Consider the following 144,179-nt stretch of genomic DNA (forward strand, 5'->3'; position numbering starts at 1 on the left):
CTGTCTGGTGGTTGATTTCCCCACATGCACAATCCTCCTTGAAGGCATAGTTCTCTGGAGGAGATGAAAAGTGTATATTTGATCAACAACAATGGTCTTAAATTCTGAAGCTAATTCAGTGTCACTCCTCTGTGTAACATCTAAAAGTCTTCTCCAGCTCTAAATGTGTTAAAGGGATAGATAACAGGCACTTAATAATAATAATAATTAAAAGAAAAAAAGAATAATAAGATAACAGTTCATTTGGATAGTCCAATGTTGATGCTGAACAATAAAGCCCCCTATTTACTGCATCCTCATTAATTACAGCCTTGTGGCCACCTCAAGCTTGCTATGCTTAGCTTCAGTTTGTAAAAATCAGCTCTACATCTGTTTTAACAAATCTGTTTGGAGATATTGATCGCATGCAAATTTTGCAATGGTAATGCTAAGGATGCTAACATATTTGCAAAAAGTGTATACTCTACCATGTTGGCATTAGCATGCTAATAAGCTCAACACCATCACTGAGCCCGACAAACTGGTACAACGCCATGCCTCTTTGAGACAGCTAGCAGTTAGCAGCTACACCCAAGCAGATGCAATACTCACAATACAGTACATTTTACTGATATCCACTGGTCCAGGTAGCCTCTCTTCATGCTGCTGAGCCTTACCTACGACTGCCATCCTATGCAAAGTGGAAACAATAGCACTGCAGAGGTGACCGCTCAATTACTAAAAGCACCTTTATGGATATTTATGGGTACTATTAGCCTGACAAAGATACAGACTGATCAAAATGTTGGCCTGTGAGATTAACTAGACAGTATAGAGCTGAGCCTGACAGCCTGAGCCTTACTTGTCCTGAACTGGCCACCACATGGGCACTAACCCATACATTAGAAATCAGTAAACTACTTTGCAGACTACTGAATCACCTGAAATTGATTAGATCTGTAGTGATACTTAATAGTAAAGTGAATGACTGAGTTGTTATTCATAAAGCATCTCTCAAACATTAAAGGCGCTTCACAAAAAGACTGACAACATTAAAATAATACATAACCATAATCATCGTCACACAATGCCAGACATGATTCAGCCTAAACCATGACAAGAATGCACATCTAGAGACAACTGTTTATGTTGTGATTGTGGATGCAGAAAAATCTGCAGCTGACAACCACACATCTATAAGACTCAGAAACAGGTTTTATTCTGCTGCTATTTCTTGCTTGAGTCATTGGCCTCTATTTTGACTGCTGTTTACAAGAGGTGTTGGATTGGTCGAGGCATTCCAAGCCTGTTTTTCCAGTTTCATCGCTATTCCCACCCACATTTAATTCACAACCCACCACCGTTGTTTCTAGGTACACAAGACTAGTCTCATCACTATGTAAAAGAACAACAGTAATTGTTGAAAGGAACACAAAATTAGACAGAAAATACAAACCAAACTATAACTAGGCCAAGAGAACAGACATAAAGAACGATAAAAATAAAAAAAAAATAAAGATAAAATAACTGGTACGAGTTTTTAGATGTTATTCTAAAAGCTTGCAACTGGGCTGCCAGCTTTTACACTGGGAGGAAGGTTTCCAGAGTTTGAGTGCCAAGGCAGGGAATATGAAGTCGCCTCATTTTTAAGTTCATCCCATCTAAGTCCAGAACAGCTTGGTTGTGTGACGTGAGTGACCTTGCCTTCACTGTTGTTAACAAACATGCAGGTAAATGGACTGGACCTATAAAAAGTCATCAGCGATAGTTATGTTTCAGCATCAGATTACCCAAATAAAGTGTGACCAACAATACATAGGTAGTGTTTCATATTTCAGTTTGATGATTGAAGGTGTTAAACAACGTTGCAGCTCTGTCGATGTTTCCAGCAACATGCAAAACAAGGTTAAATTTCATATCTGGAAAGAAAAACAGAAATCTTTACATAAAAAGCTTACAGATTAAACACTGCCGAAAAGGTATTTTAAGCTTTAATATAACCATTTTTTTTCTTCTTTTTTTTTTTTTTTCCTGTGGCACAACAGAGAAATTCAATGGCTTTACAACACGATTCTTATCCAACATAATATGCCTTCTCTTGTCATCCGTCTTTTTGCTGTGCTCTTATCTAAAAACTGAGAGACTAAAATAAAAACATACACATGGAACACTTTTTTGTCATGTTATGAAGTAAGTACTCTGTGAAACGGGGATGGACTTTATGTCTTACTGTATGTCTACCTCAGGGAAGTGTATGGCTTTAAGTTGTCTCGCAAATGTGCCTGAATGATGAATGTTTACACTTTGCTCTTGGTGCTGAAAAGCTCCACAAATCAGCAGTCACAACATGTACATTTTGCAAAGCTGTACAAAATAGCATTGATTGTTAAATCTTCAGACCACAATATTGCACTCACGCACCAGGAGGTACTGCCTTGTGAAAAACACAGCTTGAATTTCAAACACGGGAAGAAGCGCTCCAAATGCAAGATTTAGCTTAGACTGGAGTCAATCTCAAATGACACATTCAATTAACGAACAGCAATAAGCATCAAGCCAAAAAAAGGTGTACGCACATTTGCACACGCACACATACACACACATTCACTCACATATATATGTATATATAAACAGCTGGCTTTTTGTTATTTGACATGACTATCCATTACTGCCCTGCTGTGTGCCTTATGTGTCAGAACAATGACAGAGTGCCTCATAACTCACAAAGAGCAATTCAGATTTGCTGTGGGGTTGAAATGTAATAAAGAGTCTATAAGTAATGTGTTGACTACTTACTCACTAGGGCTATTTAATCCTTACAATGTATAAACATTTTTAATATTAAACTGTCCATTATGTTTGAAATATTTTGCACATTAGCTGAAATAAAAGGATATCTGTTCTGCCCTTGTGTTATGTCATTATTCCTTTAAAAATGTTTTTTCCAAGTAAAGAATGGCAGTTTCAGATATAACCTTTTGATCCCTCGGAGTAAAATCAAGGCCTCATTTTCACCAGTACATAGATTTAATTTTTTTTTTTTTCTCTCTCTCTCTCTTTTAAGATCTTTTAGGGAATGACAGACATGCTGGGACAAATATGATACAGTCCTTATAGTGGTTCCATAAATCTTCTTTATCTGCCTGAAATTCTTTTCATCACTGCCTTTTTCCTTTGTCTCTTTAAGAATTATGCTTACAAAGTTAATATTACATCAAAAGGCAGAAAAGGTCCAAAAATGAAAAAGAGAAAACAAAATTAAGATTAATATCCCCTCATAGTTCATTTGTTGGGTGTTTCTTTTTGCTGTCCTTATCTTAACGTTACTATGTTCAACAGAGTTTAGCAGTCAGGTGATCTGATTGTTTTAGTATCTCTGTGCTGTACATGTCCAAGGCATGATTTACTCGAATCATCTCGCTGTTGTTGAGCTTGAGCCTATGCTTTAGCATACAAGAGAAGAGGTCCAGCTGGGGTTTGCCAGGTGCAGATGGAGGGGCAAGGCGGTTAATCCGATCCCTAATGTCCAGTAACAGGAGCATAACAGATGAGGATGAGTAGAACTGAGTTCCTTGTGTGTACGACTGGTTAACCTGCTGCACAGCACTACGGAGCAGGTCGGCATTAAAGCGCAGGCTGTAGCCGAACACTTGGATATCAGATATTTTTATGTAGATCTGCCGCTTGTTAGGGTCTGCAAGATCCACTGGACCCTGTCCTGTGTCATTGCGTAGGCCAGTTGGAATCTTAGCACGGCTACGCAGGTAGATGTGCACCGTCTCAAAGAAGGTCTTCCACCGGTTGCCCAGCAGGAGAGTCCAGTTGAAGCACTGGGAGTTCTGCAGTCGTACTTTTTCCCAGCGGGGGTAACCATGTTCCCCAAACGGCATGCTCCAGCCTTCTGAGTGGCTACCACTGAATGGGTTGACATAAACAAAGAACATGGGGTCAATACTGCTATTTCGCATCTGGCAGATCTTCATAGACAGACCGATTATCATGTGGAGGTAGTCCATCCGATTTTTGTTACTTTTGAGAGTCAGGGACATGCGCTTGCGCCATCGAGGGTCAAAGAAGGTCTCTAGTCGGATCTCATTACTGATGAAAGTAGTGTGAATGTACAGTCGGGAATCCATTTTCTGTAACAGGTATTTGAGTTCCAGGTCCTGAAAGTCCAGATCAGTTTCAAAGCTGATGAACTGCTCACTACGTTCTGAGTCCACATTCTGAGGCTCACATCGACCACGGTACAACTTGTAGCCCTTGTTGCAGGAGCCACATTGTGAGATGTTGGCCAGGCTGCACATGGCACAACTGTTGTTTCCACCTATGACACATGGGATGGGTCGCTGGCATAGGGTGACACCTGTGTGGCACACGCATGTCCTTTGGCTCTCCAGAAAGGTCCCCCAGAACCCATTCTCATTGCAGTAGAGGAAGGACTGAACCCTGTTGAGCCACTGCATCACAGACCTAGAGAGAGAGGAGAAAACAAAAATGTGGAAAGAAGCATTAACAGTGGTCAGATGAATCTATCACTATGGACACCATGCAGTTTTAATTATACTAACTGTGTGGTAATGCACTTTAAAACTTTGGAAAACTTTTCAAGGCATTTGACCTTTTCCACTGCTACATTGTATTACTCAAAGGTGCAGTAACATACAAAAACAAATCCATCATTGAGTTAACTGGGGTAGATTGCTGTACCATTCTAATAGCTTCAAGTAACCTTCAGAATCAAAAAAACAATGAAAAGCCAAACCCAAATGTTTGGTAGCAATGTGCACATGAAAACCATCTAGTCAGGATAGTCAGGGAATAGGATAATTTCTTCCCTTCAAGGGGAGGAGTTGCGTTATTTCCCTGAGGTGGAAGGCATTACTTGCTATTCTTATCTTGTCTCATCTTTTCCCCTCAGGCATCTTTTCTTGTCATCTTGACAGTGCTGGAACTTCTTTTCTGACTGTAGGAGGTGAATTCTGAATCCTGATTCTTAAGAGGGGAAGGCTGGTCAAGGTTGGCTTGACATGTTAATGAACCTAAAGATTAACTATGATGGATGACATTGCATTTCCGGCAGGCCAGAAAGCCCCCAAGCTATACCCAAAGTGAGCCCAGAGCAGATCTTCTATAGAGGACAGTGGAGGCACACTGTTTGAGGCCACTAATTTTGGCTTCAAATTGAGGCTGGGATAAAGTGAAGGTGCTGCAATTTTCATGATCCCATATTTGCACACCTTGCCCCAAATATGCAGGCTCTTGAGACCTGTATTTTCAGAATTGTAAGCATCAACTTAAAGTGTACATAGTCAATAACACCCCACACAAAACATCTTTACAAAACATAGTGTCAGTACTTTCAGTGGTCATTGAATGCAGTCTTTTGCCATTTATTGTAATCACTGCTTGTAATGCCAAGGTGATTTTAATATTGCCAATCAGATGTTCATGTACTCTTCAAAAATCCATAATTTTGCTATTCCTTGAGTAATTTTTTATCCACAGGATCGCCCATCTGATTCAAAGAAATGACCCAAAGAAGCACCATGCAGGTGGGTTAACCAGTATCATGATAGTGTATTAGCATCCAGTAAGCTAAATTGGCTGTACATTTCTGGGTATCAAGGGTTTTTCACATGGCGGAGACACTTGCATGATAAATAGTCTGTGCAACAGCAGAACATCAAATGCCACATTAAGTGCATGAGATCTAATTAATGAATTCTTGTAAAACTCTGATATACAGTATAGTGCTGCATATGCTCCAGGAACTCCTTTAGATGTTCCAAGTCCTCAAAAAGAAATGAATAAATCCAAAAAATAAAAACATAAAAAACAAAACACAAATCTGTATAAGTGATGAATCCTTGATGGTTCTGAAGACTATAACTTCATAAAAAAAGGATTTAAAGGTATTATTTATTTCCTATGGATTAAGTGTAATCTGGATGCATCCATTCCCTTAATTCAGTATGCTTGAATTTTACCAAGTCTCTCAGTGGCAAAATGTATGTGTTGAATTAGTCAGAAGGTTACTTGTCTTTGTGGATAAAAGCAGATTGCCTCCAGTCTGGAGAGGATGTATTCTCCTTATATTAAATCTGGTGAAGGAGAAACTGAATAGCACAGATCTAATTTAAATATTTTGTCCATGACTCCCGTTTCTTTTTCTCTGTGCAGTTTCTTGATTAAAAGTGTTGCGTAAGATAATATGTCTCTGAATATATACTTTGAGTGTCCTTTAAGTGTTATTGTTAATTAAAGATTTGCATAGTCAATGTGGCTTTTAATGTGCTCTGCAAGTATTTCATCTGTTCGAAAGTGCCACGCCTTGTTTGTCTATTCCGGTTTCTCTTTGGCATGATATTTGTTTGCAACATGACAGCATGAGACAGAATATCACAGCTTATGTCTCATGCCAAACGCTTGAGAGCTGGCAACCCCTAAATATGAATTATTCTCAGATTTTATCTTTGGCTTCAATTTTCCTGACCTGCGCATTTTTTGTGTATTTTCTTGTACTCTTGCCATGAATTCATGTGTTCTTTCCAGTGCTGCAGCTGATGGTGTCACACACTGATTTCCCCATTTGTTCCATCATAGACTTGGTATGTGCCTTTTGCGGAGTAGCTATTTCTTGAGCTTGTTTTCGTATGTGCACTAGTGTATTGATGTCTGCTTTTTCCTCTTCCCAGAGATGAAATGTCTTAATCTCCTGGTGCAGGCACTGTATTTGTGATTTTATATCATTTTCCATTGCCTCTCTGTAATGTTGCAGTTTGGCCTGGAGTGTCGTTGGAGAGATGGGTGTATCATGTTAGCTTCCTCCAGCATGTGTTTGCTGTCTGCTCCTGTATGAATATAAAAGGAGCTGCCAAACAGAGATATGCCAGTATACCAGTTTTATTAAAGCAAGTCACAGCAGGGCCAGCTAGGCTCTACGTCTGTCTGGCTTTGAGCTCTTGCTACTCTGGCCGTTACTTGCAATGTTATCATTAGCGAGTAAACCTACTGAAGAACAGCTAGTTTATGGGTGTTGAGTCATAACCTTCAGTGAGAGAGCAAACATGCATTTTACATGACTGACACAAAGCAAAGCTGTCATGTCAGTTGTGTCAGTTAACACATGCAATAGTAACATATATGAAAACATGAATGGGTGTACAGCACATACAAACTATGAGACACAGACAATATGCTGAATTTAAAGTAATTTCTAGTGAACTTTATTGAACATCTAGCAACAAATCTGGTTTTATTTGTTGGTGTTTTAAATTCATTCGGTGTTATTTCTGTTGCAGAGTCTAAGTCCAGTTTTTAGGTTTGATAAAATCAGATCCAATCACTGTGGAACATTTTTCTATGAATTTTTACCATATCTCAGCTCTACTAGTTGTGTTTGTGCAAAGTTTGATGATTATCAGGATAACTTGGCCACGATAGTCATTCCACGAAAATTTGATAGCAGCACATCCCTACTACAAAATAAGAAATCTTTGGAGGAACTTAACCATGTGATTATTGTGAAGGAAAACTTTCAGCTGCTGAAGTTTGAAAGCTACTGCATTGTGGATGTTTGTGGATAACTGGGTTTAGATTTAAGAGATCAAACTTGCATATTCATTTGACATGTAACTTGCAAATTTTACAAATGATTTCTTGGCCAACAGCTAAAGTGGATGTGACACACTCCATCTAGTAACTCAGCATATTGCATAATACAAAACATTTTTCAAACATAGTTTATATATATGTACGTGTATGTTTTGTTTTTTTTTGCCCCACTGGAAATGACATAGACATGCTTTCACAGGTGCCTCACATATAAAATTATTCCCATTATTTTTTAGTGCATTGGACACAGGCATAGTCATAATGATCCCTCCTTTGAATTGTTTTGCAATGACTGTTGAAATATCCTTTCTAAGACACAGAACAAAAATATGTCCTATTCTACAATGGTCTCCCTCAACAAGCCATGTGAGTGCATCATGTAGCAAGTTTTATTTGTGCCTTATTTGTTTCCATCTAAAGCAATGGCTTGGCTTAGATTTGCCAAAGGAAATTAAGTGAAAATACACTGGAACAGACGCTGTTTGTTTTCATGAATTCGAGTGTACTGTGTGTTTGTAATGGGGCATCAAGCAGCCCTGATATTCAGATGACAGACATCATTGCTTCCACCTGGAATTCACCTCTGATCAAAATAAACCTACGACCTAAGACCAACAGATCATATTAACAATATTGTGAGATTTAGGGGCATAGTAGGAATTTGTTTGTGTTACCTTGCAATAAGTTTTGTGTTATCTTTCAATATTTTTGAGAAAGGCTGGGCTGTCTTATGGTATGGTTCTATGTAGTAGACACTGTCTGGTTGTGGTCTAAGGTGCAAGCCTGTATTATTGCAGTGCGATAGGTTTGTAGTCGAGCTAGTTTACCTTACTCTCACTGACAGCTGCCAAGGCTGCTTGAGACAGGCTGGAGCTGTGATTATGACTACAGCCAAATGATAGCTTTGGCAGTTGCCGTCACTGTCACTGTAATTGTAGCTATGGCTGTTTGGTCATCATAGACACATTAGTTTATAATGGGTGTAACACCTATGCAGGACTTATATGTGGACAGGGAAATGACCTGGCTGTGCTGGCGGGACATTGTATTGAATCTAGTGTATTGCTGAAATCCTGTGGTGTATTGTAACAAATCTGTCATATCAACTATAAGCTCCTCACAGCCAGTGGCTGTATGCTGTCAGAGGTCTGCCTTTTGAAAGGAGTAATGAGAAATAAATGCATAATGTAAGGTGTCACATCATCTCTCCTTTCTGTAGTGTTTCCAAACTGATAGTGTATCATAGCTGCACACACTTACTGTTCCTATGGATCGGGGGAATGCGAAGAAGTATTACGAGGTAACCCGAAACGTTATATAAGGCAACACAAAATTAAGTCCGAAAAAATTTCCCACTATGACCTTTTTGGGGCTCAGTTTGAGGGAGAGCAATATCTTTGGTTGTTTCATGTGACAGGATATCTGCAGTATAGAACCAAACACAAACATTTGGACAGGATATGTTTTAGCAAAAACTATTAAAGCAGTGTCACATCAAAGTCGATAGAAATTAGAGCAGAGCAATGCATCATATGGAGGGTACATTCATATTTGTAAATACGCTTGACTTTGAAAATGAATAATTAAAGCCAATGCATAGCTCGGATGCAAATGATTTGGCTGGGAGTGATGCAACTTCATATCTGTCACTATTAATCATTTATACCAAAGACAAACTGCTATGTTCATTCTACTTGGAGCAAGCTGCTTTACTCATTACAGGAAATGCAATGGCAAATCCAATACAGTTCAGCCATAAAATCTCCACATAGTTATTGCAGTGAGTGTTCACAACAGGAATTTACGATGCTTGTAATGAATGGAAGCCTTGCGGTGAGGTAAACCTAGAAAAAGGTTGTGATAAGGTGGTGATATTGTAATTGTAATTATGGCCAGCCAACAATGCTTCTGATGCCTGTTTCATTAGCTGATGTGCAGATATGGGCCGACCTCATGCAGATGTAATATGAAATGATCAAGTACCAGCATGATTTAGAACAAAAACTTTTGTTTTTCTGGGATAACTTTGACATCATATCATAAGTTTACATCATAATAATTGCAATGGGTAATAAGTAACAACCTCTTCTCGTTTTTTTGCATCCATAATTTAATTAAAATAAAAACCATTCTACGACTGGCATAATATGGATGCTTTAAGGCTGCATGTAAGAATTATGAGATAAAATCAAGCTAAAGGGGAGCTGGTTCATTAAGTATGAATCAGTCTTCTCTGCTGTAGTGTCAATCAATACTTTATCACTGGATGCATATTACAGTACCTCTATATCCTCACCCTCTATTTTTAACTTAACTACTGTATTAATATACTGTACATTTACTCATATTCAGAATTATGCCTGCATGAACATTGCCTGCATGATTAACAAGGCTTATTAAGCAGGTAGTGGTTGGTGATATGAAATACATTACACATATAAAATATATCCTAGTGAGTCCAAGCTCACCTCCATGACTCAACCAGCTTTCTTAACTAGGTTTCCAAGGCAACAAAGCATCACAAAAGCTTTTTTTTTTGCTCCTTTTCTCTTTTGACTTATTTTTCTAACACATTGCAAAAGTCAGCGTTAGCCACCTGCAGCATCATGGCAGAGCAACAGCCCTCTTAAGAAGGATCAAGTTCTAATGTCGCCTCTTCATATTGCATACAGGTACTTGCATTGCAGTACTACACTTCTCTTATTAGTGTTAATAAACCTGAGAGATGATTTCACTGTAAGGGTAATCATCCCCCAGGTTTACTATTAAAGCACCTCGTCATCTCTTTTATCTTGGTTACCTTGATTTGATAGGATTGACTCCTTGAATATCTCCTTCCTCCCTTAACAGCACTATGAATAGGTTTTCTGGGAACCTCTGAGGATAGCATGATTTTGAATGTTGTAACACGTAAAGGTTAAGATAGTATGGCCCCCTGAGGAGCCACTGTGCTCGCCACTTGTTGATCTGACACAGAGTTGCAAAGTGTTGGTTGTTGCTGGAGAGGTAGAGCGGGTCATCCACCGATCACAGAGTTGGTGGTTCTAACTCCTCTGGCTCCTCCTGTCTACGTGTCAAAGTGTCCTTGGACAAGACACTGAAGCACAAATTGCTCTCTATGGTCAAGCCAGCAACTTGCATGGTAGCTCGCTGCCATCAGAGTCTGAATGCGAATGAGAAGTAAAACTGTAAACTGGATAAAAGTGCTATATAAATGCAGTCCATTTACCATTTCAAAAACTACGGTGCTGATGGGGTAATCTGTGATTGCACGTGCGCAGCTGGGAAATTATTCCAGCAGAGGAGTCTGGATAGCGTTAAACCACTGGAGTAGTCAATGAACATGATTCTTACACTCCCTGTCCAAGTGGGAGTTTGCAGAGAGGAGCAGGTGGATGACAGCCTCATCCTCCCCATTGTCGGCCTAATGTATGAACTGGAGGGGATCTAAATGGTCTCTCACAAGGGATCTGGCCTGCTGTCATTTAGAACCCCGGTGTGCCCATTCTTGGCCACTGGGGCCAGGAACAATGTTTTTCACATCATCGTCAGCACCCTCTGCAGTCTCACTGACAGGTTGAGGATGTGCTGGAAGGCCTCCCTGAGGTGGTTGGCACGCAACTTGAAAACACTTGGGCTGATGCTTTATGGGCCTTCAGCTTTGCCTCAATTCCCTCATCCTCTGATCAGCTGTTGTTTGCTGCCCAGAGGAGAGGTGAGGGTTGGAGTCCCTGTTGGTATGGGGGGCGCTTTTCTTGAATCAGGGACAAAGGAAGAGACAAGTAGATCTTAATGTGACTATACTGACTGTACACATGCATAGGGCAAACTCACAAATATGTGATAAAAACCATAGCCTTTTTAACATCACAACTTGTACAATGCACTTAAATATTGATAAAATAATGATAACTATTATTATTAAAACAAAAAAGGGAGTTAATGAGACTTGGAATGAAATAAAACAAAATGAATTTCTGTACAACAGTTTATACCAACATGAAAAAAGAACAGTAAAGCTGAATTTAAAACCCCTTTGTGAGCTATAGACCACTTATGCCTCATTCACACATGTATGCAAAGCACATAGGCGCGCGCACACACACACACACACACACACACACACACACACACACACAGAGGTAATGAAAACAAATAAGTCCTCCATCTGATGCAAAGCTGTCTCACACAAGCAAGCAAATAAACACACTGCTCTTATTTCCAGTGCCATCAGGCACCCTTGATGCATACTCCATGGAAGAGGAAGCGCATACTGCGGCTCTTTGATAACACTTCAGAACAAACCTCAGCCAACTCTCACACACAAATGTGGGTGTGCTCCTTTTCTGTCAGTGACAGTTGACAACTGCTCATTTTCAGACCACTTAAATGAATATTTTACAGATTCTGTTTCCATTTGTATGGTGACATCCCCAACACAGAACAGTTTTAGGGGTGTTTCATGTGGCACTTGGAAACTTTGCATATTTTGCAGTGTTTTCTGATATTTGCCAGAGCGGGTGGGGAAATTCCTGGCATTTCAGGCAGTGCTGACACTATGGCACATCCGCAGCAGGGCTCTTAAGCTGCAACTGCAGTAGGTGGTGACAGATGTGTGCAATGACCTATCAAGAAAACTCCCACAGCTACATTTTCTTTTCAGACTGCGATGTGAAATACAAGAGTGAGCAAGAGTGCTTTGGGCATGTGCAGCGCTCAGCACTAAGTTGACGTGATGGACAGAAACAACAGAACCATAAGCTGAAATATATAATAAATGACATCTTTACTGTGCATGCTTCAAGAAGCAACAATCAAAATAAAACACCCTACATCATCTTAGAGGAGATATTTCACTGAAAGATGTCACTCCTTTGTGGGTATACATTTTCACGTCTGCTTTTCCAGCACTTGGAAAAGAAAATATCCAAAAATATCAACATCAATAACAGCATCCTTGCCTTATGCTGCTGAGCTAATCCGCATCTAATTTCCATACTGAGGTCGTATTTCTACCCACCTCTCCCTTGGTATCTGGTGGTTTGGGTTGTGGTGACAACGGATGCTGAGGCCAAAGAGCTTGCGGGCAGTGCGCTGAATCCTGCGCCGCTGGATCTCCAGGGAGCTCTGAAGGAGCCTGTAGCGGGCCTGAAGGTCCCAGTCGCTGCCCCACAGGAGATGCACACTGCTGATGGGCAGAAAGTGAGTAGAGGGCAACCTCTTCAGGAAGGACTTGAACTCATCTGGATGACAGAGAGGGATGGAGCGAGAGAGCAGATTGTAAAACAGAGAGATAAGGAGGGGAGCGAGAATGTGGTGGTGTCACAGAAAAAAGTGGAAGTGAAGACTTAAGTGAAGCTGTGATAAAGCAAAATGCAGAGCTGCAAAGATATAACCTTCTGTATTTGAGAATATAATAAATCACTTTGTACTATGTTATTAATATAATAATTATGTAATTGTATAATAATAATATAATAATCAGAATAGAACATCTAAAGTGAAGGAGAGCAGGTTATATCTATTCTTTAAGCAAGTGAGTTATACTGACGTTTCCATAGCATCTATCAGTGGACCTACCGGCGTGTTTTCAAGCAAATACTAACAGTGTAATATTAGTGAGTGGGTTTGCTTGACAGAGATGCTCCATTCATTTATCCAGCTAAACAAGCAACAGACAAACAAGCAGCTAAACAAGCAACAGAAACGTTGAGACTGTTTGCAGGACTGGTGAGTGACTCTTGAATCTCTTAGTCCGTCTGTACATTGTCCATCTACAATTACTGTTTACAGTAATAAACAGCAGTGCCGGAGTAAATTTGGTGCTGTGACAAACAACAGTTTAGGCATTTTAGCAGAGCGGGAGACAAAACAAACCTTCCTTTCACTCTGTCAGAATGAACCTTTCTTAGTATAAGTTTTCAGTGTTGTCTCAAAGCTTCCAGTAAGCAAGTAAGTTGCTTTCGTTTTCTAAGGAAGAACATGAAACTGCTGTCATGACCAAAATTTGATCTGGCCAATTCATCCAAAATGAAAGCCATTTGCCTCTGGTACACTGCAGAGGGACCATCTGAAGGGCCTCTATATGCCTTATGTTTTCAAAGACTCTATGTCAGTCCTATAGTTTCAAATGCAGCATGGCCAATGAACACCCACATTCTGACTCGTCTTATTCACTTAAATATGTGGTCTGACATCCTCGGCTTATTTATTTTTTGGATTGCCTCTATGGTGAGTATTTGCATAGAATTGAGACCATCAGTGCAGTAAACACCCTCTTACTCCCACACACTTACTGAAGAGCACTGCCCAAATACATTTGTTACCACCAGTGGTGATGATTGTCCTCACGTTCCTCTTTCTGCCTCTGATTATTCTTGCTTGTCTCCTTAGACATCCCGTGAGCCCATCTCTCTGACCTCTGTTTTCAACACTAGCTCTATTTTATAACAACAGTGGGCATGAAGATGTTACTACAACTTCAGCAGCAAACACATGAGGACAAGGAATCTTTTATCTCGGGTGTTAATTAAGAAAATATTGAGTAAAATGACTCAAGAGTAGTTCATCATTATCTCCAAAGAAATTTAAGCACATCATTATAAATAATAGAGTGAACAATTTCACGCCTAAAAATGTCTCCTTAGCAATGTCAGCCTGGCACAAAGATAACCATCTCTGCTAAGGGTTCACTTTTCATCTTTATGCTGTCATAGCTTAGATGATGCAAAGCTACACATGGTCTATCGCAGCTAATGTATGAAATGGGGGTGCCACAATATCTGCTGTGGAGGAAAAGATAACACAAATGTTCTTGGAGAGAATGCAAAGTCTCTGCACAGTCAACTCCGAAAGGAACAGAGCCCCATATTGAAGACATGCAAAGACCTGTACAGTAAGCCAGCACCCTCCTACAGACCCCTCCAAGACGGTCTGACAGCATTAACCACAGAGTTAAGAGCTCTTTTTCAGTAACAGCCGAGAAATGTCAGAATTTCCTCCACTCTCCTCTCAGGCATGTCAGAGCTCCCTTCCCCCTTTTCTTCAAAGAGGCCACATTTCTTCTCCTCCCCTGTTTTGAACTTTCCACACTCCTCCACCCAGTTTTCAGAGATGTCTCTTACCCCCCTCGCTGATTTCTTCGAAGAGCTCGGTATCAGCGGCACCCAATATTCAGAAAAGTCTGATTCCCTCACCATTAAAATCCATGATAAAGTCATTCCCTGCTGGTTCAACAGATGCCAATTCCTTTCACACATGCTTCAAAGCCATCAAGGATCCCATCCTTAATTAAGCTACCAAAGAGTCCATGTAGTCCATCGAATGACTCAAGTCATTCTTTTCAAGTTACCCAGCACTTTATCTGGAGATTACAGCTCTCCCTAATTTAACTCCATCTTACCATTTGTGCCAATACTTCTATATTTGTTGGGTCCCAGAAATATAATGACAAATACTTTGTCATTTCTAATTTGCCCCAACGAAGCACAAAACCAAAACATCAAAGCATCAAATCAACTGAACCTGCTCGTACTTTTGTAGAAGCTTAAAGATTTCCAGCATGTATTCCAAACTTTTATTAAATCAATGTGCCATCTGAACCAAGACTTTTTTTCATCAGCCAATAGTAGCGCAAAGAGGGAGAACATATTGAGCATGTAGAATATGTAGCTGACGTGGTAATTTTTTGGACGGATGCACAAATGCAGCAATGTCGGTAGTGGAAAATACATTATCTGTGGACGTGGTAGACGGTGATATCAGTCGTGGCAAATCAAATCACCTCTTCTGCTTCCTTTTAAAAAGCAACTGACAAGACCAAAGAAGTTTCTCCCGAGAGGAAACAGGGGTCTTTGTAGAGAAGGCACCGTACATATTGCTATCAGCTGAAGAAAGGTGTCCTAACAGGATATATCTCAATCAACATAACATTTTACTTAACTAATAATAAAGTGAGGGGGAAAAAAAAACGCAACTCATAATACAAATTCACTCTCTGTAGTGATTACATTAAATTGCATTTTCGTTTTATCATGCTGGGGCAGAGATCTTTATAATTCACTAGCATGAAGATATAACCACGGTGTCACTGGATGTTGAACAGCATGGCTGGAATAACCTGTGTCTAATTCAATCCTTCATAAAAAAGATTATCGGACATTGATTGTTGTCTGTTGTTGTGGTTGCATACAGTAAATTGTACAGTCTGTCTGAATAATCTGATATCACGTTGTATATTTTAGTGGTTTTGAAGTATACAAATTGAGTAAAATGATGCTCTTCCATTTTTGGACAAATGTTCACTCTGACTCTGAGAAAGACAGCGATTCCTTAATTTCTTCTTTTGGGGAGTGTGCACTGCACACTTACCAAGGCATTTTGTTTTCTGGGTCAGTTACACATTTATATAAATTCTTTTTTTGGACTCTTCCTGTGTACTTCATTTTCAAGCACCTCTTCACAGATGCACTGCACTCGGTGACCTCCATGACTCACATTAACTTTCTTCTGTGGTGCATAAATATATTTATCTGTTGCTGGCAGGTTTTATTGGGACACTTTTATATCATATCAATAATAGATAGACACGGTGCCTTGCCATGTAACAACTGGGCACGAGCTGCGCTTTTTCCCCCCACTGTGTCTGCATTTGCATTCATGAAAGCAGATACATTTGTATGAGAGAATTCATTCCTTGCCATGACATTCAAGCATTTGACATATGAAAGTTTCCTTTCCTTACAAATGACAAATCCTCATACCCAAGTAAGAAAACAGGTTTCTATGGCCCCTATGTTCAACAGTTGAACACAGGTTAAAGAAAGAGCACCATGATGGTCAGAGGAAAACTAATGTTTACAGTTGGTTGAAGACTGAAACTGAACCCCAGTTTTTGGTGTTGGAATAAATAAATTGCATTGTCTGCCCATGCACACACCTTAACCCCTGCACCTTGACTTGTCAAAGAGTTTTGTCTCTGTACTTGTAGCACCATGAACGTTTCACACTAGTTTATGCGGTGAACCTAAGAGAATTGTATTTTCTATTATTTATGTAGATTTGGCAGTGAGTGAGGGAGAGCTATGACGCCAGAGCAAAATTGCAAGATTATGAGATTACTTTAGCTGCCTGAGTTCTGCATGTGTGCCCATCGATAATATGCATTTCAGAATTAAAACTACTGCATAAATATATAAGGAATTCTGCCCCTGCAAAACAGTATAAAATATCTACATAGCTTAATCTTTAATGCGATACTGCACAACAGATTATACGCTATTTTCATAATTGTCATGGTAAATAACAGCTGGAGGAATTTTCATCTTACCAGAGTTCTCAAAGTCTTTATAAGAGGCAGCCCAGGACTCAGACATCCCCAACAGGGTGTTCTCCATAATCTGGATGTCGGTGATGGGACAGTTGCATTGGGGATACTCGTCGGCACACTGACAGATGCATTGGTTGTCATGGCACACATACTCCCCCTCTCCATTGCACATGATGTAGCTCAGAGCTGACTGGACAAATTTCTCCTGCAGGTACTCTGGGAAGATGACCTGAAGACCTGAAACAGAGATAAATGGAAGTTTTAGTGAAGCATAATGCATTTTAAATGTAAGTACAAGTCAATATAAGAAAAAAAAAAAAACTAATTCCAATCCTTGTTCCAGTATATTTGTGCTGGAAATCACTGAAGCAATTGGTAACAACATAAATCCAGTAATCTGAAATGTGCAGCCTCCATGCTGTTTGTATCTTAAAAGTGCACTGAACAATAAACTCTTTTCTTTTTAGCAGAAGCTTTGATAAAATGGAATGAAAATATGCAGAAAGCCAAAGAGTGAGGTGAATCACTTTTTCATCATTTTCTATATATTTCAAATGTATACTGGTGTTTGGAGTAAGAACAGAATCACATATAGTAAATAAACACACGAGAGAAAAAAAAAGCTACCAGAACGGGATAAGGGGCGGTGAAATGGCTGACTGCCCTTCCAAGATTGCTTTGTGTTATACGCACTCATTTATTTTTCTGAAAAATACGTTCAACTTGAGCTGTCTGTTCTGCTGCGGGTCACTCATGATGTGACAATGTGTAACAGTGATTGCTCCCTGCTCTCCTGTGCTCTGTCGGTTTATTTAGCACAGAATTGCCTCTGTTTGCACATGTGCTTCACGGTGAACAATAAGTGTTGCCGTTTGTATTTGCTGGCAGTTTGCATTAGCAGCTTTGCAGCATTCTGCTAATTAAACACTAATGGCAATAGCTGAATTTGTAATCTAGAGGCCAATTTGGGGCTGAAGCTGAAAGCACCTCTTCACTCTCACCACTGACAAGGTATTTATAATTTTTAGACTCCGAGCCAATCCATATCTCACCCTGGGGATCTCATAGAATTGAAGCTTGGACAGCGAACATTAAAGCCTTTCTCTTCAGTCCAGGCCCGGGAAAATAAATCCCTAGCTCTACAAGCCACTGGATTGGAAAAGAACTAAATAGATTTTTTTTTTCCTTCTTGTATGAAACAGCATCTTGGTGAGGCAATATTTTCTTAATAGGTTTTACTTGAGCACAAACAGTGCTTCAGCAGCAAATATGCAGCCAGGAACCAGAACATAACATGTTATTGAATGATGAATGATTGCATTATTTTTACCGCTCACGTATTATTTTCACCTTTGGGTGAAAATAGGAATCCATTTATGCAAAATCAACATAATGTAGTTGGAATGAAAGGGAAAGTAAGCACATAATTTCATACCGAACACATGAATCATTTTCAGGGTGTTGTCATGGATTCAAATGGTATCTCTTATTATGCATATGCATGTGGCAATTAACACTCCTTATTTTCACTCTCAACATACTAGACAGAAAACTGTGGGTAATTGATACGCAAATGACAGTCTTAATATGTGCCAAGATATGACTCTGAAGCACAGGGCAGCTTCAACATCCATCATCGTGGTGACAGCTTTTGAAGAAAGCTAACACATATGCTGTGTATTCAGGCAACAAGGCTCGTTACTCATATCTAGGGCTGTGCCGAGTGCCATGTTTCACATTTGAAGCTTCAACTGAGGTTTTCCAATGACGCTTCAAAAGTCTGTCATCATGTTTTATGATGTCATCACCAAAGAAAAAGAAAAAAAAAAAAAAATCCTTCAACAAAACCCTCAATTTGAATAAAGTGATTGATTGGATTAAAGCAGATTAAGTGACTTTTTTCTTTCTAATTAAATCATCTTCCTTAATAATGAATATAACTCGTCAGTAAATGCCTCTGAATATACTTTTGTGTATGTATGCCTGTAGTGACCGCTCTATGGTCTGACTCAATGTCCCGCCCACAGCACAGTCTGATTGGTCACAGACTGTAGCTGTGGCAATGCACGAGCAGAGCTGTGTTTTTAAAGCAAGGCAGGTAGAGCTGAAGTTGCAATTAACATCACAATGTTACCATCTATCGAATGTTGATTTCGAATTTGCATGTCAACGTTGTGAGTCAAGCTGTGAAGCTTCAACCTATTTGGCACAGCCCTTTTCCTCTAGATCAGTTATTGATGCTAATAGTTTGTAATCAGTTCAAATGCAAGGCTACCACAAAGCAAAAAAAAAAACAAAAAAAAAAACACCTCTGCAGTTGTATAGCACAATAACACTTTGAACTGTGCAAACACTCTTTGTAGCAAACAAACTTTCCTTGTAATGCGTACCTTTTGTTGAGTATCAGCAGGTTCCCTTCTGCTCTAAACCTCATCAGAACCACTGCCCATCGGTAATGAAGGGAACAGAAGGAGGGAGGGATGGAGGGAATAAAGGGGATGGATGGATGGATCATGTCTGACCACAAAAGAGTTGGGTTGCACAGGGCTTTCTCTCCATCAGGCCTGTCTGTGGCCCCTGGATCCAATATTCATTTAGCTTGATGTATTCCTGGGCTTGAAACTTTAATGTGATTTGTGGGAGAATCCAGATGGCAAGTTCACGGATCAACGCCGCTCACTGACAGTGCTGGTGCCAGCGGCCGGGTGCACAATAACACCGAGTGCCTCAGCCCTCCCTCCTTCCCTCTTCTGTCTGAGCAAACCTCATACCCCAAACCCAACCGTCAACACACGGACACACATTTTCTTTTTCTGATACCAGTGTGTTGGTAGTGGTGGATTGCACCAGGAACCGGTCGGGATGCTGACATTCGGCTCGGCACTATCAGTCTTGCGATCTCAAGTTTTCCTCTCATGTCTTCTCACTGTCCCTTCTCCTTTCCATGCTTCTCTCTCTCTTTCTCCCTACCTCGTTCTCCGTGTCTGTACACATCTCTTCTGTCTTACTTCATTACACTCACTCCTACTCCCGCAACACTCATGCACATGCCCCTTGACTCGTCCCCCATCATCCTTTGGCTCTCATTCACTCCATCAATCACTCTCCTCATTCCTGTTTCTTCACCTCTTCTGCTCTCCTCTACATTGTCCCACCGAGCACGTGCTGTACTCAAGTATTGGAAATTTGATGTCTTGTCCTCCCACTCCAGTGTAGAAATGATGTCATGCAATAAAAGTAAATCCATCAACATTTGTTAGTGCAGTGGGGAATGAGCGAGACAATTGGAGCCCTCGGGCCAAAAATGAAATGAGAAACTAATCAGAGTAAAAACATTTATCTTAGTACTTTCGTCGCTTTGTTGTGTTAGTGGAGTAACATGTGAAAACATTGAGAATGATTGGGCTATAAAGCTACAATTTATCGTGGCTTTGAGGCAGATTTTGTGCTGAGGAAAACACTGGATATTGGAGTACGGAGTTACACTTACCATCATTAAAGACATGCCGATAAAATGAATAGGCGCATATTGGAATTCCCGCGCAACCATTTGATAACCTCCTACTTCATGCTCTGTCAGTGCACATAATTCCCTGCAACCCCAACGCCTGGCTTGCTCTAAATAAATAGCACCTCAAAATGGCAGTTAATCTCATTGCATACATCAGAGGCTGATATATTTCCTTCACGTACGTTGCAGGATATAGCCCCACAAACATTCCATGAATGCTAAAAATGGAGAGTCTGTGACTCTGCAACTGTGACTTTGCGTTTTCGTTATATCTCTTTCCAGAGTGCTCTATTTTTACATGGTGATAGATGGGGAGTGTAGGCCGCAACTGAGGCTTGTAACTGCCTTGGCAAGCAGTTGCCTGCTTATTGCAATGCCACGCTCCGCCTCATAAGTTACAGTTTCATTAAAGATTAATTGACCATTGTGTGGCTGCAATTTCGCAAAATAATCATTACTTAATCCACTGGTGCAATAAAGTGCATTACTTCAATAGGGGCATTAAATTACCATTGGAGGTTATCGTTGCAGCCATGATACAAAACCAAAGACCTCTGAACTGGAAGATTGCCTGTTTCTCTTCAGTCCAGGCCTGCCCAGTCCGCCTTGCTGATCTTCAGATACTTAAAAAAGAGGGGGCATATAGCTTCAAGATTTGCTGCGTTGGCCCATTTCACACGAGAGTGCCTCTTCCACAACTAAGAGGTAAAGGTGCAGCTAAAGTAGCTATTTATCCACTTTTCATTTTTTTACATAAAGAGCTTTAGGTCTTTGACAGTGTGTGTGTTGGGCCTGACAGAGGATAACACGTTCCACTGGAGCTACTCTCAGCTCTCAGAATATGTTAGCATTTTTTAAAGTTCTGAATGAGGTGTACTTAGCATTCAAATGGATAATGTGTGGCGGTGTCTGTGCTGAGTAGATTATCGTAGATTATCATGAGTGTTCTCAGCGCACTTGAAGGCAGCAGCCTGTGTTTTCAAACAGCACCGTCGACTTGAAATTTTCCTTTTTGTGTGAGGCAATACTTGTTTTGGGACAATTTAATCAGCATTTCCATCTCAAACATCCTTTCATGTCCAGTGTTTTGCACAAAGATGTATTTTTCTTCCTTGAATGCTCTGTTGAGGTGTTTTGGATTTTTATGGTACATTGATGCTGAGGCACACGTATATTTGAAACAGCAAACAACAGAGATGTGGCAAATCCCATTTCCTAGAACATATTAACACACAAGTGCCCGCATATGCATATGTGATACACACCACTCTATCTGTGTGGAACAGAGAGACTTGTGGAACACAATGTGTTTCACACAATGTCTAGAGTGTTTGCTTTGAAGAAACCCACTTATTCATATTGTTAACACAAAACGCACGGAAGGATGCAGGTGCAGTAATCACTGTGAAAGCATAAATTACATATAAAAATGGTCTTGGCATTCAGGGCTTGCTGCTCCTGCCTCCTGAAAAAGGGAATTGCTGAAATTGCATGTTGAAGCAATTGCTGGATGGAGGAGGGCAGGCAGTATGGAGAGGTAGATGAGCTCTCCATGGTTTTGAGTTATTGCCAGTTGTGCTGCACACTGGACACACAAGTTGAATCGGAGTAAAAGTAGGTAACTGATTGCTTCTCTTCTTCTTTTCCTGCGTGCAAGATCACAGTAGCAAGAATGCTATTTTTATATATTATACAGGAAAATGAATAATGCCCTCTAAGTCTGCGCAAATTGAATGGAGTCATTTTGTTTTCAATTAGCAGGATACTCTCAAACGCAGTGAATATTATCTGCATTTCAAAATATGCGATGCGGTTGCTGTTGGCTGCTTATGCACTTCAGTTGCACTGTTCAAGCTGTTCCGTCATGAGCTGCCATGTGTCCCTGCACAGCAGCAGCAGTAGGGCCTCGGCTGGTGAGATATCTTACTAGTGTCACACATTCATGTGCACGCACACACACTCGTGTATGAGCACATGTACACACCCTTTGCAGGCTCTTGCAGAAATCACATGTTTTACAAGAACCCTGGAGAGGGGGAGGAGAGACATATGACAAGCTCTGACATTTCTATTCCAGCTATAAAAGATACAACTGCCCTCAAAGTGTCAGGATGTGCTGTATACACGTCTAAGATCAAAAGCCCAGATTTATCAAAGAAATTACATCAAACATCCCTAAATACAGAAATAATGCTAATCTATTTGTATTGGGAGGCTTTACTCTTTGCTCAGAATGAACAATCTACTGATTCATTAACAACCTGTTTCATAGTAACAGAAAACTGAGAGCCAGGCTGCTTATTTTGCTACTTACATATTCGACCTTTTAAGTGGCATGCGTGGTAATATGTTATTCATATGTCCATGTGTGTATCATCTCATTGGCTCATTAACACATTCTGATTTTAACTCCTTCTTTAAATCTAAATATATTATAATGCACATGTATAACAGCTGGAGACTCTACTATCTCTACTATATGTATATTTGATTTTATTTTGTATTCTTTTTCTTGTCTATTTGTTCTTTTTCTACATCTCCTCCTTTATTCTTGCTTTTATTGCCGTCTGTAACAACGTCATTTCCCCGGTGTGGAATCAATGAACTTATATCTTATCTTATCTTAACTCATCTTATCTTATCTTTCTATGCATGCACACATTATAACCTGCAATCTAAGGAACATGTTATACAAAGGGTTTGTAAAAACTGGCATGTTTTGCGCCAAAGATGTTCCTTCAGCCCTAAATACAAAAGAAGAATAAAGTAAAGAAAACCCCAATCAATGGATGAAATTCTGACTCTAACAGAAAGAGAAAAAAGACTGAGTGGAAAACCATGGCACTTGCTGAAATGGCAGCCTGCAGCTGGCAAGGGCAAGTGGGGGGGGTGGGGTGGAGTGGGGGGGGGGGGCGGAGATTTATGGTCATGCTGGCCCAAATGGAAACTCACTCTTGATTGACCACTTCCAATTGAAAGCTGACCTCCAGGTCAACATGGAAAGATTTCATCAGGTACTGGGGTTTCAGCATGTTAGAGAGAAGTGAAAAAATGTGTGCAGCCATCCATCTCGATGGAAATGATGCAGCGTTATCAGTTCTCTCGGCAAAAGGACGCATAAAGGAAATGGTTGCCTCGCTCCAACGCATGGGCGGCACGTCCGGGAGGTCGGTCATTACCTCTGACCGCTCCTGCGACAACCCAGACATACAGCCGCTCAGGTATCCTCATGATTTCTAGAATAATCTTTTAAACCGTGCAATTAGTATCGTGAAATAAATACACATGTTTTGCTTTTGTTCTGTGTCCAGGTTTGAGAAAGAAAAAGAAAGACCAGACTGTTTGATCCATTGAGAAAGACGCAGAGCAAGAGAGAGCACAACTGGGTCGGAAAGAATAAGATGATGAGAATGCGTCTCTGTGTTTGCTGTTGTGCTCATCCAACATTTGCTCTCCATGTTTTGCACCAAAGATTTTCCTTCAGTAAATTATTCTCTGGTAACCAAGGACATTGTGTTTACTGATATACTTTAGTGTCCAAATCAATTTTTCAACAAGTCTGTCATCAGAAACAACTTAATTGATTTGTATGTCTGTTTGTCTTCCCCACAGTGTTTGCAGCGTTTTCACTCGAAAAGAGGGACAGGCATCGAGCGACAGAGCAATGAGTATCTAATTCATCACTCTCCGCACGACTTGCCTACAGGGCCAGTTTAATTTATTTTCACTTCACCACTTTGAAAACTGTTGGCTCAGGCTATTCTAACATATTCATAAATCTTCCAAGATAGGCTCATGGCTCTTCCAAGATAGGCTGTTGAGGAAACTGGAGGAAAGAGGAAAGAGAGGAAGCATGCGGTGGGGATTGAAAGAGGCAAATTAGTTTGCTTTTGTTTTGGTGCTAATTTATGACAACCATATTGGAGGTGATTGGGTCCTTGCAAGGTAATGGCTTGTGGAGGTTCCCGGGCCTATCTTTCTTTAGCCCAGTTAACCAATTTGCTATTTTCAACCCCCAGTACGTGTTTTCTCTATTTGTGCTGATATCAAATTATACCGCCAATGTTCCAATCTTCTACCTAATAAACAGTACTGAAAGTCCCTGCTGTTTTGCTACTTAAAAAATCCCACCAATGCAAATACAGAAATCAATGATGAATACATGCATGGCAAGAAATTAGGATATTAAAAGAAAATAAAAATGGGACTATTTTCTCACAGCCACCTGAAATAAGAGTAATTTAAATAAGCAATGAAAATCCAGACCATTTAACTACCACACACTAATTCCCTCTTTGGCTTAATTCTCACCCCTCAATAAACTATTTTTACTTCCATGTCCCAGTGGAGGAAGAAAGTGAGAATCCAGCCAAAACCAATATCATTGGGTTTCTAAGCTTTAGCCTGGAGAGAGGACAAACAAACAGATAACAAATTAACATGGGAGAACAAAAGTGTATTTAAATCCCAATTGCAGTAAAGCTAAGTAGCATGGATCTTTCCTTTGGACTGAACTTGAGAGAATAAACAAACCGTCTACGTCCTAATGAATGAGATATTAAAAATTCAAGAGTGGCTTCACATTTATGGCTTTTGCTACACAGGATGTGTCTTTGGCCCAGCTGATAATTTGTAATCCGCAATAGGTCGATTATATCATGTTCAGACACATCGACTTGTGCAAGGTTACACTGTAAGTCACATCCAGTGGCAGACTGGGTCAGGATCAATGAGTTCATCTTGCATGTCCACAAACAGTCTCTTCTAATAACATATCCTGATGCCCTCCTGTCTTGTATTTAGCTGCCAATAAAGCTGTGCATATAGTAAGCACTCAGGCGCTAACCATGCCAAAAAACTGAAAACCCCCACAGTCATATTAAGTTTAAGCAACGCAAAGTTTCATGTGTGATAGATCAAAGCTTTGCTAAGTCATGCATGAAATCTAATGTGAAAAAATCGTTCCAGTGCCATCTCAAATTCTGATGATTTTTTCGGGGGGGAAAAAAAGGAAAAATAATGGGAGAAAGCAGAAAGTGTTGGTTAATTTGCCAAACATTTTATAAAGCAAAACTGTGGGAGAGAAGAGGAGAAGAGTTAAGGCTTTGATAGGTAGCTCCCTTGATGTCAGAGTCCACTACAGCATTCTAATCTAAATCTAAGTGAAAGCAGAGGGAATATCCAGGGAGTGTCATATCCGCATTGTGTTATCTGGGGCTCGCAGCCCCACCAGCTCACAAAGAGCAGACCACAGGGGTGAGAAGGAGAGAGAGAGAGAGAAATATTCCCTTTTGAAAATTCTGTTATTTTGGAAAGAAGTGTCTCCAGGAGAAATTTGACCACAACTAAACTCACTAGCTTGCTTCTTTCTTGCCGATTAATTTAAACCAGTGTGCTGTCTCAGACCGTCCCAAAGTTAATTCCACCAAAGCGAATCGCTGAAAAAGCAGCAAAACTGTTTGGTTACAGGTTTGTAATCATTTTCTTGTGTATATTTTTGAGTTAAGTTTTGCAGTTACGCGTATGCCTCAAGGTAGATAAAGTGCTGAGGTTTGGAGTGAAAAAATAAAAGTAGGGGGGGAAAAAGGCATGATTAAAAGTTTAATTAGAAGAATGAAATGGAGTGGGTTTTCTATTACTGCATCCTCGTTGTAACTCACATGGTGCTGCATACTAATATGATCCCCTTATTTAATTCATAAGCAATTAAAATAGCTAGTGTAGATTAAGGTTTTTATGAGTTTATTCATTTCCAAAAGATGAGGAGGGTGCAGTAGCATTATACATAAAGGACTTTTGTCCAACCTTTAACAGTTGTTATAAGATAATCAGAAAGTGCATGTTTAGACTGTCCAAAATATGGATCACCTGTCTGTCTGCAGAGTGCAGACTGTGTGAAATCATACTTTAGACACGGCAAATGACAAGCAACCAAATGAAAAACATTAAAAAAAAAAAAAACATGTCTGGCTTGATGAAAAGTAGAGTTAAAATCAGAGGGAAAAAAACCCAGTGGAAGAAAATGGCAGAGATAAAAAAAAAAAAAAAAGAGGAAAATAGGCAGAAACGATAAATGGGCTGAGTAAGGGAAAGATTAAAGCAACGTGGTGAAAAGGTTTCCAAAAGAACCGTTTTAGAATCACCCAAACTGAGATTAAAAAAATTAGTGAAAAAGCTGACAAAAATGTTCCTGGCATTGCTTATCTTTGCTCACCAGAAATGGCTCCTGTACGATGGAAGATCACACACACACACACACACACACACACACACACACACACACACACACACACACACACACCATTCTGACACATCAACTCAATCAAGACAGAAAAAGACGAGCAACAAGGTACAGTATGTGATTCTGTCATTACAATTTCTAAAAGCTGTCGAATTCATTCTTCATTGCCTCACTGTGAGGGACTTAGGTTGAATCCCATTTCTCTTTTCTACCCCTACCCCTTAGCCCTACCCCTTGTCCCTTGCCCCTTGAAACGGAGTGCCAAGGGGTAGGGCCGAAAGTCAACCCCTCCGAATTGGGACACCCCTTCGACAATCGCGTACGTCATCAGTAGTCGCCGCTGCCTCTTACGTAGGCAGATGCGACAAGTGTTTGCCGGAGATCTCGGGGAATCATGCCGTCTACCGCTGTGGTAATCTCTGTTGCGTGGGCTATTGGGATCTTTTTACGGTTGTCTGCTGCTAGTCGTAGGCCTGCTACCGTCACATTCGATTTGTGTATGACATTCCTGCATGTTGTATCCCATAACGCTATCAATGTAACTGAATACCAGCAGCGAGGTTGCCGAAGTTATTATTGATAACGTTATCACTGTAGATTATCATCAGGGCTACCCACAGAGCACCGCTAGTGGCATTGAGCCTGGCAACGGTAACCACGTAACTGAAGCCTCGACTACTATCGATTTTTTTCAGGGGATTTTTTACGAGGAAAATGACCACTACACATTGAAACAACGTTAAAATAGACAATAAAGTGATTTTCGTAAATTTTAAAACTTTATTCATGGAGAAAATACTTACATTTGTGGCCTTCTGTCAGCCATAATGCCGGTCTTGCAAGGCATTCTGGGAAAACTGTCGTACCCCTCCGTTTGGAGTGTGCCTCGGAAAAATCTCCATTTGGAGGGGTACATAGCCCTACCACTTCCCCCTACCCCTCCGTCATAATGGGAATTGGGACACCCCTACCCCTCCACGTGAACGCGCAAAACGGAGGGGTAGGGCCAAGGGGGAGGGCCAAGGGGTGAAATGGGATTCAGCCTTAGACATCTGTCTCAAAAAGCCCTTCTCATCCACCCAGAATGTATTTAGCTGGGCCTAAACGAAGTCAGTCAATCAGTCAGTCGGAGTGCACTTGATACTTGGTTATTCTCAGCCAGGGTTAGGCAGCGCATTGTGTTCCAACCACATTGGCGAAGGTTCCAGTTAGCCACAGGCCTTCTTCAGTTTGAGAGCACACTGAAGAAGGCCTTGAGCCGAAAGTTGAAACATTTGTGCTGCATTATTTTCCCGAAGATGACGAATGAGGGAAACATTTTTTGAGCTCTCTGGACCTTCCTTTGTGCTTTATGTCACGAACGGTTTTGTTAAACACGGCAGATCAAAGAGGACGGAGATGCGCTTTGAGAACCAAGATGCAACCTTGTTATTTCAAATTCAGCGAATCAACATTTGTCTTTCTCAGGATTGAAACTGCAAACCATCTGGATGACATGTTTTCCCTGTCCTGGGAAAACCATGTATCTCCAAGATGTAATTTTTTCTGACAGGATATATTTCAGCTAGCACAGCTGAGTTTTAATTTTTGTTTTATGCTAAGCAAGTAGGGGTCATTTCCTCAAATCATAAAGGAATCTTACCTGATTCTTAAGACATATGGACATTGGAAGCCTGAATGATCTTTCTATGTGCTCTAGTCGTGCTGATTGCCTCGTGAGCTCATTGATTTGAAGCACAGGCTCGCCGTGTTGAACATTCACAAGCCACCTGTCTCACACACAGAGGATGTGTAGAGGAGTTAAAAATAAAACGATTGCAGGAGAGTTACAAGTGTGCAGCTCTCTCCTCCATGCTTTGATGTCTACATGTGAGCCATTACCTCACGTGAATAAGCGTTTATTTCCCTTCAGTTCTTTATTGAAGAAACATTGAAAATTGTGAGGTGGTTAAGCACTGTCGACTCAAGTTCAGTGTGCTCATTTGAACCTCATCCTTTGTCCTGAAAGTCAGTCCTGCACATTTTGACTCAGCTCATACCCATGTGGACAGAGTAAACAGACAGAAACCACCAGACAGAAAAACCCAGTTCCTGTGTGTTCAGTCTGTCTTTGGAGGTGCACTGGGGTTATAACTGTTTAGGCTTAGCAAGATATGTCTAAAATTATTGTGTTCAGAGATTACTGTAAAATCAAACTTCTTCTTCAACTAAAATGTTGCACAGTGTGCATATTTTGCACATTAGGGAATGCTGGCAGTGATCCGTGATCTTTCTTATTAGCCAGATGTGAGTCCTCCCAACAGCTTAAATGCCAAAAGTTTGCATTTTAGCTAATTGCCTGGTAAAAGGTCAATAGGCATTTGAAAATTAGACACACGGTGGGTGTTCAATAGATGTGCTGAGAGCTGCTAGTGCTTATAAGAGCAGTCATGGGCCCAGCCAGTGTCTTCCTCCTCAAGGGATAGTTTGTGAAGTCCATTTATGGCGTGTTGTCAAAGAACAGGACAATGCTGTCAGAGCTGTTATTTTTTGGGCACTGACTATAAAGACCAGCCAAGGGATACAGTAAATCTGTGTTTTGTATGAATAAAAGAAGATCAAGCTGCTCTGGGAGGCACTACGAGGTTCACAAGTTGTTCCAAAAGGCTCAACCATTAAGTTGCAATTTTCCTCATATCCAATTATTCTAAGTGCACCCAGACAAAAGGGGAAAAAATTAAACATGCTGCTGAGATGGTGCTTTATACCTTCTTTTCTGTGGAGTGAATGTATTTTTCTTATCACTCAGAATTACCATAGCAATAACTCCAAATACTCCAGCACAGAGAAGACGGTAGCAACCACCTATCAATGCACTAAAATGGCCAGAGACACTGTACCAAACATGTTGTGCCATCCGAGTGGACAAAAAACACCCTAGCTGGAAATGTCCACCATATGAAACACCACAGCAGCTAGCAACAACCTCGCAACACCTTAACAATCCACCTGAACAACAAGAAAGTATCTGTCAACACCCTGGCAGCCGCTTAGCTTCACCCATGTAGCAAAGCCCTATCAAACAGTCGGCCATGCTTGGACACAGCGTACAGACTGATCAGATAAGATAAGATAAGATCAGATAAGACTTTATTGATCCCACACCAGGGAAATTAAGTGGTTTACAGCCAGCAAGTATTACAAAAACCCAAAAAAAGGTGGCATAGAAGGGTTGAGATAAAAAGTATGCAGGATATAGAATAGAAAATCAACTATGAATATGTACATCCTGTACAGATTATAAAAATACTAAATGCCAGTAAAATACTATTGCCAATATTTTTTTTATGAGAACACTACCAATGTCATGTTGTATAACTTAAGGACCATCTCTGTACTTCTCTGTCATCATCTTGTTTGTTGACACACAGGAAAAATAGCCCATAGCATCCTGTATCTTAACCTCAGTCCATATCTTTCCAAAACAGAGAACTCTAGCGATCTACAACAATATGTAAAGGCTTTATGTTGCACTTTCCAGTAGAGTCAACCCCCCCAATTATTTTGAAGGTGACTGACTTCGACAAAATCCTGCCAACATGGGACTCGATGCAGTCCAGAGGCTGTGACCCACATGAATGAAAAGGTTTAACCTATGCCAGTTTCATATGTGCAGGGGGAAGAAATACAAATGCACAAGACTGGCTTGATCTGAGAGGAATACATATGGTTCACCAGGGGATAAAATAAGACTCGTTGTTACATTTAACCTCATATTCACGACCGAAGGTAAACTGTAGAGTGAATTCAATGATTGGATTTCATTAGAAATGTATTTGAGCAGAGTAGACCTTAAAGCTCTCCATCGACTACATGCCTCTACATGCGGCGTGTGAAGTGCTATCACTTTGAAGGGCACTACGCTTGATGAAGAAGTTACACCATCAGCTGTCTTTCTAATTAAAGGCAGACGATAATTGCTCTTAAAAGAACGCATTTTCAGGAGAACACTCAACACCTCCTATCACACAAAATACACGCACGCATGCACACACACACACACACACACACACACACACACAAACACACACACACCAATAACTTGGTCTACTACAAAACTCTAAGCCAGAAATCACCCAGAAAAGCTTTTCCATTCTTTTGGGGTTATTATCGAGCCAAAAGAAAGAATCTTTGGCAGGCCTGTCATCTATCAATCGGGTAAAAAAACAGTCTTCAAAGCAGAAGGCTAATACATTTGGTGCATGACAATAAAGCTTTTCCCAAAACCTATAGAGTCCTTTGAGTAAGTGGCAGTGGAGGACTTAAAAGTGTTTCTTTGACAAACCACTTAGTTCTCTGATTTTAGAGGACGAGTACTGATCCCTTTCTGAAAGGGAAAGGGGGGGAGATTGTGGGTTGGATTGAAAATAAGCCTCTCTGATTCTCAAACTGGTTTTAATAACCTGCGTAAACTTGAATAAATCAAAGAACCAATCACTCTATTCAAACACTTGACCACAGTTACACAGTGTTTCATCATTCTTACTCCCCAGGGTGGCTGTCACCGCGAGCAATTTCTTCTCTTCGGCTAATTATTAGATGTGTCAATGTTTAAGACAGAACTATTTTCACTTAAAGGAATGGAGCCACTAATGAGTAAAAGTTGGTGTTTGCATCCACTGATGTATGATCTGTGAATGCTTTGCGATTAGATTCCTTTTCTAACACTGAGGAAGCCTGATGAAAGTCATTTATATGTTGAATACGTTCTTGATGGACTAAAAATAAATCAGAGTTTGACACTAATACTGATAGTTAAGTGAGACGGTTAAGTAGAACAATACCTTTATGTGCCGTACCATGGACAATGTGAGTTTCTGCTCTTACGTCTGAATAATTTGCACAGTTCATGCAACTGTTATGAATTCAGGCCTGTCTTTGAACAAAGCTTAAAGAGACTTAACATGTTAGAACATCTATAACCACAGAGAGTCATATTGCAATCCTCAGAGGGGATCGGGAGAGCAAATCTATCCGAGTCCCAATTAAAAAACGCACCCACATTCTATTTTTGACAAGGCACAAACTGTTTCCCCTCTCCACCTAAGAGCATTTCATGTACAACTATAGATGTCTGCTTTTAAAGGCCAAAATGGAGTTTGACCCTGCTGCCCTGTCATGTCAAACATCACGAGGCAGCAGATGGAAAATATTGATATGCTGGGTTTGTTTACCTTGCAGATGAAGCTTGCTCTCAGGGCTCTGCAGAAGAATTGAGCTAACTGAGTCCAGATTGTCATAGCTACTGCATCCCAGTGGCCCCGTCCGTGTCTCTGTCACCTGCAATAGAATTAAAACTAAAATGAAAGACATATTTGAGAAGCAGGCAATTGCGGCGTGTGTGTGCGTGTGTTTGAGTGTGTGTTGGTGCAAACATTTGCATGCACATAAATCATACACTGTCAATACTCTGTTCTGATGCATTCCTCTTGCAGCGCTCATCACAAAGTTAGGGATCACAAGACTTACCAGCAATTAACAGCTGGCAGTACGACGTCAACACCTGTTCATGACTGCTGTCAGTGGATAATGTAACAGTCATTAGTGAAGTTTCTTTTTTGATTGACTTAGTCCACACTAGTATATTTAACACCCTGTGGCCCACGGACAAAGGGTGATTGTGTAGTGACAGCATGTATTGAGACAGGTTCTCACACAAGAAACATGTTTTATAACCTTAGCATTTTTTTCCCCACCAACCATAATCTGAGGACTAATTGACTCAATGTTCAAAAGAAGGATTAATTGCATTTTAAACAACACCTCTGCACAATGCATCATTAGTGTAGCAGTCGCTGACATGTCCAACTCGGTAGGATGCGATTTCTTTTCGAGTCACTTTAAAAACACTTTTTCGAGGGAGAAGCATTAATGGCCATTTCACTTGACCTTGTTCCATTCCAAACAATAGCTCTGAGACTATAGCAGCCGTTCTTGTAGCCCACCCTGAATCACCGTCAAAAGAAATAATGACGCTATTCAGATGAAGAGGTGAAGAGGCTGCTTTAAAATATACAGCCTCCACATGAGAGACCTTGAGGAGGCTGCTCTTGAAAAGAAAGGAGGGAGTGAAAACTCTTCTCCTTCCAGTTGCCTTTGCCCATTAAGTCCTTCCAGTAGTCCCTAATAGTATTTTTACAAGTTTCCAAAGAGCCAAATGAGATAGAAATCAGGGAAGAAGATTGAGGGAGAGAGTGGGTGAATCTCACCAAAAACCTTTTGTCTCTTTCAGGTCTTTGTTGAGCACAAACGGAAAAAAAAAAAAAAAAAAAAAAAAAAAAGTCTATGCCTAGAAGCAGATCTATAATACATAATACATGGCAGACAATTAAGACAGTAATCGAATACTAAATCTATTTGACAGTTGTTTTATTTTAAGTTCAGAAATGAACACACAATATTGACATTGTATCACCTTTTTAGCTAGTGAGGTGAATTTGTTAGCAAGCGGCTGTTTCGTATCTAAACAGCAGATACAGAGCAATGTTAGCATCATGTTTCTAGGCACCTGGTGAATGTAATACAATGAAATATCTGGCTATGTTCCTTGTTCACCTGCTAGTCCAATACATTCTCACTCCCAACTTGTCATATACAGGCACTTGGTCAGGACCCCTTGATGTCACTTTCAAAATAAAGAGGTTAACGTTGTGAAATAGCTTTTATTTTAGGATTAGGTACCAAAACTATTGGTTGGATTCAGGAAACGATCATGGTTTACTTCAAAATAAGCGTAGTTACCTCACTTAAAAAAGAAACTTTTACTTTTGGTTTACTTGGAAACAGTTGGAGGGCATTCCAAGCTGATCCACAGGATTAGGCCTGGTACCAATTAGGACACACCTGATGAGTTTCGATTATGTTGGTTATTGTAACCCATTGTGCTCTCTGTACATATACACGTGAACTGTTATAAGCCCCCCTTTACACTATGTTAAAACACCAAAAACGAGTTGCGACTTGCACTTGAAACCAATCACTGAAATGTGCTTCAAAGTGGAGTCTTGAGGAAGGGCTTCACATCTTTAGTCATGCTGAACCTGGCAGAAAATCATCACATTATCTGGTAAATAAAAATGACCAAATTGTTTGAAAGATATCCCCCACCTATGGCCTCAGCAACTTGTGCATTCTAAACTAGTGTGTGTGTCTGTGATTGACAGTGTGATACCATTTTTCCTGTCTTTAATGTTGATACAGCAGCAGATGGTGGGCTGACAAGCAAGAAATTAGACAGATGTATATCTTAGCCTTGCCATCAGGCTGTTGGGGGGAAAATGCAAAATCAGGGAGGGAGACAGGCAGAGCCAGACTCTGTAGGAGAACTATACGATGTTACTATTCAGTGGCTTTACTCTGAGTAAACTAAGCCATTTTTCATCATCCTTGGATACATGGCATTCACATCACAGTGCTGGAACATGACAACGGTATGCACTGTATGATTTAATCCCTTTTACTGTTAAGGAAAGTCAGAGTACACTGAACATACCTATCAGTATATTACAGTATGTTACTGTTGCATTGGAGCGACATTCATAATGTGTACGTGTTAAAAACAGGTAAACTTTAATGACCAGTAGTAGATTCAACATAGAGTGACAGAGAAACATCGTTAGCTACCATAGAAATATTGCACAATACTTTTGCGATGTCATAAAATATATAAAATAAAAGCAATAATACACAGTAAGGTCAGTGTAATTTCTTTACGCTACCAACACTCTTTAATAATGTTCCGCCTCTGCAATATGCTTTCATTAATGCACACACACTGAACTAATGAACTAGAAAGTTCATCAAGTCTAGTCTGTTTATTTTTGTTTCTATAAAACCTTGTTTATATCCTGGAAGTTAATGTAATCCAAATGACACAGAATAGATTACTAAAACTTAAGACAAGGTCCTACCGGTTAGTAAAATTGCTTTTCTCAAGCTGCTGCTGTTATATTGAAAGTATGCTGTGCTCTGTATATGAGATAATAATCTAAAGTCCGTTTCATATGGAACTATCACATTATGCATGATGAAATGCTTTACGGTATTGCTAAGATTCTTCATAAAATACTGTAAACGATCACATTTAAAGGCGTCATGAAGAGTTTTACTTGTTACCAGATGTCGAGGTACAGCAAATGTTTTGACTTGGCTGCGGGATCTTCAGAAGCTTTGATGAAGGTACATGGATGGGACACAAACATCCCACAATGCACTTTAGTCCTCTTTGGCTTGCATGAACTTTTAACAGTTCCACCTGGGTGTCAAACCTGAAAACCAATCTGGCGCTAATTAGCATTTAATATCTACTGACCTCAGACTATAGAGGTCTGTCAGTCTAATATTACTCAAAACACAACATGTTTTCCTGGTTTTCAGAAAACTGGGAACTATTTTGTTTGACTGTTTAAGGTTTAAGTGACATTAATGAACATCTCATTGCATTTTTCGCCCAACTGGTCCACAGTTTCCAAGCATGTTCCCTTCTTTATTTCCCTCCAGCCAAGCACTTTGAAATGCACTGCATGGCCTTGCATAAAGTGCATGTGCAGATTGATTACAGAGCTCGACTTGCCTATCACACTCCACCATCTTGATGGCTGCTGACAGTGCTCTTTTTCCTCGCTTTTTGTTGTGCTTATCGCCGAATGAATTACTTCCTTCAAAAGGTTGTGTTGCATGATCCATGGTGACAGAGCAAAATGAATATCTGTCCTCTGTCGCCAACGGACATGTTCCCAGGTGGCAATGGCTTGCTCAGGCACATTTACATTACAAGTTACACACAAATCACACATGCGCACACACACATACACACTCTAATGGATGTGCATAAACATGAGCACAGCTTGCCACAGCCAGTTTACCAGAGTAATTTTCCCCCAAAATTATTAATCCGAATTGGAAGCAGACATATCCAGCTTTATGGATTAGAGACTGACCCTTGTAATCTGAATGACTTTAGGACAGCATATGCAGCACTTGTTAGGCTCTCTCCTTTCTTTCTCTCCAGCACACACCATAAGAGTACTGTGCACCAGATTATGAAAATGGAGTATAACGTAATAAAAATACAAGGAGCAATCAAAGGACTGAAGTGGGCCGAGGGGGACTTAGAGGATTTGGATTATTAAGCAGAACACAACAGTGGAATCCCGCTGGGCCCAGACTATATCACAGCCAACAGTCAGAAACCACGGTTCTGGAACATCCTCTCTAATTGTCATCTGTCATCAAGAAAATCGTCTAACGAAATAAATAAGAGATGATGCACATGAGATCCCAAGTTTCTTTTGTTTCTGTACTTTCTGTTGGCAACCAGCTATACACGTACTATTCCCCAAGTCCCAAATGCTGGAAAACTAAGTTTCCCCTGTCCGTGCAAACTTCTTTGCTTTTTGTTTGATGTACAACTCGTCCTGGTGACATACATAAAATGCAGCTACGGCACATCAAGTGCGTGTAGACGGATATTTGGGTTCTGGATGTGTGTGGGCTTGTGTTGAGACTCAACATCACTTCTTTCTTTTCAGAATGAATCCCCTATGAACCCATGCCTGTCAAATACATGCATAAGCAGTGCACCAGCCAAATATTTTGACCTGGAGCATTTTATTTTCTTTTTTTTGCACTTTTTGGTTACAGGCTGAAATCTCAATCTACTCCTTATACCAACCCAGATACCTTAAAAGTTGGGTCACTGTGTAAAATGTAAATAAATACAATGCAATCAGTGCAAATAAAGTGCTTCTACAGACAACAGCTGTATAAAATGTTCCTGAGCCCATGTATTAATATCCTTCATACAATCATGTGTTCACAAAATGGTGAACCTCGCTCCATCCTCGCTTGTGAGCGACTGAACCATGATACTATCACCTGTAACCAATGAACCTGTTTACCTGTGGAATGTTCCAAACAGGTGTTTTTGGAGCATTCCACATCTTTTCCAGTCTTTTGTTGCTCCTGTCCCAACTTGTGTGAAACATGCCGCAACTTTTTTGGATTCCAGGTTTGAACTGCCCAAAAATTAGAACAGAAATGTTTAGTGCTGTTTGATTGGAAGTGGCTTCATAGACACACCCTAATTAGGCACCTATAGTGAACAACTGTACTGTCCTGTACATATACTGCACATGTGTTTTTAGCATGGATTTCTTCACTCCAATGCACATGTGTTTGGTAAAGCACAAATTCAAAGTCTCATCAAGTTCCTGCAGTATGACAATTTCTTGTCTCAGCAGTCAACATCGGAGGCAAGAGTCGCCCCAGGACCGAGGAAAGGCATGCTGTTATTACATTAGGCAATGCAAATATTCTTACTGAGCGTAATTACAAAATAGACTTTTCATGGAGCACTGTGAATTATCTGAGATAATTGTCGGCCTCTCAGAGCATAAATTGTTGGATAAATGTCATAGGACTTCCTTGTACCTAATTAGAGAGATTGAGAAGTGGGTCATTTTCAAATAAGATGTCATCAACATCTTTCTAACAATGCTGAAAACAGTGATTGTTTCATCATTTACACCTTATTGTCATTTTGAGGGAGTGTTATGTGAATTTGGCCCATATGCTTACATCCGCGTCCCCACCTGTCAATAGAAAATACAGGAGACCAGACTTTTACTTCCAATTAAATAACGTTCTACTGTAATGCATGGAATGAAATTAAAAAGGCTCTAAATCTCTGGACTTAATCAGTATTAGCTTTACATTAGCACTGCAGTCCTGTGATAATGGAGGGGGAGAAATCATATGCATTACATGTCACCCTTGGATGTCTATCAACTGTTTCAGTTGAGCAATAAAACCACTTTCCACCAAGTTCATTAAAATTATCACAGCATATGGAGCTCTCATTATTTCTGTAATTCCTGTAACTCGTCATGGGAGCAGTGTGTTCTCACTCCTGGTTTTCAAACCATACTGCGAGCAGAATATTTCTCAGAAACCAAACCTCACTTTGTCCCTGGGTTGCATTTCAACTTGAAAGACCGCGGAGAAATAAAAGGCGGTTTGAAGCTATGTGAGATAAGGAAAACAAGGGATGAAGGCAATAAGATGGGTGAGTGGGACAGGGAAGAGTACTGTAAGGTTGAACTGTCTTCATTACGCATCGCCTCTACTGAGCCTTCCTAATATGCCCATCACCTGCCATTCTCTTAATGACTTGCTATTTCTGGATACATAGAAATGAAGAGACGTGCTCCTAAGTAATTCTCCAAGCCTGAAGATCTCTGAGGACATTTTTTCTGCCTTGTTCCTATCATATAACATGTGGCTACAGTGTTACCAAAAGTCACATCCTGATTGTTCGTGTAATAGCACATGTATATATACTTCCATAGCATTCCTTGGATGAATAATTAAACGTGCATTCTTTGGAAAATACAAAATTGTTCTGTAAAAGCCCCTTTTAATGTAACTCATTTGTTTGAAAAGATACTCAGAAAATGGTTAACTTTGGGGCATTTCTAATTATAACTATTGTACCCTCAAATGTGCAACACAAGCAAGACTGCATATAAAATCCGTCATGCTTGCTCGTGGCAAATGCAAATTAGGTGTAAACTGCTCCAAACTTGGCTACTGCAGTCGACAAAAATCTGGGTCATATTGTATACAAGTTAAAATTCCTTTACCTCACATGAGGCTCATATGACTGGATTGTGGTGTGAGACACAGGATAGTGTGGCTGTGGCTGCTGCACGACCACCACCCACAGCTCTGCAGCATCATCAGGAAATATGCATATTGAGCGCTGGTGTAAATCAGTCCACAGCAACTGTATGGATAGGTGACCTTGTGAGGGATGCAGTAAGCACACTCCCCAGCAAGGAATGCATACTTGCACACTTCATGCATGAATGACTACACAGTACACACGCCACAGTCGGCAACACGCACTCACTCACATGCGATAGCACGCGAGCACGTATGCACTCAATTCCTAATCGCACTTCTTCCTGCATAATCACACTTTTCCACAGGAAGGAACTCATAAAACTGACATTTTCTTTCCATTAAAACACTCCATTGGGTATCTTATTTTCATTCCTAAATGACCCTCACTCCCCACTGGAGTGCAGCAAACAGATTCAACCACACAAAGACAAACAACCACATCATTTATTTCTAAAAGCGAGGTATGATATTGCTCACAGTGGGAAGAGAACACTCTTTGTATGGACTATATATATATATATATATTGCTTTGTTTTAGAACCCCACTGATGTATAATGTATGTAGAGAAATATAATCATGTTAAATGAATTATTCTTCCTGCTAAAGGATTACAAATTGGTACACGAGTGGCAAAGGAATCAGAGCTGTGTCGCCCAGTGCTTAAGCATAGTTGGGAAAGAAGTGAAAATGGTGATGAATACATCTTTTGACAGAAGAAGGAAGAAAATATGATTTATGAATCAGTACAAATGCATAATACCTCCATGTTGAATGGGTTCTGTGATTTTTTTTCTATTTAATAAAGCAGCAGCAATACATTCATGGAGATAAATGATGTATATCAGGATTCCTCTATACTGGACGATCTCATTACATCTTAACCCCAGGCCAGTTTGTTCAGCACTGCAGCTCTAATGTGTGTTTGTTTGTTTGTCTTTGTGTGTTTGCAGGCTGCGATAGCTTTAGCCGTAGCTTTGAAAGACAATTTGAGAGACAAGATTCATTCTATAGTCATGTCTGGTTTTGTAACTCACCTTTAAGTTACATATACACGTCTTCTTTACTTTTGTTTTAACTTTTATCTCCATTACGCAGCTCAATGCACATGGGAAGGTGAGGGGAAAAAAGCGTTTGTTTTAGCCCATGTATTTCTGGATATGTGACTTTCAGGTAAATAAGGCTTCTGTGGAGATTCTGCGGAGGGCACCAGCAGCACAGTGGGGATACGTCTTGGTTTTGATTAACGTTCACATGTAGCTAAGACCTCTTAAGCAGTGCAAAAGCTGAGGGAGACAGAACCGGGTATCAAGGATGAAAGGTTTGATAAATTCAGCCAGCCGCTATGCACGTACCCGTCCACACATTTAGCGGCAAGCAATTGGACATGGTCTGCACAAAGGAAACACACACATAGAGAAAGCTATTCCCTGTTGTTTTAAGTATATCTCATGTTTTATACTTTGTTTATCACTGATGTTGATTACTAGTGAATTTTGCATTTTATATTATTTCAACAATAAAATCAGTGCTACTTAGGGACCAATTTGTACATGCTCTTAAAAGCACTGTATAATGTGTTTTCAGTATTCAAACCATTGCAGCTTGCACAGCATGTGTCACCTGTAGGAGTCCAATAACAATCAAACAATTGTTTGTATTTCTCGCTGATGAAAAGACGACTGAGTTTATAATGAGAAAGCTTTGCATTAGCCTGCACAGATGTCTGATGACATCAAAGACTGATTGTTATATTTCCTGCTGGCTGCCCTGATGTTCACGTACTGTTCCGCTGCCTCATTAGTAGTCTGATAATGACACAGTTAATCAAATAATGCTTGAAAAAAATATACTCGGCATACATTTTGTTTTGATATACTGCAGATATGCATTTAAGTTCAACTGAAGTTAAATCATATAGTTTTTGTCTTCTACAGCACACGCATCTGCTATGCAAATTACTTTGTCACCTGTGTCCTCATTTGAGAAAAAAATCAGAAACCGAAATGAATAAAAAGTGTATTTTCTATGTTTTAGGTTCATGATGGCACATCCTGTTTTTGCATTAATTCAACTCAATACTATTAACTATCCATCAACAGATGCAGACATTATGTCGATACAGCCAATCCAATCGTGCATTAAGTAGTAAATTCCACATTCTATCATAGGCAGAGTCAGACTGAACCAGACAGCAGCCTGCTACACGAGAGCCACAGACTTTGAACAACCACATTAGCTTTCCTGCTAAAATCTCCTTCTTCTCTAACTTACAAATATGAACACTTGTCTTTTCCTGTACCTTTAGCTTGTTGAACAAACCAACTGACAAACATTCAGCAGAAAAAAAGTGCACTGCTAACATCAGTTTATAGGCTAATGCTAGTTAGCTGCTCAGCTGCAGCACATTAAAGGACCAGCGTGCATGATTTAGTGGCATCTAGTGGTGATATTGCAGACTGCAACCAATCAAACATCCCTCGCCTCACCCCTCCCTTTTCAAGCATCAAGGAAAACCATACGTTGGGAAACTCGGTGGTGATAGCTAAGGCCTGACGGTGCACTCTGTGGACTGCAAGATGCTGTAATTTTCTTCCTAGAAATAATTTTTGTGACATTATTTATTGTGAAAACATGGATCATTTATTTGATTTCAGTTGGACTTTAAATCATACAATGTTTTGAATGTAAATCTGTAGAGCTGAATTAACTGTAAAATGGATTTTACACACTATCACTAGACCTAACTTATACACTGGATCTCTACTTGTCCAGTGCAGTAAAGGCACACTGTCATAATGTGTAGCTGACAGATTTTTCAGATTTGCCATACTATATATGAATTTGCCACATCTTATGTCAGCAACCAAACCTGATGTAACATTTCCTCAGGGGAAGAAAACAGATTTGGTTACTATTTTGTTTTGGTTGGAGGAAAACTGCTATCCATCATAGGAAACAGTTCTGTGATATCAGGCGAAGAGCCAAAGAAAAGCTGGCGGCAAACCATTTGGGACATTTTGTAGAAGGGAGGGGGCATCCACCAGCTTGTCCCTGACATCTGCACAATATGTAGCCTCTTTTCTCTTCAAAATCAAATGCAATTGTGGTTGGTGTATTGTAACAGCACTTGTCAGGGGGCTTTATTTATCTACTTATTTATTTGCTTTATTGGCTAATGGGTACTCCCTGAGTAACAAGGGTTTAATCAGCAAGGTTTTCTGACCACATTTGTTTGCTTGATATTGAAATCCCTTCTGTTGTACCTTGTTGCAGACAGTGGAAGGAAAAACCCTGACACAGCACAAAAGACAGGTATCATGTGTAAGAGGCTGTGAGAAATCATCGGTGGTTTCAGTATTGTACAACTAGTTTGTGATGGAATCTTGTAAATTCTAAAAATCTTCTAAATCTTGTTGTAAGTAATTGCTATTTGTTTATAGATCGAAAGGTTTGATCTGTAATTTTATGCTCTTTTAATAATCTCACATTAAAGTTATAATACGGCTAATAATAATTATAATAACAACAATATGGCACAAAGCAATGTTAATAAGTACATTTAATCAAATTCTGTACATATGTACAAGTTTGAGATGATTATACTTTTTATATATAAATATTATACTATATGTATTATACTATAAATATTTCCATTTCGCATTGCAGTACTGTACTACTAATCTACCCAGTAACATACGAATTGGCTCCACACTGACAAACTATAAAATCGTAATACTCTTAAATGTTTTTGTTAGATATCAAAGTGGAATAATATAAAATTCCACATTAACTTAAGTACATTTTGCTGAGAAATACTTCTATGCTTTTACTGAAGAAACATTTGAAATTCAAGAGTTCTACTTGTAGTGAAGTATTTGAAGACCATGATGTGATTCTGATTCCAACTTTTACTTTTTAAATGATCTGAGTTCTTCTTCCACCACTCCAACCTCTGTGTATACCCAGATGTTTGCCTCAGGCTGATAATTATCATAGCTGAAATCTATCTTTGATGGAAGAGAACATACATATTTCAATGCATTTAGCGTCTGGAGAAAATATCAGATAATCAGCAGTTTTATTCATTGCATCAGTAGTTTAGTATAATGCCATCTGCATACATTTGCTTATTAATTTCTGGGCATTCAGAACTGGAGAGAGGAAGGCTCTCCTTTTTTTGACCCTGGGGAATGAAGCAGAAGAAAAGTGGAATATTGGCATGGTATAGTGAAGGTACAATGCTCCCTATAATATCTTTTAAATTTGCTTTAAAAATGCTGCATGTTGAGTGATTAAAAACTGTTGGAAAATGAGCTAATCATAAAGAAATTAATGAAATGATGAATCCCTCCGAGGCTAAAGCGACAACTGCCTCACAAAAAAATAATGGTGGAACAAAGTGAACCTGATTTCTAACCTGCTTGCTTAGAGACAGGAAATGTCTAAAACATTTCTGCTGTATTGACACGTGTTTTTCATCCTGATTGTAAGTTTGCACTCCAAAGCTGGTCTCACAGCCATACTGAATCAATATTGGAGGAGCAAAGCCCTTGTTCTCTGTGTTTATAGATCCATGCCTTCTGCTGGACTTTGCTTTCTCTGCACATTCTGATCACTGTCTGTCTGCTGGCGACGTGACTGGAGAACTGCAATTTATGCTGCCTTTATTTATAGTGGAGAGATATGACAACAGGAGTTCAGCCTTAAGCTGATTTTGTCATACTATGCTGTATGTATCTGCATTTTTAAATGTCATTGAAAGATTAAATCAAATTGAAAATATTTTATATGTCCATAAAATTTGCTCATCTGTTGCTTTTTTAAGTTGTTTCAACTCTCATTTCACCAATATTTTAATCTAACGCTGTCTGGAGACATAGGCATATCCATCCATTAGCTCCATGTTCTTATGTGCACATCAATAAAAGACTTAGAGTCCTGCATACGGCTCTAAAGTTTTATGCCATGCAAATTATAGTACAGAGGATAGGAAACATTTTTCTTTGAGGAGAAGGTGCCCTGGACTCCTCTCGCAGCCTATTAGGAAACTGACACTTGGCCATTCCTGAAGGCTGCACCAGCTCTGTCCTTTGATAATATGTTCCTGAACATTTATGCATATTTATGCCTATTTTACTCTTTACCCTCTTTTCTACATTCTCTTGTACCTGTCAGGACCACGTCGCAACAAATTGTTGGTCATACAATTGCATCTTGAGTACATATCGAGTCTTCGATGTGCTCCTTGATTTCCTTTGTGTCAAGTAGTTTGTGGTAATGCAAATTTCTGTAGAGACAAGCATCATATAACCACTATAGTCTGAAAAAAAGAAGGTATTGAACTAAACTATGACACCAGGCCCCTCTACAGGACAGAAATTTAAGACTATATAATAACTTACTCATCTTATGTTACTTATCATCGAACTTATTAACCAAATCACCACACACACCAAAGCTTTCAGGGACCGTCAGGCAATTGGCCACTATGCTTAGCCAGAAAATAAGCCTAGAAAATGAAGCTCATCACACAGAAAATTTGGAAAAACTTGATTTCCTTGTAAAGTGAAGCCCCCTTCAAAGGTACATCACTGGTGCAGTGTACCAAAAAAGAAAAAAAAAAAAGAAGAAGAAGAAAAAAAAAAAAACCACAATATGTAGCCAGCCATTCCCACCCAGCAATGTTTGTTTCACTTGATAGAGCAAGCCTATTAAGCTGCTATTTTATCCTGTTAGAAGAGCAATAGACATCCACTGTGAGTTTCAAACAAGTCATTACTAACTCTCAGAGGATGCAATACCTGATAGGTGAAAGACAAGCTATCTCGCATGCCTGCATTCCCACTAACCAACTCACAAACTCACTCAATCTCCAATCCATTCCGAGCCCTTTTCCACCCTCAGACAACGCCTCACCTCTTGACATATGCTACAGGTCCATCAGTCTTGATCAGCAGACATGCAGTCCACTCAGCTTTGCAGTAACTTCGTGTGAGTGAGTGTGTGTTTGTGTGTGTGTGTAGTCTCTCCTCTCAACACCTCCTGCCTTCCCTTCCAGAGAAACTGACTCAGCAGCCACTGTCAGGTCTGCTTAATTTTGTCATGCTTGACTTCCTGCTACCTGGAGTCTCATCTGCCAGAGCCCCTTAATCCACTTGTCACTCACAACAACAAAAAGCTAGGAAGGTGCTCCTTGAATGAAGACAGGGAGGTGGAGCATTGGTGGGTGTATGGGTGAGTTGAACTGGAGGTTTTTGTGCAGGTGCACAGGCACAGGTGCAGCAGCTGTGGGAGCTTCGGACTTGTGGAAAATTTCAGCGAATGCCAACGCTATACGGAGAAGAAGCCAATAAATCATTCTACCATGCAAGCAACAGAGAAAGTAAAAGGAAAGTATTTAATGAAAAAAATAATAAAAAGCAGAGGAAGGAATGGAATGCTGTCATTCGTCTTGTTAGACTTTACCAAAAATATTAACAATTAACTCAATGAAAGATATTTTCAATGAGCATATAATACATTATTACACTGATAAACTATTGTAAAGTAGTTATCATGTCAAAGGAATTTAAAGGTTTTGTGTTTCAGTGACCAGCACATATATACACATATAAGCCCTTTTTTTTTTTTATTAACAGAAGCATCCATGCACACTCTGTGTAAAATGTTGGCTCATCTAATGCTGCACTTTCTCCTACTTTTTAATAGCTGTGATATATAATTATATAATAATTTACAATAACATAATAATCAGTGACATGTTTCCCGCTCTATCACCATCGAGTAGTTAAAACATTTGAGCAACTGTTCTGTTCTTTGACAACTTTTCGGCCATTGCAATTAAAAGTGCATTTTTATCAATGCTAATTTTGCCAGACCCACTGGCTAAGCAGGGCATCAGGCCTGCAGCTGCTGCATCCCACTAACCCGGGATGAAGACATGGAAAGAGGATTGGCAGAAATGGGCAGTCCTGAGGATGTTTGATGTTGTAGAGAGGAGAGATAAGTTTAAATTAGTTTTCATGGATCTCTGTAGTCTGTGTTCCAATATGCCTCCAGGATGCCTACACTCCTGCTGATCTGCAGTGCAAAAACTAGCACTTCGGTTAGAATACCTACAATAAGCAAGCAGCTTGATGTGCACAGACGTTTGTCTGGTTATTTTGCAACAGCCTGGTGCTGACTGCGCATTATTTAAATAAGCCAGCCACAATGAATTAAAGTTCTGTAACTGCACTTTGCTTTGATAATGTGCATTTTTTTTTCCAAATAAGTGAAACTTATAAATATAATTTCTGTTGCCCCCAGACATCTGAATTCAATCAAATGACAAATAAACATTTCAAAACAGCCTAGATGCAGTTATGGAGTGATGATATTTCCCATTAATCTTTAGCTCAGATGAGACTTTAGTGCCATATTCACAGTAAAATAGTGTTCTGATGGTGCTGTTTACAGCAAAAGTGTTAAAAATACCAACAATGGTGTCCTGCAGCATTTCAGTCACTGTGTGAAACTCACAGCTCTCCAATCAGCTGTGTTAAATTATATCAAACGGATGTTCAACCACATGCCAATATGATATTCAGCTGAAGGATGACAAAATGTAAAGCGTTTTTTAATCAACGCTATTTTAAGAAAACTGGACGTGATTAACTGCATCTATACTCTTGATTGTGAGGGATTCATCTTGTAAGACAGTGGTTCACAAATTGTGGTCTATAGAACCCACAAGGGGTATCTGAGGAGGTCCCCAGATAAAGGGAGACATTGTCCCGTGTCATAGTTGACAACATATGTTTTCAAATGGGGCTCTGGAGCCAAAATCTGTCAGCCTGCAGTCAGACTTGAGAGGGTCCACTGATTTACAAAAGGTGACACACTGCTGCAGGATGAAAGTCTATACGATCGCGTGTCATTCCAATTTCTCTGTGGCAAAGCCTATTTTCTCATCTGCAATCTGATTTCTGCTAAGAATTGTATGATTGCAGACCCATGGAAAACCAGACAGGTCTCAATAATTATGATCACCTGGGCTTGAAATTAACACCAGCCAGCTCACTCAGAGTAGGTGAAATTTGACTATGGCAGGCAACGCAATTCTAGCAGCAGTTTTGTTGGCTTGTTTATTTGTCTCTCTCTATTTCCATATGGAAATAAAGCTTTTCCAGTGCCGAGGCTTCAAAAGTATGTGCTTTTAAGTATTCTCTCCCACCTACCTGTTTGAAAATAGAAAAAATAAACATTTTCGATTTACTGCACAGCTATCTTATTGTCCGTTCCTGAATTTTGTGTCATTGAGTGTAAGGTATACTGAAGTTCATGAAGTGGTATGTTTTTTATTCTTTTATCTACAACACAGTGGTGGTTTCTTTGTAGCTGAAGTGCGCATTAAAAGAGAAGAATTGGAGAGAAATACATTTGCATAATGAGTATATTGTTTTTGTCACTACACAGTAAACATGTGGATTGAGCATGTGTGAGGTGATATATTTGGCATATTTACTTATCAGTGAACATACCTGGGTGGAATAACACTAGACATGTACGGCTGCAGTTCACTGTCAGTAACCTACGCAGAGGTGCTCTGGGTTATCAGGGTATACTGGAAGAATAATAGATGGCAGCGGTCCCTGCTGCTGAACTGCAGACTTGTTTGTCAAGTTCACAACTTAACAATTCAATATGTATTGTCTTGCAAATAGGTGCACGTGAGCAAGGTCATAGCAGGCAGGGGATGTTTTCTGGGGCCCTGGGCTCTATTATTTATTTGTTACACAGACATACACATGGAATTATAATGCTTATTACTGCCTCTTTGTTATAGGACTGATTTACTATTAGACACTGTGCAGGGCCTGAATTGTTGTGGCCATGCTTCGTTTTAATACTTTGTTTTCCTGGCAGTAAAGCAGCCTTAAGTGCTTCCATGTCATCAAGCACTGGATGAAATTTATGTTAGGAGTAAGACAAGTCATTACAATTCTGACATCATGTTTGTAGGTCTGGGTGTAATAATCAGCTGACTGAAATACTTTGATTTGTGTGTTTACATGCCATTTGATAAAGTGATGACAAGGGCAACACCAGCTTGCATGATTTAGTACAGAGAAACTTCTCTGAAGGAAGTAGAATACCGAGCCATGTTTGATGTTATTATTGTGATTTTTACTATTGATCATGAATTGGGTTTAGTGAATGTATTTGAATGAGTTTTGAAAATAAACCTTACTCCATGCTGATACCTCTTCTCTCTTCACCTGAGACATGAATGAACATTTGGGCTAATTACTGGAACATGCTCTCGAGGGAGGGGTATTCCGAAGCCCTGGCCTATTTGGTTTTACTCGATGTTATTTATATTTTACATTTCACAATTGCTCTCCCTGGCCCCCTCTCCTCTGTCTCTCTGGGTGAATGAGCATGCGAATGACCACAGCTGACAAGCAGTTGCAGGCAGAAGGTTCACAGAGCTTAAAAATCCCATTTTCTTCTTTTTTTAATCATTTGTCTGATGGCAGAAACAGGAGAGAAAGAGGAGACTGTCTCCAGCAGAAAAAAATAAATAAATAAAAAGAAAATGCAGAAATCAGTCTGTGTGTCCAATTACTGTTGGTTAATGTTCATGGGTAAGTCATTTTCAGCACCTCCTAGTGGCAAAATGTGATAAAATTCTTCAAATGACCCTGACGTGATGAATATGCATACAGGAAGTACGTGTCTAGAATCACAGAGAATGCGACTCAGTCACATGCAAGAAAATGTATGTTTTACAATCTGCACCTGCTTGCATCCCTCGGCCTGTGGTAGCATCTTCTGCATTGATTTATTTTCATCACTCATCACTAATTAGATTTAGAAAAAAGATCATGGGTTAAAATAAGCGTGTTGTGCATGTCATGTAGCATAAGTGCGTTGTGCAACTTAAAATGGGTCAGTGCTGACTTCTCGCTTTCACACGGGACACAAATAGCGGTCTCTTGGGTGAAAGATCTGTGTTTGTTTGACCCATCCATCCACTCCACCTTCCTCCAAATGCAGACTTTCTTCCTCTTTATACAACATCACGTAACATTCTCCTTTGCTCCCGTCATAATTTTTCCAGCCGCTAGAGGTTGCCACCAAACAGTAAACATAAATATGGGTCGTAATAACCTACTTGCAAGGTCAGTCTGTACAGCTGTTTTTTCTGCTGAGGATGGACTTGCTGTTATAGCTGTCATAAGGGTTGTTTATATACTAAAAACTGCATCATCAGTATAATGAATACTAGTTTACAAAAAAACGATGCATTTCTATTTATTCTGAAAATCCAGTTGTCAGGTGCTTGTAAGACATTCCTCAGGTAGTGCTTCCATGTTTCATAGCAGAGCCGTATTGGCATATGACATGTGTTTGTATGTGCATGTTCAATATGCACTAACCTTGATGGCATTGGTGGATATTTGGATCTCATGCAGCTTCCTCATCGTGCCATCACGGTCAATGAAGTAGGACGAGGCCAACTGATGAAGGGCTTCCACGTTCTGAGTAGCGTTGGCAAGCTTCCTGTCCAGCTTGTTTTTGGCCAGGTACATCGTCAGCGCCTCCTCTCCTGCAGGTTGCACAAGGAAACGGAAATATGATTAGGATTATACGTACTTAATGCCTTGGAAGTTTTGGGGAAAAAGAACACCTGATGTACTCTAAAGTGCTAAAGTGAAACAGTGAGTAAAAATATTTAAGGTCTCAACTGAAGAAATTACCTAAATTTAAGGTGCACTGAATAAATAATGTGGGTATACTGTAGATATCTTCATTTGGGAGTCCAATCCAGACTTATCTCTGCTGCCAATAGAGCTCTTACCAGTAGAGATAAGTCAGAGGTCTGAATACCAAGGCAAGCAGTTTTAGCTTGAGAAACCAGATGCCCCAGTTTTCCAGGAACTGTCTCAGTATTTGCTGCTTTATCCCCAGCTGGCACCGTCCCCAGAAATGTCCCCGGATTTACCCCTATTGGGATGGCATTATTTCCATGAGAGGTCTAGTGATATAGAATTTTTACCCCAATACCACAGGAATTTTATCCCGTGGAGAACAAATATATCATATCCGGTATCTTTTTTTTTTTTTTTTTTTTTTTTTCCCCACATCTACCCCAGGAGGGGAAAAGACGAATTGAATGCAAACACACACACATAAAAAAATAACATGAGTGATTGCAGAGATTTAATTATGCTGAGAAAAAAAAAACAGAGATGAGTGTGAAGCTGCAGCAGTAGGTGTTAAAACCATGTGGAGCCACTTGAGGAGGATTGTGTCTATTTATCCTTACAGTAGGATTGTGTGGCATGTTCCTGGATTACCACACTTCCACTGTTTTTTTTTTTCTTCCCCTTTCATCTGGATGACTGACCAAATGTATCCATGTGCATGGTTAAATGAAATTACTGACCCTGTGCGGTGATACTAACAAGCAGGCTGGAGAGGTGTTAAATCATTTCTCTCTATTTCCCGTACTCAACACAGATAGGGAGCACTTTTCTCTGTTCTTTTCAAATGTGCTTTTAAGCCACAGAAGAACGGCTTAAATAACCAAGTTGTTGTCTCTTAAATCAACGACAATCTGGTTGGAATTTGGTTGGTGTCTTGCTGACATAACTATCTGCCAGAATTAAGACAAAGACTCCAAAACACAGACTCGGGTAGACCTGAAATCCTTACTTATTTTCTGAAGTAAAGAGGTAGAGTTCCCACTTTGAGTGTGATGTGAATTTAAAATCACTGCCACTGTAATGAGGTCACAACTACTGTGAATACAAAACTGATTATGCGCACAAGAAAATCAGCGTGTGTCTAATCCCTCTCCATAAATGCAGCTCTATGCTCAGAATTAAAATAGGAGAGGTGAGAAATGACAACCCCAAAAAAAGCCTCACCCGTCACCGTGCGTGTGTACAGTATGGACTATATGTCAAGTTTGAATGTCCACAGGCAAACAGGGCATGGACGCATTTAAACGGAAACCACTGACCTTTCAGTGAGCGTCTGAAGGGGAAGAATGCGAAAGCTGAGAGCAGTAACAGGGACAAATATTTACAGAGCACCAGACAATCTCCCTGATTTGCATGTCATATGTTTGTCTGTTGACACACTATGAAGGGTTGAGCTGCTCATTCTATACACATCCCATTTTTCCATCTCTCATTCCTACAAGCGGAAACAGACGCATAAAAAGCAAACAAGCAAACACCAATTCATTTCCACGAGCTCACACACACACACTTGCCTTCCAAGATTACTGCTCAAACGGCAAACCATATGCCTGCAAGTCGCTCAACAGCGTGTCACATATGTTCAGGTTTCTAGTGATGTGAATGGTTATTTGGCCCCCGGCGATGCATTGGAGTTGGTCACTTAACTTGTGGTGACCGTGACCAGGGGTGGGTAGAAGTCAGGGCCAATGTCTCATGCCTGGTTAGAGTACAAGCACTGAGGGGATGAGGCCCCATTCTCTGACGCTACCATGCTCTCTCTCCCTCGGGGGTTAGCAAAGTTACTTACACACACTTGACTTACACTACTGCACAAGAATAATGGTGCCACATTAAGCCGCTGAAATGCCCTTTTTTTAATCTCTATTGCAACTTAGTGTCGCATAAAGGAGGCCTTCTGTACATAAATATTTTGTGGTTATTGCTGCTGGTCAGGCAAAATCATTACCTCCGAGGCTTTAAAAAAATAATCTGAGTGCACCTCTCTGTAAGTAATACATTGTGTAACATTATTACGGGGCACCTCACTGGCACGCTGCCAGAATTAATCAGCTCATGCAGAGCTCATGTGTTTACAGCTGAGAGGTATTTAAAAACAATGTACTGTTTCACCTCAAAATCAGTAAGAGTGAATGTGAAAATGCAATCATTCCCTTAATATTGGAGTGAATGGACAGCTGGAGCAGTTGCTCTGAGCGTCTCATAAATTCACTGAGGATGGGTTTACATTGGAGTTAGTTTAAAGCCCAGCGTGTCTCATACGGATGCTCAAGGGTACCTTGTGCATCCGTATGAGACGCAGAGGGGTGTGCCAAAGCTTCAGTATTTGACGACCTGGGAATGAAAACGGGTTGGAAAGTGTGCATCTACTGAATGAACATATATACGTATTTTCCTTTTAGGTGCATGCATGCTGATTTCACTGAGGGTTGGGAGTTCAAGTAGGGTTTTAAAGTAATGGAATGGCCGGGAGTGCTCCATTTGGTGTTAATGGTACATATGTGGGTCACTTTATGGAGCACATTAAACTATACTGCTTTCTGCACCGCAGATGAAAGAAGCTAATGGATGTTTTTGTTGTTGTTTTTTTCCTTTTGTCAAAATTCTTTCATAAACCATATAGATTCACAGAGTACATGCACAGATACAGTCAAATACGTCCCAACGTCCTGATTCTTTCTTTTATGTATTCAAATCTTGGTCAAATTTGGCAATAGGGAACCAAATTGATCATTCTGATAATTAGCTATTGTTGGTTTAGCACAAGTAAAAACATAGGACTGTTCTAGGGCCAACACAATCTGTGTATTTCACAACATGCCACAGTAGAGAGCAGTAAAACCCCACCATGGCAATGTATGAAAACTCCAATCGCTCTTTCTTTCTCCTTAAAAACAGGTGGATAGACTCTAAAATAAAATACATAATGAATGCATACATGCAGCACATACAAATAAATAGAGGAATGAATGGAACCACATTTCTATTCAACTATAACTAGGTTGTCTTCGCTTTATGCAAGAGATATTACAGAAGTGGGGCTGTTGCTTTGAGATAGCCACACTCTCACTGCCCAGTTATGCCCTGTACCTTTTATGTTGGCATCAGAACAACAGCAGCTACACAAAGTTTCAAGTATGATGTGGCAAAAGGTAGCTGTGACAGCTTTCCCTGGGTGGTCCTCCACTACAACCCAAGGCACAGCCAGTTTTCTGCATATGGACTGCAGCCTCAAGCTTCAGTGACCACAAGTCATTTCGATAAACTACTTCTTCCTCTTCAGTGCTGAATGCATGGGACTGTTGCGCTGAAAAGGTCTCTGATCGAGTCATATAGGTTGTGTGCTCACTCGAGAGTAGCAGGGAAATGAGTATTCAGAGCTCCAGCATGTGAAATCTTTATGCGGGAGCTCATCACTGTGGAGTTATGCCAATACAACCTTCCTTGATCTGGTATGATCAATAGCTGATGGTGATGCTGATGTTAGCTAACCTCAGCAAAAAAAAAAAGTTGATTTTGCTGTGTTCACTGACTTGACGACTCGTCTCTTTTCGTGGTTACGTAGTCTCACTTTAAATATACAGTATGTCACTTCTGCCGCTTAAGGTCCCTCAATCAAAACAATGAAAACTAAAGATGGATTTTGATGGCGTTGTGAAGTAGCGCGGGATCATGGGAGTTGTTGTCTTCATTATTAAATCACCACAACTGCCAATGAAAACGATGATGTGGCACAGGCTGAAATATTCATTGACGTGGTAATATCTTAAATTTTGAGTCACAATACTTTTCATCTTGTTTGTCGACTTCCTTTTTCACTCGCTGACGAATCCTCTGGTGTTTCTCACGTTTGCCCAGAAGTTATGGCAACCAGAGGGGGATAAAAGGGATGTGACCAAATGAAACGCATCTTCACCTTAAATAACATTATGCATTTCTCTGGGTTTGAACATTGTTGGAAACATTTGGGATAATGTACTGTAAGTACACAAATCAACAAAATATAGAACATACAGTAGGTCTAGTCATTTTTAGACAGTTTAATGCAGAAATGTTACATTTCACCCCTTCAAGAGCTGGAGGTTTGTCTTTTTGCCCTCTTCAGCCTGATGTGCAGGACAAGAACCTCTTCAGAAATCACTGTCATAGTGAATTCGATCGTCTCATTTGTCTTCCTGTGCCATCGTAAACATTTGCACGTCCTCTCTCTCTCTCAACTCAAATGCTCTAGACCACAGAATTCACGGTGAAACAGCAGCGCTCTCACTTGAAGTGGAAAACTGATTTCAAACATATGAGGGAGTGGGAATGACAGATGTGATGAAATATGTTCCTCACAGCTTTGGCAAAATGCAAATCTATCCTTGTTCTGACAGCAACACCCTCCTCATTTGTACATTCATGCACAGGCTTGGTTTGCAGTGACATCATTCTCAAACCCTGGACACACAGAAAGGTTTTGGATTCCACTCTCGATAAACATACTACACCTACAGTATTTTTCTCAGTGGCTGGAGGCAAAGAGAGATGTTAAGCATCTATGTCAAGCTGTTTTGATGTGGTTTCCAGTTTCAGCTTCAGAACTTCAGCGATGTTCTGAAGCATTAACTCACAGTGGTGGTGTCTTTTGTTGGGAGGACTGAAATGTATTTGCTCTGTTCAAACTTCAAGTCTCCCACGCGCAGTGAGCACCCAGGATGCAGCCGGGTCATACCTATGTTTTTGCACTTCAAAACCCACATCCCTTGCTGCTTTCTTTAAAGCATCCACACAAGCCAGAAATCAGCTTCAGCTGTTGTAAGGAGATTGAAATGTTCAGACAGCAGAAAAGCAGCAGGTAATTGTTAATTTTTTCATTCAACATCTCAAGCGGATGCTGTCAATCACTGTTAACAGAACCTGGCAATGTTCCTCTCTTAAGTGCTTGTTGGGATGGAGCATTATTACATTGTCATATTTCCAAACATTTACGAACAAAGAGCTGGAGTTTTGAATTAACATGGTCCAATTTTCAGTTACAATGGATATTATCATTTTTATTACTTCTGTTATCTTATTTGTAAGTAAATCAGATATTATCATGTTCAGCTCCTTAAACATTCTTTGAACCTATAAAATCTGATTAATCTTTTAAAGTGTAACAACCACAGCACAATTAGTGAGTCATTGCCTCGCTGCACCCTGGGCCAGTACCTCTCCCCAGGCAACAGAAAATATAGAAGCCTTTATATTCAGTAAAGAGTGGCTCCATAAATCCAGACAAAGACAAAGAGTATTGTCACAAAGAGAGTTTTTTGTTCTTCGAGCACTGCGTGCTGCTGCCCGGTGCTTCCAGGCACCACAGGCACCATTGTTTTTGGCCTGAAAAGAAGCCAAGGGACAATGAAATGCAAAAAATAAAAAATAAATTGCTAAAAAGGTCACACTTTATTTGTAGAATCCAGTAGTAATACTGTACTAAACTTAGAGCTTTAGTTTTAAACAGGGGATAAAGGACGAGGTTGCATGCTCAGTTGAGAGGATTAAGAGAAAAAACAGCAGCGCCGGTCAGTTGTTCAAACGGTCGATGGCAAAAGGGTTCATTTGCAAAAACAGATAACTCAGTTTTCATTTACTTTCCTCCAAGGAATATTAATCAAACTGGTGTTGTTTATGCATTTCAAAAAGAAGAGCTTTTATCTGTTTTTTGCAAATGAACTTCTGCTACTACTGTTGCATCAATAAAGGATGAAGAAAGGGTGGATGACCTGACATAAAAAAATGTGCGACATCAACACACTCGTCCTCCCTCTCTACCCCAACAGCTAATCTTTATTTCTTTAAAGGTCATCTTTCCACAAAAACCTTAACCATGATCATGTTCTTTTCCTAACCACAACCAAGTAGTTTAAGATGCCTTAATTGGACCGAACCTTAGAGGTGCCCTTTGGAGTTTTCTTGGTTTTGCTTCATCAAAAAGTGCAAGAAACGTGTTGAGTGCATTTCCCTCTTCATACAAAAATTGCAAAGCTGTTCATTTAATATTCTAAATGGTTTATTGTTTCCATCAAAGTTTGTGAGCTTGCAGTCCTCTTCATTGCTTTTTGCAGGTGCATTGACATGCTTCTTTTTGTGTTAATACCGTCCATTGCGTCCATTGCTCCATAGTGCGCCTAGTGCTCAGATACTCCACAGGGTACCTCCAACTGTAGGATGGTGAAAGCTTCCCATACAGCCTGCAGAATATTAATGAATTCAGAAAATTGCACACATGTAACGTGACTCACCAGAGGAAGAAGCCCAGTCCATCCTGAGAGTGATCACGCACAAGGTACCCTCAGCATCCACATGAGACGCACTGGGCTTTCAACTAACGCCACCATAAGCCCATCTGTGTCAACATTAGACACTCAGAGCAAGGTGACATAGTATAACGAGCAACGATGTCCGCAAATGGAGGAAGGCAAGGAGACACACACACGACTTTCACTCAGAAGAGTAGCGCTCATGCCCCAGTCGTGTTTCATGCCTAAACCTAACCAAATGGTGACTGTTGCACAGCATTAACCACATGCTACAGAAGCTTTCTGGCAGTAAGGCTATGTGCTGCGATTGTGTTGGGTGACTGGAGCAGATACTCTTGAAAAGCCATGAGATGCCTAGGAGCACGACAAAACATCAATATTTAACACTCTGGGAATGTGACGGGTTGGTATTATGGGAGGTTACTCAGGAGTCGTCAAAGAATAACTCAGCTTGTCTATGCAAGAGGCAATTATTTTCGCTGGAAAATTGGTTGTATTGAGTCCCTAAGTGAGAATTTTTATTTGCTCTCAGAGTTATTTGTTGAGATAAGGACTCATTGATTGGTAGTTGAACTGTTGGTTTTGAAATGAGCAATGACTGTCTCCTTGGCTGGTGCTGACCTTGTTGTGCTTTGTTTATTTGTTTACACTGATACAGGCTCATAAAAAGTGAAAATATTAAACAATAATTCCAATTTCTGTTTGAAAATCAGGCCCCCACAGTCTTTGGACAGATGCAGTTGATGACCCCTGCTGTTAGGGAGCCAGATCAGAAAGCACCCGACTTTATAATATAAGACTTTTTCGAAAGGATCATAAGGGTTATTTCAATTTCAATCAGTTATGAAGACTACACTGAGTGAGGAAGTGAGATAAAAAAGGTGGCTCTTATTTCGATGTGATGCTTCCAAAATACCCCAAAAGTGACTACTCTTTATTTTTCTCAGCTATTATGCTTCAGTCACTTCACTTGAAGATTGCCACATTATGTGCATTTGCTGTCTTGCACAACCAAGACACTCAAAAAGGAAAAACAGACAAAAAAAAAAAGACACAATAGTGCTCAGTGGTTATACATTGTAACCATTTCTATGTAGTTCAGAAGAGAGGACCTTTAATGGGGCTATTTAGACCTGACCACTCAACTTTAAGTTTCCTGTGAGAATGAGAATTCTCTTCTTCCCTCTCAAGTGTATAATGACTCTTGAGACCACAAAGTGTAGGTGCCTAAAGAGAGAATTAGCCTCTTTTTCGTACTTATCGCTAGCCTGGTGTGCACATTTATTGGTTCACATAACTGTGGTCTTTAATGGGGAAACCCAAGATTGAGATAAGAGTGTGCTGACCCATAACTTGAAACAAAATGGTCCCAAGGTTGATAACATGGTGATTACTCAGAAGTAGAGGAGAGGAGCCAGAGGTTAGAAAAATAATGAAAGGCAAGAAATGTAAAGAGGAAACATATAAAGGGATGCAATACGATGAGAATAAGAAGGATGCTGTGGTTGAAAATGATACTGTGACTATTTCTGTGGCAATTTTAGCCACCTGGTGCATCGGTGGCGATGGTGTTCCTCCTAGCTTAGACGCACTTAATTACATTTTATCTTCATATCATGCTTCAGTTCAATATTGTATTTCCAGATTCCAAAATTAGTGTCTCAGCACGCATCACCTTACAGAGTGGTGTGTGTCACACTGCGACTCTTTCACGCCTGATGTTCCTCTGCACAGTTTAACTGAATTATTAAAGCCTACTGTTTGACATTAAGTGGACTGCAAAATTTTAAAATTAAACAAGTCTCCTACTGGATTTCATTTTTGTGTTAAATGTTTAAGCACCTATGGTTCTAGTTGAAGTATCAGTGCTGACATACAAAAACTGCCTCAATTTGTTCTGTAAGATTAGACAAAAGGCTCTGTTCTAACTCTTGTTGAAACAGAACAGATCCATGCGTAATTATGGCTTCAATAGATACAAAATTCGCCATATTCTCTACGCTCTTCATCATTGATCCTAAAGTATCTTTTATGCTAAATGTTAAAACAAATGAAACCAGGGTAGCAAGTTTCAAGTATGTCTGTACAGTGACGACAAGAGAATACAAGTGCTACTGGGGCTTTGTGGAGTTCTTTGAATACTTCAAGCGTACTTCTGAAGGGCTCACTGCATGTGGAATATAATGTGAAACAAACACGTGAAATGCAGATCTCCTTCAAATCCAAGGCACGCTGTAAGATTTGTGCAAGATTAAAATTTCTTTATTTTTCACTTTGCAATATATATTTCAAAAAGCCAACACGTTGTGACTGACACAAGTCTTAATAAGGGTCAATGTCAGCAGTAGACTCCATTGTGTTACGCTATGAGTTGAGTGGGAGGATGGTTCTCTATCTGTGTGAAAGCCTATTGGTTACAGACTACACCAATGCGATACCTTTCGGATTGTATAACTGAAAGTTACGAAATACCCAGGAAGCATGAGATAGAAATTTTTCCTTTTTGTTAAATATTAGCTCGAGAATAATGGAAAGATTTCAATATATGGAGCTATTGATGGTTCTGCTGAGTCATAGTCAATGCGTGTGCTTGCTCAATGTGCAGGAACAGTAAAATGTGGACCAGGTTATACATTGAGGAATTTATCATGTGTGCGTAAGGAAATGATTAGGTTCACCTTGATGTGGTAGCTGCATTATATCCCTCTTCTTTTTAACATGTAGGTTTACCTCTTGCCTCCTTCTTCTGTCTCCATCCTTTTGATGATGCATTACTTCCTTGTTTTTGACCAATGAGCTTGTACATTGACAGAGAAGCAGCCTCTTATTAGTGTAACACAATATAGATGTGTAAGATCCTTCTGACAGTGACCCTGATGAAGACCTTTGTCGGCTGTTAAGTGTTGCCCATATTGCATTCATGATTCAATGAGCCCTTCACAGGATGGAATATGTCTGTACAGTGTGACTGAAGAGAGGAAAAACATGCCAAAAGTATCATGTGTACTTCTCAATGACATTTGATTGTGAGATAACACAGTGACAAACCTCATTCTGCACAACTGGAGTGACTACTTGGCAATGTTTCATGCATACATTTATATAACACAGGGTTTGAGTAAAAGAGCGGATTATCTTACTAATTATATCTTTGAAATGCAATTGGCAAAGTGATCACAGTTAGCTGCCTTCATGCGTCCCTTGGAGCTTCAGATAAGATAAGAGATTCGAGGGAGAAGCCATTTATATTTAGACTTGGACAGCAGGGGTGCTTAACTTTTATTTTGGGAAGCAGATCCAAAATACTGAAATCATCCATTAGACGCATTTATTCCTCTTTCCACACTGAGCTTTTGGAACTGGGAATTTAATGCAACTTATACATTTTCTTACAGTCACATTATTTTGGGAGGGATGCTTTATTGCCAAAACATTACCAAAATAAAAGGAAGGTCTTGAAAGCAGGTTCCATAAAATAAAATTCCCTCAATGAAACTCGCATTTCTGTACAGTCTCCTACCTGAAAGTACTCTTTCTCTAACATAGGCTACCTGAAATGTGCTAAGTGTTTCTGTTATTTGTTGTTAAGACTGTGCTTGTGAATAAATCAGAGCAATGCATGTGATAATCATCCTACCACACTTACCTGAAAGGTCCATGAGCACAAGTACTTATGAAGAAGATTACCTTTGGGTTAAATTTGGTATGTACTGTACATAAAAAATTCAATTACCATATGTATGGCTGTAATGGTCTTGGGAGTTGTGAATGAAATTGAAGCTGTCTTGTCAGAGCCATGTGCACTGAGGCAGCTGTTTTTGAAGATGAATTTCTTTAGTTTAGTTTATTAGTTTAGTTGACAAGGACCATGTACAGAACTGGTTCTATACCAGAGTTAGCTAAAATAGCTAATTTGCATCTGTGGTCTCAGGGCAGGGAGTTAAAAAGACAATAAACACATACTAAACATTACAAACATTATCGACTTCCAAGACTTCCTGGACTCCTGTCATCAACATGTTGTTAGCCCTAGCACACTTAGTCCGACTACCCATGATGGAAAAGAACACCACGTAGATGTAAAACGTAAAACTACTAATCACATAATGTTCCTATTTGCATCGAACGTTGCTTGGGGCAGTAAACAAGGCTGTGAGAAATTTTCTTAGAATTCTGCTCTGAGGGCAACACACACTCTGGCAACTGAAAGCTAATGTTGGCTGTTTTTTGCATTGCAAACGCTTCATATCGCCTCTGTGAACATGTCAGTTTTGATTTTTGACTGCCAGCCTACGGATGGTCAAGAGCTAAAATACCTGCTGGCTATGTGAACAAAATGAAACTCATATGCAATGTTTAACCTTCCAGTATAAAACTGTCTGCGGGTCTGCTGGCTAAGCCACCATGTAACCTCAGTGTGGTCTGAATATGGCTCGTCATATTTTCACATTTTTTTCCTAAAGTTGTGTTCTGCATAAGGTCTTAGATACAGACTGATCATTTCTCATGCAAGAAGATTATTCATTAAAAGTGCATATTTGCTAGGATGATAGCTTCCAGCTGCAAGAATTCCCATTATTTTTCTGGTGTTACAGTTTTGTCTTTTCACTCTTCACATGGGCCCACATGTGTTCAGTGGGGATGGAGTTTGGCAACTGCAGATATAAGATAGTTCTGTCATACACTAGCTTTGATGCAAGTTTTGCATCACTGTCCTGCTGGAAAATCCACTTAAGCCAGACGAGATGAAATGCCTGTTCAGAATAGAGTGATACTTCCCTTTGGTCAGTGCAGCCGATACTCTGCAAGTCACCAACGCGGACAACTGGCACATACCTGAATATAGGCTTCACTATATATTCAAATGTAGGTCTTGCATTCTGTTACATTTACTTCTCATACAGCAGCAAATTTAGACCTTCCTGGACAAATGTTCAGGTTGTGGGGCCAAATACTGAACGTTTAGACGGACTCTGTCATCAAATAAATGGACTGGAAACTGCTGCTCATTCATCAGTGCTGCTCTTTGTTCATTCAGTTTTGCTTTATGGATGCAAGTGCTGCTCTGGCACCAAGATGTCTTATGAAATGGTTCAGTAAGCCTACTGCTGGTCACTTTAAATTGCCTCTATCTCGCTTTGGAAGAAAGTCATTTGGTTTGTGTATCTGGTCTCCTCCGTCCGTCCCTCTCGTGATGGAGCTGCAGTTTTGCTGTGGGAGAGTTTTTCAACACCCAGGAGAACAACTTGACCCCAAGCTGCTTCACCGAGCTGTTTTGACATTGTTGCAAACGGGCAGATGAGTAATCTTGGACACCGTGGTGTTCCAGTTTCACAGTACAATCATTTGTCATTGAATAATGATATTTATGTGTACAAATGAGGAGAGAAATATTTACCCATTCACATGTTGAAAGGGTTCTGTCTTGTTTTATAGTTTGTTGCACGTATATTATTATTGTTGATTAATACAATTCACATTAAACATTAACACCCACAACTAGCAGTTTAGCACCTAATACGACTTCTCTGCACAGATACGTGTTGTGCTTTTCAGTTTAGAAATATTCCACCTCCTCTCATCCACCATAGGAACAAGACTCAGACATATTGTTACACGCTTATATTTGGATAAAACACCATATATATGATGCAGTCCTAATGGTCCTTTAGAGTCCTGTTGTAAAACTGAAACCTGGCTGCATAAAATGACTAACTCAAGCCATATTTGCAGCCCAAAACATTTGTTATTCCCAATGAAGTAATTTCATTGACAGGAAGCATGTAAGCAAACCACAAACTATGTGTAAAAAGCATTTAACCAGTGTGTAAAAACTGTTAATCAAGCATGGAAGAGAGCAAATGAAGGCAGTGAACCTCTCTTACCTCCCAGGGTGGCTGAGATGAGAATGTGGGTTCCATATTTCTTAATGATGGTGTCGATGAACTGCTGAGTCGAGGGTCTGCGGCCCAGCAAGCGTACGCTGCGCTGGAACTCAGGCATGAGTGGCACCGGGTTCCGGATCAGGTCCCTTCTCTCGATCGCTGTGTTCCTCACCTTCCAACGTGCAAATTCCCTGATAATCACAGGAAAACCAGCTATCACACCACAATTACTCAGTATATCCAACCACACTGTCAACAATATAAGTAAAACACCATTAATTACAGTGTCATAACACGTTAATTAGCACCACTCCGTCTCATCGAAGGCATTTGTGGGGAAAAAAAAGGTACACATCTGTTAGTGGTCCAATCTGTCAGACAATTAACACATTAAGAAAAGACTGGAGTATTTTAATAATTTATAAAGCAGCTCTGCGCTTTCCACAGTCACATTCATTTAAACACAGTAAAACGCAATGAAACACATCGAGTTTGGTGATGCAGAAGCTTTGCTTTCTGTTTTGTTTTTTTTTCACTCTGAGATTAATAGCAAAAATCTTCTTTCTTTCTTTTTACTTTTATATTCTGAACCACTGACCTGGAAGTTTCATCTCTTGATTGTGTATGTTGTCATTTAAATTGCTCGAGGTCCTTTTCAAGCCATGTCTCAAATTCTTTAGTTTATATGCAACTAATCAGCAACGGCATTTTGAAGGAAATGTAATGCTGATAGAATTATGTATTTTCATGAGTGTGATGAGGAAATGTTGTTAATTACCAAACCTGACAAGTTCCAAACGTGTGGATACTGAGAACGCATTTCATTGCTTTTTTTTGATAAAATAGGCAATCTTACAAGGCACGATCCACTCATAGTGACTGTGGAATTATTGAACTCTTTTATGACTCTATTTAAGCACTTTGTTAATGTTAGAGAAAGATCGTGGTCTTTTTTATTGCAGAAAAAGTCAGCAGCAATCATAAACTTAACCAAAGTGCTCTTGTCGCCTTCACCTAACCTCAGCCTGGATTCTGCCATCACAGTCCTGCACCATCCACCCGGTCCACCACGTTGTGACTACAGCACAGTACATGAAATGTTGTGTTTCACACACTTAAGCAAATGTTGACTCTGAACACAATCCAGGCAGCGATTCCATTTGTCAGCACGACATAATTATGAATACAAATTAATTGTATAGAAGAAATGTACTTTCTAGGAGACGGGGCTGCCTTTTCTCTGCGTAAAGTTCCAACTTGAACTTTTGAGGAAAAGGAATCAAAAAAGCCCACAAGGGATTATATAAACCAATAGCACAACTTGCTAAACTGTGCATCGTTCTACCCTTGTTGTTTTCCACTGCAGTTAAAGATATATTCCACAGCGTAAATATTAAAATGATTCAGTAAACTATTTGTGTGGATGTTCTTGATGTTTGCTTCTGCACCCGCTGAGACACACATCAAGAAAACATTTCCACAGACAGACATTACAGGCTTCTCTGTTACTCTGAGGGTTACAGGAAAACCAAATATCCCTGCCCTGAGGATAAAAACACCAGGTTTTCTTCAGCTGTCTGAAATGCAAAAGACCCTACGCTGTTATTGAGTCAGTGGTTAATGCCTGTCCCACAACTGAAAGTGATGGGGCATTCATGTTCGTATGTTTCTTTGTGTGGTAAAATTGTCCGTATAGAGAGTTGCACACAAATTTAGATATATAAAACAAATGGTTCATACAATGGAATTCAGCGCGTCTTTCTCATGGGAAAGGTGAAGGAAAGGAGGATTTCTGAAGCCTCGGTTCATTCGAAATCTTTTTAATGCAAATTTAATCGGAAGCTGTGATTTTTATCAGCATCTGCTCTTTCTGCCAATCACACAAATGTTACTATTTCCATATGGATTACACTCAGCCTCAGACATACATGTATGTGCAAGCTGATCTGTCATCAGGGCTGGATGTGTGATACATGTGCTCACACTTTTACCTCAAAGGTGTGAGTATGCATACATACAGATGTACAGTACCCATTCAGACGGGACGCAGACGAGTCTACACTCTCCACGCTGCTGAAACGAGCACAAAACTAATTCTCCTGTCTATACTGGGGGGAAAATGTAATTTCCTAATTACTGACTGATAGTTCTAAAAGCATTTCCTCGGAATTAGATTTTGATCGAATTTAGATATATTTAATGATGCAGACTTTAGTTTATGAATGATGAGTCCAATTACAGTAAGTGTGTGACTTAAAGTGCAACAAAAGCTCCATCAGATCAAACACAAACAAAAGGCTTCATTGTTTCAATAACGGAACCCTAAAAGCCTGCTGTAATTGAAATCTGAGTTCCGTTCAATAAATGTGTATAAGTTAAATGTAAAAATCAACCAAAAACAGATGCGGATAAATAAAAAATACAAAGAGTCACACGCGCACACACACACACACACACACACACTGCAATCCAAAACCATCCATGTTTCCAAGGTCTGCTATGCTCTTTCTGCTTTTTGGATATTGCTTTTTAATCTCATTAAAATGTGTATTTACGTCAGTCTTGAGGAAATCAAATGGGAGCAGAATACACAAAGTGATTTAAGAAGCAATTCTACAACCTCAACTTTGATGAGATTAACTCCATGAGTCAGTTAACGGAATCAGTCGCATTAAATACAGTTGGTTAATCATGGATTCCATGTCTCTGTAACTTCAGCTAATTATACCATATTTCATTTGTGTTGCATTGTAGAGTGCAAAAAGTTTACCAGGATTTCTGTGGAAGACTATCATGTTGTTGAGAGACGGTGTGACCTCTGCTCTCCTTAACGCAGCTGGTGACAGGTGTCAACACTCACACTAAACAACATCTAAAATGTGTGAAAAAAATCCCGCTCGCTGACCTGATTGTAATTAAAGCAACGCATGAAAGACACAAGAGGTTAAAGTAAAAGAAGCGTCGTCGGAGTTCATTTAATTACATGTACACGTCAAGCTTTTGTGTGATACACTGCAGCAAAGTGAAATAACACTTAAAATAATGCGATAACATTGTAAAGGTTTGTTTAAGAGACTGTTTTATGGCCCAGCAGTGCTATAAAAATGACTTTTTAATTGAAAAAGTAAGCAATGTGGATAAAAGCTCCAGCACAGTGCTCCATAGCAGCTTCATTCAGAGCTTTACTCTTCCTCTGCAGCCCTCAAGGGCTCATCAGAATGATTTAACCATGAATAGGTGGCTCCCCTCAAACTGATCATCAGTTACTTCGTTTCAATTCTCTGACACGCAGTCAGTCAGTTTGCCTGAGCTTGGCTTGACGGCAGCACTTTTAAATGCTCCATTCAGCACTGTATATTAGTATTTTAGGATGAATTCCTCTCTGCCAGTTTCGTATACACAACTTCATTATGTTGCCAACGTTTCAAAGCTAATAGCCTGACAACCTCCTCAAAGAAGAGACAGTTTTACAAGTTTATTCTCGTTCTATCAAAGAGCAGCAAGACGGGAACATCAGAGCCGGCTTGATGCATAAGCAAACCGAGGCCCTGCTTAGGGCCCCCATGGCCCCCAAAGGTGCTTGAAATGTCCCATGAGAGCTTTACAAATACATAATATTATGTCAACAGGCTGGCTGGCTAATATGACTGGTTTAATTAATTCCTGCTGCCTCTGCAAGAGCTGGTGTCATGGTGGTGTTGGTGTTCATGCGCACTGTAGCAATGGCTGTATTTGGAAACGCCTGCCACATACTACCAGTGAAGGCAGCATGCAGTACGTTGCACATACTGTGGGGTAAGAGAGGTCTGTGAGTGTGACTGGCTGACTAGCTACTCTTGCAGCACCTGGTAAGGGTGGTGGGACGGTGCTGGAAAATTTCCCATATTTTCAAATCCCACGTATGCATGTTGACAGGTATGCATGTAAAACACACTGGGCCTACACGCCATTACAGCAGTGTACAAACTGAGACAATATTGTTCACACAAACAAAGGAAAAACATCATCTATTATTTTGCCAAATTCACAAGAGGCACAAATAGTTAAGAATTTGATGCAGATAGCATTTCACAAAGTTTATCAAGTTTCCCCGAACTCAACAACTCACTAAATTGGGCGATTTTTTTAAGGGAGTCTGGTACTTTCTCCCCAGGGTGACAAAGGAGTACGTTGTGTTGACTTTACTCTTTAGAATTTGCCCCTGCTTCCTTTTTAGTGCATTTATTACAGCCAATAACACAAAATACAGTGCTTCTCCCACTGTGTGTGTGTGTGTGTGTGTGTGTGTGTGTGTGTGTGTGTGTCTCAACAATGACCACACATGTTTGATAATTATGTGTGCTGCTTTTATTTTGTGAGGTTGCGGGATGAATATCTATTGAATGAAGGCATGTTTACTACAACTGAATGTTTTGTGTATTGATGTCCTGCAATGCCAACTTTGTTGATTGCAGGAATCTTCTTGCCTCACTATGGTAGTACACTGTCAAAGGGCTGTCATGTTGTCTCGCAAAACACATATTAGTTTTCTATAGATATATATGATGTACAGCTGAAGTATATAACATATAATCTATGTTTTTATTCCATAATTACAGTTAGCTCCAGGAAAAGTGAGGAGAGTCCTCAAAGAAAATCCTGCCTACAGCCCCCTGTTGATTACATGTTCCCCAGCCACGCTGTACTCTCTGAGAGATTGAATGCTTATAGAATGACAATGTGGAATCCAGCCGTGTGCCGCTTTTTCTTTACTCCATCTAATCACATACATCATTGAGAAATGTTTTCCAACTGGATATTCAATAAATGCTTTGTGGCAGATTTGCAGAACTTTTGACTTTGCAATTCCTCAATGTTGCAAAGACAGAAGTTCTGGCGGGACAGGTCTCACCACTCATACGAGTACAAGCTGATTCAGCTTCCCCTCTTGTTCCATGACTTGGCTTTATAAGAGGTACACGTTGCTGTTATTTCTGAAATCTGGAGCAAATATACAAGCCAGCAGAGCTGACAGAGACTGGATTTGCAGCAGATGTACCAAAATTTCTCCCTTTTCATTCTTTGCCCAGCTCTCTCTCACTTTATCCCACTCTGCTGCTATCTGCCTCAGATATCAATTCATTTTCAGCGAATCCTCCTCATGGCTCCGTCACTGCCAATTATTACATAAAACTTTATATGGCAGCCATATGTACTTGGGCCCTTCTGCCCCAGATTAGGCATGCCAGCAGATGGAACCTGCGACATGATTCAGTACTTTACTTCACAGCTCCAAGACTGGTTTAATGACCTATCAAAGGAAGTTAAGAGGAGATAAATGGCATTGCAGCTGCACAGGGGGAAAATGGGAACGTAGGTGATTATTGCTGTATGGTCCTCAAGTATTTCGCATGGGAGGGTGGGCACATTACATTTGCCTGTGTGGAAGCGTCTGTGACGTATAGAAAATACAGGATAAATAGAGAGCCATCAGTAAATACTCAATTAATTTAGAAAATCTGTAAATGACATGAGTGTCTATATATATTTCCTTAAGACTGTCACAGTGGCTCTGTGTACCACATATACTGTATGGTGGATCCTTATGCATTGATAATGTGCACTCACTGATCCCACATACACACATCTACATCTAGGATTCTAACTACTAACATTATGAACAAAAACTTGACGATAGAGGAGTTTTTTCTTTGAAGAAACATCTAAAGTTGGTTAATCCCCCAGTGCCTTGATTGAGACGACCATTTTATCTGATTCCTCTCCGATGTTTGTCTTAGCACAGTTTAGTCAAGTAGACATGAACGGTGGTTGCTAGGAAATACATTATTGGAATCAAGCAGCCAACCTCATTTCATATACCGTTGATGAAAAAGAGGATGTTTTTCACCAGAGATCATTTGCTGTAATGAATGTACTAGTGGCTCTCACATGTGTGCTTCAATTTTAGACCTTAATCAAGAAGCCTGAAGAAAAGTAATGTTTAGACACATCGATTGGAAAGAAATGTAATTTCTTTTTTAAAATACAAAATGTGCAAGGGGAGAACTCAGAGGAGACTCAAGGCAAGTCTGTCGAAGTCAACCCTTGAGCAATTCAGCCAGTAAAAGTAGCTTTGATTTGCTCTGGATCTCATGCATGACATATTAATATGAGCTCTGTACGTGTCTCGTGGCCATGATGCTGACTGTCCTTCAGTCAAATTGCAGTGAAGGCTCATGAACATACTTGAAAGTCATCTTTTGAGGATCAACTGGATGCAAAATGCAATGTATAACTGAGTTGGCAGAACGAAAACAAATTAAAAATTTAACAGAATGCATTAACACATTTCTGCCAGTGTCCTGGTTTTATTATTTTGGAATAATTGATGTTTACAAGGGGTGTAACGATTAATTCATTGCACCAATGCATCAAGTGTAAATTATGCCAATTCAACTGCATCAATCTGCTAAAGGAAATAAACAGGATGAATTACTGACTTCAAAAATGATCAACTTGAAACACTTTGGAGTAAACTATTTGCAGTTTCAAATAGTTGATGTGCTGCTTAACACTGAAGTTATGATCCATGAGATCTTCATGAAATCACACCTTGTTTTGATATTATTAAGTTGTCATTTTTCTGCTCTGCATGTTTACATTCACTAATCACCTCTCAATGTTTTCATTGTTGATGACAAGACCATTCAAGCTCTGCACTGCCTACACTATAAACAGGGGATTCATGGGAAATGATGCATTGATGTAATGCGGCGTTACTGTTTTAGAAAACTGACTGCTGTCAGTTTGTTTGGCTGCACTGGGAAAAGGAACACCAACCGTTGTGGCATAGTTGTTCTTCTTTTGTGTTTTTGAGCAGTATTGCTAAATCTGTGAGGAGTATATTTAAAATCCTGCCTGACCTTTGTCAATGTTAGTCACTCAGCAAACTTCTACTCCCACATACAAACACCCTGCCAGTAATGAAAAGGTAAGATTACTCTTCCTATGAAGGCCAAAATATATATGCCTTGTACTTTAATGTATAAACATTGTGTAACTCAGTATAACTCTTTGCTGTGATTGTATTGTTGCAAGGCATTATAAACATGATCATAATACTTTTGTTTGTCAAGTCCTATTTTGTATTACTGTATACTTGCTTAGACAGTAATTGCCTTAGTCGGTCTGCATGGGTTGTAATGTGTTATGAATATCATGGTGCTCTCTGTAACCATAATGGATGGAAAGTGTGGGTATGGCATGTCATAACACCTTCCAGGCAGCATGTTGTCTGCTTCAATTAGAGTTGGGCTGTATTGACATCCAGTGAATATTCCCCGAAGCCCTGACAGGGGCAGGAAACGACCATCATACAGCATGTCACCGCAGGCCCTTTGTTGATCCTGGCACTACTGCCCAGATTAAAAAAAAAAAAAAAAAAACTTGACAGTGCATGACAGACATTTAAAGTGGAAGTGTGGCGGCACAGAGGAAAGAGAGTTTTGTAGCAAGAAAATTTCTAATTAATTGAGTGGGAAACTGGCTCTGCAGGACCCAGAGACAACATGTTCTTGGCCGCCTCATAAATGACAGAAAATAATAAAAGCAGGAGTGTCATTAAATTAGAGAACTTGTCATACTTGGCTTCTTGTTTACCTCTGTCCTCCCCTCATACTGTATCAAAGTCTTAACAGTCAAATGCAATACATATTCAGATACATCTTGACCTTTCTCAGTCTGTGGTAGAACAAAAAAAATCATGCCTGTGCCATTTTCTCGACACTTGAAGCGCACAAGCAACCATTTATGATGAAACAAACCAGGTAAAAATGTTACACCTAGCTATAAACATGTTAGTGGTATGAAAATACCCTGAGTTCATTTGAAGGAGACAAGATGTTGTCATAAAGGGAAACGGCATGGCACTCAACATTTCACAAGCATGATTTAAAGGATGCATCTGCTTTAGAAAAACAAAAAACAAAAAAAATATGCAAGAACAAAAACAGGGCAAAATAAATCTTGCATGTTTTTGGGGGGGAGGGAGTTGATGTACTTTGTGCTTGTCTTCTTGAGTGACTGGAGATATTTAGCAATGTGGTGTTCAATAATAAATCAGGACAGTGTTAATGAAGCAGTGTTCGGTCAGCACGGCATCTGCATTAAACACAAGATCTTTTCATTCTGCTCAAGTGCAAAAATATTTAGTGAGTCTATTTATTTAGATTTTTCATTTTTGATGGATGAACATTTTGGTTTACAGTCAGTGAATCAAAGCATTATTAGCAAGGAGGGACTAAAATCTGCTCTTGGATTGAATCTCAGACTACTGATTCAGGAAAACCTTAACTGAAAAAAATGGTTATCTTTGTACAATACTTGCAATTTTAGTAGTACTTTCAGAGTGAGATAAGATCCCCATTAGGTCATATAGCCCATGAGAGTTCACGGGGAATCAGCCCCTCATGTTCCGTACATCCTGCTCATAATGATCGTTTTTACACAGTCTGTGTGAGAGAGATGATGATTCAACGCTGTTATACTTTCTCTAGCAGACGTTCAAACTTATGTTGTACTGATGTTACATCACACTTTAGTAGTAGTAGCAGTTTTAATAGTAAGCCTGTCTGTCACAGAGAAATGCCATTTGCTACAATGGAAAACAACCTTACAATGTTTGCCATTGTTTTAAAAATGTAATATTTAGACTGCTTTAATTCTCCAACAAAACAGCAAGAGCGGCTGCATGCAGAGTAGCAAAATCTGAAATGACTTATGACGGCAGCAAAGTCACATCTGTTTACTGAAGAGTCAGCAAGGGTTTCAGCATCTGTTTGGTGTTGTCCCAACAATGTGAATTATTGATTATTTGGAAGTTGACTTTTAATTATCAGAGCTATAATTATTAACATGCCGCATCTTGATTGAGAAATTCGATTAGTGTGACGGCATAAAAGACGAAAAACCAACGTCTGAAACTCTTTGTAGTGCAAAAAAATACCATAAAAGGAGCTTTCTTTATTTTTAGCCTCAAGGTTTTGATTTATAGATAAAGATACAATATTTATCCAGCTGAAGTCACACCAAATGTTTAATTTAGAGTTACATTATTTCGCAAACCTTGTTGTTCCAATGCCTCTGCTATATTGTCCACTGAAAGCCCCCGCAGCCATCGGGCTAAACATAGTTTCATCAACTTCCTTCACATTCACTCTGCAGTCGTCCAGTTCTGCATATCACCTGTCACACAGATCATGGTTTTATCTTATTGAGTCTCACTGTTTGTTGTTCACACTGTAGAACAGCCATATTATGATACTGCTTATGCAAACCACTCATTTCCTCCTGACGCACAAGGTGGCTTTTGTTGTGAAACAGCCACAAGAAATCACAAAGCATTTGTCTCCGACGTTGGTGCTGACTGTGATTGTTTGTCAGTTTCATCACTTCATTTTCAGCATTCTCTGATGATGAGCTTTAAACATTGAAGAGATTAATGGGACAAGATGGACCGAGCCACGGTGAGCTGTGGCATGACGGGGCGCAGACGACAGGCTGCACAACTCTAACTGCTCAGCAAGGTAAAGATACAATATTTATCCAGCTGAAGCCACACCGAATGTTTAATTTAGAGTTACATTATTTTGCAAACTCTGTTGTTCTGTCGCTTCTGCAATAATGTCCACTGAAGGCCTCTGCAGCCATGGGGCTAACCGTACTTAGTTCCTTCAATTTCCTTCAAATTCACTCTGCAGTCCTGCGGATCACCTTTCACACGGTACATGTCTCATATCCGATGAGTCAGTCAGCTCTGCTATTCTTGTCCACATTCCCATGATACATATTTGAATTTCAAAAGAACTAAATCAGAGAAGAACTCGTGGCTCCACACTCTGCGGTTGCCATTCATGATTCTGTATCAAGTTGGCTTTGTGTGAATCTGAAACCGAGTGCCACAGGCTAACTGCTGGAATCAGCAGTGGAATCATGGACAGGATGACGATATAATCAACATAGAGAAGAAAAGGGCAGAAACTTTATCTGAAACAAGGTAATTAATTAACATTTGTTTCCAATTTAACTGAAGAATTTGTTTCCCCAACAAGATTCCAGTTGTATTCACGGCGCCTGTGAAACGCAAACTTCACGGAATAAGCTGTGTCTGTTTGGTGCCACTGATGTGGTGGCGCTTGCTCCTTTCTGAAGTGAGGAGGAACAGACAGCATCGGCTTTCATGCTTTGATGAAGGATGAACCTTTCATTTTTAGCAATTTGTTCCACTACTTGTTTTTTAGGGATGACTTGACTAATACTTCAATGGCTGGTTGAAAAGGATACAGTACAAAAACATCATTTTGAATCTACTTTAGTCACATGTATTGTCACATAACAAAATACTCCAGAGGGTAACAGTCAATTTCCAACACCCAATCAAAGGTGTGGAAACATCAACTGCTATTTATCTAATCCCTGCCCTAAAAGTCTAAATCAGCTCCAGCTCATCTTAAATTTGTACACATGGCAGTTTAACAGGATTTCATTTTTACACCCCCCCCCCCCAAAAAAAAAAAAACTTTGCGAGGTCATTTACCAGTTCTGCATTTTCTGTATTAAAAACATTTCAACATAATATCTTGGCACAGAAGCAGTGTTTATGCTGATTAACACAGACATAATGATCCATCAAACCGACCATTAAAAAAAAGAAATAGCTCTTTATCTGCTCTCAGTGAAAGCACAGTGTGACACGGGCAGGTCTGTTTTCATTTTGGATTTTTGCAAAAATTGAAAATGGATGCTCAATCACAGCAAGAAAATGGTTGACAGTGGTGCGTACACATAACCTCCGCTCTTCTGTTCTAATTACTCGCTTACATTTGTAAGCTTTGTTGCAGCGGTCAGTTGTTGCCCGAGCAGTGGCCTCACAGTTCACACTTGAAGACATTTCTAGAAGACATTATGCTGGTCAACAAGCAACTCTGCTCCTCCGCTTTTTTTCTGATCACTACTAGAGCTGCTCTTTATACAATGTAATAGCTTCATAAATTTATAACAGAAATGTTCCTGGATAAGACGGGTGTCGCTTCCTCTGCAACAACAAAGTTAAAAGGGCCATCGGCCTGTGTGATGATCTGCGAGAGAGGGCTTTGTTCCTGCCCGTGGGTGTGTGCATGTGTGTGTGTGTGTCTGCTTGTCTCTCTAACACTCTGTTTAAATGGACAAATACGTGCATCAAGTGCATAATCTAAAAATGAAAAAAAAAAAAAAACACAACCACAGTCAGCAGTGATACTATTTCTAATAATCACAGTGGATGGGCAGATTTTCATCACGTTGGGGAAAAGAATGGGGAATTGAAACAGTGGAGAGAGGGGCCGGAAAATCAAAAGCCTTGGCAAGCATGGGATGCATATTTCATCAGAATCAGATAATTCAGATATATATCATTTATAAAGTTTCTAATAAATCATCAGTGTGCTTTCTTGCCAGATTTGCCCACAGTGAGGAGAGAAAATTGAACAGATGCTGAAACTATCACTGCAGACAGTAAGATTAGCGTGGAGCTCCACGCCGCGGCTCGCTCTGTCTGAATGACCAAATTGGTTAACTTGGGCATCAAAAGGCAGCAGGCCGCGCTTCGGTGAAGGAAATCAGTTTCAAACTATAAACTATATTATCTAAAGCAATAATTGATACAACTTTTTAGAAATGATAAGGAATAATACAGTATGAGCCAAGTGATGTGGGGGTGGGGGTAGGGGGGATCATCTGCACCATGATGATCCCATTTGTCTGTGGCCATAATACTATCTTATTAAAATTAATTAGCAAATGATCCTACACATGGAGATTTCGCATTATAGCATCCTACATTATTAACAAAAGCCCATTAAGCATTCCATCGACATAATTGATTGAATCTTTGCCACACTGTTCTTTACAGAGCCATGCTCATCTGAGTGATAGTGGTGCACCAAGAGGGCCTCAACAGAAAACGCTGGCAAGCTGCAAGGACTGGGGAGACTTTGATCCAATAATGGTAATTCCCCCATGAATGACTTTGTGAAGCGATTTTGTCTTCCCACACAGTATTGACTTATTCCCTTTCATTCTGTACATGGTGTTCCCACACAGAAATGGTGCAGCATGATCTCATCTACTTGGATGTGATACATTTTCAGGGATGTAGGATAAATGTTATTACATCTAGACCATCATTTGGCCCAGCAGGCTTTATGAATGTGTCGCTTTTCAGAGGCTGCCTCCTTTGAAGAACAACTTGTCAAGGCCACCAACATGGAGTTTCCGTGATTTATATCACGCAGTAGCTTTTTCTGTTGTCCAGTTCATGTGATTTACCAGTGAGCGCCCTGAGGTCAAACACCTGGCAAGTAGAAATTCATTCAAGCTGTCCTTCACCTTACACAGATAGAATAACAAATGGTGTTGATCTTGACATGTAAGGACTGCAAAGGATGCACTGCTTGGATTAAAAAAAAAAAAAAAAACTGGGGAAGAAGGAAAGAAAGTAGTATTCATCAAGAGCATTCCAAAGCATTGTTGATTCAGTTTTTGTTTAATCAAATTTATAATTTAATATGTCTTATCTTACTGTGAGTGTTCAAATGTGGATGACATTAAGGTTTACAGACGAAATTTACCTCGCCTGACATTTTCACGCTTTGCTGCAGTATATCCTTTGGTTGGTAATTAGCCTGTGAAAAACACACAAGTCACACCAACTTTTGCAGAAATTCAGAAAACTTTTATGTCAGAGTAATAACAGTATTTTCAGATCCTCCGACAGAATTGCCATTTCATTTCACTTCATTCATTCAGCCTGACGTTGTTTTCATCTTATCCGGTTACTTATTTGGAGGGGGAAGGATATGTTATTTCGTATTTCCCAAACAATCAGTAGCAAGTGATGTATGCACTCTGCCGACATCGTTTTTGTGTTGTTGTCCATTTTCCTGTCACCATTTTCTCTGGAATTAGCGATGTAGCAAAGCAGATGAGGCTACTGATCAAAAGATCTGAAACTAGGCTTGTGATTTCTACCACAGTGCACATTCCTCAGTCGGGTATTCTGATCCAGCATGAAAAGAGGAAACAACAGCAAATATGGACAAAAAAAAATCCTGGTTGAAATGTTTAAGTTTCTGTCAGTCAAAGTGCCTCACAGGCGCCTCACAAGCCAGAGCAGACTGTGCGATTTTGAAACAATCAAGCAACCAGAATACTCTCATCATCTACAGTGCATTACAGACTGCAGACTTGCATGTTCTTGTTCCTTGGGGGGCCGTATTAACAGTTATTACTTTGGGGAAGGCCCCATAATCTGAGACCTTGTAACCTTTGTTCCTGTGCTGCTACGGCATTATGCAGCAGCTTGACGGTATGGAAGAAAGAAAGAAAAAAAAAAAACAGGCCTTTCATGGTAATAAGGAGGCAAGGCCCAGTAATAAATCAAACAGAGAGATACAATTGAAATCCTGTGTGAATTTCATCCACCAAGAGCCATTCAAAATATTATAGAATGAAGCTTAATCCTATGCTCCAGTGCATGGCGAAGGGCTACGTGGAGTGGGACGTAGGTGGGATATTATTAGTGGGCTGAGCTGTTTGCTCGTACTTGTTTTACTTATTTACACTTGAGTGCTGGCATAGGCAAGATTCCTGAACACAGCAGTGTAAATAGTGCAGGAAATTGGAGGGGCTATTTTGAAATTCTGTTATAGTGCTGCTAAAAAAAAAAAAAAAAAAGCAGATGCCATCAGCAGGCAGACCATGTAAAAATATCCATGTGACTGTTCCAAGCTAATGGGTTTAGATAAAATTAGGTGTGTGTTAACAGTAAATCGCTTTAGACTCACTGTCAATGTTCCCACATGTCTGTCAAATTAATGATAATACTGTACACGCTGTCTGACAGAGACACTGGCACATTTTTCATCAAGTAAAGAAACATTCAGTGAGGCAGCTGACATTCTGAAAGTGCCATGAAATGCACTTTAAATATCTGATGGAGTACAAAACCAGTTCTGATCTGAGAGATCTTCTAAGAGTCAGTTTCTAGTTGATGGACTGGATTTTTGGATACAATATTGCTGTTAATCCTGCCAGAACGCTGAAGAAAACTGTCAACAAATATAGCAGAAATTGCCCCCACCCCACCCCCCATTCCTTGCTTCACAAACTGCAACAACATGTTTCCAAGTCGTGATGCATGCAACATGCCTGATGCCTGCAGAGTCCATCTGTGTGAGCTGGTGGCATTGGGCTGGTAATGGTCATACTGTTGTCAGTGCAGAGGAAGGGAAGGACAGATAGAAACAGAGAGAGAGAACCAGTTGTGTGGAAAGGATTACGTCAAGGTTACTGTGATGTACAAGAGGAACACGCAGAAGTAGAAAGGCTGTATCTAATCTTTTTGTGGGTCTTGGTTTTTGGTGGATTTTTGGCTTCTTTTACCAGCTTTTGTATGAGCTGACAAAAGTCTCTTTCTGTTATGTGTTTTGGGTCTAAGCAGAGGTAAAGAAAGGTGAGGAGAGAGAAAAAAAACAGAGAAGCCTGATCAAATTCAGGAATGTGGCTAATCTGTGAATTAATTTTCTTTCCAGTAACTGCACTGCTGTTGGTTTAAAGCTTTTTACACAGACTTTTGGCTGGAATATGATTTTATTTAATTTTCTGTCTGCCGAAAGTGGACAGGCCCCAGAAGAAATCCTCAGTGAAGACAAAGGGGAAATACACATAAATCTAATTTGCTGACAACCATAATGATGCAGTTAATGCAATAAAGCGTGCTCAGTGGTAACACAGCACAAACTTATAGCTGGGTTCTTCTGAGAGTTATTATATGTTGGAGGCTCATATTGAAATAGTGCAAATGTTTTGAAAAATAATTAATGTACTTTCACAGATATTCAAGTATTTAATAGATACTTAAAATTATCCTACTAACTCCATATTCACACGTAAGCATCTTAGTTATTAACCATTAATTGGAGCATATCAGCAAATGGAACGTGATTTCCTAAATGGAATATGATTGCTGGCATAATCGCTTTGTTAGTGCACTCTGTAATTGTGATGAGGCAATGAAACGAAAATGGATCTAATCAAAAACAATCTCTTAATTCGCTTTAATCTCAAGAATTTGATGGGACATGGTGCCGGAAGCGAATGCACGGGTGAGTGACATGAGCATGTGTTTGAATCTAATTAACTGTGTAATGTGAGAAGTTCTGCTGCTGAACTATTCTGACTGTGTGGGCAAGGTCTGCATGGGAATGATTATTAGCCTTCACAACAAATAATAGGATGGATGGGAGAGACTTGACTCGCATCCAAGTGAAACCCAGAATCATATGGAATTTCACAATGTCTTTTCTTACAAAGGGGAGAACATACGGCTGAATGATCACCTTGAAAATATTGCCTACACTGCATTCACAAAAGCCACCGCAGATTATTTCCGTATGCCTCCCTCTCGCATGTGAAGGCTTCCTGTATACTGTATTGTTTACAGTTTATGAAACACCCCATCACCCTCAGTGTCCTATAATGAAATCACCAACAATGCTCTCCCTATGTACATATAACGAAAAACCTACCAAGGTCAAGTCGCTCATGCAGTAAAACGAAACGACTGCTATTGTCAGTGCCCTAGATGCTGCTTATTGTATCTCATCCATTTGCTGCTGAACTCAATTTGCCCCATAATAACTGTCAGTCATACCCCAAATAAAACAGCATTATGTTGATGATTTCTAAGCACTATTTTCGGCTGGTGTAATGGGTAAAATAAAAACCAGCTCCTTCAATGCAATAATCCCTTTATCCTTCTATCTACCTGAAACAAAGCTTCTTACAATCTACTTCAGTCTCTTTAATTCAAGGATATCCAAATGGCTTCTGTAGTGTCACTACAGTTACTATATATGGTGACTATATCGAATCATAAAAAGAGCAAAATGTGTTAAATATTTTCTGGCAGATGGAATGGACAAGAATTTTTTTTTGTCAACTTGTTGGGAATTGCTGCACAGGAGCGAGGAGCTCTGAAGCAAACAAGATGTTTGAGGATAGATTTCAGCACCTTGGACAGCGATAGCTCCTCTCACAAAAGGACGCCTTTGGATGCGGGTCAAACTCAAGAAAGCCAACAAGTGTTCAGGGGAACATTCTTTGAGGCTGTGTTGGAAAGCACCTTTAAAAAAAAACAGATGTCACTTCTTTCCAGTTTGAGATTTTGCTGTGTGCTTGTATGACACACATTCAGCAGTTTGAAAGCAAAAGGAATACGGAAGGCCAAAGAGGACATATGTGCATGTAATGTTTTTTTTTTTATTATTTCTTTTGAGCAAGAAAACAATCTAACACAATAACGCTCAAAAGCTCCAGTTCAAGCGAGTAAGTGGACTTTGAGCTGAATTTTTTTTGTCAATTAGTGCTTCCATGCTCAACACCTGATATCAATTTAAAATTTACTCTGTGATCAGGAGAGAAAGACTTGTTTTGTCAAGATAACAAAATGAACTTTTCATTAAATACATTTTTTATTCAAGAAAACCACTTTGTTATACTGAGACTGAGGCAGGGGAATCAGAAAATCATCTGTAGTGTCTGCTCTGTCCTTTCTGTAGAGGCTTTTTAAAACCCTTAATTGGTGCAAATTTTCACAATATTTCCGTGTGTTTTAGCTGTTAGATATCACGTCAGAAGCGTTATAGCGGACACACGCATTAACAAGTCAGTGGTGATATATGACATCATTACTGCTTTAAGTCTGAAAATGAGGAACATGTCATTACTTGTTAAACACAATAATCAGGCCTTTGCTGTGTGAGTCTCTAGAGATCACAACTTTCCTAAGGATATCAGGCTAACATTATACACTCTGCACTACTAACTACATGGTAAATTATGTAATGAATATGTATTTCTACATGTAACACAGTGCATGTATGGCTGTAGGTAATATGTCTGTATTATTATTGCTGAGTGGCAGCTTTGTGACTAGCTCATATCCTTATTTAGGCTCATTAAAGGACATTAATCAGTGCTTTACTATGTTCCATATTACTTTAAAGTCTACATTCTTGGCTTTAATTCAAGCCCATCTGTGAGTCCGAAGTCATTTGGGCTCCTGTGGCTCTTATCATATGGAGTCTTTCATCATGTCGTGTGAATGTCAGGTGAAAATAATACAGATCCAGTGTCAGCAGCTGTTCCAGGAGTGTTTGCAGCTCCCAGAATTCCAGGTCCTGTAATGTTAACCTACACCAAACCACACTTAATCAACCTGGACTGAAACCTTAAGGATTAAAACTTGAAGTAACTGTGAATTTGTAATTCACTCACTTCACGAGCAGGCAAACAGCCAACATGTTGAGGAAAGCGTTACATAAAAGCCCAAATGAAGTTCATTTTGGACAAGTAACCTTTCTGAATTCCTACAGTACAGGAGACCCTGTCACACACTACATTTCGAACACAGCTAGGATAACATGCCCAACGTTTCCAGTGTTTTGCTGGAAGTGAACTGACTCAGATGTTCTGCGGGAGGCCGAGAATAAACCTCTTTGTGCTTGTGTAGGTCACACAAACCACCAAAGCTGTGCACTGACAGTGGGACAGAGGAGTAAGAGAGTAAAGACACCTCTGCTGAGGCATTCAGCAGAGGCCCTGAGCCCTGACTCTGGGACTGAACGGATTCAGAGCTAATATCATTTTTGACATTTAGAGTTTATTTGCAAATTTGTAAATATCTCAATGTGTATTTCTGCTGGCATTTTTGTCCCTGATTTTCAAAAAATAATAGTGAAACGAGAGTATTTATCACTTACTGTCCACTACAAAAAAGATAATGCATAGTGTTGTGCTTGAATTGACTGATTGCATCAACTGTTTGCCATATGCTTTGCAATGACTTATTCCCAGCTGTGTGGCTACTAATGCCCACTAATATTCACACAGCTGTATAGTGGGGACATTATAACCTGACAAAGTCACTTAGTTTACTCTGATAATCACACTCATGCCAGCATAGTTTGCTGCTGCAGCTCCCCGTCTTCTCCTTGTGGGGTATTTCATATTGTTGACTTAATAAAAGAGTACACTGTGGGGTCTGGACTTTAAAAAAAAAAAAAAAAGTAGTTAAGCCTTATCACCATTATTGCTTAATTTTTTCACTTTCCAGTTGACGATCACAGATGCATGCATTATTAACTGATGTATGTTATTAATTACAAGCATTATTAATCACAACAGCAGCATATTAATAATGAATTATCCTGCATGACCGTATCCTTCAACTACGAGACCATTAACTAAGAGTTTTTCTCAATAATCTCCTACTTAGTGCTTTTTGATGGTAAGTAATGAAGTTGCTATACCTGAATTATGATCTTAATAACTACAATACGAATCCAGAATAAGGCATTAAAAAGTCCTTTATTATGAATACTACAGAGCCAATAGGCTTGGATCACCACATCGCAGAAATGGTAATATGAGACATGGCTGCTCCAGCATCTTCTCATCAGACTGCTGCTCTTGTGGTGATGCTGTATTGCCAGTCTCAAGGGAGAGTGGCACAGGCGTCCCACGCATTGAATTAGTCAGTACTTAACCCTGACAGTTTCTTCTAGCCTCCTGTTTCTCCTCTAATTACCATCCCTTCCTTGCCAGTAATTAAGTTGTCCCACAGCGGGGGCTTTTTACCACTAGGTAGGAGAAGGGAAGTGGCGCGGACTCCCTCCCAAGATCAGCCCCTGTTGATTCTCCCAAACTTATACAGCTGTGAAATGCAGATCAACACCCAGTATCAGCACTGCTCCATTGACTGTAATTGCAGTGCAGCCCCAGGACAACATTGCGCTTTGTGTAATTGTGTCTGTGTCTGTGTCCATGTGTGTAAAAGAGAAAGATGCAGAGATAAAATGTAAATCCAACGTGAAGCAAGTTTTCCATCTTGCACTAATCCTGCAACATTAACACTCAGATTTGAAAGTCATGTGTGCAAGTCCTCATGTTTCAGTGCCTCGAAGCAAACAATACTCGCACACATTAGATCTCTCACGTACCAAAAACAAAAGTTTGAAAAGAAAAGAAAAAAAATCACTAAATTGGTGCATAACAGTGACAGGCTTTGCTGGAATGTCAGCTTGCCTGATTGGCTGAGGCGAGCGTTCAAAAACCCAAGTGTTGGAAGTGATTACTGCTTCAGTCAGCAAATGGGAATTCACGTCGTCTGCCAGAGCATGAGGTGACAGCCAACGTCCTCCGTGGTGGCAGCATGTTCATGACTCATCTAATCAAAATTTTCACAATCACCTCGTAACAGTAGCACTTAGAAAACGCACAAGATGTATGTGCTTTACAGCAAATGTCTCTGCCGCAATAATGCTAATTTTTAAAGGACGCTGCGTTCAAGGGCTGGGTGGAAACCAAACATCCTGGACTCCAAGTTGTTCAAAAGCACTGTATACATGAGAAAGTTATTGTTTTTCCTACTGGGAGTGTCATTATTAATTGTTGCCTTATTATTCAGCATTTATCCTGACTCCACAACAACGTTTGTCCTCGAGAGACCGTCCCTGTTAGCTTCTCGCTGCTGAGAAAAAGAATAAAATAGAAAGATGTCGTGTCATCCACGTACACGGATGAATAAAAAGAGTGAAATAAGATTTAATTTTCTTGGCTCAGAATCCTTGTCAAAGTCCTGGATGTTATTAAAAACACTTTGACAAATGAAAAACACATGATTTTTTTTGAAGTGCAGCGATGATGAGATGCAGAGAAGGCTTTAATAATGGACGGCTTCTGTTTTTTGTTTGCGAGGGAGAGAGAGAGGGGGAGGGATACACTTAGGTACATGGTATCTGTGAGTCATCTGAGGCACTCCAATGCTGCTGTTAGGCAGCTCTTCCTCACCTTGACTATGACCTCACTGCCAGTGCACCTGTCTGCTCCCCCATTCCTTGTTTTGATACTGAACTCACCGGACCCCCTTCCATGTCTCTAGCACTTACATACATTTTTTCTATCACGCACTTTTAGCACCTTCCTGTCTCCCTGCTTAATGGCATCTTAGACCCCTCGATGTCTCTGTCCTCTTTCTACAGTCTGCTTCATTCCTCCTGACTTCCTGACTGCCTCGCTCCCTCTCTTCCTTTGGCTACAGCCTGCTGAATTAAACATCGCAGCAGCCTCTCTCAGCGAATCTGCCGACTACATCAAATCCGCCTTCCCTCGCTCTATCCAATTACAGATGGCTCATCCAAACTAATTCAAGACCTGAGTCGGACAAATGTTACACCTTGTTTCTGTTTAAAACAAATCGGGCTCAGATCAGCACTGACACAGACGCACTGAGCTCATGAGGGAGCGCGACATGTTTTTGTCATGTTTGTTCATTAAACAATTTGAAAAAAAAATAAATAACATTGATTCAACACGCGATGCCGTGCTCATTACAAATTAAAAGAGAAATGATCATTAAAAATTTGGAATAAAGGGTGAAGGGAGTCTCGAGCTGCTGGGCTATCTGTTTGATGAACAGTTTAAATTAGAGGCTGAATAAAAGAAGTTGTTTGCACATGCAAATTAGAGTTGTAGATTATTCATTCAAGGTTTAGTGCTGATCAAGTGGTTGTCTGTGGACTGATTATAGTTAGGAATAATTAAGATCATGAAGGAAATGTTCAGCTAGAGATCCATAATGTGCTTCCATTAAATATAACCATGTCAGACCTGTGAGGCCTTGCATTAAACAGTGGTTTGGTGTTGGTATGGAGCTAGCTGGAGGGCAAAGGTACAGTTCAATATTACACGATGATTATTATGATCATATACATTCGCCGGATATACATGTTTTATGGTGTTAAGGTTGAGCACTGAGCAACCTCAAAAGACATGTCTTGAGGTGGGAACCAAGTGGAAGTGCAGACATTGAAAAACATCGCCTCTGCCACTTCTTACTTGTATTTGTGAGCATGTCAGTGCGTGCAAGCTAACTAGTAGCCTGCTCATTAGCAAAGATTTCTCCACTTTCTCCAGCTATTTACAGGATGTGGTGGCAAGCAAAATTTCATTTTTGTTTATACCCGCAGTCCAGACGAGGAATATACAAAAGAGGGATCCAATTAGGTTTAAAGCTAAAACTAAAGTTGACATTTTCAACTTTTGACCTCGTATTTCTTTTCGTATTGCAGGACCAACAGTATATAACATGTTATTTAGTCAGCCCCATGTTCCCCTGTTTCTAATCTTTATGCTAAAATAAGCTATCCTGCTGCTGGCAGTAGCTTTATATTTACTGTACAGACATGAGAGTTGTATCCATCCTATTATCTAACTCTCAGCAAAAAGACAAATAAGTGTATATCCCAAACTATTTCTTTACAATTTCCACCCAGCGAGGAAGCTTGGAATACACTATCAACCAGAGCAAACACTCGTTTGTTTGAACTGACCAAATAGAACGACAAAATCCACCGGCACAAAATAAAAATAATCTTAAAAGACCTCAGTCACCCCAACAGCAGACCCCTCACTCTGCCCGGTCAGGGAGGCCTGAAGGCCAAGACAGAGAGGATGAGGAGGAGTTTCTTCCCTCTATTCAGGTCCTGAACCAGTAACTTTACACAAACACACACCTACACACATTATATATAATCCATCTACCTGCCGTGTATCACTGTCACACAGACACCACCTGGTATTGCATACATTATTCTGCACTAGTTATATTTTTCATCGTTCTGGAACTCACTACTGGTTATATAAAGCCTGGTTATATTGTTCCACTGTTTCATTTTCCTGAAACACCCACTCACGTTGAAAATCATTGCAGATTATACTGTTCATTGTTCCTCCATTCATTTTTTTTGGTCTGTTTTATATATTTCCATTTCAGTTCATGTATTTTCTTGATTTGTGGTATTCGCCTCAGAACTTTATGATCTGATTTATAAATACAAAATATTATCTCTCTTCCCAACACATGATTGAGGGTTATGTTACTTGCGTTGAGTGAGATATTAAAACTCGAGATGCCCATGGTCTTGTAGCTATCCATTGTATCAGTTTTGTCATTGTCATTTTAAGCACAGCTCTGCAGAAGCTGGCTATGACAGTCGCCAAGAGGCCTTTTACTTGACTTCTTAGCTTGCTACCGATTAGCTTCAGAAACCATGTAATGTTTAGTTTTGCGTGGGGAAATCAGTTGATGCAACATTACTCAAATGAAAAGCGGCTTTTACTGCTGCCTGGTCCTAAGAGACCGCAGTGGAATGAAGTGAGACAGAAATAAATGCCAGCAAGGATAAACTGAGATATTACTGAAGCTAATATCTCCCAGTTTTTGTGTAACATAAAGCAACCGTCTCAGATGAGGAGATGCAGATGCTTACTAATACACAGTGTAATATCAGAATGAAAATCACAGTGTGGATATTCTCTCTGTGAACAGAGCTATAGCCACTTTAGTAACATATTTATGTGCATGTAATCTGTAAAGGTTTTAATAAATAAAAATAAAATAAATTTAGTATCATATTTAGTGTTATACTGCCTTTGCTTTTATCTTACACCGTGCAGTAAAACATACAATGGCTAAATTTCTCTTATCTTACTATCATACCTCATACTTACAATTTGTACAAGTTTTAACTGATTCTGTCCGCAATTTCCAGGAATGACGCTGAAATTGTTTTTGTTTGCCTTTTTTAATTCCATTCCCAATGGCTCTGTTTTTGTGATTACCATTTCATTTCCGAGCATTCGTTTTCCTTAGGTCATTCAAATCCTTGGATCTGATTTGAGGTCTTGATGAGCCGTGGTCCAATGACATGAGTGGCTCTATCAACCCTCTCTATTCATTCACTTCAGCGTGCCTTTTTTAAAGTATGATCAATCAGAGCTATTCATTGTCATAAATATTTTTATTCTAAATAACAACCCCCCATCTCGCTTCTTTGATTACAGTGCAATGCTGATTTGAGGCCTTTAAAATGCATTAATGGTGACCAGATTTGCATTTATATTGGTTTTTCTCTCAGGCACACAAGAACCTGAGATAGAGCTCTGCGAACAAAGACCAAAGAGAGAACAGGCATCATCTGAAACACATTCGACCCCATAATAGAGTACAAGCAACAGAACCAGAGATGCTGGTGTGAGCAAAACAGGCCATCGAATTTCACCACTAACTGAAACACACACTGACACACATTATTCAGCTGCAGGTCTGATACAAGAGCTTTATGCAGCCAGCAGTGAAAGTGGCTTTCTTGCGACTGATGAATACCATAGAGGAAATGTACACTTATGCATGCAATAACAGAAGAAGAAAAGACAAAAAAAAAAAGGAAAACACTTCAGCTTGAAGATTGCCATCAGAGGTGACACAGTGGTGATGCTTACTTGGATGAAACATGCTCCAATGATTTTTTTTAAGGGACATAAGTCTAGAGGGAGAGGATAATTGCTGCCTTGTGGTGTGTCTTTCCCCTTCAAGCGACTGTGACCTTTTCAGAGCACTAGACAAGAGGCTGGCACTTCCTAAATCTGTGTTTATTCTTCAAATTAGGCAGAGTGCCCATGTTATTAAAGATGGGGCAGATTTGTTTGTTGCTGATCAGGTTGGCACTGTCCATGCAGCGTGCCTCCGAGGTAATCTCTCTTGATAAGAGAACCCGAAAGGAATGGATGCTTTGTCTCTCTGCAAATCTGATTCAACCACTTTCCACCACTAAATCGTCGAGGCAGAGAAAGTCCCCGGGGAAATTTACAAAGCGATTCAGTTCTCATTGCTGGTTAGAGTAGAGCATGGCTGGGCAATCATGTGGCAGGAGGACCGAGGGTATGTATGATTTCATTCCAGCCAAACACTACACCAGCTGATGTCACTGATTTCCTCCCACTCTCTGGTTGAAGATGTGCTAATCACTGAAATTAGCTGGTGTTCCAAGATGGGATAAAAATCCTTGGAAAACATTTGGATCTCCGGGGGAATGTTTCACACCCTTTCCAAAAATACTGTATATGATTATTCACTAAATACGTATCCCTTGCTAAAATGCAGCTTCCATTTAGTTGACTTATTAGTCATACAGTACTGCCCTGTCTTACGCAGAGTTTACTGTCTGTTGCAGTAATGGATATGCTCAAAGGTATTATTTGAGGGAAATCACTCAGAACACGGCACCGAAAGTAAAAGGAATCTATCAAGCTTAACTTCTCCTGACAGTTCTGCGGATATCTGACAGATGCAAGTGTGGATTGCTGATTGTCGTCATTTAAGTTCTAACGAGAAATAAATTTCGCACTCTTCATGCAGGATTTTAATTGTCTTGTCATGAGGAAAGGGACATCTAGCACTGATGGCTGCATTTGATGCCACTAATGGTCTGTTAAGAGGGAGAAACAACAGGAGCCACCTGGGCCCTGAAATGTTCCCAGCAGCACCCAACATGCAAACACACACTCTCCATTTTAATAAATCACTGCAGCATCAGAGGCAGCGCTCGCGACTGCACAGTGTCTGTGGGAAGCGGCTTCAGAAGTTCTGCCTCTGAGATTCATGTCTCTGTGCAACATCCTCCTCTGTCAAGTTACACATTATGCAAATGCATTGTTTACTGTTCATGTGACAATATCAAGGCACGGAAGCCAGTGGGGACCAGGGGCTGTGGCAAGTTACCAAGAGAGACGGAGGCGAGAGAGAGAACAAACTCTGCTAAAGATCTGCCAAAGAAATGTGGCATATGACTCTCTTACCCTGTTTCAGTCTCTCTACTTCTGAGTGAGCAGACTGCAGACGGATGCAGAGAAATCAAAGCACATAATTCTGAGAAAGAGGTTTTCCAGCCATCTAATTTCTCTACCTCTGCCTCGGTAGGTGACATACAGTATGTGGAGCTGAACGAGAAAAATGTCAGGTGGAAAATGTAAACCGTGCTGCAATTACTGAATTTCAAAGTGCGTTATATGGTACAGTACAGACAATATAATTGGCGTAAAGCAATGATCAGTGGCTAAAAGAGTATTTGTAATTCTCGTAATTTTAGGATAAAATTGAGGGTAACACTTTATATGAATGTACACATATTGACCATTACCTAGCTGCTTATGAGCATGCATGTTAGTAGCATATTGCCTCTTCATTAGAAATTATAAAGAACTTCTTAATGCCTTATTCTGCATGACTATATCTAACTATTAGGCCAGTAACTATAATGACTGATAAGAATGTCAATAAGTTGCTAATAAGCAACTAGCTAATGGTCAATATGTGTACTGTATAATATGTAGAATATATGTGTAACAGTACTGTATTTGAAGATGCTAGAATGTAAATTTATACTGTACATGTGAAACTGAAAAGTAGGGGAACAGATGGATTTCTCCTCAGCATGATTTATGCCTTGTAGCTTAATGTGACTAAACCGCCACGCACTGTTTAATGTAACAAGAAATGCACAACATATTTGGTCAATCAATATCCAGTTAAAATGGTCTGGGGACCAATTTGGAAAAGTGAAACTTGTTGTTCGACTTGTATAAAGCTAATGTAAATGGGTTTTATACAGCTGCTAAGTGGTATTGTTTCTCCACTGTTTTAAATGGGGACTCCACCAGTTTTAAGCATTATGATCCATTCCACCTGTGCTAAACTGCTGTTTACTGTAACAATAGAGAGGTCATTAAGGTCATCCTGGCTTGAGTTCAGAGACTACATATGTATAACATAAAGTCTGTATTACAAACAAACACAGAAACAATTGCATAATGGGAAATGAAGAATTCAGTATTTTTGGATTTTGATCAAAATATCTTGATCTCTACTGTTTCGATTTTGGCCATTCTTTTGAAATCGGCCTCTCGCAATTCTCCCAACCTCATGGAAGCACAATAGTAAACTGCTTGAGACCCCCTTAAATTGTTCAAATTTGTCCAAAGATTGTATCTATTATTAACAAGCTGACTAATACTGTACCAGTGTGCAAATATCTAGGCTGTTATTCTATAATAAGATCCTAAAGCTATTGTCTTTTTTTGTTTGTTTTCATCTTTTGAAGAGACAGTGAAGTCTGGAGAGGTGAAGCTATATTATGAATATTATGTTTATATTTCATGTGATGCTGGGAATAAAATTCGTCCAAAAAAAAAAAAAAAAAAAAAAACTTGAGTAATTGCAACAGGAGCGAAAGTGCTCGTACTTCATTAATATAAGAAAAAGAAGTCCACAGCGCTCAGTTTGGCTGCCAGTAAACATCAAAAATGCACACTTGATAGGTTAAAAATGTACACAGTGCGGCTTTTTGCAACTAAAATCTCAACAAAGAAAAACCATTAAAACAGACGGATGCTTATAAAGCCCGTGCGACATCAGTACACAGGCTGAAAGTGAACTCACCTATAAATTTTATATCTGGTCGTAAATCCTTGGCGGAATCTTTCCACAAAGGACAGATAACTCCGAGAGTGGTGGAAAGGTCCACGGTCAGAGATGAGCCAGTCATATTGCTTGGTGACATGTTGTTCAGTGGCCAATGGGTCCTGGCGGGAAGACTGAACTGTTATATGGTCCCATATAAACAGGAAGCAGATGACCTCAATAAACCTCCAGTTCATGCTTTTTTTTAAGCCGCTCTCTGTTCATTCTCGCTCCATAATGTGGAGACCTGATGGGAGAGAGAAGAAAAGGGAAAGAGGGAGAGAGACACAGAAAAAGAGAGCTGTTACATGACACAGTCTATTTTAGCAGCATGAGAAGATGTCATAGAGTTAGGTTAATTGTGTCGTACTGAACAAATAAGACAGTGCCCTTGTCATTGTCACTTTACTGTGACATGATGTGTATTTATTTTCTGCTGTTTCTCCGATTGCTCACCCTTCATGCCTCCCTGGAGTTTTTTTAGAAAGCCACACAGATTGAGCCTCTCCGTACAAGAACTGTTACCCTTTTGCAGATGAGCGTGAAGTACATCCTCGGCTTTGTGGCTGTCTTTTTTTATTATTTTTTTTTTTAAAGCTAATTGGTGTCATGATAAGTTCTGACAAGGTTAGGAGATGGCTTTATGATATGTTATGACACCCAGCCATTAATGTAGAAGAAAACCATCTCCCTTTACCCAGTGGTGTCAATTATTGCTGGAGGAAACGTTCAACTATTGACTTGTGACTTCATGAATTGTTAACAGTATTGTGGTAAAAAATGTCTTTTTCATCAAATATAAATAGGAATTCAATTTAGTTCTTTGAAAGCTGCAAGGGATGGTTAATACAATCATATTACTGCCCTGAGAATCACACAATGGTACTGTAATACTGAATATGAACCTGCGCTCTATAAATATTTTAGACTGGACACACAGAGCAGATCTAAACAAGGCCAGATTTATGGTGTGTCTTGATTTTAAAAATCTTAGAGGCAGCAGATAAAATACACTATAAATAAAATACTTAAGCTGCCTCGATTGAGCAATGCTAAGAATACAGTTGTATAATTAATATTCTGATATATATGGAAAAAAAAATGAACAAAAAGTCTTGAAAACATTTTCACGTTTCAAACAGAACATTAAAACGCCACACTTCGTCATTGTGCATTGACTGCGAACATTATTATCCACTTGGCAGAGAAATTATGTCTCTTAGTTACTGATAAGGAAACGATTTTCATCAGTAATTGCGTTTAAGAACTTTGGCCCCTGGCCGTGGAGCACCCAACAGCGTGCTATCAAGTACTAGTGTATGCAAAAATTTTTCACCCTTTCATGGTTTATTAGACAATAACACATCATAAAAGAGCAGGGAAAATTTAATGGGCCTAATCTTTCCCTGTTAAATAGATGATGAACTACTTGATTGCAAAAGTTAAAGACATCACAGTGGCATACTTGAAGGGAGATTTCTCTCTGTCTGTCACATCATGGTTAAAATGAGTGTGTCAGTTTTCAGTGACAACTTAAATTAATTCTGTATTTTATTATTTAAGCACTTTTTCACCTCCTTGCAAACAGACCTGAAATAACCCAGCATAATTTGAATATCTCAACTTGTGGAACTAATTATAATTATACTGCCAGATTTGAAGTATAATCAGTTCAACTGAAACAACTTCAACTATAAACCGAGAATACTAGATTTCAGCCCTAATTGCTAATTTGACGGAAGAAAAACTAGTCCTCTTTTCCCGCCATCTACCAGATACTAGGTGACAATGTCAAAAAATGCCAGTATTCTTAACAGGCCTTATTATCAGTGGTGTAGAGGGTCCTGGAGAAGTGCGTCTACTCTTAATTTATGCCCCTGACTCTAACTGTAACAGCAGTGATATAGTAGCTGTTTGTAATTCTGAAAGCAAATCTTTGCTTAGGATTGCTTCATCTTCCCTATTAGTTTTATTAATTAAATATTTTAAACACCATATGTTATTGTGGTATTATTTGAGGTAAAGTAACAACGCAGGCAGGCTGCAGATTTTTTTTCCCCCTAGGATTGCAAAGGCATGACCCGCCTCACCCTACCTCTGATTGGCTTACTCTGATATTCTTCCCCTAACCATCTCCTCATGCATAAACCTGACCAACCCAACCAACTAAGGCAAGGTGTACTAACCACTTAGAGGCAGAGTAGGGAAGGTCATGCTTTTACCAACAGTATGCAGCACACTATTAAATGATGCATATCAGAGGGGATTTATGAGTGGGTATGTGCAGCAGCAACTGAAAATATGCTGCAATCCTGCCTATACCCTGCACTGCACCACTCCTAATTATTTCAGACTACTTTGAGCTTGGCTGTCAAAATTAAACAATATCTGAAAGAAAAGAAAAAGATCAAGGTGGAATCAGATTTTCAACACCTTGGAATCATCCTAGATTAAAATCTGTCATTAAAAAGGTAGTTAGTACCACTAAATTAAACCTGAGATCATCCGGAACGACAGAGGCAGCCAACCTGTTTATGCATGTTATGATCTTTTCCCACATAAAGTAGTATTCTGTTTTACAAGCTGGCCATAAGCAAGCATGAGAACTCTGAAACCATTTGAGTCCCTTTATAAACAGACATTAAAAACACTTGACCCAAAGGTCAATAGCCAGTGCCATTGCCTTACAACAGAAAAGTGCAACTTATTCAATTTAGAGAGTTTGAAGCATTTTGCAGATGCTTGCCTCATCTTTAAGGTCTTACATGGCCTTGCCCCACCCCCATCGAGCCAGCTCATAAAGCAGAAGGATGGCAGCAGCAGGGCGACAAGGGCAACAACCAGAGGAGACTGTACTGTACAATAGAGATGAAGCAAGTTTGGGCAAAGGTCTTCTCAGTCATAGCCACCCACTGAGTGAGTCTACCACTTGAAAAAAGCAAGATCAATAATTAACCTTTGAACATAAACGCCAGATATGACTTAAAGCAAACCACAGTACCTCATACTCATATTTCTGTGTATTGTACTGTAGTACTTATTGAAGCATTGTACTGCTGACATTAGGCACTGATTTGTGACAACCTGCCCAGGAACTATGGGTGAAAATTAGCTCAATTAGCTAACTCTGGCACATTTACATTGATGTGTAAAATGAAATGTTGATTAATGTACATTCCCCTCGGTAAGTAAATAAACAAAAAAATGCTGAGCCGGGGATGGATAATGATATGCTTTTGTTCAAAATGGAGCTTCAGCGTTTATGAACATTGAAACGATGAAAATTGAGCAAATGTGCCATTGAATGAATGTATCAGAAAATGATACCAAGTGGTTTATAATGGTTAAATAAATAAAAATAATAGCTAAAATTAAAATAGCTGTAATTATCGGGGTTCAAGCACTGTGTGCTGATGCGTGGTGAAGATGACGTTTGCGAGGACAATAGCTTGTCTTTTTAAATCTGAGTAGATTTGCTCAAAGCAGTGTTTGTAAGTCAGCGCTGGAAGTGGATGTGGCTTATTGACATACACGTATGTTACTACATAATTATATGTTCATGGATGCAAAGGTATCATTATCCACATAAGCCTTTAATTCTGACCATTCTTAAAGTGCAGCAGTGACTTTAAACAGTTAATTAGCTAATCCGCTGATTGCAGTGAATTACTACACTTATTGACAATAGAGTATGAAATCTTAATGACATCTTCTGTCAGCATTTTGCAATGAATATGAACAAGGCTGAATGGTGCTTTGTGGGACTGTTTAGAAATACAAAAGAAATGATCAATCGTGACCACATTTTCAAATTTAAATAAGAATTTGAAATGATCATTGAGCACATTACAGCACATGGTGGCAGATCTTTATGGTGGCCAAGGTTTGCAGGATGGGACCACTCACACAATTTACCATTACATGCCCTTAAAAATCTCCAATTTATTACATTCATTACTAAAAACCTGACTCCGATGTTCACTTATTCAATTAAGCACTGAACCTTGAAGTTAGTGTGCGCAATGAAATCATGAAAATCAGTTCTAAAGTTGACCCTGAGGCTTAGTTCTTTCTACCACCAGGGACATCTGAATCCTCCTGCAGTCAGTACATTTTGATTCATAGAACCACATGATCAGACTAAATCTTTCGTGCTTCTTTGCATAAGCTACATTTCTGTATTGTATTACCATGAAATGCCAAATTTTCTGGTGCTTGCTTTGTGAGTTTTGCCACTGAACATTATCGCACTTCAAACCAGAGTCTATATAAAAGGGACTCTGATTCATCAAGCAGCACCAAAGGAATAAAGAGGAATACTGGACAAATATGAGTCATCGTGGCCACTTGCTATCTCTCATGATGACATGGATGTTGTCATCTTTTTGTTATGTGTATTTTTTTTCTCATTGAAAGATCCCATTTGTCTTGACAGTGAGAATTATAATAAAGAAATGATACTATAAAGACAAAAGATAGTGGCGAAAAATGTGAGGAAAGGGTTTTGTTTTGTGATGAGAAAATGCATCGTTATTAGAAGAAAGGCTGATGGATTTATCAAAATGAATGTACTGCAAGCTCACCTCACAATCTGAGGGCTCCACTTTACTGAATCAATACACACCGTTGCAAAACACTGTTCGCATGGAGTGGGATGATGGACCTTTGGTATTTTGGGGGTTGGAGCCATGTGGTGCAGTGCATCAGCTGCACAGCTGGAGAGAGGCTGCGATTAGGAATCACATACACTCTCTTAGTTCCCTTTAGAAGATGCAGACTCTGCACCACGCTGCTAGTTCAGATTAAATAGTTGGGAACATTCACAACACGAAATAGTTACTCAAGAATAAACTGAAGTTCAAGTGCTGATTTGCCAAGACCAGCATGCAGCACTGTAAATAAGGCAGATGATGTTAAATTAGCTTGGGAGGAGATAACACATTTGGTTAATAATTGTTGACCAGGTCCTGTGAGAACTGGTGTCCGATGTAGGAAACAGTTCAATGCCACCACAAGGAGAGCCAAATAATTTGGCAGAGAACCGCAGGGACAGTTTAACAACTGGATGAGGGCCATCCACTACGGCCAGTCCCTCGCTGGTGCTGAGGATGTGACTGCATCTGCAACGCCAGCTCAAAGTGTAAAAGGTTTTTGTGTTGGAGTGTTGGCATTTGGAGATTGGACACTCATAGACCCACCAAGGCTCTAATTGGCCGCAATGTTGATGTTTTGGGAGGAAATCTGGGGATTTTGGGAGTGCTATTAATGACATCAGCGACTGTATCTTTCAGGTGAGAAACTGCAAACGAGTTAGAATGACAAAACACTGTGGAGTTGATGAGACTTTTTTAAGTTGTGCTGACGTTGGACAAAGTTTTCACCTGTTAGTTCTGAAGAACTATGCACTGTGGGAAATCAAACTTCATAAGGAAACACATTTTCTGCGTGTTTTCAGAAAATCCAGGTGTTACACATGAAGAGCTGCGGCAGCCGGTATCACACCTAGACCAAGGTCAGAGTAGGTTAGGGAAAGGGGAGCAGTGCTGCATTGAAAAGACGATGGCGCCCTGCTCTTCCCTGATTCACTGAAGTGCATTTGATATGTTCAGAAAGGAAATGGCTCCCCTTGAATGGGATGCCTGAAGTCCATCTGAAATTAAATTGTATTTTGTTGTCTGCTACAGCATACGTATCCGCTCTGTAGCTCACTTGTACTGTGTTCTCTTTTGAGAAAAATTTCTGGTTTGTTGCATAAAGCAGTAGCGTCAGTGTTCTAGACGTCATACTGAGCCAGACAGCAGCCTGCTACAGAACACAAGAGCCACAGACTTTCAACAACAACCACATAAGCTTTCCCGCTAAAGTTTCCTTCCTATCCAACTTACAAACACGAACATGAACATGTTTTGTCCGGCAAATTATCTTCTTGAACGAGTGAACAAACACTGAGAAATATGCACTGCTACGACACTAACATATCTGCACCCAGAGGCCCCTTAGGTGCACATATGCTCTTGTGGTCCTTACTCCTCACCATCATTAATAACGCTCCGTCTTTCTCAGACATGCAGGCGACAGTGCAAGTTTGTTTATTGTGTCACCAACACACCCCTCAAGACGGCTGAGATGAAAAAGAGCATTTCCGATGTTTCCCCAAAGACTTTTTTTCCTTCCTTTTAAAAATGAGAAAACTGCTTACAATAAATTCACAGCAAGTTGACATTATTTTTCTTTATACAAAAAGGGATGAGAAATGTGATTTCAGTTGGACTCTAAGGTCGACCTCACTGTGATGGAGAGAGTGATACACACAGGAGCCTGTTGCTTTAAGAGAAAATGTTAGATGGCCGAGCCTGCAGACCAAACAACCAACATCACCCAGGGGATCTACCCCAGCTTCGCATTCATTTTTTGATTCTAAAAATTGTGCATTTCATCAGAAAACACAGTCAATCTAACCAAATACGTATGCACTAATTAAATGTACTGACAACTCCACCTGATATTAAGGGGGGGGATGAAATTTGCAGGGGCTGATCCGATCTATTCCTTTTAATGCCTTCGTGCTTGTTTGATTACGCAATGAAAAATATTGCACCAAATATTGTGGACTCCACTGGACTCCATCAACCTCATGCCAACGTGTAATTTTTCAAACTCTCGCTCCGTGCTGAGGTATTTGTGTCCAGCTGCTGCGTGAGATGAAACGCCCACAGATCCCAAATCTCACATGCATTTTTGATTCCATTCCTGTTATTTGCGGAGTGGATTAGTGCGATAGAGAGAGGAAGAGACAGAGAGTAGATCACGTTACCCTTGAATAAGCAGGGTAAAAAGGGGAGGATGTCTGCTTCAGGAAATCACAAGACAGGACAAGGGAGGCTTGTTTTCTCCATCCTCTTTTTAAACAGCCTTATTCATGCCGCAACTCCTCCTCCATTCTGGTTCATTCAAGGGGATTCAATCTCCATTCTGGTCCCGTCACTAGCTTTGCCAATCAATTCCTCTCTCCCCTGTGTGGGGCCCTAAGTGTCCCTCTTTATTCTATAAAGTTCAAAAGAATGGGGAGGCTTGTTCTCCTTATTTGTATTCTCAATCCCAGGGAGCCAAGAGATCAGGGTAGAAAGGAGGCTTTTGCGGGGTACAGGTAGACTCAAGGGAATTAGAGCAGATATACTGTCTTTCTACACTATCCATGTATCCACTGCTCGTGCATGACATCTGGTCACCAGTATGCAATATTCATACTTTCGACATTATTTGTCGATGGAACTGCATAAGCAAATGGAGTTTCCTCTCTGAACTGTTATCAGCACGGCTGCCTCAGAGCGAATTAATTCCCAGTGATATGGGTATAATGCACGAAGTGTAGCAAAACCTTTGACTTAAGGTAATGGATGGCTGGCAGCCTAAAAATGAATTTCTATACTCCTCTGGGTTATTTTAGCCTTACAGTTTATATTAATATGACCTCAATGGAACCAATGGGTTATGTGAGACTGATGCGAGGGAATGACAGAATGACGAGAGCGAGAGGGAGTTGCATCTAAAGATGCCAAACCAGTGTCATCTGGATTCTGAGAATTATTATTGCACAGCTTACAGCCGTGTCTGGAAAGGTGCGGTAATGGTCTGCCACTTGCAATTGCTGGGAAGCGACAGAGGAATGGGAAGGCCGGCCGTGGCTAACTTCGTTTGTACTGGATTCTTTTTTTTCCTCCTGAATCTCTCGCCTTGGTTCTGTCGTTTTTCTAAAAAGGACTGCAGAGGCACCCTGACCTTCAGAAAACATGGCTGAGCAAGCAACACTCTGTTTGATAATTAAATTCTCTGGTTGGTCAGCAACCAATCAGCTCAGCTCCGGGATCAATGGCTGATTTTAAAGAGCAAACTAATTCACTAATGGTCAGAGTTATTCCAATTTACCTGGCTGCTGAATTATTGTGTCTAAATCTATTCTGGGAGGAGAAGGATCAATGCAAGCCGGAGAGAGGAGCTGGTTGCATCTGTCATGTGAAGCAGTGCAAGGAGTGTGTTGTGAGGTTTATTTGATAGCTGCCCAGCTGAACAGCAGCAATGCGGGGGCGGTTTATGAGATGGGTCTAAACAGGGACCGTCTCTGTCATAAAGCAAACTAATTAATAAGGCGTCAGAGTCAGCATGAGAGCAAGCACCGTGGATGGTAAATGTAAGAGGTTTTTGGATGTATGATTTGGATAAATGAAGCACATTGGCTGACTGAGGGGGAATTGCGTAGATTTAGTATAAAAATATAAAGAGAAGTCACTTGCTTCATGAGGGAGTCTGCAGGAAGGGAAATAAAAGCATTGTGAGAGTATAATCCTTTTTTTTTTTTCTACGTAGAGCTCACCTTTTCATTACTGTTGTGAATGGAAGAGCTTAATTGATTATCAGTTGCATGTGTCTCTTTCCACATTAAGTGAAAGTAGTGATTTGCTCATATGTCCATCTCATTCTAGGAGAAGGTGTTTTGAGCTGATAGGAAAAACAGAAGGATTCTACCTCCTTTAGCCAGCATCAGAGTCTTTCACCAAAGAGAATGAGATGCTAGCTAGCACAGGCAAGCTATTTGTCACCACATTCACCACTGCTGCTTTATGCTACTGTGGCTGCGTTACAGATGAAGATTGATCATTTGTCAACTCGCAAATTGGCTTTCAAGTGCTTTCTCTAATTACTCTGTGGTTTTATTGATGAGAAACCACTGACTGCTTTCCTTCGATTTACCTTGGTGGGCACCGTCTTTGTTTGGAATATGTTGTCTCTCACCTTCCTTTCCAAAGGCATTAGAGGGGCAACTAAAATGGGGCAAAATGCTCCAACCTTAGCAGATTTCGCATGCTACCTCTTGTTCTAAAGGTTCCACTGAAACAATGTAAGATTAAAGGCAAAAACGCCAGAGCGAATTCCATTCCCTTAGCTGGTCACACTGAAAATGCACCCAGAGGAGCCCCTGACATGAATAAGAGCCTGAATAGGAGTAGCTGGGAGGATGTAAATGACACTGTTCACACTGCAGTTCCTCCCTGCTCATGCATGTAAATGTCAAGTGATGTTATCCACTGTATGGTTTCCACTGAATAGGCCCAAAAGGTCTCGACCAAAGGAAGGGACGTACAGGGAGAAAGAGTATGCCTCGTGGAGGTCTAAATGTGTTTATCTCCTAGAGAGCACATGTAAGATAAGTATAATATAAATATACCCAAGGTGCTCTCCTGTTTCCTCTGAAGTATCCTCCTGCATGCACACATTTGTTTTTCTTTGTCGCATTTGCAGCTATGTAGTCAGAAGAAAAGAAAAAAAAAAAAAAGTTGGCATTTAATGAAGCTGCGGCTCACCTCAGGCCCCATTAATATGTTTGTTTGTTTTTTTTTGGTTGTTGTTGTTTTTTTACTGTAATTACTAACATAAATTAAACAGCATGTCCTCCTTCCTGCTTTCTTCCATCTGTGATTGATCTGTCATAATTGCTTGTGTCTGTAACATTTTATTCACATCTCACTATCAGTGCTCTGGGCTAGGGTGTGATGAAGTGTTGTTGCGAGGCAACTGTGAGACTGCAATTGGATTGCAGAGCAGCATTTTATTTTAGAGACATATGTGAGGAAAGTATCACCTTATCAGGGTGAAGGCATGATTTGATCATCCTATTTCAGTGTCTGAGGTACAGGACTGTGGTAGGGAAGAGAAATGTTTCTTGTTTTGTTTCATCCTGGATTGTATCAGCGTGCACACGAGATGAAGCCTGAAGAGAACAATGTGTTTCGCTCTCAGACTCGTCCCTCCTCACTTGCACCCCTAACGAGTGTCATACTTGAGCAATTTCTACTGCCAGATGTTTATATATCACAGGAAAAAAAAGATAAAGGAAAATGTTTTGCCAGCACATTTCTGAGTGTTAACGCTGTTTCACCTAACCTTTTCATGACAACCTTCCACTTTTGCACATTTTTTAAGGGGGGGTTCTCTGACAGAAATACATAACAGCTGCTGCCCTCTCAAGAGACTGGACCACTGGCATTATGTGGAGAGAGGTTTTGTCCAGCTGCAGTGGTTTATTTTTGTTCACTTTTCCTACCCCCATTTGCTCCACACACTCTGATGCAATGCCATCCCTGAATTTACTGACCTCATTTTCTTCCCGATTTGATGTTTACTTTCCAATTCACCCTTTGACGAATTGCTAATCACGAGACCTTGGCAAGAGTTCCCTATCTGACCAACCGCCTTGCTCTCCAGCAGCAGAAGGAATGGAGTGTTAAGGCGATGGTCACTGCTCCTATTGTTCCTAATTCAAAGCCATAAATTTGCGAAATGGAAGGAAAGCAGAGGAGCAAGCACAGACTCAGTGGGTTCCATAAATCAGCAAAATCTGCAGAGACGCAGAGCAGATGGTGAAATAAAAAAAAAAGTGCTCCCATCTCAATTCCTTGCAGATTAAGCATTGCAAAGCTAAACTGCTCTGTATTACGTATGCCTAGTGTCAGTACTGTGCATGAATATCAATATTCTAAGGGTGTTTTGTTCAGTGCCAGGCTCAATCTCCCTCACAGTTAGAGTGAACTTACTCTGTGTCAACTGCAATTTAGTGTCATCTATTAACCTACAGTATGCCACTTGCAATTTAGTGTTGTAATGTACTTCACAGTGTCTACCCCACCAGGACACTCATAGAATACCTCTAAATTAGCCTTTTTTTTATATTCAAAACTATATAGCATCTATAATATACCATCTATAAGAAGAAGTCTTTAAAGGGTGGGCTGGTTTATTTGCTCGTGGTCTCCAGATGAAGTGGATGCATCTACGATTTAGACCTGGAAGTATTTTTAGTGATTACCTTGCAGTGCCAAGGACAACAACAATTAGGTCTCAAAGCGGATGGACATACTCCACTTGGATATATTTGTGAGAGTTTGTCACCATCTGATTGCAGATTCAAGTATGATTAGCCAAAAAATACGAAAGATACATCACTGTGTGCACTTAGGGTAAAAATAATGAAGGTCACAGCTTTTCTCATTACAGTTTATTTTAACAACTGTGATGGCAAATGTTGTCATGACTTTCAGTGATTTTTACTGAGCGCTTCAAATAAGATGTGATTCACTGTATCTCAGAGGAGAGACGTAGCGATAAGGGTACTGCTTCGGGGAGATGCTCTGTCATAGACACAAGCACGCTCACATGCACGCATATAGTCATAAAGCACATAGATCCACATGGGCAAAGGCATCCTGAGCAGACATTTTTAGGCCTGATATGACTAAAAGGATTGTGAATTTTTGCTGAGAAAAGCTCTTTCTTTTCTGCACCACATTTCGTCTCCTCGTCTTGGGAGGTTATCGTTTGCAAAAACGTGCCCTTGATATGGGTTACAGCAGCCAACTTGTACCCATTCCCCATGTTAAGATTGAAAATAGAGTGCTCTTGACCTCTTGCCTTTGAAATTCTTTCACTGTCGCTGTAGTCCTCCCCTAAGCTGTCCTCTTTCTATGCCATAGCTCAGAGGCACTTGCCACAAGGCTAGCATTTTCATTCCCCATGCTCTGGCATTTCTTTGCCTTCTTTCCTTTTCGAGGACCGAAGTAAACTGAGTTCTAAGCCATGCAAAATGCATGTCCTTATATGGAAATTCAAGTAATCTGTGGTTATGACCACCAGGTGAAGCCTCAATGCATGACAGCTCAACAACATGCCTATGGCTGACAAAATTTGGAATGTGCGTGCTGTGAGCCACAGAAAAACAGGGTCGACTATCTAAGGTCCTCTTCAAAAGAAAAGAAAATCAGTTTTGCAAAAAATGGATAGGTTCCATCGCAATGTTTTTGATATCTCTATCAAAAACATTGTGGGTAGCAAGTGGAATTATAAATGCTGTGAATCCTTAATAACTGAAGTTGCTGTTTTCAAAGCTACCTTTCAAGCCTACAGGTGGTGAGACTTTGATATCCACGAGATCAAATTTTCAGTGGAGCATTTCTTAAAGGCATTAAAACTGATGAGTGGCCGATATCACAGATGGGTGTCAGCTCAATACTGTAGCATTCTGATGCTGCCGTTGAGCAGAGAGAAGAGCTGTGAAGGCAGGTTTAGATAGGAGGGGAACAAGACGCCTCCAACACACGAGCGACAGAAACGGGCTTCTGCCCAGAAGATCAGCACCTCCATCTCATTTTCCAATGTTTTGTTTTCCAGTCGTGGATACATGTATGAATTTGGTTACATTTTTTGGCCTATTTTTGCAACATAGTTGTTACTGTGAAGGCTTTTTGTCCAGATGAGCTGGTGTGTATTTGGTGTGTGTCTGCCTTCTGTCTGTCTTCTCTTGAGTGGGCTCATGGAGGTCACCAAAGAACAAAGCCTGATTGTTTGGCTATTTAGGAGAGAAACTGTGGAGAGAACTTGTATCAGTTCACAGCAACATTATGCTGTTTAGAGAAATTATGCTTAAGCGAGAGTCCAGCTGGGAAAACTTTTTTTCGGGTCTGAAAATAAGCTTTGTTAATCCACTTCCTCCCTTTGTCATACGGCTCAGGCTTGGTGGAACCATTGTTTTCATGTGATGTGTGTGTGTGTTTGCAGTGGATCTGGTACAACTTTTGATAAAGGTGGCAAGATTGTTTTTGTTTAAGTGCCAAAAAGGCCACTGAAGCCGTGAGCCTCAGAAGCAGTTGAATGAGTTGGTAAAGAGGGCACTGATTAGTGATTAGCTCCCATGTGGGTAACAGAGAAGGAGTAAATTTTAGACTTACTTGATTGGATGATGAACTAAGAGGAGGCTGCCTCTTGAATTTTAAACTGATCATAATTGAGGGAGGTGGGAATAAAAGGAATGCAGCCAAGAGGCGTGGCTTGGACGGAGTAATGAATGAAAGAGTAGCCTAGAGGTGAAAGAATTAAAAATGAAGTAGTCTTCCTTATTAAACTTTCGCTAAGCTCAATTACAATGATAAAAGACTTGCCTGATGAACCATTCAAACAAAAGAACATTGGATCAGAGCATCAAAGTACAAGCACATTTTGTGGAATCTCTCCTGAGCTCAATAGCACATTAGCAGAATGTAATCTGGTGTCACTATCCGTGTCTCTTCTGAATGCAGCCAGACTCTCATCCAAAGGCTACAACCATAGCACTTTTTTCTGCTCACCAGTGTGACTTGAATATGCCGCGTTGCCTCTTCTCTGCCCTACATCGGTGTCACGTTGGTGTGCTGAGTCTGCAGAAACACCAGAGAGGATACTGCTCAGCCTAGCTTCACCTGGACCGGCCCCTCCATCATTAAAACTAACAACGGCAGCTCCATCAGCGAGGCAGCGCAGAGGTCTCCAGAGATGGTGCGCGTGTTTGTGTGTGCGCTTTGCGAACATGTGCATGTAATATGAAAACGTGTGTGCTGGTCCTCGTCCCCAAAGATTCAATCAATATTTTTCTGTTTGTGGAACATGGCGCACACTGTATTGACTTAGTGAGCATCGATACAGGATCAATGAGCTGGATCAATGCAAAACACATTGGTAATGTGTCATATTTTACAGAAGACTATACATACACTAATAACCACATAGGTCAACAATGGCACTACTACTGTAATCCCATTAAAATCCTGATCCTTTTATCCTTAAAATGAAGAATTTATTTTCTAACACTCAGTTATCAACCCAAGTTTTCAGGCAGTTCCTTGGTTCAGGATATGTCGAGAGCTTTCATAATACTTATTCAGAATCAGAGAAAACAAGAACATTTGAGGGGAAAAAAAACCCCACAGAGAACAGTGAAGCTCCAAACAGAGGACCAGAACCTGGATTTCACACTTTCTTACTGTGAGGTAACAGTGCGAACCACCAAAACATATTTTACCAAATCTCTGGGAAGCACGATATCGAATAATAATGTAACTGTAACATCACAGTGTACAGAATAGCCACATCACTGTAGCATTTCATCCATAATTTATTTGTTGGGAATTATATATAGCCAAATACGTTCAGAGTAAATCACAGTATACAGTGGCTGATTAAATCATACATGAGATGCTTCTGAATTTACAGTGCGCACCGTGCGTCTTCTTCCAGTCAGCACACTGTCAGCAGTTTGATTCAAACACAAATCTGACTGAAACACAAATCTTTTCCCCGTCTGGCTCAGGCATGCTTGTCGGATTTTGTAGGGTTTTCGTGCTAAAATGGCATTTTGGCGTAACAAATAGGCCCACAGTGGGTTGATTTGTGATACATTATTCACAATTCAAACACTTAAGATCTGTCTGTGTCTGTCTTCTCTGTGTGAAGAACATATAAGACTGGCACTCGGTGATTACATGTTACTCCAAAATTAGGAGAAGACTGTTAATGGAGTGAGGTGACAGGTTAGCACAACGCTGGCGGCACTGCACTTGGTTGAGAAAACAAATTATTCATGTTAAGGGAGTCAATCAATGTGTAATTCCAATGCCTCTGCCGTTTTGATAGAAGGCAACAAGTGTGTCACTCACTGAAGTGTTTCAGAATTAATTAATTTGGGAATATTTTGATTTATTATTTCCTGCATATGGATTGACTTAGTAGGGGTATCCAGTTTTACCCAATTAAGATAGAATGAACATACAACAAATGAACTGTATCTGTTTGGCTTCATGGGTCTGGATATTTCACGTCTACGAAAAGACTGCAGTAAAACAGATGAGACGAAGAAAAGGGGATTTTTTTTTTTTTTCTTTTCTACGGAGGTGTTTCTACTAAGTCTGCTTTGGCTGCCAGACATATTCTTGAACTCAAATCAAAAGACATTTGGCCTGGCTTGCATCTCTATCAGCTGATTTATGTGATCTGATACACAATCATCCCAAAGCATAATATAATTACCCCCGACATTTCTTGATTGCATTTGACTCGGTGCAAATCAAGCCCGGGGGGAGCATCATAGAGACCTGTTCTGCTTTACAACTGGATTTCACATTATTACAGTTGTTTTAGTTCATCTCAAAAACCTAATTAGTTCATGTGTCCTTTGGCAAGTCTTTCTTTTTTATATATATACTCGAAGAAAAGTCTACAAAAGATTCCCTGGATGCTCTCCTTAACCCCACTCCTTTCATGAAACCTCTTGAGTTTTTAAAACCAGTTCCGTAATTGTTCTCGCTACCACAGCCTCCATCTCCTGTCAACCCCTTTCTCCTCTCCCCTCCCTCCTGTATCCCCAATACTCACCATCTCTGTCACCCCAACTCCCCTAAAAGAGGATCAGGAGAGAGGCCCCTCCAATTTCTCTCCACCTCTAATAGGCACTGCCTTGTGTTACATGATCACTGGGTGTCAAGATTAAAGAATGGCTACTGCTTCCCAGGGCAGACATAGATAGGAGACAGAGAAAATAGCACTCCATAATTACTGATAAATCGAGCACACTGCCTCCTCTCCTTCCACTTCCTCCCCATCCACCTGGCCCTGATGTCAATGTGAGGGGCTGAGCAAGTTAAGCCGGGAAAAAAGTTGACCACGCCAGCCACTTTTTTTTGCACTGCTGATATTGCAGTTAAGTTCGAGCAATTCAGGGCCAATTGACTGACTTGGAGCTTTTATTCACCCTCCAATCGTCTCCTCTTTGAAGTGGGACTCACAGACCTAGACTCACACAAGGCAGCTGCAGCCAGAGCACAATGGCACCAGCTTACACTGCACGAAACTATGCCATACTACATTCTCTACTTAAGCTGCCATTCTCAACATACAGTACAAGTCTTGCCTCCAGTCTCTGAAAGAGTTATGACCTACAGAGGACGATGGATGCGCAACAGAGCGAGTGTCCCTTTCTACTGAACGCTACACATGTGCAGTGTGAGGGATAGCGGCTGGCATCAGCGGTAAAGGATGGCCAGCTGGTTGGGTCTCCTCCCTCCACAAGGCAATCGCAATAGGTTGCCAGGTGGCAACCCGCTGCCATTGTTTATTAGTAATCCCAACAGCTTTCATGGAAACCAAAGTAGAGACGAATGGAGTCCAGCAGTGCATAAAAGCCTCTGCTGCAGTGAGACTGTTTTGCTGTATCCTGTCATATAGGAGAATTTGAGACGGCAAGCAATCAGACGGTGATGAGGCGTTACCATCACAGGCGGCGTACCTGTGAAATAATGAGGTTAATATAGCTTGTTAGATACCGCACGTGCCAAAAAGCTCTATATTGGTGGTTTCATGGGAGAGATGGTACATCTGTAACATTGCCACAATGGTCAATATATTCAGATATATGTAGTGGTTGCACTTGCAGATTTGCATATCATACAAGAGTGGAGTATTAGCCTTGGCAGTGTTCTGTGCTCTCCAGATGCCCTTCTAGCTCTATCTCAACATACTGATGTTCAGTATGCTTCCTGTAGACATTATTTTCAGCCATTCTGCGGCCCCTTTACTGTCACTTTTATATTTTTCATGGTGAAGACAGCTAGCTTGCTGTTCAGGAAAAAGCCATTAATGAGCACAGCACCAGATCTATCTAAAATCGCTGAACAAATCAGAGAAGCGGGCAGTGGTTCAGATGTCTGAAACCAGGCTCGTCTTTTGAGATCTACATCATTTCAGGATGCAAAGATGATGTAACTCTGTGTAAGGAAAGTATTGTTCCATGTAACACGCACGCTGTAAATTTATGACATTTTTGATGAAATTGTAGATCCAGTAGTGTAACTGGGCTACAAAATACCTGGCAATTTAACTTTATATCCAATATGAAGATGCCTATATGACATTGAATAAAGCAGCAGCATCATCTCAACCCCTATTTCCACTTAAAAACACCTTGATCAAAGGGTTAAGGACTTAAAGCAGAAGAATAACAAAATCATTAAGCAATGTGATTAATATCCCATTGATAGATTTGTCCTACTACGTCTCAAATTAATTTGACTGAACATTTCCTCTGTTTTACTCGTTCCATGGACACAGTTCCTTTTCTACTTTTAAATATGCAACACTTGATCCTCTTCTCTGAAACCATGCTGACAGTTGACCTAACCCTCTTTCCTGCAAACTATGAGCGCTTTTGTAGATTGACCTTTTTCATCCAGGATTAGAAAAAAAACATTTAATAACACAGCTGGGATTCTTTATGAGTGAAAATAATATCTTTGCTGTTAAGTTCTCTGGAATGAGACTGGGATTTTCAAGGAGAAGGTCCTCTGAAGTGTCCCAAGACAGAGCAGTGATCTTATTTTTATTGGGGAATGAAAGTAATGGTTAAATTTATATGATTTACAGTAGTTTTCCAGGAGATTTCTTCATTAGAGTTGGTATAAGATACACAGTTCCATCTGCTTCAGTGTCTTTCAGGCAACATCTGCTTGCTTGTTTCATCTTCAGTGGACATTGCAAGTGGGACTTGGCAGGGTTCAGTTTTAGTTCTTGCTTTTCTGAGATTTTAAATCCCAGTTCTCTCCCTTTCAACCGAGAAATACTTGGAAAAAGTGGAAAGTTTTTAACCTTTGCTGATCTGGAAACACAATAGCAGAGAGTACAGGCCGCATCAACCCATCTTCACATTCATCACCTGTGAGTTTCATGATAATTCTTTAATGTTACCAACTCCTTTCAAAGCACATACAGCTTTAATAACTTCAAGTCATGCATGAGCAGACAGAGGCCTCTCAAGACGATTCGCTTTTTACACAGTCCAAAATGTGAATTATAAACAACTAACTTTAACTGTTGCCATCCCACTTAACAGTACTGATACCATCTTTACCTGCTATGCATGCACAGAGCATTTTTTAGTTTAACTATAATCCCAAACACAGAATTTCAAAAAGAAATTACCAAACCATAAAGACTATTTAGAGGCAACGCATACAGGCTTGGAAGTGATATTTTATTTATTATCTTTTAATCAGATTCTTCACCCTGAGGCAAATCTATTTTATATTCAATGATGTCCAGAAGAATATTGCAGCCTTAAGGTGTGAAGTTTCCTTCAAACTGATGACTTGAAATAATCAAATTTATTATGTTTTGTGTATTGTATTACCATAATCATTCCATATCTACTTAGTTCTTCTAGATACTTTTTATTTATACTTTTACTGTATTCAAGGCTGTATTCATTTCGCATGTGAATGGGAAGGATCCAAAGGCCGATCATGAGTCACACCCTAATATCTGGTAGTACTCAATGCATCACATTGCACTACACAACACGTAATTTATCTGGCAAAGGGACTGTAATGCTCCAACTCACGTGGAGCTACACACAGATATACTCATACACATCGACATTCATTCTAGCTCAGGTGGATTCATGCACATCCACCACACACACACACACACACACATACAGATATCAAAATATATGCATCTACACACTGTGACCTATAAATGCAGTTAGGTTCCTTTCCTTCTTTGCAGATTCTGGGCCGTGCTCTGCCTCTGATCACATGTGCGTGAATAAACCAGCCTAAACTACAAACCGACTTGTGGCTTGATTAATCTCAACTTCCTCTGACCCTCAGCTTAATCTTCCTTTCACAAACACAAGTATGGAAATCCAAGCACAGCGGTGAATCCACATCAGTTGAAAGCACAGGTCATTATGAAACTCAGTTAATATTTTTTCCTCATCATTCATTCATTGATTGAATTAGAAAACTAATGATTGCATGAATGATAAGTAGGAATTAGGCTGGCCAAATAGAAGAACAGCCGTTGAAGGCACCATACAAGGTTATAAATGTTACCATGGCAACAGCCCTGAAGGTGATGTCAAATGATCACAAATAGGCATGGATCACCAGTCAATCAATGTTCCTCAGGCTACATGTGACAGGATGCGGTGCTTAGGCAGTAAAGCTCACATAGTATGAGTGTAAATGTGCTAATGGTTCGCCTATTGGGACACGCAGGATTGACATTAGTGAACATTCAGGATCTATGTTGAGAATTCTAATTGATACACACGTCTGCTTTCACGGCAGATTTCAGCCCCAGCCACTCAAACGATGCTCAAAGCGCACACATACACAGGGACAGGCAAGGTCAGGTACATAAAACCTTTAGGTCGGTACTTCTGTGAAACTGCTGTGTCAGGTCATTCACGTGCTACTTCTGGAGTCAGTGGCACAATGCCTTTTACAGCACGAAGGCTGTTGGGAGAACGCTGCGCTAATCAACTGTATCTCCTACAAATGTCCATTTTGCTTTAGCAGCTGCATTTCAGGAGAAAAAGGCTGCTGCCTGGATCCTGGACCATCAAACAATAAGCCTGTGATAAGGCTGTAGTTAAGGATGGGTTAGGTTTAGGCACAAAAACAACTTGGTTAGGTATGGGAAAGATAATGGATTAGGAAAAAAATAAGCACTTTGTTGAGGCTAACGTTAAGTTCAGTGGACGTTTGCCATTGCGGTACTTATAAGAAACACCTGGTTATGAGTAGGGAACAGTCGTGGTCAAAAAACCAACACTGACTGCCGGCTTGAAACAGGAAACAGAGAGCAGTAAAGCCAGATGTTTTGCTAACTTCATCCACGCCGACTTCCTCCCCGCTCTATAACAGGTAAGTTAATGGGTGGTTCTTCTTGGAGGATAGTCTTCTTTTCCGGACACAAGGTAAAACTGCCACCACATTCAGGTAGGCAGGTGTGTTTGAACAGGGCTTTAAACAGTTCAGTAAAGGAAAGTAACTTTACATAATTTGGGGCCTCAGCTTGTGATGAGTGTCAGGGTCCATGCTCATTTCACAATTAGATTACAAGTAAGGCCACAAATTGCTGTTAACAGACCAAACAAAATCAGTACACACACGCTGATCTGCAATAAGATTATATAAGAAAGCTGAAACTGTTGAGTTAATGTTTCTATCCCTTCTGGACCTTAGTCAGATAAGAAAGCATTCGCGGCACCCCGTAATATTCTCCCACTCCAATCTGAATATTCAAATCTGATCAGTCATTTGCAGCATTGTAGGCAGCCCCTGCCCAGAGCTGCAATATAGGTCACTGATGCTGAGAGCCTCTGGCACGAGCCAACAGTGCATTGACTCACCAGCATCCCATCGGTCATGGGTCAGGCTATGAAGCTCCCCATTCTCCCAAATGACTGCTCCACTGTTTAATTTTTCAAAATTGAGACGTAATATATGTCCTGGAAATAGAAGCTTCTCATCTCCATCCTGGCATCATGTTGCAAATCCCAGGCTATTTCATATGTTTTAGCAAATGTTTCTCTATTCTTAAAGAATAATTGGGGGTACCTAAAATGTTCCAGCAGGGAGTGCTTCTCGCTTGCAAGTCAGCACTAGGAAGATTGGAAAAGATTAAAACCATCTCTGTGAGAGGCCTAATTAAAATTTTTCAGAGAGATTATCATCCCATGATTGTTCACATCTCAAAATGAGGCTTTTCACACAGGCGCCCACTTAGCTGACTCAAAGAAATAAGTAATGCTTTAGATATGGTTATAAACTTTATTAGCAAGTGTGAAAGTCCAGGATTTTACAAATCTTTGGATCCATTCCTTTCCAAGTAAATATTAAAATTAAGTTATATATCTAAGATATAAATTAAGTTCTACATCTCATTTAAGATTAAATAATTGTTAAGAAGCATCTGTAAAAAAGCAAGATATGATATATATTAATAAAGGATTAATTTGCTTGTGACAGATTACAGATGTCTTAATTATAACTGGTTTAAACACATATAAATATATCATAGCATGCTTGTTTGATTGAATCTTAAAAAACAGACTGTTGGATGCATTTCCTGTTTCAAGTTGCGTTCAAAATCTAAAAACAAATGCATTAAAAGATAAAACACACACACATATAGATATATTCTGTTTGGGGTTCAGTCATGAGTCTTTCTTGGAGTTTAAACCTTGGGACTCATGCTGGGTTGAGTTCATGGCTCTACTGCACTTGAACATGACCATTAACACGACCATATTTTTGGTAATTTCAATGCCAATCACATCTGATCCCCTTAGTCCCTTTAAAGGATTATAGTGTGAGCTTTGCTTCAGTACACTGACAGTTGCACAGTGAAGTCCACACCAACTGCTTTTTCAGATGGGCTCCATTTTCTTAAGATGTGAAATGCCCATTTCAGTCTGGTCTGCCCATAATGACCAGAACCAATTATGATAGACGAAGATTGACACAGTACATTTAAAACATGGGCTTATTTTGTTGCTTGCCTGTAATCTGTTTTCCACAATATGCCCCAAAGGCTGCATTCAGTGGGAAAATAGGTAAATTTACATGAATACGTGCACGCATGATGACGATTTGGAAGTAAGGCACAGCTGACAACTATATACCACTACCTAGGTAGTGGTATATAGTTGTCAGAACAAAATTTTGGAGTTGCTATCTTGGAAATCTTTGCATCCTGGAAATCTGTAGTGGATCCGTGAAAACTGTTGTTTTAAATGCGTAGCCTTGAAATCACTGTTGATGCAGTGGCAAGTGTACTGCAGAGCTGGAAGCTGTGAATAACACAAAAACACTGAGCCAGAAGGCATGAAGCTAGAAGGAAATCATTCTCACGAGATGCCCAGAGTGGACTGGGTACGTATTAATGTGTTGAAAAAATGTGTTTTGATTCTGCAATGCTGCAGCAATTCCGATCAATGCCAAAAACCAGGAAAATAAAGTAAAAAGTAACTGGACTGGATTTTTCTTCAACCTCTATACAGCCTGATGAGAGGCAAAAGATCAGTGTTGTTTATATGCAACTAATTAACAATGTTCATTGGCCAAGGCAGGAAGTGATGTGACATTTATACGGTGAAAGAGCCTGCAGGTCGGGGTCTTAGATGGCTGTACAGAGGAACTGAGCTGTCAAACCTAACCATGGCTACAACATTCTCCTTGTATTGTATTAAGGTACACATATTCCTCATTAACTAGTTGCTTATTATCATATATAGCGGAAGCATATCGGTTCTTTATTAGTCATTATAATGCACTAATGTGCATGCTAATAGGCAACTAGTTAATGGTGAAGGTGTACATCTTAATATTAACTGTGCCCAGAAAATTGATTAAAGCAGCTTCAGCAACACATTAATCATGCTTAAGTTGCGACAAGTGGATGCTGTAGAATATAACACTGAAAAATGTCCTTAGTGAACAACATATAGTACACATCAGCAGCAGAGGACCTTTCACAGACCTTGGCAGTGCAACTTAGTGATGAATTGTCTGCAAAGTACGTGGCTGTGACTCTTTAAAGGCAAAGAAATAAACACCCATGATTAGAAGGAAAGGATGATAAAGGTGAATGGACAATGCACACACGTTTGCATGTATGATATACAGAAACATCCACAGAGCATTAAGTTTCCAGTAAAATGTGTTTATACTGTGGCTACTCACAAAATTACCATACAGATGTGGGTGGGGCAGGAAAAACCCACCACAAAATTGCCAGTTGCCAAGTCCTGGTCACAGTTGCATTTCATCTCCATACAAATCGAGGCCCAAAGATATTTTACCACTGAGAAGGCTGTATTTTGTTTGTAACACCTCAGACTCAACTTCTAGACTGGAGCAGATCAAATTTTATTGCTGGAGGGAACATGAGAGGCAACAGTGAAGCAAATTAAGTTAAAGGTTCTATGTGTAATCGCTGGACAGTGTTGTGAAAGACCAAAACACATCCAAACATCACTCTCTCTCTCTCTCTCTCTCTCTCTCTCCTGCTCACGGTAACACGGGGCAGAAAATTCAAATAGACGTACAACCAGTGTCAAGCAAGACAAATTACTCCAGTTATTACTGTGTTGTCAGAGTTATCATAATTTTAAGGAGTAATAACTGAGCTCCCTGGCAGTGTTTAACGACTCTGGGGTCAGGTTTGTAAAGGCTCAATTTAGCATCACTTTTCCGCCAAATGTTGGGTCGAGATGGATAGTTTGCACAGGACTGTGTATGTTAACCAAATATGCAAGGTCTGTTTTGCATATTTGAAAGCAGGAATCTTCAGAGCAAGTTTGTAAGGAGGTTTTTTTTTTTAACTTAGTGTCACTGACAAGCATTCAACGACCACTGCTGCTGCAGTCACAGTAATAACATCAATGTCATCAGCTGATCTTCGTGACCAATGTTGAATACACTTAATATTTAATGTTTTTTTTTACACATAACATCATATTTAGGCCCATCAGCAGTCAGAAAGTAAGCCACAATAGGCATTGCTTTCAGGAGCTCAAAGTGCATATGTGTATGTGTCTGCTAAATAATAGATTTCTTTTTGCCTGCAAACTTTTAATGTGCAATTTATTTCTTGACTGTATGAGAAAATGGTGCTCATGTTCCCTGACAAACATTCAGACTGTGGTCACCTATTGTGAATGGAAGGAGGAGGAGAAAGAGGGAGCCACAGAGAAACCAGACAGAGGCCACTGCATTCAAATGAAGAACTGTGTGAATTGAACGTCTAAATAGTTTTTTTTAACAATCAAATCGTCACTGTTTGAGGATGTTGAAGATTTTCCGGACCTTCTTTCGGCTCCCCTGAGGTATGACACAAACTCTGTGACTGACTGACAGCGATAGCGAAGAGCAGTACATCCAACTATGAATTTCAAAATGGTCCTTCACGAAACTACGGTTGCCCTCTCGGACAATACGTCATTCTTCTTCTTCTACAGTGCACTGCGCATGAGGGTGAGAGGATGTCACTCCACATGAATATTCAGACGAAGGGCCATTGTGAAAAACTAAAACAAAATTCCCTCCTGGAATTGTTAATCAAGGCTTAACATGGTTTAAATTTTATGGTGTGCAAGAATGCAATTAACCACTTGTGATCAGCTACCAACCCTTTAATTATGAGGCTGCGGGGTGAGAATTCTCTTTTGAACATCATACTGTACATGCTTAGTTAGACCCATGCGGTCTTGCGGGACTGATAGCAGCAGTGTATGGGTCAGACAGCCCCTAGTGGAGGTCAAATGATTCAGCTGCCTCTCCAAAATACTGTAAACTCACCAGCATTTCTGCAAGATTTTTGTCACATGTGACCCTGTTGTTTGTTTCTGATAAAAACAGCTTTCTTTCTTTTTTTTATTCAAACCTCTTGTGAGGCAGCCTTCTGGCCACTGCAGCTGCAGCCAGCACCCACATAAAAACAATGCCGTGCCAATGCAAGAATACAAAGAGAGAGAGACATAGAGGGGGAGACAGAGAGAGAGAGAGAGAGTTGGTGGGCTCTGCCAGACTAGTACTGTTCTCTGTCTCCCACAAAGACAGTTTGCAAATAATATCATACTATACATAGAGCAGCTTTGAGCGCAAAAGGTGAACGCATGAATTCTATCATCCCTCCCTTCTAATTATGTTTATTGGTATTTATTTCTTTGCTTTTTAAGAATCACGGCTTTGTAGACAATTCATCAGTAAGTTGTACTGCCAAAGTCTGTAAAAGGACCTCTGCTGCTGAATGTTCTCTTTTCAGTCCTTGAAAGCATCCTCAACATTGGGTCATCTAAAGCCATGACACAAATATAGCTTTAAGCTACTGCTGGCATTTTCATTTTGGCAATGTGATGTGGAATGCTTTCCCTCTGAAAATGATTACATGTTGCCAGCGTTTTGCCATTGAAAAGGCCACCAGATTGAATGAGGCACACTGAATAAGGCAGCTTTTCTTCTGCAGTTTCCGCTGCCAGTGCAATTTTCTGCACTGCATTTGGAGAAGAAGACAGAACAATATCGCAGGATGCATTGAGTCGCTGTCAATGCAATGTTCATTTCAAACATTGGAGCTTAACTTAAAGTTCACATTCTGTATGGCGGATTGTTCACAGCCGGGTGCCACACGCATGCACAATTTTTCAACTTGCTCTTTAAGGGCCGAGCCATTACACAGTCTTCCAGTTCGACTAAAATCTTGCATTGTTCATATTGTTCACCATTCTATCTGTCATGAGACTGATTATCATGTGCTCGAAACCTGGCAATCATGAATGCATAAAGTGCATTTTTTTTTTTACTTGTTAATGTCACATGAATGTGAACTGATTAGGCCGACTTTCTAAAAAGACACAGAGGCAAACAAAAAAAGATATGCAGTGGCAGTCATGGAAGTGGAGATAAATGCTTCCGGACCAATTTCAAACAGAAGCCACTTCTCTAATTTCATAGAGTTGGTATCAGTCTCATACACAGTTATCTTGCCTTTAGCCACATAATGACACCAAGTGTAAAAGAGCATGAGCTCCCCTCGCAGTTAGTCAGTGGAACAGCAATCAAAGCAACTTGAGGGAGCACGGAACGCCAACTTTGCCTCACTGGTGACACACACACACGCTCGCGCACACACACACCACAAAACAAGCATGTACGTGCTTGCTTCCGTGCACGCGCACTCTCATGCGCTCAGAGCCACGTACAACACAGACCGGCACGTACACATGAACACAGAGCCAGCGAACTATCTGCTTTCACAGAATTCATCACAGGCAGGAATTCAGCCTCAACACGAAATCGACAAAATAAAAATAGAATAATAATAATAAATAATAACAGGAAGCTCGACCGCAACTCATTGAATATCCAATATCCAGGCTGGGATGACACTCACTTTTAGTTAACGGCTAATGCAGTTTCCGGGATGAATGGATCAACATGGATGTAAAAAGCCGCGACTGGACTGCAAACGGAATTAGCTTGAATACAAATATTGATGTCGACTGTACAGTGATCAGCAGGCCTGCAAAAACACATTCGCTCTGACTGATGCCCCTGTAATGCCGTTCACTCAAGTCGCGGCGGGTCTGCGTAATATGCGAACCCCAAATTCTGAGATCATTGTTTCTCACAATGTTTTTTGGCTCCTTAATGTCCGCACTTCTGCAGCAGCGCTTCGGGGAGACGCTGTCTCACAACGTGAAGAGAGAATGCAGTCGAGTGCACATAATAGCAAGAATAACTCATTTGCATACTGTTTGAAGATGATGGGTTTAGGAGATTACAAGACTCAAGATATTTTTCTTCCTTGCAAAATCCTCAGAACGCTCCGTCGACATTCAGTCCGGGCGGAGCTTGAAAGGACTTGCACACCGATTATTTTAAAGGTAGCTACATAGTGAGAAGAACAAATTGCCTCCATCCTGCAAAAAGGACACCACCGGCCACCCCAGTAACATGCTGACCACGCAACATCGCCATAATTGTGCCACAATATAGCCCTGCCTACCCCGACCACTACCTCGTGGTCAGTGATGGACAGAGAAAAATACACATAAGATACCCTCATATTGTGTTAGAGGTCCAAGCCGGGATAGCCGTACTTACCTAAAACTGACTCTCCCCTCTTAGCTGTATCTGTGGTCCAAGATTTGTTAGTTCTCTAGCCAACAACTTCTGCTGGAGCATATGTATCCAGTGCTCATGCTGGTGGCTCAGTCGGTGATGTTGGATTGCGGATGATTTGGCAATCCTTTTCATGCTCAAGGGAAAAAAATCCTTCGTTTCGGCGTGGTCTCGGGCATTGGCGCGCAGAGGAATAAAGTAATGAAGTCCGTCAGGAGGGAAAGGAGAAAAGGGAGCTCTGGATGTCAGATTTATGCCGACGTGTTTGAAACTGTTCTGCTCTCTTTTTTTTCTCACCGTAGGAGCCGTTAGCGGGTGGAGAGGTGTGGGATGGATATCTAGGAAGGGAGGCTGGGATGCACAGACTGAGGGCGAGAAAGGGGAGGTACAAAGAATACAGTCTCATATTGTAGAGGACGGTCACGGCAGACAGTAAGGGGTGGGTCTGGACTGTATGAGGCGGAAGGCGAGGGAACTGAGGGTGGATGAGGATAAGAAGCCGTGTCGTGACTTTTCTGTGCTGATAGGTTCATATTTACACCAAGGCTATGGGCTGACCACCACTGACAGTTTGACCGTTACTAATTAAGGGGGCAAAAGCGGGGAGGATCTAATCAAAGGGGCAGATAGGCTTTGTGATTTAATAGGCATGAGAGATTTTGAGAAAACTCAACCCGCAACAAAGTGAGAAGGCGGTGAGTTGCACAGAAGGTGCCACGCTGTGCCACGTGTAGGCTGTGTACTTTGCATAAAATACAACGTGACTGTATGACTGTATTAATGTAAACTTGAAATGACTCGCCTTGAAAGTCTCGCTTCGACAAATCCCCAAAGGCCAGGCTCTGTGGAGTCTATTTAACTTGACCTAAAAGTGAAACACCGGTGGTTGCTGTCTATGGTGCTGAAACATAATTTAACAGTATAACTCTAGTAGTTTCTGTCCATGGTGCTGAAACACAATGTGCACTTATAATGTAGTCGTCGCTGTCCATCGTGCTGAAATACAATCTAAATGTATAACCTGGTAGTTTCTGTCCATGGTGCTGAAACACAATGTGCACTTATAATGTAGTCGTTGCTGTCCATGGTGCTGAAATACAATCTAAATGTATAACCTGGTAGTTGCTGTCCATGGTGCTGAAACACAGCAAGGGTTAAATGCAAGTGGATATGATCACGGTGCTGAGATGCAACTCAGGGGACCAATGATATTCAAGTAGATGTTATGTCAGTTAATGATGTTAGACCATTATGACCAGTATACTGTCAATTGCTGTATTCTCTATGGACATACAGCCCATATTCCACACCTGTTGATTGACTGGCACAGCCACAGTTTTTGTACTGCGTCTTGAAATCTGGAGGTTTAATGACCTCATTAGAAGTTCACATTCTACAGTTAAAGCGAATTTTCACATTGTGAGTTTTTAAGGTTGATTTCTAGACTCCATATTGTCAAATTTAGCAGTTATAGGTCAAAGATATGAGTAGAATAAAGGGATTCTGCATTTCTTCACTGCAGTTCTACTCTTGGTATTGTAAGGAAAGCTTTGCAAAACATTAGAAGAATCATGTAACGAAACACATTTTACAGAAAAAATACACTATAGACACAAAAATCCTGGCTACGGCCCTGATGACCGGGGCATCTTGAAAAATAATATTGGCTAGACAACATTTCTAAGGATTTGGGAAATTATTGAGACTTCCACGAGAAGCGTACTTTTGGGGAATCCTCTAAAAACATTTTGCTGTGGAAATATTGCCTTTGACCTGAAGCTCAACCTCTTGCGTTACCCTGTTCTATGTGTTAGACATTAACTCACTATTGCATCTCCCTTGATCAGGATACCTTCATCTTTGTGCACACGCTGCTTTTGTGCCTTTGATTTTTTACAAGATGTGCATGTATGGTTAACCCATAATACTTGATTTTTATAATGTAACACAGCTGCACATGCAAGTTGTAAGAATACCTGGCATAATTTAAGGAATTTATGAATCAGACATGAATAATTCATTTATTGCTTAATGACATGCATGCGATCAGTTTGTCAGTAGCTAGGTTATGACATGCTTTACTTACAATGTCAAGCTTGCAAAGTTGCAATATTATTAAAATATTTTCTCCCTCAGTTGCAGTCCTAAATAACTTTAATCCATATCCACAAAACTAGAAACAGTAGTTAAACCTCAGCAACATCAGTTCTTGTAGGAGTGAAATTACTATCATCATTCCAAAGTGAAGTCTAATTCAAAGAACACACACTGTGTTTGACACTGTTTATTGCCATTCTTAAATGATTATACTTCACCATCACCTAAACTTCTTAACAGGATGTTTGGTTGTCTTTTGTTACTTGAGCAAATCCTTTTACAATGAACAACTACTACGACTACTACTAATACTACTACTACTGTGAATAATGATGACACTAATTATAAGTCATTTTCACACAATTTTCAGTGTGTGTGTCAGAGAGGGTGAATGTTTGCCCTTAACAAATGTTGCCATCCAGCTTAGAATGTAAATGATGAGTAAGAGTCCACACTGTCACTTGCTATTTAATATTTACTTGAGAAGTTGTGTAACAAATCCTCCTCAGGTAATTACATATCCCTCCAAGTTTACTCCTGGTACCACCTGCTCCTTCCTTCAATACTTGATACTCCAGATACTATATTCCACAGCTGTGCTGTATTTCAGAAACTCAATAAAATACAGGATATGGATGAAAGCTCAACTTAATATCAAGCTGGTAGCATAGCAGCTGAAACTTTGCCTCAAACCATTTTGGTCAGGTTAATGAAGGTTGCTTAAAATGTAAAGCTCCTCCTGGGCAGTTTAAAAGTTATTAAGTTTAAAAGTTTGGCAGCATCATGCTGATTTAGTGACACAACACCGCTGAACGATGGGTGGGACTATGTTAGTTTAATTTAAGTGAACCCATCAATGTCTTTTTGAAATTCACAGTAAGTGGTTTGAGAAATGCAATGCAGAGACTTACTGCTGCACTGCCTAACATGATATAATTTGATGAAAAACACATGCTGTGCATTACAGTTTTATAAATTCCAGTGCACCCCATCACAAGTTATCAAAGGAACCTGAATGGAACTCCATAAAAGTGCCCTATTTCCCATCTAATAAGCCATCATTTGCTGAGTATATTTGACAGTTCCCAGTGGTTATATGCTCATTTAAAATGTTTATTGTAGCTCAAAATCTAAGCATGTAGAAATCATAACTTTTGAATTGATTTTGACACCTCTATATCCATTGTGGTCACAGACAGCTTTGCAACTCACTAGCTCTCCAATGGTCCTCTTGCAGTCAAGTGTTTGAAGCATCCACCAATGGGCAAAGAACCTGGCAGGACCAGCATTCCAGAGAACTCAATGAGGCTAAATGGATAAATGGGGCCATTACAGAGTCATTAGCCTGGAAGTGGAGTGACACGTGACAAGTTGCCTTTGCAATAGTGGACATTAAACACTCCAGGGGTCATTGAAGTCATTACATTTCATAATTCTATTGGTCGTAGCTTTTAATTTGAAACTTCCCTTCAACTTCATTCATTAGGAGATTCCAAGATTTACTGTCACTGAGCGAAAGGGAAGGCTTCAGATACATTTGACGTGGATCTTATTCTGCAAACATAGATTAATTACATATACAGATATGTAACACCACACCGGCAAATAATTCACAAGCCACTGTGAGCCTACGTACGATACATGAGTTACTATGTAAGGACAGGCTGGATTTTCAGAAAGATTGAAATGTCAGTCAAGGCTTCATCGAACACCCCAAAGCAAGTATTTTTTCCATGTGTTACTGTGCCTGGTTTAGAAGTATTGGGATGAAAAAAAAGTATGTGTGTTACTGTATGTGGATGTTGGTCGTGAATGCCATAGTCAACCATCAATATAAATGTTGCAGTAGGTACACCTGTCTGAAGCAATGTGCAGCTCTGTCTGTGTGTTTTTGTGTGTGGTCGATGACAAGCAGACTGTTGGTAGGATGCATATTTTAAATTTCCTCATCTCCAGAGGGGAAGTGCTGGTGAGGAACTCTTGGCAAACAAAAAGAAAGAGTAGGATTAAAAGAGGAGGCAAACAGACTGGAAAGAAAGCAAAAAGGCAAGAAAGGAAGGTCTATTAATTATTTGAAAAATGTGGTTGGAGGTCCATTGTGTACCACACAAACACACAAAATAGCTTGTATTTCAAGGCCACCAAACCCCATCTGAACAGGTAAATACAGACCAAGAGCTCACAATCTTCTATTTTGATTGTTTGTCGTTTGTTGGACAAAGTCCTGGTGAGCAAACAGACTTCTTGGGCATTTGGCATCAGAGGTATTAAAGATATTATGAGGTGATCTACTTTCAACAAATAAATTCAGGGAGAGCGTTCCCAGGCAGAGCTGACAGGCAGTTTTGCAGATATATATGAAGGTCTTACTGGTAAATCTGGGCAAAGACTGAAATCAAACACTTGATGAAGTCCAGCCTAAAGTAGACTGTGCTGTTATTTTCTGTGACAGCATACATATTTGCTCTTTAAATTGCATCTCCCGTTAGCAGTGGAGTGTAACAATTATGGAGTAATGTGGGACTACCTTCAAGACAGACATAGAGGAGGTTTTCCTGCTCTTCTCGATCTGTCAAAATGGATATAAGACAGTCAGCTTTAGCATTTTGAACAGCTTCAAATCTCAACTGCAAAATTCAACGCTGGTCAGTTCATGTGCTTTTTATTCTTCAGCATGAACAGACATTGTTTGTCCTTAGTTTGTAGGCCGCTTTGGTTTACATTGTGTCTCAATGTCCCCGCCTGTCTCTTCAGAGGATTGGAGGCTAAAGGACCTTTTTTTCCTCTCCCTTCCTTTCAGTAATACACAGTATTTAGAAATGACTTTGACAATGATTTCGGTTGAATTTTAACAACTAGGATTGCTTGTGAAACCCATTTAAAATGCACATACAGAACTCCAAAAGACTTTGTAATATTTGCAATCAAGTGTTTTGATATTTAGAAGACAACTGAGACAAACATACAAATTATGTGAAAAGGACGTTTGATGCTTAGATAAAGAACTACTTCGTGAAAAGAATACTTCATAGAATATTACAAATCCTGCAGAGATGGAGTACTTCGGCAAAAAATAAGACAACTGCGCACTGTGTGAAATGTCTCACGCTACTAACACCTATTTACACCCTTTAAGCCATATGTATAAAATGCTTTCCAAAAAGTGTTACCGAGGTAGAATATCTCTTTCACATATCAACACCTTATTAGAACAGTAGCCGACCTAATTTATGTGCATCACCTTCTTTAATGACTTCCTGTTCGGAGAATTAAGGAGCAGTATGCCAACATACAGACAATTCAGCTTCTCATTATTGGTGAGCATGGGTTCCTTTATGTCAAATATAACGAAAGTTTGTAACACACAGCCTTCTGGGAATACCACTGTCACATAAAAATGTACTTTTATTCTGTCCAGATTTCACTCCATTATCCACATAACTACAATAATTGTGCCATATTCAACAGCAGCCCAGACACAATACCCTTACAGGAGCTAAATTTATCTGGACTGTAATGATCTCATATCCTCGTTGGACGCCATGGACTGAATCTTCCTCCTAGCTGCCCAGAAGACTGTTAGCACTTGCTAGATTGACAACCTACTAATGGCTGATCTCTAAGGCCTTGGCCACAGAGATGGTTCTACCCAGTGTTAGTACACGCTGTTGTGGAAGCCTGTCACACTGTACCCAGACCTCTCCCTGCCAGGGCTATGAAGGAGAAGACAGATGTCCAAATAGCCAGCAGGTCCATCAGTCACGAGGATTTTTTCTCTTGCAGGGTGAGGGAGGGAGGGTCAAGTGGGAGAAACACAGATGAATGAAGATGACACCATTCTAGCCACTCTGCTGCTCTAATGAAAAACAAACTCATTTTCAGCAAGTTTTCTGGGTAATAAGACAGTCAGCCAGCCAGATCCAGACAACAACTTTTGAAAGTATTACCTTACTATTGAGGCCACCTCACCTCATGAATGTTCCATTTCAAGCCAAAAGTCCTTTCCTGAGTGTTAGAGAAACAAACATTTAATTGTGGGAAGATTTCAGCATGAAACGTTTACATGTTTCAGTGTATTTATTGACCGATGCTTAAAGGCAACAAAACACAGGAAAACTAAATTCATGTTGTTACTGTAGAAGAAGGAAATGAGCAAGAAAAGCGACAAGTCAACAAAATATGTGATTTGTTCATGCCCTTTAGAGTGATTCGAGTGTTTTCTGATCTGATGCCCCTGTCTGCAGGACGGAGTCACATGTCTGTCCAAATTTAGTTGACCCACCTATCAACCCTCACCTTCTCTCTACGCAGAATTTGTCGGTCTTTAATGACATAACCTGACTTCCTCCTTTGCTCCAGTCATAATTACTATGGCTGCTAGAGGACTTTGTCACTTCAACATAAACATATGTTGTTTTGGGGGCTGTCATAACTAAAAGGGAAGATGGAAAAGAGAAAAAAACATTGATGCCCTACATGTAAAGGTACAGTCCAGGTATGCTGCATGCTTTCTAATACAGCGTTACTTCAGTGACGTCACACAGGGGGCTGAAGTGCACCCTGTATGTCAACAGCGATTTCCAACTGATAACACTTTGGAAGCAGTCTAGCGTTCCTTGTTACACATCCTTGTGAGACTGGTTAAGGTGTCACATTCACAGATACATGACAGATTGAAACTTCTTGTCCTCATGATCCTCATGGTTCGTACGTGGTGCAGAGTTCTAGTCTCTCTGGCAATAAACTCTTAAATGAGTCCACTTTCTTTTAGTCGAGCTCTACTGTTTTAAATCGCACATTAATAATCTGTATATGATGGTAATGCATGTATCATTAGAGGACAGGTCCACAGCGCATTAGCTCCTTCAGGAAGTGGAATCTTTGAACCATCTCAAACTAATTTCAGACATATGCAGCTTTTATTACTCAGATATTCTGGTAAAATGATTTTAATACAATATGCATATTGAAACGTATTGTAAAAGAGTAAAAGTGAAATGACAGAATGAAATTACCAGATCCGTAATGTCTTTGTAAGAGCTTCCTAAGGACATAACGGTATTTGCGACTAAACTGTTTAATATACGCTGTAAGAAAATCACAGATGTCAGCTTGTTGGCTGTTGTGTGCAATGCACAGAAAGTTTGAAGCTTAGCGACAAGGACCTTGCTGAGGTATATAATATGAGTGGTGTTACAGGTAATCTCACCACATGTGGCAATGTTGCAGCCAGTGTGTGGGTGGCTGCTCAGCATGCAATAACAATATTTCTAATTGCCCATCTGGCACAAAAGCAAAGGACCGAGCACGCTGCAGGTGCATGCCGTGTCACAAAGTTTAGCAAGGCATGAAAAGAAAACAAGTTTCAGGCCTTCCTCAAAAACATTCTCGAGTACCGGGTGAGATTCAACAATCTGCCAGTGTTTCTGAATGACTTGACTGAATTCTTAATGGAGGAGAATACTTGAGCGCTGGTGTGTTGCCTCTTAGGCTTCACTTTCACTTCAGCATCAAATATTGTTTGGCTGTATCACCCCATCCCCTTTTCTTTGGTAACTTCTGCTTCAAAGTTGGTTTGTGAGATAAGTCGCCTGAAATACAAAGAATAAATCATAAGTCCGGGTTGGATGGACCTTGAGAATCAGGTAAAGTGTTTACCAGCGTATGTGCGTGGAAGCTATCTCCTCTTAATGTTCTGTTAATTTCATTAGATCTTTTGATAAATCTTGGATAACCAAATCCAACATATTTTCTATTGATATCATGTGTCCAAGGCTAAGGTGTCAGACTATTTAGAATTTGTTAAGTAGCAGTTGTTAATGCAGGATATATTATTTTTGGGGGGACTTGTTTTTCAGCCACAGCAGAATGGCTCTAGGGATGGCAAGGTCGGCCTGTCAGTCAGTCCTCGTCTTTGGTGCAGAATGAAACATCTCAGCAACTATCAGATGAGAGCATGTCTGCATGCTGATGTTCTAGACATCTGGGGTTGAGCTTCACAGAGCCACTGGCATGGCTACAAACCCTTTCAGACCACATTCAGACCCAATACAACAAGGGGCAGTGATAGTGCAGGTGTGGGTGAGAAGTGACACACAATACAAGAAGTCCAGTTTTTGTTTAGTTTTTTTTGCTCCAATGCTGTTTTGTTAAAGGGTTTATATATTTTTCTAAAGATGAGACAAGTTCACTGAATTGAATTTCTTTCCATACTTAATGGTGAAAAAATTAAAATGCCATCTAGGGAACTGAAAGTGAAATGTAACCATTGAGGAAAAAAAAAAAAGGAATATAAATGAAAAGAAAGGAAGTGCTTAAATCAGGTTATTTACAGATTCGAAAATAGAAAAAAATAATCCTTATATTTGCAATATTTCTATGTGTTTTAAACCCTGTAAATCATTTACACAGGGAATAGCATATAAAAAGTTGTTTTTTTTTTTATTTTATTTCTGTAAAAATCTAGGGATACCTTTAGAGATGTGCAGAATATTGAGTTATAGCTCATATACATTAATAGTGTGTTTCAACTATGAACTTCAGAGGACAGAAACCTGCTGCTGCACTGCTCTCTGTTGGCTGAAACTTCAAAGTCACAGCAGGTTTTCTGCGATTAAGAGATAATTACAGAACATGTACTCTGTGTTACCTATGGTTGAATCCTAAATATTAACCATTTACTCTCCTACATAATGCGAGACACTGCCCATTATCACGTGGGATCTCCAGTAGAAATGTGGGCCAAATTAAGGAAGACTCTAACTCTTAGAACTGCTGACTATGAGGAGTTCTCTCTCGTCTTATTGCTCTTGGCACACCATGTAATTTAAACAAAAAAATGTGGGCTTTGTTTGTTTCTCGCTCCAGACAGAAGAAGAGAATAAACATACGCAATAGCATTACAATGGAAAGGAAAACAAAGCAGCCTTGAGAGCAGTTGTTCAGTCTAAATAATTAAGAAGTGATTAGGATGTGGCCAAAGGCTGTCTGATGTGCTCAGTGGCAGGCTGTGGACTGAGCTGAAGCTCTCCATTCGCAAAATATGCATCGTTGTAGCCAGCAGTGAAGAAATCTCATGCCTCCCACTTTTCCATTTTCCACTTGAGAGCAACTCTTACTGTCCTAAGCATTCTCTTTCTCCCCCTAACTCTATATCTACATGTCTTTCTTCGTTCCTTTCAGATTACATTTTGCTCCTCTGCCATTATCACGTGTGTACCCACTCATCATTGATGTATTCTTCCTAGCACTGTGAAGACTCACATTTCTCAGCTCAGGGCACTTTTTTGAAGCATATTACACTTATGATATGTTGTTTTCATGTTCATTTAATCATTTCGACATTTCATTTCATGCCCTGCTCTTTCATTTGTTAAAACCCTGTGTATTTTTGTTTGCAGAGAGTCCTGGCTACTCTATTGTGAAATAACTGGTTTTGCTAATGAAGTACTAATTTAAGCTGTGATGATATTTTAATCACCCTGAGCAGAAGGAGAGCATGTAGATGCCTGAGCCTGGCAGGAGTTTAGCACATTATTGAAGCTTTAGCCCCAAGTATATAATTGTTTTAGTAGATTTGCAAGCAAAAGATACACACAATTCCCTGTGTCTATGTACCTGTCTTTATTTGCAAATTTACAAAACAGCGCTTACACCTGCGTCTCATTACGAATCACAGCATGAAGGCAATCTGCACATTGAGAAGAGAAGAAAATCTGTTTGGACAGTTTGGAGGAACTGCAACATTACTGAATGTGAGGCTGAACCCTCAGTAAATGAAATAAAAAGGGAAAGACAATGGTGTTTGGAGGATTGAGTTCTGGGATCTCTGATAAAATAGACCACAGAGTGACAGAAAGTCAGTGAGAGCGTGGGTTCTGGACATTCAAAGTTGTGTACTTTTCACAAGTTAAAGACAACACAGTCTGATTACAGTGAGGCTGGAAAGTCTGGAAAACACATTAGCATGCACAGAGCTGGTCTCAAAACAACTTGGGAAGGTGAGGGAACTCTTTTCCAATTGAGCAAAGCATTGTCAGTGGCAGAAATGGGCAAGTCATTCTATGCCAAACTGATTACATACACAAACCAAACACAACCCTGATTCCAAACAAAGTTGGGACGCTGTGTAAAATGTAAATAAAACAGAATGTGTTGAATTGCTAATCCTCATCAGCTTCATTGTTTTTTGATGCAGCACCACGTTTCAAACAAGTTAGGAGCAGCTAAAGACTGGGAAAGTTGTGGAACGCTCCAAAAACACCTGTTTGGATCATTCCACAGGTAAACAGGTTGATTGGTAACAGGTGATAGCATCATGATTGAGTATGGAAAGGGTCAGTTGTTCACAAGCGAGGATGGAGCGAGGTTCACCACTTTGTGAACACATGATTGAGTAAAGGATGTTAGCACATGAGCTCAGGAACACTTCGTAAAAACAGCCGAAAAACACAGTTCATTTTCTTAAGATTTTGTTCTGTTTCATTTACATTTTGCACAGTGTCCAAACTTCACAGAGACGATGATGATGATGATACAGAGCAAGATATATTAAGCCTCTTCATTTAATTTATGACTGTAGGTGGTGATGAAGGTGGTCTGACTGAGGAAGGTGCTGGGAGGAGGTGTCGGTGTGTGTGCTGCAGCACAGGAAACCTGCCTAACTGACTGCCAGCACATGTCCTGATCCACAGGAACGGGTTTATCACAGATGCATTGTCGAGGGAAACAACACAAGCACTAGTGAGGCATCAGGGCAAAGCGATCTCCCACATGGTCTGTTCAACTACAAAATAATCAAATGCTTTGCACTGTAGTGTTCTTCCTGTGTGGAGTAAGGGCCCGTCTCTTGCATGTTGATGTATTTGAATGGGGCTGGAAGATGGAATTGACCCCAGGCATTAATAAACCTGTAATAAACCTGTAGCTGTAAATGTTTATAGTAGCAGCAAGTCGGCGGACACAGCTACACCATTAAATCAATCCCTCGTAGTATTTTTTCTTTTCTTTTCTAAAGAATCAATCCATGATGTTTTGACCTCTGGCTCATGGCATGACTGGCTTGTAAGAGAAAGGTTGTGGTTTGATCCCCCCCAGTCGAATCAGGTGGGGGGAGTGAAAGAACAAAGCTTGACGCTCCCTTGTTACCTTGAGTAATTAAGGGTCTTAATCTCCAGATTAAAACAGGTCATATTGTGGCTGCACTGGGAATAAGGTGTAAATGTGTGTACTATAGCAGAGTGAGAACATGGCCTTTCCGAAAAAGAGAGCACTGCTGTTAGAAAACCTTCCAATAATAAAATAACAATTCTGGAATAAAGGTGCAGAACGCACTGAAAGAAAAATAAATTAATACTCCGTGGTTAATTTAAAATTACTGTCTTTCTAGCTTCTCCTCATGATGTTCGAGTGTGTAATATGAATGTGCAAATATCTGAAGCAGATGTCTGCAGGAGAAAGAGTTCACACGTACCGGATAGCAAACAACATGTCATAAATATTGACATCTCATTGTGACAGCTGCAAACTCCTAAGTTCCTGTCTGTACCCCCTCAGCAAACACAGGCAAACACACAGACACGCGCGCACACTTGCACACACAAACACCCTTTTGTGTCAACAGAAGATTCTGAGTTGTGTTGAAAGCTCGTACAGTAGTCGGAGCGACACACTGCCTTCTTGGGAAAATACTGACTGCCACAAAGAGATGCTGGATTTGCTTTCTGGGACCTGTTTTAGCTGCCTGGTACTCCTGGAGCTCAGCGTGCCAAGCAACGGGAGCAAAATATAGTGCGGAATATACACAGAACGCTATTTGCATGATGATGAGAATGTTGTAAAGCTATCTAAATAGCACGGGAGAAAAGTCTTATTTGCGGTTTCTAATTGCAAAAGCTAGTTTCCTGCTGTGTATGTTTGCTGTGTGAAGACGTATTAAGACAATGAATTTCCATTCTATCCACAGACATGACGTTCTTGTTAGATGACCATTTATTTTACCTGATCTTTGTCTAATTTGATTAACTCACTCCATAACATCATCTCCTGCTGCCCCACTGCACCACTTGTGTTGGTAAGGGTCTGTAACAAAGAGACTAAAGCAGCATCTTAAATGTGAGTGATGTCCGGTTGACAGCTCAATCTCATAAACAACTGGGATGGGTTTGAAGTTATTGAGCACGGTCAGTGGGGCTGTGAGTGGCCAAATCACTTCATCACATGTGCCAATCTTCCTCCAGCTCTAATGTGATTAGTGTGGATCTCCTCTGCCTGCTCTGGCCTTTTGTTGTTTGATAAAAGTAATTAGATAAAATGAGCATCAGTAAGCTGAGGCCTTGGCAGTCTGAGAAATGTGACAAGAAAGCCATTGTCATTAACAAAGTGACTGAAAATGTGCTCGGCCCGCTTCTCCTTGAATTGAGGTTAAAATCGTAGGTGCACACACACACACACACACACACACACACACACACACACACACACACACACACACACACACACACACACATATACTTGAATGTTTCCATATGGCTGTCTGAAAATGTGAATTCACAATAAAATGTCGATACACTGATATTTTGCTAAAGGTTACTAACATGTGGTCCACATTTCTGACCCTTCTTGAGACAAGAAACACATATTACCAGCCAATAATTATGATTCAATGGCCTCTCATTGTAACATTCATTAAACCGGAATTAACTTTCTTTGATCCGCTTGTGAATTTCGGAAAAGAACAGAAAACACAACACATTACACATTATGGTGGCCGACAAGGACAAACGTGCTCACAACACCTTCTTTAGGAGAAGCGTGCTGCAGCTGCAGAAATGCTGCCAGTTCAAAAAACGCATACAAAAAAATCCAAAACATAAACAACAAAGCAAACATGCTGCAAATAAAAAAAATGTGCTGCAGAGAGCCAAGACAAATACATTAAAAGCAAACACAATGTAAACACATATACAGGCTAAGACACACACAACAGAAAAACACGGCATGTCCAATCAACATGACGGAAGTTCTCCAGGCCTCTAGGGGGAGCACTAAGTGGAACAGCCTCTGAATCTGCTGCACGTTTCTCCTAATGGAAGGATTTGGGGCTGTTGCAGTGTGCTGGCCCTTACTGGCCACCGTAACTCATAGCCATTTTATATGCAAAGAAAAAAATATTGATTATAGCAGCTTTAAAGTTCAATCAAAAAAAAAAAATACTGCCCCACATAGTTCCTAAACACAACATCAACTACCCTCATTAGCCCAATTTCTTCTCTAGATTTTTGGCCTGCCATGCCGTCCTATTCAAGCCTGGTTCTATTGGCACTATTTTCTGCATGTGCCTTTAGCTCTTTATGTTCTTTATTTCTTTCTTATCTTCTCCTTTCAAAGAAGAATGAATATATCCCAGTTTTACCATTTGAATACAGACGGCTGAGGTAAAACAGGACATTTATTTAAATATTGCCCATTGGATATTTATGGGTCTATGCTTTCATGGTGAGTGAACTCAGCTGATGGCCAGTTTAACCCACCGGGGGTACCTTAGGCAAAATTCAGGTGTGGGTCAGCACACAGGACGGACTCAGTTTCACAGTAACTCGTGTTGTCAGCTGGTCCACATTCAAATCAAGTTGAAAAAATTAGATTTTGTAGGGGTGCTGTAGCAAAGATGAAAGAGGATTATGAAAGCAGTAGAACTGAACACACTCACGAGGAGGATGTTTGGATCATTTAACTACAGAATACTTCAGGAGCCTTTAGGCGGCAGTGTACTTGAAAACAATTGATAAAACATCCAAATGCTGTAGAAGATGCTCATCTGGCTCAAATGGCTGAGTGTGTTGAAAAAAGTGTAATATCTAAATATGACTGTGCCAGATCTTGAAGCAGCGACAGAGGCTGGTAGTTTGACTGGTTGTAGTGCTTTAAATTGAGCCATTTCAGGTTGTGTAAGAAAAGTTGTGTAAGCTGTTATTGAAAGCTGTGAGGGGATGTTTACTTCCATGAATGAAGTGAATGAAAAGGAGGTACAAAATGAAGTCAATGATCATATGATAGATCTACTGCATTTTGAAACTTACCACCACTTACATAGAGATGTGGAGTTGACTCCAAGATTAAGTCAAGTGTTTTTAGAGTTATAGCGGAGTATGGCACCTAAAACACGAGTCTGGCCACATACGGTATTACAAGGCAGGGGGAGTCTACTGAAGTCTGCACTTCATAGTAATTTACGCTATATAAAACCATATGGATAGGACAGGCACTTTGGAAAATGAGTGGAAAACCATATGGGCGTCTGATGTATCTTTTGTCTCTAAATTACTGCCAACAGGAGTCTGTTATTTCCCTCTGAATGACATTTTTCTTATGTACGTGTGCCAAATCCAGCCGTGATACGGTACATTCAAAGCTGTTCCTGAGGATTAATTTGACTGGGTGGATAAACCTGACTGTGCAGTTGCACAGATAGCCAGCAGTGATGTTGGAGGGTAAACAGTATGTGAGGGATGAACTCAAAATGATCCCCAAGTAAGATAGCACAATTATATCCCATCAGAAATAATGCTGTGGAGGATTAAGCTGGTAAAAAGGTTTATCCCTCAGTCTAACGCAAGCAGTGCTACATGATTAGCATTTGTGTGATCTCTGTAGCAATACGATTTATTTCCTTTTTTTAATTTTCTATATATTCTAGACGTTCGCTTGTCTGTGTTCACACTGGGATTGGCAAAGTAGCAGAAAGCAATTTAAGCAAACCTGTCAAGAAAGTATACCTTTCACCTTAATTTAACTCTCAAATTGGTAACGGCTTCAGTGTGGCTTTGAAGAAACTGAAGCAGCACACACCTACTGCAGTCGTGTTTGATCGACTGGAATCTAAGATCTGTATGCAACGCTTTGTCTCAACCCTAATGAAGCCACCATGTCCAGTAAAACATTGGAAATGTATTCAATTATGAATACAAGTGTGTGACCATCTTTTAGTTTGAAGTTCTTTAGTCTGTGCTTCTTTTTTTTTTTTTTTTTTTTTTCCAAAGCCAATTTGGATCCTTACTTGAAGTAAACACCTTTTTTTGTGACATTCCTCGAGGCACTGCACACAATTTATACCACTAACAAGCATAAATTACCCCAGGGACTAAAAAACCATTTGGCTCTCCATGAATTCCTGCTTTTGCAGTTTTGAAAAGAGAAAATTGCAGAAGCGTTTTCCTTAGTCATTTTGCATTTTGAAAGGTAACACTCAAGCATGCCAACACCGTCGGCATCAAAAGACTGAGACTGGGAATGTTGAATAGTCACGTATGAGACACATCACTTCAATTCTCCACAAATAATGTGCGTAACAAGAGTGACGGATAATTCTCTATCTTCTGGAACTCTTTCATGGGAAGACGCTTAGTCAGACCCAGCATTTAACCAATCCAGTGGCATGATAATGAAAGAGGAGGAGGCAGCCGGACACAACAGACAAGAAAACAGAGTTAGAAAGTTGTAGGTCCACAAAACAGAGCAAGTTTTGAATTTATACAGAAAGAATTGACTTGAATTGATGGAGAATGATTGTTGGGACTGGGAGAGGAGGAGAATTGATCATAACTTTGATTCCAACATAAGTAATCTCACTCATAAAAATGCTTCTTCGTGATTTGACCAGTGATTCTAGTGTTTCTGACTCCACAAGTGTGTGACAGTCAACTAAATTGTAATATATTTTCAAAAAAAAAAAAAGAAAGAAAGAAACATACTAAACCAGCATTACATCGAATTTATATGCCATTCCTCTTTAATCCAGTGTTCAGATCACACCCGTGTTTCATCTTTATTTCTCGTCCTCCCTGCGGTATATCTAAATCCCTCAAAGCCTTTGTGCTACCTGCCTGGTAGGAAGGCAAACATTCCATCCTTTCCATACTGTTTCACAAACTTTGCAAGTGCTGCCTTTGTCGTCTTACGTGCGCAGAATGCTAAGAACTCTGACACCAGGCTGGGGACATGAAATACTCAGGCGCAGCTATTGGCAAACATTTCATCCAAATCTTCTTAAAATACCCAAGGCATCTCTTCACAGGGGTCTGCGCACAAGACTCTTGAACACCATGTGTCTGTTAAACACCTAATTGAGCTTTCATAAGAAAGTTGCAATTAAAAAAAATTAAAACTGTAAGACTTTTTAGTTGAGGGCCTGAGCTTTATTCCTCATTATGTTTCATCATGATTTATGTGTTTACGTACAGGATGATTTATTGGTAAACGTTCTCCACACAAGACAGTATTCAAATTCGGTAAACCCTTGATTTATTGGGGTGCACTGATATATCATGCCATGCAACGCAAAAGTTGACAACATATATCATAGAGGTGAAAAATGGATGGCAATATCAACTGAATCTTATCAGTTGGCTCTGTGAGTCGCATGCCGCTGAGGCAGAGCATCACATGGTGCTCGATCTGAGTGTCAGTGTTCCCTCTCAGTCCGAGACAATGAGCCAGCTGCAAATGGATACAAAGTGAATTTCCTTCCAGCTTTCACTTCCGTCTGTGTTTTTCTGGCCGTGAGCAGTCAGTTGAGTTTCTGTGACTGACGTTCGCTGTGACAACAATCCACAAATTTCCTCTGATTTTGCCAAAGGGTGTCAGCTTTCTCTGCTGTCAGAGCGAGTGTCTTCCCGGATATCTCCGCTAGGAGTCGCTATCGTCAGAAATTTCTATATTCTATACAAATGAGTATTAAGAGGGTGTTTTGTTTGTATTTTGCACTGAAGCCTGTGACAAAATTACTTTAGAAAAATAACAATTGTTATACCGAAAACACAGCTTTTGCACATTTTATTCGACAGAGAAATAAAGAAGAACTTTTAAAAAAAAATCAATAATCACTTTTATCCAATCAAACTTTGATGAAAGGATCATGCATCCTACTAAGTTTGAGCTCTCTACTGTGAAGCAAACTGAACCAAGAGCCGACTTTATCATTCCATGTTTAACGTTTTTAACACTTTTTCATCACCTCATTGACTGAAATCCGAGCCAGCATTTTCTCCTGGTTAATCTTGCAGGTTAGCCACTTGCATCTCAAGCCCTTTCAAACCAATGTTGTTAATGCCGCTTAGTGCAGACATCTTTAGAATTATGATTAAATGAATGAAGACTGGATTCACAAATCTCACCAGTGTTTGTCTCAAAAACACATTTGGTTTATTTCCTAGAACTCTGTCATCACCATCGCCCTCCCACACAGTGCTAAGTCTGGCCAGGTGGCACAGTCGTTCTCCATTGACAGCAGTGCAACAGTTTTGGACCTGGTCCTCGTTCCCTGCGCTAACAGAAAATGTCTGAGCAGTAATGTGCTGTGGAACACACACCATTTACAATGACAATATTATTTTTGGACATTTCTTGCTTCTCTCTTGCATACCGTTAAACCTGGTAATCACTAACCAATATGTGGTATATTCTTAAGATGGAGTTAGTACTTTAGTTGTACTGAAGAGACTTGCAGCACGCTGTGTCTAATGGAAATCTTTTCTGCTGTCTCAGACACTCAACACGGTACCCCTCAAATCATTTGCAGCTGTCTGCAAGTACACAGCGGACCAGTTGCCCCCCCTCAACTTTAGTGGCAGTAACAATCGATTTATATGATCCATCCTGCTCACATGCCTCGCTGCAGAACCAGTCTTCATCATCCAGAAGTGCACGTTCCGGGTTTGTGCATGACAGATGAAAACCGGGAACCTCCGCTGAAATTGCTGCAGCGCCGCTCCATAACCACCTCTCTATTTGAAATGAGAAAATGGCAGAGGTGATTTATGAGACAGCATAATTGTTGCTGCATTACTTAAATTATATGTTGCATCACTGAAAAGCATATCCATTTGAATCATCTCATATTCGATTGCAAAACCCATCTCGGTCCTCCTGTTCTTGCTGCGGCAGCTTTGACGTCCTCTGGTAGCGTATACACGTCTACACTCTGCTTTTCAGCAGCCGTCAGCACCGCCATTTGTCAACTCTCGTCTACGGGAAGATCTTCTGCTATTTATTCAGCCGTTTCGACGATATGCAGTGGACCATCATACATGATACTCAAACTTGAGAGGGACTAATAATGACAAATTTATGTCAAGCAAGTTGAACATGGTGTAATTTCCATGTACCTCAATGAAGTTCCAGACATGTTGACATCAATTACAATGTGGAGAGCATTTTGGATAGAAATATACTTTGTGAGCACTTGCAAGGGCCCTCATCCCCCAGCGATTTCTCTATCTGTCCCTAGCTATGAGTGTCACTGTTTGTATGTGTGTGTATGAGTGTTTGAAGGTAATAATAATTTGTCTGTTTACCTGCTGGAGGATAATTTCCTTCTGGAACTCAACGAGAGGATCCGCAAGCTGCTCCAAATGCAGAACAGGAGTTGCACCGTTGCATTTGGCATGAAAACAGTGGACCAGTGCGCTCCACGCTCACGCCATCTCCACAACAGAGGACAGGCTGCCGAACATTATGGACGACCAGCATGAATCCCTGGCATCCATCTATGACTTCCAGAAGCACGGCGGCGGTGGTGGGGTGTGACAAGACCACACCGAGGCTGTCCTGTTCAGGGAGGATCGGCCAGAGGGACTGAGGCTTCTAGAAAAAACATGTTTTCAATTTCCCGATTGTAGCTCAGCTTTAATTTCCTTGGTAAGAAAGTTGAAATAAAGCACAGATTGAACCAGACTGTAAATTAGGTACATTTGCTCACATAGAATTCATTTTCATTAGACACTTTACCAATTGTTTAAACTAGGTGAAAGAAATATCCTCCCTCCAAACTTGAAGAAGTAAAGTAATTGACATCCAACAATAAATAAAATCATGCTTAGGTATAATAAAAAGAAATAAAGATGATGTTGAAAAAAGTGAAGCTTACTTTCCCATTGGTTCACTTATTTGATACTTTAATGAAGTGATCTTTGACATTATAAACTCTGAGGAACATGTGGCCAAGTCGCGATGCTGTGCCAGTCTTCCCAGTCCAACAAATGTCTCTGGGTATCGTCTGCATCCATAAGGGATCCATTAATTTTATTTTACTAGGTTCAAGAGAAGCTCGACTCCCTGAATTTTACTTGCTAGCAGATGAAGAAGGACAAACTAACCCTGACTTCTTCCCTAAGGCCGTATTCTCCCAAAAAAAAAAAAAAAAAAAAAAAAAAGATCTCCCCTCATGGAGTGGACTGGGACCACTCCATTAACACGTTAGAGGTGCCAACACAGAAGGCTTCGCCATAAATGTGCAGGGTTGGCTGGCAAATGCAGTGCGACATCATCCAGCAAAGAGCTACGTTGGTAAATCAGATGCGTGCCCGGGCAAATTCCTGGCAAATGACATTTTAAAATTACTGTTGTATTTTCACTGTTTACCTCAAGAACACAACACAAAACGTTACCATGATCACTTTCCAGAAGAGTACAATCCATCCACATAAAATTGTGAACCATTGTCCAGTGATTTGGCATCTGTGAGCCTTCAAAGGCATAGATCTATTGTTCAAACTGGATTTTCTGGATTGTATTTAATTGTCTCACTGGTACCTGACAACAGACAACAGATTCCCATCAACACAGGCCCCGAAACAATTTTCTCAGACAGCTTTTTATTTTGAGTGAATGGGATCCTACTTTTCTGCCACAGTCGCAATCATTTTGGTTTCACATGCCAGATATCTGGGGTTTTTGTCCTTGTCACTGGTTTGACATCGGCAGGGCTTGGCTAGAAAAAGATGATGTCACGTATCACGCTGAATCAAAATATGATGAAATCTGTGAGCCGCTGTCCATCAAATCTTGCACACCCACAGTCAGGATGAAGCAGATTAGACCGTTTTTTCTCAAATTTTAACTCTGATATATGCATATTTAGTCATTTTAAGGTCTGAAAGCCAAGAGGAGGTTCTTGTCAGGAAAATGTAACCAGTGGTGTTTCTGGTGAGGATATGCTCCTTCAGAGAGCTTTCTGGGACAGTAGATGCACCTCTAAATGGCGTGCACGTTCTTACTAGTCAATCACGTTAAACTCAGCACCACATTGTCTGAACCAAATCTAGAATCACGGTTAAGATACCTTAGCCTGTGTTTAATTTACAGCCTCTGATTAATTCTTACACTCGCATACAGATTCATTTGCTCGCAAGAAACAAGGATCGACTGCCTGCTGTGTTAAAAGACAATGAAGCCTTTCACCTCAGCATAATAGAATATTTGAAACACTATAGCGTCCTGATATCGAGAGGTTATTTCAATTGTGTTGCATAAGCCCATTAGGTAAAGGATTGTTTGTTCTGATTTCCTGATTTTCACTTAACTATGGCTTTACACCAAACGTTAGTGTCTGAATTCCGCTGCTCTGCAGTATTAATTTGTTTAACTGCTTAATTAAAATGCATGTTCTGTTTTTCGTTGAATTTGGAACCTAAATAAGCATACAGCACTGTCTGGGTAGAAACTGAATAAATAAAAAGGGAGAGAAAATGCGAAAAGTCTGGGTGTTAGACAGCACCAAGAAAATCCATCCTGCAGACTCCGCTTCAGGGCTGCTTTGCAACACAGGAACTGATATATTTGTGACTACAACTGTGGAGGTTTTATGAGAATATGAATGCTTACTCGGAGGGGGAAAAATCTCCTTGTTTTTATTGCATGTGCATGTGTGGGTGTGTTTGAGTGGATGCATGACAGTGAGGATATGTGTGAGCATGTCTGTCTCTGAATGCGACAGGCATATTTAAGTGTAAATATTTGGGTGATGGCAGCGGGAAAGAATGCATGCGGACAATTGTGAAAGCTTTGGGTATTCTGGTGAGGTAGTCCCTGCAACACCCAGGAGAGCTTGAATGGTTTCAGGCCCACTGCAGTAATGCATTTTCAAGAGAAGCATCAGTCATAAGCGTTATATCTCACTGCGACTGCGGCCCATTGAGCAACATCTCTGCACCACAGCTTGATCCATGGTCATTCCTCCCCCTTTCTGCTGCCAGTCCATTTGCCCCCCTCCTCTTCTCTCCACACCTGCCCCTCCAATCATGGATGATCCTGGTTGATGGTGACTTCACCAAGGCCAGTATCGAATGCATTACTCGTAGGGTCAGATATCGGTTTCAAGTAATATAGTGCATCTTGCAGCACAACAGCCTCTCAAAAAGAGGATTCTGCAGTCGTTCATGGAAGACGGTGGTTTTTTAAAACTGAAGGGTAATGTAAGTCATGGATCCACTGTGACATTTCATTATATAACAGTACTGAAAATAATTTGTCCTGATAGAATAGCATGGCTGGTGTATTCTCATATTTACAGTGCATATACCTTATGCTTGAATATAAGATCACCTTCTTATTCTGCATAATTGTCAGGCGTAACCTTTATATAATGCTGAATGACCTTTAGCATACTGGCAAGCTTTTCTTTCTGGGTAATCTAACCCATCAACATTAAAATCATTTACCAGGTGGGGGGCTGATAAAGCTTACCTTGCTTTGATGATACCACAAGGGCAGCAGCAATTTGCAGATACAAATCAGAAAATGATTTTGCATTAGCAATCATCCCTGGGAATTTGTAATTGCCCTGCGGGATGCAGAGGAAAAATATGATTATATGCCATATACTGCACTTCAGTCAGTCTTTAATTGAGGGAAAACTGGCATTTAATTAACAATTGACCAAAAGGAAATGAGTTTTATTGATTTGTGTGCTGAGGGACAACATTCATCTATGCATGTGCAGCTCACTAGTTCAGTCCTTGGAGGGAACAGACAGAGACGGATTTGTTTATCAGCAAATATTTTAGCCAACACTTTGAATCCTATGGTGGCCATTCAATATGCAGACACGTGCCCTCAGGGAAGGCAATGAGTGGCCTGCAGAATGGGTGAATTTCTAACAAATGTATTTGCTTAATATTCCGACACCAAGCAGGACAAGCTCTTTGTCACTAAACAGACAAAAAAAAACAATGATTTAAGATTTTATGACAATATTCTAATCGGAAAGAGAAGCATGATCATCACATGCTCATAATCTTAACCAGCATTCAGTATAAAATTCAGGCGCTTTCATCAGCAGTGGCAGATACAGAAATGGTGAGCAGCAGCTCTGAGGACTCAAGGTCGCACAGGTCCCCGGTAAGCTTGCTATATTTTCACAATTAAGACCAGTTCTATGCAGTTGTAGCTATTAAAGCATTATGATCATTTTTTTCTTTTTTTTTTTCACCTGTAACTAAATTTATGCATTTTAAGTAGAACCGAGAGGCAACCTAGCAACAGTGAGAGGAATAGAAATTGTTTGAGTGACTAAAACGATGTAAATGCCTTTTGTAACAGGCCTCTGTCTCCTCCATCAGGAGCATGTAGTTCCATTTGGGTTGTTGTTGTTATTTTTTTAAATGGAAAATAAAATTTTTGTTTTAGTCAGACTGATGAAAGAAGTGACAATAATGTGGTACATCTGAATTATTGCTGGTGTTAAATTTTAAGATCTGGTTCGTCTCATTTGCCAAAAATAAGTAATACACCTGCAATGTCAGTGTGCATGCTGCACTGGATGAGGTTTTGCACATTTCATGCGATTTTTCTGTGTAAAACATTTATGAATTCCGGCAAATTACAGAAATTCACGCAGCGTGAATTCAGATGGCAAAGTTAAGAAACAGAAACACAGACTGAAACAGCTGCAATTCCAACTGTGCTTTAACTCTTGGGGTAAACGGGTGCGACGGTGGAGAAAACCACTTTATTGCTTCTCGTGCTGGGTGGACATTCTGGTCAGATCAACAAATAGATTTTTGATTGCTGCATTTCAGCAAACACACGCGCACACACACACACACACACACACACACACACACACACACACACACACACGACTCACAACTACTTGTTAGAAGGCTGCTGGGTGGGTGGCAGGGATGGTTCATTCCAGATCTCCTCACTAGCAGAGTGTGGGTGGAGGAGCATGTCTGGAGTATGAAAACAGTGCCAAGGTTGTAGCTCATAACACTGGGTAAACACATGGCAGTGGCACACAAGTGCTCATGCACCTACACACACACTCTCACGGGGACACAATCTACCCTCAACATAACCACACACACACACACACACACACACATTTGCACGCCTTGTCTCGTTCATGTCTGCGTGTTGGCAACATGCCTGCCTTGCGCAAATGGATAAGAGCATTTTCACCAGCACCATCAGCCCCAGGTCTGATCATTACAGTCAAAATTAACTTACCATCCCATGGCCCCAAACCGCCTGTTTATCCCCCCCTTTAATTTCTTTCACCCTTTCTCTATCTCTGCTTTGTCTAAAGTGCTGTGAGCTACGGTGGGAAGGGTCGTGGACTAGAATAGAGTTGAAGTGATAATAAACCTCTTAGTGCTTTCTCTCATTTTATTACCTTGGCCGCATTTCATGATATTAATATGTTGTCTGTTGTGCAGAATTAAGTAAAAACAGCCAAGGGAGAGTGAGAATAAATAAAGCAAATTAAAAGTAAGTAAAAATGACTGATGTCTTGTCTCTCCGGATCTTGAGCTTGTGCTGACTGCTGATTAGACCGACAGAGCCATTCTGACTCTTGACTCACCAAACTGGTTTCAAAGCAGCCTGTGTGTGCAGGGTGTTTGTGTGTGTACACCGTGTGTGCGCTTGTCTCTTTATGTAGGAGTGTGTGTGTGTTTGCATAAATAAGCAGTCCAGTCATTCATCATGGTTTCATTTCTCAGCTTCATGAATAATGTCAGTGTGCACGCATCCATTTGATGTCCCCCACTATAGGACTGCAGTGCAGCTTCTGAGCACTCTGTTCATTGTAAAATCAAAATTAATCAATTAAACGGAGTCAATTCACTGCACCAAATGCCATGTATATTTTGTTAAACTGCGTGTCCCACTGATATGGAAATCATCAAGCATGTGTTTGAACACTTATTAATAAAGCAGGGAGACTGTTGCCAAAAATCTTCTTTACTCATATTCATGTAAGGGTAATCTGGCCGTGAAACTACTAAAAATGTGCACTCTGAATTGAATTTTAAGTGAAGAATCTGAGTTTTCATAGCAATGGAGTAACAGTTGTGTGTTAATAGTAATTTAACAGCTGAAATTGGTAAATATCTCGTTATCTTATGAGGTGGAAACAATGCTAATCGTATGCACAAACAAACATATGGTGCGGTAGAATCAGCTCAGCAATCCAGCCTATATATGGGCCACAAGGCAAAGTAAATAAATAATGAAATGAAATCCCTTGTGGTCTGGCAGACCTAAAGACCTGCCAGGGCAATTAGAGAACAAAGCCGATACCAGAGCTGAAACAATTACTTGATTAGTCCATTGACAGAAAATTAATTGGCAACTATTTTGACAATCGATTTATCACTTAAGTCATTCACAGAGCAGGAACCAAACAGCCTCTGGTTCCAGCTTCCGACATGTGAGGATTTGCTGCATTTCTTTGTCTTTTATGAGGTTTTTGGCATGCTGATGGACAACTCAACTGTGGCTTTAGGAAATGTTTTTGTGAGAGATTTGAGATACTAAGTATGAATCCTTTCAAATATTTAAATGTGGACCAGAGCTGCAACTAATAATTATTTTCATTATCATTAATCTGTCTCTTTTTTCTTTTCTTTTTTCTTTTTTGTCTATTAATATGTTAAATATTCACTGCCTGTGCTGCCATCTTTAAATTGCTGGTTTCATCCAACAAACAGTCCAAAACACAATGATATTCCATTTAAATGATTGAAGACATACTGTAAGAATCACCAGCTCTTTTTGTTGTTGCTGCTTAACAAATTACTTTCATGATGAATCAGTTATCAAAATTGTGGGCTTTCTTGTTGATCAATTAACTGACTGTTCAAGCGCTAATGAAGACAACATACATCTAAATCTACAACTTAAGTTCTGTTGTGGCATGCTCGGTTTTTAATTCTCATTCAAAATGTGCTAAGTCAAATGTCAGCAGTATTGAAAGGAAAACTTCCTATTTTTCCTTCAAACAATGATGTCTGTCAAAACTAAAACGGGCTAAAGATTCAAAGCATTTGAAAGAGGCAAGGTTTCCGTTTGTCCTTCGCAAAGAAAGTACCTCAGCTTTGAAAACAACTCTAGCTCAAAGTGAACATCTCTCGCTCAAAAGACTGAACAACAAGACAACCGATGTTGCCGCAAAATCAGAATAAAAAACGACAGACAGATGACAGCCCTCAGCTGTCTTCAGATCCCACTTTCCCTACATCCTTGGGTTTGAAACCAGAAAAAAGGGACAAAAAAAAAGATTGATGGAGTTCAAGGAAGCCTGACAGATGGACAGTAGAGATGCAGGGCTAGCCCCTAGCAGTCGTAATTAAGTTGCGTAATTGCACAGATAATGAGTCATTCTGCCTTCAAGTCAAAGCACTGCATGACACACAGCAGAGAAGACTTTGTCATTTGCCTGCCTCACCGCAAATGTCATTCTGCAAAAAAAAATAAAGGAAGAAAGAAAGAGTGCTTTCGTGGTGTCTGCAACCAATGAATCAAGACTTTACCAAAGTGGTGGCGGGCTCCATTGTCCGGCTGGTGGACGATACAGTTCCCACTGTGCCTTTTCACCACAGAAATCCATCCACATTGCTCTGAGAGTTTACACTCTGCCTGTGACTCAGGGTCTCTATTAGAGCACATTGCCCATTATAAAGAACAGCCTCCTAAAACTTATGGAGAGCAGTCAGGGAGTGTAAAGGCTGTTTTATGGACACTTTCTTTACAAGACGACCAAACGGGCACTACAGTTAAGGCTATCCACTAAAGGGCCAACACCCTATAACACATAAGGTCTAAGGGGTTTAGCATTTGTGGAGCTGTCAAACAGAAAACCACCACCAAGAAATGTGGATTTGTTTGCTGCAGTTGCATTTGTTAACAGTGCATAATACATGGCAATGCACGGAGAAACTGTGCACAGACTTATTTTACAACACTGTGGCTCCTTTCTGACTCCACTGTAGATGTCTTGACAGGTGCAAGCTGTCAAGGCGAGAGATGCATGCCCAGTAAATCTTTGGATTTGTAGTTTATTAAGCAGACAGAATGGCACAGACGAAAAATCTGAACTCATGAGAATACTTTGCAGTATTATCAATGCTGTGCGAGAAGAAATGTGTGTGACGGGAGTAATGTGGTGAGGTCATTAGTGCACGGGCTGCATCAGACCCAGAGGCTGCAGAAAGACTGTGGATCAATCAAAGCCATTGCTAAAATAACCTGGCAGTGAACTCTTCAAATCTAAATACGATGTTGTTTTCACAGAAACATTCTCGTGAAAGGGATGATGGAAAAGTGAGTGGGGCCAGCGTTCTCGGCGTACTCCACCGTGCACTTCAGGCCACACCAGCTGCACTCGCAGCTTTAGGCCTGGTCTTTGTGATGGAGGTATCCACTGAAACATGCAAGAACTCATTCCCAACTCTTAAAAGCATTTGGCTCTGAGCGCCGCATCACATGTTGCTCAAAAACACAGGGCCCGTCTCTTTCAGCGTGCCTTCGAAAAGGCACTCAAACGCAAGTTAGAAGATGAATGGACATTTTGATGAAGGCTCAACGCCCAGAAATGCAGCCTTTAGCTTTACTGACGCACAGAGCAGAAACAAGTCCACAGTGAGTTTAGGTTCCGTGTGTGTGTGTGTGTGCGTTGGTGCGACTTGATTATTAGGACATGTCATCTGGTCACATACTGACTTTGTGAAGGCACTTTGTGAGTGACCATAACTGTGATGCCAGTGCTGATGTCCTCTTAAGTCAAGCAGTGTATAAATGCTCATCAGGGTGCGACTAACCACGTCCAGCTTTTTCTCCAGATGTCCTCATAGGGCCGTTGTACCAGCTTTTCTGTGTCTATGTGCGTCTGTGAGTGAATGTTGTGGTGCCTGATTGATAACATTAACATTAATTCTTTCTTAGATGGTCTTTGCCCTTGGCTGTTTGTTGTTAATGGCATTATACTGTATCTCATTTGCAAGCGCACCTGTTGTGGAGCCAAACTCTCGTCACTGCAGCCGTAAATCATTTCATTTTCTAAAGCTCATCAGTTATCAGTCAAAGTGGTTTTGTTGAAATCTCGGGCTGGAGTGATTCATGTTTCACATTTTCATTTCTTCATCACTTAAACCTTACTTTCACTTGGCCAGTATCAAGTTTTAACTTGTAGATGACCATTTTATGTGATGAGCAAATTCAATAAAAGGCTACATTTCCATTAATCCAATATTGAGGGAAAACAAAACGCAGTCTTCTGTCCAAAGTTTCTTAACACCCTGTAACTTGTGCAGTGTTTGAACCTAAATGTATGCAGTGAATTGTTGGTATTCTTTCACAAATGTGCTCTAACAAGCATTGAATCTGACATCAGTGACAATGGCCATACATCCTCTCTCTCTGTAAAGACAAGGAAAAAAGTAAGAGACTCCCCTGAGGGCACATTTGCTGCCTCGGCTTCAGACTGAGCATGTATCAGGATAAAAAATGACTGGAATTGCTCAGTCTCTCATCTTGACACTCATGCAAGTCATTCTTCATGTGTTTACAATATACCGGAGGTATACAGACACCATACATGAGCTTCCTGTAGGTCTGTAAGTTCCTCAGCACTTGTCGTTCGCCTCTTCGCCTGAACGTGTCTTATTTAAGATTCCTGAGTTTTGTTTTCATTTGATTAACTCAGGAGCCTCAGCCCTGTCAACAACTTCAATGCAGCTGAGACAAATACTGTCTAATCAGTGTCTTCATCATTAAAAGTGAATCAGCCAGCAAGGATTTCACCGCATATGTTCCAGATGAGTCAAAATATGAAACTAAGGAGGACGTATGAGTGGGGGTAGACAGACAAGTCTACAAAGCAAAAATAAAAACAAGCATTAGCTTGATTTAAGAGCAAATTCAGGGTGTAACCAAAGCTACAGTCTGATGCTATTTAAATAGGTTTGAAATTATGTTTGTACAAGCAGTTCGATTAGATGCAGTTATACAAATTATTGATGATGGTCAGAATTACACATGAAATATTGGCTTGAATTTCTTTCCATTTTATTCATATATTTGTAAGCTACAGCACATACTCTATCAAACATAAATGTTGTCAGCTTATGTCTTAGAGTTGATTTAACTGTTTGAACAAATCAAAACTGTCAATAGCTGTCACAGATAGACATTGTTTTCATTGGATCTGAATCTTTGTTTTTGGTATATAGTATCTAGACTCTTTACTATTAGGAGCATGACGCATATTTGCTGCTTATTTAGATTTTCCACTTTATTTCCACAAAGAGACATTAATGCTACAATGTATGAATAATAGCATGCAGTTTTTGTCATTTTGGGGGCTTTGCAGTTCCAGTTTTGCAGCTGTGTTTTGCTGTACCGTGAATAGAGCCTGTTGGTAAAACAATTAATCTGAATATCCGACAGGCATATGATAGGATGCTAATTTTCAATGTGTCAGAATCGTTTACATATTACAATATGAGGCAGCTTCACGTCTTTCACTTGCAGGTGGACATGAACACATGAGGTTTGCACACAGCCTTCCTTTATATCTCTTTACGTACAAAAACAGCAGGTATTGGTCTATAACATGAGTGAGTGCTGACATGGGGTTATACTAATGATGCAACGCCTGAGGCATACTGACAGGTCTGCTGTAGGGGGGCCAGGCCAGAGGGCTGCTGATGCTTACTGCTGACAGATATTGACTTCTTCTGAAGCAAGGCCTTGTGTGGATGTGCTGGTGATTACCATGTACTGCTTGTTGACATGTGGAGTGTGTCAGGCATATTCAGAGGTTTGAGGCCCCACCCCATGACACTGAAGTGGTCTTGCAGACTAAATATGTCTTTGTTAAAAATGGGCTCCTGTCATGGCTTTAATTTTTCTCCCCATCTACGTGCTATGGCTGGATTATGTTCTCATTCCTGTCAGAGCTAGCAGTGTGCACCGTGTCACCAGATCCTCTGCTCCTTTATTCTTAACTCCCTCCTAGCTTCAACCTTAGCTACTTCACTTGTTCGGGTTTTCCTTGATTATCAAAATAGTTAGCCTCTTGGTTCAAATCATTGAGTCAGTTTTTGCTATCTTTTTGTTCCATGAATAAGGGATTAAAACTGCTGTCATCCACTCTTGATGCACTCATTGCCCGCCTGTCCAACACCCCCTCTGGTAAGACTCCATTAGGAGACTAGAAAATGAGCCAAACTATGTACACATACAACAAATTTGCTTGGGTTTGCAAACGAAACATGATACATAAAACATAACCGAACATTCAATATTAATGTTGCACGTAGCATGTGGTCACAAAAAACACTGCTTAACTAAACTGGTCGGAGTACACAGAGATTTGATATAAATAAAGCATTTTAAAAGCATTCACACACTTTGCGCTGGCCAAAACAAACATACAGCTGTATCACTAAGTAGGCGTAAGTCTGGGCAAGGAAGACATCCAGTCAAAGCTGCCCAAGTACTTATTGTAGCAGTCTGACAGCCAAACGCTATAGGGTGCCAGTCTGAGACACATCTGACAAATAAGTTAACAGCAGAGCGCTGTTGTAAGTTAACAGCAGAGTCAAATCCATCCAAAGGTCAATTATGGACCCAACACTTCAGCAAACCAACAGTGGAACTTGCAGATATTGAATTTACTGTATATCCCAGCAGTGCACAAAGTGCTGCACAAATAAGATTTTGACTCAAATGTTGCATACAGCTGTTAGCTCAAGAACAAGCACAACAAAAACAGGCAACAGCTGATCAGCCCAACCAGTCAGGAGTTCAACACCCAACCAAAAAATGAGCTAGCTTTGGTCTTACCTGTCAGCCTCTGACCTGTTGATACAAGTGTGCTGCACATTCGAATGAAGGGTGGCCTCAGATGTAACAGGATGCACACATGGCCTCCATC

General features: G+C 40.2%; 1 protein-coding gene across 1 annotated transcript; it reads right to left on the reverse strand.

Moving 5' to 3' along the window:
• Nucleotides 1–1,957: 1,957 nt before the first annotated feature.
• On the reverse strand, nucleotides 1,958–114,449 carry brinp1 (bone morphogenetic protein/retinoic acid inducible neural-specific 1). The gene is made up of 8 exons (XM_076758512.1): nucleotides 114,065–114,449; nucleotides 87,738–88,005; nucleotides 61,325–61,515; nucleotides 48,826–48,995; nucleotides 31,890–31,995; nucleotides 16,925–17,161; nucleotides 12,617–12,839; nucleotides 1,958–4,452 (listed from the first exon to the last, which is right to left on the reverse strand). The coding sequence occupies exons 2-8, from the start codon at nucleotides 87,953–87,955 to the stop codon at nucleotides 3,312–3,314; spliced, it is 2,286 nt and encodes a 761-aa protein (XP_076614627.1). The 5' UTR covers nucleotides 87,956–88,005; nucleotides 114,065–114,449; the 3' UTR covers nucleotides 1,958–3,311.
• Between the last annotated feature and the right edge of the window lie 29,730 nt (nucleotides 114,450–144,179).

Source organism: Chaetodon auriga, chromosome 19 (genome assembly GCF_051107435.1).
Source record: "Chaetodon auriga isolate fChaAug3 chromosome 19, fChaAug3.hap1, whole genome shotgun sequence".
Classification (NCBI taxonomy): domain Eukaryota; kingdom Metazoa; phylum Chordata; class Actinopteri; order Chaetodontiformes; family Chaetodontidae; genus Chaetodon; species Chaetodon auriga.

Excerpts from the sequence above, each read along its gene's own strand:
- brinp1 (XM_076758512.1), bottom strand. The coding sequence starts at position 87,955 with ATGAACTGGAGGTTTATTGAGGTCATCTGCTTCCTGTTTATATGGGAC. Across the intron at positions 17,162-31,889 it reads GAGCAAGCTTCATCTGCAAG|GTCTTCAGGTCATCTTCCCA; the intron begins GTAAACAAACCC and ends TCTCTGTTTCAG. Across the intron at positions 12,840-16,924 it reads TAAAGACTTTGAGAACTCTG|ATGAGTTCAAGTCCTTCCTG; the intron begins GTAAGATGAAAA and ends TCTGTCATCCAG.